We start from the raw sequence: 144,179 nt of genomic DNA, 5'->3' as shown, positions 1-144,179 counted from the left end.
TAACACTTATAATTAACAAATTTTAACTAAAAAAACTATATTTATTAACTATAAAAAAATTATAACCAACAAAAATTTGGCTTACACTGTGACACAAATTTTATTTAATTTTCTTTCAATTTTAGTGATGTAGTACAAAAAAAAAAAAAAACAAAAACAAATAAAAACTTAAACAAACTAAAACAGCAACGAAATGGGTGAAATGAAATAAAAACCACAAAAATTTCAAACCAAACCAAAAACAAATAAACAATAAAAAAATTGACACTATTTTTTAGGGTTAGTACTGCCAGTCCAAATGCTTTTTTTATTTCAAATTTAAACAAAAACATCACCGATTACTGCACCACTGTAAAAAAAAGCACATTAAAATCACCAGAAAAAAAGCATGGGTTATGGGCACATACATTCCGGAATAGTTCCTTTTTTCTTTCTCTCTCTTTTACACACTTTTTGTTTCATACTTTTAACGCTTAGTGTTACATTACACTTTTAACTTTGCAAAAAAAAACAAACATTGGCTTTAAATCATAATGCTTTTATAAAACTTAACTAATATGTCTTGGTTTAGGGTTTTACATTTTAAAGGAGCATATTTATTAATTAGATTTTAATATTTACAGATCGCACAGCTGATAAAATCACCTGGAAATGGAGTTTGCATACAGCCTCCTCCACGCCCACTTATTTGGAAAGACGCAATAACTTTCGTCGCAGCGAAATGCGCAACCGTTCTAAAACAAAGCGTAAAACCATTTCAAATACCAACTCCTTGGATGTGTTTAGTGAAACCACACCCTCGAAAGATGTTAAGAATTTAAGCAAAACCATATCCAAAAGTGCTGAAAGCATCAATGACAAATCATTGGCTTCCAGAGATTCAGCTTTAGTTGAAAATGTAGAGCTTAGAGCCGAGGAGGAAGAGGCAGCGGAAAACTGCAGCTGTGCTAAAAACCAAAAATGCAAATTTTGCATTAACCGTGATAAGGAGTCAAAATCGGTTAGACAATCGCACAAAACCTTTAGATTCGGCAGTAAACCTTTAAAGGAACGCAGCAAATCGGTGCCACGCATTAGTCTGCACATAGAACATTTCGAAAAGGTGGCCAGTGAGCAGGTTAAGGAAGCTATAACCAGCTCCAAAGATGTCAAAACTGTAACAAATATTACACAAAGCAATGGCAAGACCACTTGTGCCAAACGTTTATCCTCCCTTAAACGCCAAAAGAATAAAACTAAAGAAACTTCCACTTTCTACATGGCTCTCAGTGAGTTTGAAGATGCTGGGGAAACGGTCTTGAAAATCACCGAATCTTCGGAAAATATTTTACACAATAGCAAATCGGAGGATAAGGAATTGAGCAAAGAAATGGCCAAATCTACCAATTATCTGCCCGATGTGGTAATGAAAGTAGAAGAGGATAATACTATAATGTCCACTTCTTTCACTTTAACGCCGGCAGAAAAAGCCAAACATGATGCCGAGATTGTGTTGGATCTTTTAAAGAATAGCAAGGAATTTGATAAACTCTATGCTAAAATACAAAAGAAACGTAATTTGGATAAATCTCTACAATCATCTAAAAGCCTGGACTTTAAACTCAACAAAACTATGGACAAACTGGAACTGCCACCGGAATTGCCACCAAGACCACCCTCTAGATCGCCACCTCCATTGGAAAATGAAAAAGATTGCATGGAATATAAGTCGCTGACTTTGGAAACAGAAGATGAGCCCATTTATGAAAGTCTGCTAAGAAATGTACATGTTCCCTATAAATTCTCTCCGCCTCTAGGACGTTCTAAATCAGTGCAATATAACAAGTGCAAGGAAAATAAACCAACTAGTCCACGACCCGAATCTGATTATGTCACTCTAGTGTATACACCCGAAGGTGTTTTACACAATGTAGGAGGTGAAGAAGTGCATAAATCCCCGACAAAACCCGAAAGTAATTTAAGTCAACACAGTTCAAATGCCTCGTCTACGACCACTCTTAAGGAAAGGGATAGTTTTAACAATGACTTACCCAGTGAACATAATTCCTTGGATTGCTCCACACAAATGTCTGCAAGCTATCACTCCAGTCCCATATATAGTTCCATAAATGAAGTTAATGCCAATCGCAGTCATACTCCTCGCAGTCTACTCAAACGTTTATGGAGTAATTCTACTCTGATAGGAGAAGACTTAACAGGCAATCGTTTAAGTCGTTCTGTACACAATCTAGAGCGTAGAGGTTCCGATAGTTCTGAAGTGGATAGACATTCTATACTACATCTGCCAGGCAGTGAGACTATAGGTGAACGTATGGCTCATGTAGACTATGCTGATCCACGTACACTCTTCAGTGTTATCAAATATGATGCCGACAATCAAATGCAAAGAGATTCGGTCTTGTCATTAACCTCCTCCAATGACAGTGTGTGTGAACATAAACCTAGTAATGGCAAATTTAAAGATTGTACTCATAGTTTTGAATATGAAGATTGTGTTGAAGCTTGTTTGGAAAATGATTTTCGTGATTCTGCTATTTACAGTGATGACAATGATAGGCGTTTGAATAAATCCAACTCTTTTCGCAACAATAAAAATCCTCCCCTAAAACCCAAGCCAGCATATGTGCCACCTCTTCCCCTTAAATCTCCTCTAAAAGTTGTCGAAACGAATAAGGATTTTGCCACAACCAAACCAACAGGACCAGGCGTTATCATCTGTCCGCCCAATTTAAGCCCCACTAGCACCCGCAGTTGGGTTCTACAGCAAATAGATAATTTTAGTAAATAATTCTATTAAATCCAATGCAATAAAAACATTTCATTCTTAATATTTAAGCGTTGCCATAACTAATTGAAAATTATTTAATGTTAAATTTAATTTAATTTAATTAACGTAAGAAGCGAAAAATATTATTGTTTGTCAATATCCAAAGACTAGGGCTTTGATCAACTCAACATCAAATGCCATTAATGTTAAATTTTTATTATTATTATAACGATTAATTTTTTTATGAAATTTTATTACATATCTAATATGTATTATTATTTTTCTGTTAAAATTAGGTATTAATATATTAAGATTTGCTACCTGTAATTTGTAATTTTGCTTAAACAAAAAGTCTGGTGGTATAAAAGAAAATGTATTTGAAAATTATTATAAAATTTTTAATTGTTTTACATTAGTTGTAGCCAATTTTATATAAATTTATTAAAAACAAAAGAAATTTTTATTAATACTTAACGAAAAATCATAAACCGTTTGTATTTTATTTTTAATCAAAAGGCTTTAGAGGTGGATCAATTACATGGCTTGCAGCTGTACTACTTATAGTCTGGTCGATAGTAGCTATACTCTATACTATAGTCTAGTATATAGTCAAGTCTCAAGTCTCGGCTATAGTCTAGTCTAAAGTGTAGTATAATGTGAAGTCTATAGTGCAGTTAATAGTCTAGTCTATAGTGTTGTCTATAGTGTTGTCTACAGTGTAGTCTATATTGTAGTCTATAGTCTAGTCTATAGTGTTGTCTATAGTGTTGTCTATAGTGTTGTCTATAGTGTTGTCTACAGTGTAGTCTATAGTGTAGTCTATAGTCTAGTCTATAGTGTTGTCTATAGTGTTGTCTACAGTGTAGTCTATAGTGTAGTCTATAGTCTAGTCTATAGTGTTGTCTATAGTGTTGTCTATAGTGTAGTCTACAGTGTAGTCTATAGTGTAGTCTATAGTGTAGTTTACAATGTTGTTTATATTGTTGTCTACAGTGTAGTCTATAGTGTAGTCTATAGTGTAGTCTATAGTGTAGTCTATAGTCTAGTCTATAGTGTAGTCTATAGTCTAGTCTATAGTGTAGTATATAGTCTAGTCTATAGTCTAGTCTATAGTCTAGTCTATAGTCTAGTCTATAGTCTAGTTTATAGTCTAGTCTATAGTCTAGTCTAGTCTATAGTCTAGTCTAGTCTAGTCTATAGTCTAGTCTAGTCTAGTCTATAGTCTAGTCTAGTCTAGTCTAGTCTAGTCTAGTCTAGTCTAGTCTAGTCTAGTCTAGTCTAGTCTAGTCTAGTCTAGTCTAGTCTAGTCTAGTCTAGTCTAGTCTAGTCTAGTCTAGTCTAGTCTAGTCTAGTCTAGTCTAGTCTAGTCTATAGTCTAGTCTAGTTAGTCTAGTTTAGTCTAGTTAGTCTATAGTCTAGTCTATAGTCTAGTCTATAGTCTAGTCTATAGTCTAGTCTATAGTCTAGTCTATAGTCTAGTCTATAGTCTAGTCTATAGTCTAGTCTATAGTCTAGTCTATAGTCTAGTCTATAGTCTAGTCTATAGTCTAGTCTATAGTCTAGTCTATAGTCTAGTCTATAGTCTAGTCTATAGTCTAGTCTATAGTCTAGTCTATAGTCTAGTCTATAGTCTAGTCTATAGTCTAGTCTATAGTCTAGTCTATAGTCTAGTCTATAGTCTAGTCTATAGTCTAGTCTATAGTCTAGTCTATAGTCTAGTCTATAGTCTAGTCTATAGTCTAGTCTATAGTCTAGTCTATAGTCTAGTCTATAGTCTAGTCTATAGTCTAGTCTATAGTCTAGTCTATAGTCTAGTCTATAGTCTAGTCTATAGTCTAGTCTATAGTCTAGTCTAGCTATAGTCTAGTCTATAGTCTAGTCTATAGTCTAGTCTATAGTCTAGTCTATAGTCTAGTCTATAGTCTAGTCTATAGTCTAGTCTATAGTCTAGTCTATAGTCTAGTCTATAGTCTAGTCTATAGTCTAGTCTATAGTCTAGTCTATAGTCTAGTCTATAGTCTAGTCTATAGTCTAGTCTATAGTCTAGTCTATAGTCTAGTCTATAGTCTAGTCTATAGTCTAGTCTATAGTCTAGTCTATAGTATAGTCTATAGTCTAGTCTATAGTCTAGTCTATAGTCTAGTCTATAGTCTAGTCTATAATCTAGTCTATAGTCTAGTCTATAGTCTAGTCTATAGTCTAGGGTATAGTCTAGTCTATAGTCTAGTCTATAGTCTAGTCTATAGTCTAGTCTATAGTCTAGTCTATAGTCTAGTCTATAGTCTAGTCTATAGTCTAGTCTATAGTCTAGTCTATAGTCTAGTCTATAGTCTAGTCTGTAGTCTAGTCTATAGTCTAGTCTACAGTCTAGTCTATAGTCTAGTCTATAGTCTAGTCTATAGTCTAATCAATAATCTAGTGTATGGTCTAGTCTTTAGTCTAGTCTATAGTCTACATTCTAGTCTATACTTCGACATTAAAATAATAACATACAAAAACAAAAATACGATCGCAATCCAGAACACAAAATACAATCGTAAAGCATTGAAATGGAATTGCGTTTTGTTTTCCTTACGATTCCGTTTTTTGTTGGAATCAATTTTTTTATCGTGGCGCAACCAAATGCGGAAACGTAATCAAAATACAGAATAAGAATGTTTCGCTCTTATAGATTAGGGTACAATTATGTCGGTATGTATGTATTTAATTTCATGTATTTTACTTTAATATTATGATAAATTCAAAAAGTACCTTTTGAAGAACGAAAAATTACCAAAGATGCCGCTTTCTCAGATCTCCATTTACTGTCCCGATTTTTAAATATTTCAAGAAATAACATAAGTTAAATTTTCTATGAAAGTAACAATAATATTTACGTTTTTTACCACTTTAAAAGTCAGAAGTTCTAAAGTATCAAATTTGTTTTTGTAATTTATTTACGAATAGTTTGTTTTGTGTGACTTAATTTAGTTTAGTAATTTTTCAAAATTTTTTAAAAATTAGTTGTATGAGTTTTAATAAAACTAAATTTTTCTCCCAGATTTTGCAAAAGGTGCCAAATTCGTATTTACATATAGCGCATTTACAATAAATTAATATATTCTCTAAAAATATGGCCCAATCGCAGAATTAATCACAGTTTTTTCTCACAATAAATTAGATTAATTCCTTAATTACTTGCTAAATACATTAAATTATTATAATTATAACTGCAACTCCAACACTTTACTTTTACAACTCATAACGAAATCGATATACAAACCATTTTCATTGATTTTTTTTTTCAATCATTTACCTTTTCCTTTAATTTGCAAATTGTTAAGCTGTTGTTGCACAGCACAGCACAACATTTAATTTGTTTTTGTATTAGACAAATGATGCTGTTATTAGTTGCATCGAAATGCGACAATATCATTTGTCGCAACCAGTTGAAAGGGGGAAGTTAAAAACTTGTCAGTGGTACTTATAAAACCAAACAACACTGCCGAGTTCGTATTATATCATTGCATTTATTTAGGTGAAAGTGATGACAAAATTATTTATATTTATTAAGCCAGGCTTTAAAGTTATTGGTTTTTTTAAAGTATTTAAAATTTTAGCATCAATCTTAAAGATGTAAATATGTCATGTAAAAATACTTATTAAAAAAATTGTGGGATCAACGATGATACATATATTTATGTATAAATATTTACTAGGTAGTGCTTTTCGTAAGTCTGTGTTTATTTGACGTATTTACTTTACTTACTTCCATCTAAGTGTGTTTTAAATAACCGCATAAATTAATCTGGTTACTTAAGTGAATTGCATGCCACTTTTCTGTTTGTTTGTTTTTTATTAAGAGTTTTAATAATATTTTAAATACACATTAATTTGTTCACATTTTAATTTTACGTTTAATTTTTTAAATAAACTTATCATTTAATAAATAAAACATTTATAGAGTAAATAATATTTACAATTTTTAAGGAAATTCCTGTTGTCTGTTTTATATGTACATAGGTAAAAAGGGGTTTGTAATTTATAACCCATTAATGACTATTTATATGACAAATTCATCCCATCTTTAACTCATTTTCGAGTTGTTGTTGGCAAATTCAATGTAGGCACCAATGAGATATCTTCTATTTACATTAGGGTTATAACTTTTTTACAATTTTTGAAAATTTAAAATCGGCCATATTCATTCTACATAGAGTATAAAAAGTCCATATTGTCTATAGTCTAGTTTATAATCTAGTCTATAGTCTAGTCTATAGTTCAGTCTATAGTCTAGTCTATAGTTTAGTCTACAGTCTAGTCTAAAGTCTAGTCTATAGTTTAGTCTATAGTCTAGTCCATAGTTTAGTCTATAGTCTAGTCTATAGTCTAGTCTATAGTAGTCTAGTCTATAGTAGTCTAGTCTATAGTAGTCCAGTCTATAGTAGTCTAGTCTATAGTAGTCTAGTCTATCGTAGTCTAGTATATAGTAGTCTAGTCTATAGTAGTCTAGTCCCTCTGTGTAGTAGTCTAGTCTATAGTAGTCTAGTCTATAGTAGTCTAGTCTATAGTAGTCTAGTCTATAGTAGTCTAGTCTATAGTAGTCTAGTCTATAGTCTAGTCTATAGTCTAGTCTATAGTCTAGTCTATAGTCTAGTCTATAGTCTAGTCTATAGTCTAGTCTATAGTCTAGTCTATAGTCTAGTCTATTGTCTAGTCTATAGTCTAGTCTATAGTCTAGTCTATAGTCTAGTCTATAGTCTAGTCTAGTCTATAGTCTAGTCTATAGTCTATAGTCTAGTCTATAGTCTAGTCTATAGTCTAGTCTATAGTCTAGTCTATAGTCTAGTCTATAGTCTAGTCTATAGTCTAGACTATAGTCTAGTCTAGTCTATAGTCTAGTCTAGTCTATAGTCTAGTCTAGTCTAGTCTAGTCTATAGTCTAGTCTAGTCTATAGTCTAGTCTATAGTCTAGTCTATAGTCTAGTCTATAGTCTAGTCTATAGTCTAGTCTATAGTCTAGTCTATAGTCTAGTCTATAGTCTAGTCTATAGTCTAGTCTATAGTCTAGTCTATAGTCTAGTCTATAGTCTAGTCTATAGTCTAGTCTATAGTCTAGTCTATAGTCTAGTCTATTGTCTAGTCTATAGTCTAGTCTATAGTCTAGTCTATAGTCTAGTCTATAGTCTAGTCTAGTCTATAGTCTAGTCTATAGTCTATAGTCTAGTCTAGTCTATAGTCTAGTCTATAGTCTAGTCTATAGTCTAGTCTATAGTCTAGTCTATAGTCTAGTCTATAGTCTAGTCTATAGTCTAGTCTATAGTCTAGTCTATAGTCTAGTCTATAGTCTAGTCTATAGTCTAGTCTATAGTCTAGTCTATAGTCTAGTCTATAGTCTAGTCTATAGTCTAGTCTATAGTCTAGTCTATAGTCTAGTCTATAGTCTAGTCTATAGTCTAGTCTATAGTCTAGTCTATAGTCTAGTCTATAGTCTAGTCTATAGTCTAGTCTATAGTCTAGTCTATAGTCTAGTCTATAGTCTAGTCTATAGTCTAGTCTATAGTCTAGTCTATAGTCTAGTCTATAGTCTAGTCTATAGTCTAGTCTATTGTCTAGTCTATAGTCTAGTCTATAGTCTAGTCTATAGTCTAGTCTATAGTCTAGTCTAGTCTATAGTCTAGTCTATAGTCTATAGTCTAGTCTAGTCTATAGTCTAGTCTATAGTCTAGTCTATAGTCTAGTCTATAGTCTAGTCTATAGTCTAGTCTATAGTCTAGTCTATAGTCTAGTCTATAGTCTAGTCTATAGTCTAGTCTAGTCTAGTCTAGTCTATAGTCTAGTCTAGTCTATAGTCTAGTCTAGTCGTCTAGTCTTCTAGTCTATAGTCTAGTCTAGTCTATAGTCTAGTCTAGTCTATAGTCTAGTCTAGTCTATAGTCTAGTCTAGTCTATAGTCTAGTCTAGTCTATAGTCTAGTCTATAGTCTAGTCTATAGTCTAGTCTATAGTCTAGTCTATAGTCTAGTCTATAGTCTAGTCTATAGTCTAGTCTATAGTCTAGTCTATAGTCTAGTCTATAGTCTAGTCTATAGTCTAGTCTATAGTCTAGTCTATAGTCTAGTCTATAGTCTAGTCTATAGTCTAGTCTATAGTCTAGTCTATAGTCTAGTCTATAGTCTAGTCTATAGTCTAGTCTATAGTCTAGTCTATAGTCTAGTCTATAGTCTAGTCTATAGTCTAGTCTATAGTCTAGTCTATAGTCTAGTCTATAGTCTAGTCTATAGTCTAGTTAGTCTATAGGTCTAGTCTATAGTCTAGTCTAGTCTAGTCTAGTCTAGTCTATAGTCTAGTCTATAGTCTAGTCTATAGTCTAGTCTATAGTCTAGTCTATAGTCTAGTCTATAGTCTAGTCTATAGTCTAGTCTATAGTCTAGTCTATAGTCTAGTCTATAGTCTAGTCTATAGTCTAGTCTATAGCTAGTCTATAGTCTAGTTCTATAGTCTAGTCTATAGTCTAGTCTATAGTCTAGTCTATAGTCTAGTCTATAGTCTAGTCTATAGTCTAGTCTATAGTCTAGTCTATAGTCTAGTCTATAGTCTAGTCTATAGTCTAGTCTATAGTCTAGTCTATGTCTAGTCTATAGTCTAGTCTATAGTCTAGTCTATAGTCTCGTAGTCTAGTCTATAGTCTAGTCTATAGTCTAGTCTATAGTCTAGTCTATAGTTAGTCTATAGTCTAGTCTATAGTCTAGTCTATAGTCTAGTCTATAGTCTAGTCTATAGTCTAGTCTATAGTCTAGTCTATAGTCTAGTCTATAGTCTAGTCTATAGTCTAGTCTATAGTCTAGTCTATAGTCTAGTCTATAGTCTAGTCTATAGTCTAGTCTATAGTCTAGTCTATAGTCTAGTCTATAGTCTAGTCTATAGTCTAGTCTATAGTCTAGTCTATAGTCTAGTCTATAGTCTAGTATAGTCTAGTCTATAGTCTAGTCTATAGTCTAGTCTATAGTCTAGTCTATAGTCTAGTCTATAGTCTAGTCTATAGTCTAGTATAGTATAGTCTATAGTCTAGTCTATAGTCTAGTCTATAGTCTAGTCTATAGTCTAGTCTATAGTCTAGTCTATAGTCTAGTCTATAGTCTAGTCTATAGTCTAGTCTATAGTCTAGTCTATAGTCTAGTCTATAGTCTAGTCTATAGTCTAGTCTATAGTCTAGTCTATAGTCTAGTCTATAGTCTAGTCTATAGTCTAGTCTATAGTCTATAGTCTAGTCTATAGTCTAGTCTATAGTCTAGTCTATAGTCTAGTCTATAGTCTAGTCTATAGTCTAGTCTATAGTCTAGTCTATAGTCTAGTCTATAGTCTAGTCTATAGTCTAGTCTATAGTCTAGTCTATAGTTTAGTCTATAGTCTAGTCTATAGTCTATTCTATAGTCTAGTCTATAGTCTGGTCTATAGTCTAGTCTACAGTCTAGTCTATAGTCTAACATTTTCCTGAAAATGGACTGTTTACAATTCATGGTCCATGAAAAAAAGTTACATAAACTTTTTTTCATTGACATTGTGACAAGTATAAAAACACGCTTTAGTAACTAGCAACTATCATGGGACCTCTTATGTAGGATATCTCATGGCCGGATATGTACAAATACAATTTTGTATTTGTTTAAATCAAATTTAACAGTTTTTAACTACAATGAAATTCTTTCATTTAAGGCCTTTTTGTATCCCTCATATGTTAATTAACAAAATTGCCAAATGAACTATCAAGGCCTATAATCAAATACTTTTGAAATAAAGAATTGACAGAAATAGTTTTTTTTTCAAACAATTCTAGTGTAATCTCTTAAGAAAAAATAGTCATAAAAACAAAAAGACATCATTTAGATAGAGTTCATGTGCCATAAAATTAACTGAAATATCTTCAAGAAATACCAATGATTCATACCCAATGTTTCTTTTTTAATAACAGTAGATGCTGATGGTCTTTAATGACCGTGATTTTATATAGATAAGTATATCATACGTAAGCATATACAATGGGGTTTTTTCAATATTTATATTAAAAACTAGAGACTCATAACATATTGGACTACAAACGTTAATTACAATAAAAATTTTTGACAATGAAGTTTTGTGGGTTGTGGTGGTAAATACTTTGATTTTTTTTTCTTTTTTTCTAAACAAAAGAAGATTATTTTTTGTTGGTTACTTAATGAACTTGGACAGAAATTATTAGATGGTAAAAGACAAAATTCAAAAAACCTACAATTTTTTTTTCGAAAATATAAATAAAATTAGTAATTTATTTTTTGAATCGGAAATCTTTGATAATTTAATAATAAGTTGTATTATTTTTTAACATGCCTTCACCAGAAACGTAAGAAAAACGTTATAAAGAAACAGCTACTGGAAAGAAATGAAACTGGTAAATGTAAAAAACAAAAACAAATGTAATAAAAACAAACAAGTTGAGATTGCAAATGTTACAAACGATCGTACGTTTGTTCCGACGATAGTTGGTTTAAATCTATTGATCATTGATTTGTTTCTCGGTTGAATGAGTTGTTGTCGATCAAAAATATTCATCGTCATCCTCTTTGTCATTGTACGCGAGTATTGGTAGCAACAAGAGCTCTTTGAGATGGTCTGATCGTGATGGTGGTGGTGGTCGATCGATCGGTTGCTTAGTTTATTGTTAGTAAAATATTGGCAGCAAAAATCTTAATTACCACATTTGACCAGTGTGATGACCGTGGCGACATTATATTCATTTATTATTGTAATTATGGCTTTTTGGGAAATTAGGCAACTACTTTTTGTTTCTTTGTTTTTTGAATGTGTGTGTAGTGTGATTGAGTGAATGATGGTTTATTGGGCTCACTCAACCAATGACATTAAAATATCCAAAAATTATTTTTTGTTTTTTATGTCTTTTTTTAGTGTGTAGTAACAGCAAAAAATCATAATACAGTAGTTTTCCGATTTAACGACCATTCAATTCTACGAACATCGCATTTAACGAACAAGCTAATTTTTCCTATTGACTACCTTAAATAACGAACAAAACTTGTTTTTTGTACTCTGTTTAACGAACTAATAAAAATATTATTATTTAAATGAAGATAAAATGACATTTATCAAAAATAACAAATAACCTAAGTTGTAGCAAAAAACTATACCGTTGTTTTAAGCGGTGCTTTTATACCCAAAACTGTAACACATTCTGGGTTCTTATTAAATTTTAGTTCGATCCTCAGATAATGACTTTAACGCTCAATACTCACTTAACAATACGAGTACGCCGACGAAATTCGATACAAACATGTTCTATACTAACCGAAATCTCGAACAAATTTTATGGGAATCGGTCCATAATTGACCTTACCCTCCATATCAGGCCCCCTTAAGAAAATTACTTCAACGCTCATTACTCGCTTAAAATACGAGTATAGCGATGAACTTCGAGAAATAACTTTAAAGCTCATGACTGAATTAAAAATACAGCGATTAAATTCGACACAAATATGGTTTGAAGGTGGGTATATAAGATACAGAATTTTGTGTTTTGTGCTCTTTTTATAAAAAAAAGAATTAATTTTTATAAAATACATTTAAAAACTATTTTATGTACCTATTTTTAATTATTTTCCTACCAAAAACCCACGTTTTAGTTAGTACTGCATATAACGAACTTTTCAATTTTACGAACAGGCCTGACAACATATGGGTTCGTTAAATCGGAAAACTACTGTAACAATAATGTTGCTGATTTTAAAGATAAACAATAATTTTTGCATTTATTTACTTTTTTTATTTAGTGCTAGTGTTATTTTTGTTCGGGGAAGGTGAGAGGGGGTACTGAGCAGCGTTGAGGCTAAACGATTTACTGATGTTGCTGATAATTTAAACTCCCACTATTTGCATTACTTAAACGACGTTTATAATTTTTAATTTTTTTTATTTCATTGAGAAAGAAGCCTTAAATGATAAAGCTTTATTTACAGTGGTTTCGAAGGATTTCTGCTAATTTTTGAGACCAAAAACTATTAAAAAAAAATTAACTGAAGTGAATCGTAGCAAGTGATAGTCGGACGGGCCAAGTTCTGAATTAAATTGTAGATGAGGCTAAACTTCCCAAGTACTTCCTTCTAAATAATTATTAAAATGTGTATATTCTGGGCAATTTTCGGCCAATGATGGCTTTAAACAAATCAGTTGCGAACGATACACCTGTAATGATGTGGTCAGATTTCAGCAATTCATAATAGATAGGACCCTTTTAGTCCCGCTCAAACGAATCAGTTGTGTTCGGTATCTCAGTGATGATCCCAGATTTAAGCATTTCTTTTAGTTCCAGCAAATACAGAGCATTGTATTACCGCCATTTATATTTTGCTTCGGTGTCGAATCGAATAGTTGGCCGGGCTTCACAAAAATCTCTAAAGCTTCGTGTTTTGGTAACAAAATTTATTTTCATCTATTACTCCCCCCGTGGGTATGTTATCTTGATGATCTTCCCTCATCTTGGTGTTCTCAGAAACCCGGGAAAGGAGGAGCTTTCAATACCTCTAGTTTGCCGGGACTATAAACTGGTGATGACTAAATGTATCATTGGTCTCTTCGTGGAATGATAATATGGTACCACGGAAACTGGCAGCCAATAAGGGCAGTGTTTTGGACTTTGTCTTGTCCCGGTTATTAGAGAGGTCCCTTCGGGGTGCATGTAACGGCTGTGGTTTAACCCACATTCGCGGGAAGAGAGTGTTCGGGATAGTAATTCGGGATAAGTTCGGTGCTGTTACCGAGACAACAAATAACCAACAGAGGATCCGGGGGCATGTTAACTTTATGAAAGACCTCATATTGATGTCATTGCAATCCCGGGGAAAAAGATGATGATGATCAAATGTATACTCGGCCTTTCATAGGAATAATTTGACATGAGGTCGAACCAGAGAACCACATAATCTGGTTCTACGAGTGGCCAGTTGTCCGCAGGACTTGTCTTCGCTGGTTTATTGGTTGTGGTTCCATCGGGATCCACGTAGTGGCTGTTGTTTAAACTCAAATTTGCGGAAAGAGATGTCGGTAAAATCTATAATTCGAGATAAGTTCATACAAGATTTACCAGAGTGAGTAAGAACAAGGCTTATTTGATGGATTCGTGATTCGGTCTACAGAGCTAGACCATGTGCGTGGTTGTAAACGGAAGTAATGTTTTTGCATCACGGAAGTTAAACAACGGAGCATTAATGACCAAAGATTAGGCAGCTCGAGTACTTGAGCAAAGTTCTTGTACATGGACCGGCAGAACTACGTACAGAAATTGCCATCGTCTTATGAGATACACAAAGGGGTGGTGGTGAGTCATCTAATAAGCTCAGCCTGTGATTGTAGCTAGTGTTCCCTTAAAGCTCTTCGACTTCTTTGTTCTATAGCGTTCTAGCGCCATTTCAAAATCGTCTAGCGAAAGTGCAAAATCGTATTTTAAGGTCTCTTGGTTTCAATTCAATTGATACCCAAACTCTAGCACAAACGAAAGAATTTTGGTTTAACCATGCTGCTTCATAAGCTTCCAATGATTTTGAAAGCTCTTGATCCTGGTCTTTAAACTTTATTGTTTATCGTCATACGACTCTTTGTTGGCAAGAAAAAAACAAGTATTTATTACCGTCATATGAAGCTAGGTCGGGGTTCAAATGAACTCTCAATGAATTGACTACACACAAGAAAATGAACTTGAGCTTGATTCTCACGGGCAGATCTCCAAGCCAATAGGAGTGCTCGAGGACTATTTATCAGTCTAGATTGTTATCGCTTAATAACGGCAACATAGGAATGCTAGGGTTGTCTTGGGAAATACAGGAAGTGGTTTGAATGATGAATCCTGGGTCTCGTCGGGCAAGGTGTCTTGGTTGTGTCTAACTACCCTCTAACAAACTATCACCAATTTAGACTACAGGCTATATTTCCAAACTCAATCTGTTATAATAAACCAAAGGTCTTTGCAAGAGATCCAAATAGGGTCATATTGCTATACAGACCATCTAATCAAGTCTACTTGTTTTCATTAAATTTCCATACCAAAAAAGTAAAACAAAATGTAACTAATTAACAATTAACTTAAAATTTTTAAAAGAAATTTAGATAATACTTTCCTAATTAGGTCTAGTATTATTTCAAAATAAAATAAAAATTTAAATAAATTATAAAAAACAATAACTCAAACCACTGTGCAGTGGGCTATCAGTGTTTTTTGGTATATATTTCGTTTTTTTTTTATACTGAAGTCGCTGTTGTTGTTGTTATTGTGATGATATTGCCTCATCATTGTTACGACGATGCCACACAGCTGTTTTTGAACTGTTATGAATACATTACATTTTTGGTAGCATCTACGTTTTGCCCCCTTCTTTCTTCCTTTTTTTTTACAGCTTTTGTTATGTTTTTGTAAAAACACAAAAAGCAACCACTAACAAATGATTGTGCTAAAATAAAAATTAACAGACAAAAAAATTATATATAACTATAAACCCGAAAATTAAAACTTACAAATATAAAAAAAGAGCTTTTTTTAATAAAAAAAAAATTTGCAGCAAAACCACAAAGTTGGCAAAGCAGCTGCTGGCCTAAAAATGCTGCAGCAGCGTGGAGAGCTTAACCACCACACACTACACTAACACAATGTATACGACGGTCGACAGCTGTTAAGCGTTAAGCCAACCAGCCAGCCAAACAAACACACAAACTTGCAGCGAGCCAAAAACAGCCAGCAACGGCACAGAGCGTTATGCTCATGCGTTTAGACTTCTTTGAGACTCGACTCAAGAAGGTCGTTTGAATTATTTGAACGGTTGTCATTTGAACGTGCAAAGAAATACAAAAAAAAACTCCAACAAAAGCGGTTATATTTTTGAAAAAAAAATTATAAAACGTAAATTTATGAAAAACACACATAGAGAAAAAAAATCATAAGAGCGATTAAATTGTTAAATAAATTGAAACGTTAGTTTTAAAACAAACTTTAAACACGACTAAACGGTAACGCAAACTACACGTCAAAAATAATAATAACAACAATTCCAAAAAAAAGGTTTTTAAACTAACGTGGACATTTTTTTAAAAATTATAAAAAATATATAAAATAGTGTAAGTGTTTTTAATAAAAATAAATAAAATTATTTAAAAATAAAAAAAAAAAAAACAAAAAAAAAATATTAATTATTAAAAGAGAAAAGAAAAACATAAAATTTTTACTAAATAAAAATACGTTTATTCATTGAAAAAAAAAAATACAACAATTGTACAAAAAGAAACATAAAATGCAATATTTTTTTTGTTGTTAATTTTGTTGTCATTAGTGTTGTTGCATGCATGTTACAAGTTGTTGTTGTTGTCGTTGTCTTTAAAAAGCCGTTAAACTTTAGAAATTTTGAAATTAAACAAAAGCAACAACATTTTAAGTGGTTGTTGCTTGATTTTGCTGTAACTCTGCCATTATATTTAGATGATTTTAAAGTTGTTGGCGTTTGGTATAGTATTTAGTTATTGTATATATATATATAAAGTTGTTATTATTGCAATTGTTTGTAGCTGTTAGATGTTGACAACAATTGCAACATATTAAAATCGAGCGATTATTTGTCTTAAAACACAAAAAAACAAAAGAGCATTTGTAAAACAAAGCGAAACAATGCAATTGCAATTTACTTTTTTCCATTTCAAAGACATTTTCTTTAAGACATTTTTGCATCACATCAACATCATCATCATCATCTGCATACCTGTTTTTTTTTTCTTCTTTCTATAAAATTGACCAAATAATTTGCATTATTATCTACTTAAATAATTTTACATCTTAAACTTATTAAACGGCCTTATGTGGGAATATTCAACAGGGATTTAATGTTCATAAGTTTTATGTCTAATTATGTTTAATATGTGTGTTGTTTTTTATCATTAAATTGTAATAACTTACTTTATTATCATGTTGTTTTTTTATAACAAATATATTAAACAACATTAAATAAAACAAATTAGTTTATTACTTTATGTTTAATAAAGCAATTTGTGATTTGAAATATTTAAAAGCAAAAGTAACTAAGTCCAGTTTTTAAAAAAAGTTTCCAAAAAGGATTTAAATAGTAAAAGAGAAACAATTTATAGTGTGTTAATAGTTTTCGGTTGTTTTTCCACTTTTTAAAAGTGGACTTAGCATTTTTACATTCTAAGTTGCCTTAATAAGGGATATAAAGGATATTCTAAAGGTTTATTTAATGACCAATTTTAGTCAAATACTAGAAATGTCAAACGTTTGATATATTGTCAATTTCGTAGGTAATTTTTTGAACGTTTTAGTTTTAAATTCTTAAGATTTCGATAAAAGATATTTTCAATTTTAAATCGACGCCTTTTCAATTTAAACAAAAGTCTAATTTTTAGGAAAGATTTTAAAGAAAAAAGCCAAGAATTACTATTACAATTTTCAATTCTACTTAAAATCCCCAAAAAGGTTTCATTTGGAAAAAAATCGTTAAAATTTTACTCTTGATCGAAATGGAATTATGCGAATTTGAAATTTTCACCAATTTGTCAGTTTTTAAAAACTAACCCAGCAAAAACTAAACGAAGTACTTCAAACAATAAATATATAATAAATCGATATATAAATCGACTTTCGAATAATCGAATAATCGACTTTTTGTCGAAAAAAAGTTGAAGTCGACTATTTTGTTCCAAAAAAGTCGATAACTCGACTATCGTCTATGAAAAAAGTCGAAAAGTCGACTTTGTAAATAAAAGTCAAAAAGTCGGAAAGTCCAAAAAAGTCGAAAGTTGAAAAAACTCGAAAAGTCGGAAAAAGTCGAAAAGTCGACTCTTTATAAAATACTAAAAGTCGACTTTTAATTAAATGAAAAAAATTGAAAAATCGACTTTTCATAAAATACAAAAAGTCGAAAAGTCGACTTTTAACTAAATGCAAAAAGTCGAAAAGTCGACTTTTCGTTTCAACTATAGAACCCTACTTCAAACCGCTTCAAAGGTATCACTAAAACCAATTTTATTAACTTCTCCAGAATTAAAGCTTAATGACTTCAAAATGAAAACCGGTTTCTTCCGATAGCTTAGTTGCTACTGTTTTAGTCGATCCAATTAATTTTGACAAATTTTTTTAACATGAAAGTTATTCTAAGATCCTGGCTTACGAAGCTGTAAACAGGAAGTGCAAAAGCGATATCTCTGGAAAATCTGTGTTAAAATCATTACTTCTGAAGCTCATTTTCAGCACTTTTTCGCTTTTTTGAAAGTTCGTTTTATGCTGGGGATATACCTTTGAACTATCTTATATAGAAAATTAACTCTTTATTGATGAAACTCGTTTAATGGCGATTGTTTAAGTCGAATTGTTTCAATTATTCCGAAGCTGTAAACAGGAAGTGCAAAAGCTCCTGTATTAACATCATTGCTTCTAAAGCTCCTTTTCAACACCTTTTTCGCTTTTTTGGAAGTTCGTTTTGTGATGGGGATATACCTTTGAACGATCTTATATAGAAAATTAACTCTTTATTGATGAAACTCGTTTAATGGCGATTGTTTAAGTCGAATTGTTTCAATTATTAAAGGAACAAATTATTTTAGACTGGAGTTCGAATCCTACGTAATACATACAAATTCTCGACAGCTCTTCTTGACGCACAGTGGTATAGGAAAAAAAAAAGAGGGAAATAATTCGGTAACTTCTAAACGGTTAATCCGATTTTAATGAAATTTGGTATGCACAAAGAGGAGGTGTTGTCGAGTTTAGGTTTTGAATTTGGACCTTATAGGCCAACCAGGGGCCCGGCGGGGGGTCCTCAAATTAGGACACCTCGGCTATGTTAAATTTTTAAAACGATCTTATTTCTTCATTTGAGTTCCGATTTAAAAAAAATTTCGTATATAGAATCTTCTCATCGAGCACTATAAAAAATGTCGTCGTAGCAGTAAATTATCTCTTATAGTTTAGGAGATATTCGCATTTGAAAATTAAAATTTTAAAATTTTTACCGTCCTTACTTTAGTTTTTTGATAATAGCGGGTCCAAATATTCCCGATTTTCGCCATTTTTTTTTATTCGCTTAACAACAAGTCTATATATCAAGCAGTGAAAGAATTATGTAAAAATCATGACTGAGTCCAAAGTTATAGGCATTTTAATTTAAAAAATTAAAAAAAGGCGATTTTTTGCCATTTTTTTGGGAAAAAAGTATCTTTTTCTTTTTAAGTTATCTAAAAAGTTTCTAAGAAGATGTATATAGAATTTATACTTTTTGAAAAGCTGACTTTACATAAAATACGATAAATGAAACAAAACCTAAAAATTTTTGATACCGAGGGGACCAGATCCATCCAAAAAAACCCTATTTTTTATATAAAATTCAATTTTGAGCAAAAATTCTCAAATCGCATAGTCGATATCAAATTATAGTGACCTGTTTTATATGACCCAATATGTTCTTAATCATTTTGTAACGGGTTTCGATAACCCCGCCCCTGGTATGGATATAATAGGCAAAAAACCAAAAAATCCCATTTTTGGGATTTTTTAAAACTTTTTTGGGAATTCCGGGATTTCTAATAAGAAAATTCGAACTTTTTATTTAATTTTAGATTTTGAGTAAAAAAATCTACCTAACTGTAAAATTTCATCAAAAAATATTCATAAATAAAATTTTTATTGCAATTTGAAAAATTTGTATCTTCGCAAAAACTGAATAAAAAACATTTTTTAATTTTTTTAAAAAAAGTATTCCGCGAATTTTTTAATTTTCAAAAATTATATACAGTTTTGAAAAATAGACAAAATTACCTTTCCATTGATATATAACATGCCTACCTAATGTTTTTTAAGTGACAAATTAATTAGGGAAAACTCAACATCTTTTAGAAAATTTACCTAGCACTATTATTTTCATCCATAACGTTAACTCTTAAATTTGTTACATATATTAAAAAATTTTCAGGTATTATTTTTTAAACTGTAATGATTTTTACCCCTATAGGTCACTTTAATAGGTAGCTTATTAAAGTGACCTATTGAGGAAAAATTCATTACATAAGGATACGTTAGACATATTAGGTAGAATATCATAACCCTTTAAAAAATAATTTAATTTAAGTACCTGTAATTAATATATAAGACAGGTTTATATCTGTTTGTAATTATTTGTAATTTTCTAACCATGGCGATCGTACTAAAAAAAAATGATTTGTGCTCCATTTTATTTGAACACTCTTCAGCTCCTTTTCAAGATAAAGTGAACTTCTTATTGAAATATATTGAAACTGCACATAAAAATAAAGTGGATAAAACTGATATATGTAAAATTGAAAATTTTATAAAATCAGTTGATATAAAACTGAAGAGTGTTCGGTATTCCATTGCTAAATTTCGATCGAAATTTTCTGATTGGCTGAATGAATGTGTAGAAGTTGCTATTTGCGTATCAACTGTTGGTACTCCCTGTAAGCAGTATGAGGATTTGAGCTCAAAATCTAAGAGGAAAAGGTTATCAACTTCACTAGAAACCTTATCTAACGAAGAAGTTTCGGACACTTTTAAAGCAATGTTAAGAAAAGAAAAACAGCCTTTGGATGCCATAAAAATTGCAAATATTCTTCCAACCGCATCACCAAGACGACTGAAAAGAATTGTAAAGAGTATACCCACACCATCATCTGATACAACGTTCACTGAGGAAGAAGCTATTGCGCTTATGTTGCAGCTGGGATTAAGTGATAACTACATAACGTTAAGAAAGGCGCTATCTGAAAAAGGAGTGGATGTTTTACCATCATATGACAAAATAAATGAAAAGAAGAAAAGCATTATACCATCTCCTATTGAAATAACTGATCGGAAGGCTGTTATTGGACTCGGCGCTCTACTCGAAAATACTGCTTTAAGGATTGCTTCTGACTTTTCTTCAGACCAACTAAAAAAAATAAATTCTTGTGATCTTCAACTCATTTGTAAGTGGGGATGTGATGGATTATCAGCACTCTCGGAATATAAACAAATCAACACAAGTGAATCATCTTCCGAGTATAAAAGTGTATTTATGGCATCGCTAGTTCCATTAAGAATTCGAAAGTATGCTGACAGCGATTCTCCATCAACCAGTTTCGATGATATTTGGAAGAATTCGACTCCAGGATCCAAAGCTTTTTGTAGGCCAATAAGCTTTGAGTATATAAAGGAATCCAAAACAACAACGCAAGATTTGATAAATCGTATTGAAGCAGAAATTAAAAACTTGGAACCTATAACAATCGAAATAGAAAATTATTCGTTTAACATGTCCTATGATTTAAAACTTACAATGATTGATGGGAAAGTTGGAAATGCCATTACAGGAACATCATCTACTTGGTACTGCTACATATGTGGTGATAAAAAATCAGAATTTTCGAATATTTCCAAGCAAAGATCAATAAATGAGGAAACATTACAATTTGGAATATCCCCCCTACATGCTCGCATACGATTTCTGGAACATTTTCTACATTTAGCATATGATTTAAAGTACAGAAGCATACCGGAAAATGCAAACAAAAGTGCAAATAACAATAAGGAGTTAATGGAAATGAGAGCCAGTGAGAAACGAAGAATTCAAGAGGAATTTAAAAAGCGGATGGGATTAAATATTGATAAACCACTCACAGGATATGGAAGCACAAACGATGGTAATACCGCTAGACGTTTTTTTAAACATTTTGAAACTACTTCCGAAATAACCGGAATTAGTATGGATTTACTGCAAAAGGTCAATATTATTCTAATGGCGATAAATAGCAAGCATAAAGTGAACGCAACAAAATTTGGAGAGTATTCTACAAAAGTTTCTAAATTACTTTTGGAATTATATCCCTGGAAAGAAATGACACCTACAGTTCACAAGATATTATGTCATGGAAAGGTCATCATAGAACATAATATTCTGCCTTTAGGAGAGCTTACAGAAGAACCCCAAGAATCGAGGAATAGAGACTTTAAGCATATTCATCAGTTTAGCTCAAGGAAGTGTTCTAGGCAGTCTCAAAATGAAGATATTTTTAATAATCTAATTCTATCTTCTGATCCTGTTTTATCTACTATAAGGAAACGTTGGATTTGCTACAAAACGTTAGCATTTGAAAATATTCATGAATTTAAAGATTTACTTTATCTTTTAGATATGGACTACTGTGATACCGATTATTTTACAAAATTATATTAATTTATAAAAAAAAAAATAAATAAAGACTATTTTTATATAAAATAAATACTTGTTAATTTTTTTTAGGGATAAAGAATAAAAGATTAATCGTAAAAAGTGGCTGTAAAAATTCATAAAAATTTAGGTAGTAAAACATGCCTAACAAATGAATGGATGAAAATAATAGTACTAGGTAAATTCTCTAAAAGATGTTGAGTTTTCCCTAATTAATTTGTCACTTAAAAAACATTAGGTAGGCATGTTATATATCAATGGAAAGGTAATTTTGTCTATTTTTCAAAACTGTATATAATTTTTGAAAATTAAAAAATTCGCGGAATACTTTTTTTAAAAAAATTAAAAAATGTTTTTTATTCAGTTTTTGCGAAGATACAAATTTTTCAAATTGCAATAAAAATTTTATTTATGAATATTTTTTGATGAAATTTTACAGTTAGGTAGATTTTTTTACTCAAAATCTAAAATTAAATAAAAAGTTCGAATTTTCTTATTAGAAATCCCGGAATTCCCAAAAAAGTTTTAAAAAATCCCAAAAATGGGATTTTTTGGTTTTTTGCCTATTATATCCATACCAGGGGCGGGGTTATCGAAACCCGTTACAAAATGATTAAGAACATATTGGGTCATATAAAACAGGTCACTATAATTTGATATCGACTATGCGATTTGAGAATTTTTGCTCAAAATTGAATTTTATATAAAAAATAGGGTTTTTTTGGATGGATCTGGTCCCCTCGGTATCAAAAATTTTTAGGTTTTGTTTCATTTATCGTATTTTATGTAAAGTCAGCTTTTCAAAAAGTATAAATTCTATATACATCTTCTTAGAAACTTTTTAGATAACTTAAAAAGAAAAAGATACTTTTTTCCCAAAAAAATGGCAAAAAATCGCCTTTTTTTAATTTTTTAAATTAAAATGCCTATAACTTTGGACTCAGTCATGATTTTTACATAATTCTTTCACTGCTTGATATATAGACTTGTTGTTAAGCGAATAAAAAAAAAATGGCGAAAATCGGGAATATTTAGACCCGCTATTATCAAAAAACTAAAGTAAGGACGGTAAAAATTTTAAAATTTTAATTTTCAAATGCGAATATCTCCTAAACTATAAGAGATAATTTACTGCTACGACGACATTTTTTATAGTGCTCGATGAGAAGATTCTATATACGAAATTTTTTTTAAATCGGAACTCAAATGAAGAAATAAGATCGTTTTAAAAATTTAACATAGCCGAGGTGTCCTAATTTGAGGACCCCCCGCCGGGCCCCTGGTTGGCCTATAAGGTCCAAATTCAAAACCTAAACTCGACAACACCTCCTTTTTGTGCATACCAAATTTCATTAAAATCGGATTAACCGTTTAGAAGTTACCGAATTATTTCCCTCTTTTTTTTTTCCTATACCACTGTGTGACGTTCAATTTTGACCACTTTTTTCGTGAACAATATTGCCCTCCAAAGTGGGAATTGTTGCTGGTTTATCTGCGACTGCACGTGACCGCATAACAAATAACCGAAAGGTTTCAAATCACACGACCTAGGTGGACATTTGACAGGTCTGTTTCTTGTAATCAAATTTTTGCGAAATTTTTATTACATTAAATTGATAGTTGCGTTACAAAGCGATATCCTGTTGAAACTATACCACGCCCCGATCAATGTCAACCATATTCTAAAACTAAAAATCATTGATCATGGTATGCTATGTTCTACATTGATCGTTAAGCAAGTTCCGGCTTAATTATTGGAAGAAATAAGGTCCGATTGAAAAGAGCGTTTAGAAATTGGTTCAATATTCTTTATTAACAAACCCGTCAAGCCAAAAATTAACCTCCTCACTGAACGCAGTATTGCAAAAAAGAATCGATCTTTTTAAAGTAAATTTTGTATAATTTGGTAGCACTGTTTAAGCAAGAATCTGTTCCTGATGTATTGCGAGAGTAAACTGATCAAAAATGTCAAAAAGTGAGGGCAGTGTGGCAAATCATTTGAGCTTTTCTTTAGAATTTACTAGTTCTTTTAGCGTTGTCCTTGTAAAACTTGTAATCCAACTACAGGTCGCAATTTTTTTTTTAATTCTATGGAATTTTGTGCACTTTGGACCAATGGTGAAACCTATTGATCTTTAAAATATGTCAATCGCATAGTCCTCATTCCCCGTCACATCAAAATTTAAATTAAACTCTATTTAATAATCGCAGGATATTAATTAAACAAATTGAACATGATTTCGTCCTTATAAAAAACAACAACAAATATAAAGTAAAATTGAACCGCCAAAAGAGTTAGTAGTGTGCCGATTATATTTCCTTTGGATTTCCCTGCTGTGTTCAATAAACCAACATACATCTTTACTTAAGTTTATGTATGTAACTGTATACTATGTATTGGTATTTCTTATCACCTTGAAAAATATTTAATACACATTTATATTTACAAGACTATGTATTCCACAGATATCTGTTGTACCTTTGGTTTTTTCCCAAAAAAAAAAAAATGACAAAGTTAAAGTTTAAAAATTTATGGAGCTGTTTTTCTCGGATTATTCCATTGTATGTTGCAGCATAGTTTTTTATTTTGCTGATTTTTTACGCAAGCTGGTAAATGTTTATGAACAAAATAAAAATAAACAAAAAATACAACATATAACTGAAACTTTATACAACCATTTCATTTCATACCATAACATTCATTCATTCATCCATCTATTCATTTGTCCATTTTTCCAACTACTTACTGACAAACTAGTAGTAGTGGTAGTGGTGATAGCGTCGGTGGTGGTGCTAGTAGTGATAGTACCAGTAGAGTAATCTCTACTCTACTACTACCACTACTTGTACTACCATTATCTGGCTATTGCTGACTGCTGTGACTGTTTTGCCAGTTAGCTAGCCTGACTGACTGCCTGTCTGCCTGCCTAGCCGACTGGCTGCTCACTTTGACTTTGCCTTTCTGCCACCAGTGAAAGTGATTTTATTTTTGTTTCTTTAGCGTTTTATTTTTTTACTTTTTACACTACATTTTATACTCGCCATACACAGTGTGTTCGAATAATTACATACAGCCTTATATTTAGTCAATGTACAATGAAGAGCTTTTTCTTAAGTGTACGAAGAGCATTTTTAGTGTCTGTGTATGACTGTTTTTCTTCATTACTGTTTAAGTACAATTCATTTAATTTGCTTTTTTTTTAAACAATTTTTTATGATTATTATTTTTACAAGTGGTAAGCGTTTAAATTTTTACAAATGACTGTGTGTGTGTTTGTTTATAAAAAGGGGTTTCTTAAACGTTACGTTTTTCGGAATTTTTAGATCCGCATTTGAAGTCTTAACAACTATAGACTAGACTATAGACTAGACTATAGACTAGACTGTAGACTAGACTATAGACTAGACTGTAAACTAGACTATAGACTAGACTATAGACTAGACTAGACTATAGATTAGACTATAGACTAGACTATAGACTAGACTATAGACTAGACTATAGACTAGACTATAGGCTAGACTATAGACTAGACTATAGACTAGACTATAGACTAGACTATAGACTAGACTATAGACTAGACTATAGACTAGACTATAGCCTAGACTATAGACTAGACTATAGACTAGACTATAGACTAGACTATAAACTAGACTATAGACTAGACTATAGACTAGACTATAGACTAGACTATAGACTAGATTATAGACTAGACTATAGACTAGACTATTGACTAGACTATAGACTAGACTATAGACTAGACTATAGACTAGACTATAGACTAGACTATAGACTAGACTATAGACTAGACTATAGACTAGACTATAGACTAGACTATAGACTAGACTATAGACTAGACTATAGACTAGACTATAGACTAGACTATAGACTAGACTATAGACTAGACTATAGACTAGACTATAGACTAGACTATAGACTAGACTATAGACTAGACTATAGACTAGACTATAGACTAGACTATAGACTAGACTATAGACTAGACTATGACTAGACTATAGACTAGACTATAGACTAGACTATAGACTAGACTATAGACTAGACTATAGACTAGACTATAGACTAGACTATAGACTAGACTATAGACTAGACTATAGACTAGACTATAGACTAGACTATAGACTAGACTATAGACTAGACTATAGACTAGACTATAGACTAGACTATAGACTAGACTATAGACTAGACTATAGACTAGACTATAGACTAGACTATAGACTAGACTATAGACTAGACTATAGACTAGACTATAGACTAGACTATAAACAAGATTATAAACGAGACTATAGACTGAAATATAGACTAGACTATAGTATGCACTATGGACTAGACTCTAGTCTGGACTATAGACTATAGCCTGGACATTTGTCTGGACTATAGAATATAGCCTGGACATTTATCTGGACTATAGACTAGACTATATAATAGACTACAGTATGGACTATAATCAGAAGTATGGTCTATAGCCTATATATAGGTTAGACTATAGTCAGGACTAGGCTGTAAGGGAGAGACTAACCAGCGCGTAAGCAAATGGAGTGCAATAGTACAAACAACATTTTAAGCCTAAAATCATAACATTTTCGGAAACTCTGCTTATATAGTACACATTCTCTTATTATATACATTTTTTTTTTCTTGATACGAGTGAGTAAAAAACAACACAGATTTGGATTTTAGTTTTTTATTTGTTTGTTACACTTATTGCGCCTCTTAAACAAAAACTAAATGTATACATATGCAAGCAAAGCCACATACAAAGATACATATCTCATGGATATGTGTATCTTTGTATCTGGTATTTTTTTTTCAAATACCACAACATTTCTTTCTTGAAACTAGAGGAGATTTTAGTTGTAAATGAAACAAATCCAAAAAAAAGCAAAAATAAAATAAAATGTTACAAAAACAAGAAAACAACAAACACAATAATACAACATTTGAAACAAGTTTACTTTCATCTATTGAAAGTTTGTTAACTGTTTGTTGTTTTAAAAACACACACAAGATTAGTTTGAGGATAAATGATGGCGTTTTAAGCTGGGGTTGGGAATGATAGTGGGTATATGCCACCATCCTTCCTTCTTGTTGAACTTGGCTTTTATATTAATTGAGTTTGATTGAATAAAAATTGTACAACACACTTACATTATACAGATTTAATTTTAGTTTTTTTTGCAAAGATTTTTTTAAGTGATTCATTTTTGTATTTTTACTATTCGTGTCTGTTTATAAAAGTGTAAGAAAACATAAAATTAATTTGAAAAACGTTAACTGGTTTGATTAGTTGGTTGGATATTGTACAAAAAAAAACACTGAAATCGTTTAACGATTTTTATATAATTAAAACATAAATTTATTATTGATGCACGTAAAGCAAATGTGATTTTTGTAAAACATGAGATTTAAGTATGCGGAAATAAATGGCAAGATGAAGATAAATTGGATACATTTATATATATATATATTTGTAAAGAGATACATATGTATATTAAGCAAAACTATCGGTCAAGACTTTATACGAGATTAAAGTCTGGACTATACTAAACTATTGTCTAGACTATATCCTAAACTTTATACTGGACAATAGTATAAATTATAGACCAAACTAAAGTCCGTACAATAGACTAAACTATAGTCTGAACGTTATACTAGACTATATTCTAGACTATATACTAGACTATAGTCAGGATAACATACTGAACTATAAATTGAGCTGTCTACTACGCTATAGTCTGGAATATAGTCAAAATAGACTACATTATTATTTGGAAAATAGATTCGACTGTAGACTTGACTACTTGACTGTGGTCTGGACTACAAGCTGTACTATGGACTAGATTATAATTTGGACTATGGACTAGACTACAACATAGACTGTACTTTAGTCTGAAATTGGCTACTGTATAGTCTGGAATATAGATTCGATTTTAGTCTATGCTATAGTCTTGTCGATGGTTTGGTCTTTGGACAAGAGACTTGCCTATGGCATGTACTGTGGATTAGACTTCAGTCTGGACTATAGACTGTACTATGGACTTGACGATATTCTAGACTATAGAGTAGACTATAGTCTGGAAGATAGACTAGTCTGGACTACAGTAGGGACTATAATCTGGACTATAGACTGCCCTGTTGTAGAGACTATAGGCTAGACTTTAGTAGAGGTTTTAGACTAGACTATAATCTGGGCTATAATCAGAACTATATGCTAGAAAAGATTAGACTGAACTATAGTCTGATCCATAGACCAGATAATAGTCAAAGACTAGACTATAGTTTTTGTTTTAGACTACACTATAGTGTGGACTATAGGCTTGCCTAGGATCTCAGCTGTAGATAAGACTATAGACTTGAGTTCGGAATTACGAATAGCCTCTATATTAGACTGTCCGAGAAATATAATTGGTTATAGAATTAGGTATAATCATTACTATAGATTAGCCTTTAAACTGAAATATAAATACCACCTTAATTTGGACTATAGAAAGAGTTTAGTTCAAAATTGCAAAATATTTACCTTGATTGACAAAATTAAAAACTTCTTGGCAAATGTTTGTCATAATTAGCCCATTGTCTTAAATAAGACACTGTTTTTTCACATTTTAGACCATTAAAAACCAATTTGGGCTTCAAGAAGGTCTTTTTGAAATTATTAATTCTTTAAAATAAAAATTAACACACTTTTTCTTACACAATTTTTAAATTATTAAGTCACAAAGCCGGTATTTGGCACTAACAAGCAAGAAAACTTAATTATTACAAAATTAACAATTTACAGCCAAAAACCGATTAGTTTTAATAATATCAAATAGTTCATCATTTGTTTACAACTACTCCCCCACTTTTAGGCAAATTAAAGTCCTAAAAATGGCCTGGGGAAGCCCTGAAGTACATGACCACTTAAAATAATTGATGTCATGACATTGACATAATTTACTTTGTTATGCTAATGCTAAAAGGAAAAAAAAAACCTTTTTTTTCAAAAATTAAAGAAAAAAAAACTTTTCAACAAAAATTATAATAAAAAGTGTTAAATAATACGTTATAATAATATAAACAAACAAAATTTACAAAACTTAAAAAAACTCACACCAAAGCACGTACTAAAAATCACACGCACACAAAATCAAATCAAACAATACCAAGTTATTGTCATTAAAATATTGGTAAGACTGTCTAAATGGCTGACTGAATGTTTAACTGATTATTGGGTAAGGTAAGTGCGTAAAAGTACACAATACTCAAAAAAACTGGAAAAAAATTTAAACAACGTTCAAACACCTTTTTTTCAAAACAAAAAAAATAATAACAGCAGCAGCAACAAAAATTAAACCATAAACAACATCAATATGATGAAAAAAATTTTAAAAATGCACAACATCATTTAACAACGTAACAACTTAAACCACCAGTTCCACCACCGCCACCGCTGCTGCTGCTGCTGCTTAGTGTTTGCAAAGCTTAAAGTAAAAGAGTTAAGCAATGTGGACACATACACACCACCACATACAAATATTTGTTTACTCATACATAATAAAAGAAATGAAGAAAAAATTGTTAACTAAATATTTAACACAATAGTAACAATAATAAAGTTGGCTAAATCAAAAAAAAAGTTAAAAACAAAACCCCACCATCACCACCACCAACAACAACAACAAACCGCATTAAGAAAATGTTTGTATTTCACATAGAAAGAAATAATAAAAGAAATACTACAACTATTTGCTTTATTTTAACCCATTTAAAGCCAACTTAGATGCGCTAACAATTGTAGATAATTGCCGCTATAAATTTTATTTATATTTTGCAATTGTTGCTATTTTATATTTATTTCGTTTGTTATCTTTACCACACCCTCTAAATGGTGTTTAATTTAAAGTTGAATTACGTTTTTAATCAAATACTTATGATGTGTTCATATCTGTAGTTTGAATTACATTTTGGTTAAATTATTGCACAAATGTAAAGAGATTACATACAAATAAATTTATGAACAACTTTGTAATTGCTATGACAGTAATTTGCTTTAGTAAATATAGTGCGATAAATGAGTTTGTCAATTATTTTATAATAATTTTTAAGTAAGAGTTAATGTTTATAGTTTTTGCAATCAAATAAAAAAGAAACTTTAATCTGGTAAGTGTGAACACTAGTCCTTATTTCACAAAGTCAATTTTTGTGCAAGAACCTTTTCTTACATTGTTTGGTTTTTAAATATAGACTAGATTATAATCTGGACTATAGACTAGACCATAGTCTGGACTATAGACTATACTATAGTCTGGACTATAGACTATATAGTAGACTATAGTCTGGGCCATAGACTAGAGTATTGACTATAGTCTGGACTATTGACTATACTATAGTCTGGAATATAGACTAGACTATATTCTGGACTATAGACTAGACTATATTCTGGACTGTAGACTAGACTATAGTCTTGGCTATAGACTAGTGTATAGTCTGGACTATAGACTAGACTATAGTCTGGATTACAGACTAGACTATTATCTGGACTATAGACTAGAGTATAGTCTGGACCATAGACCAGGCTAAAGTCTAAACTATAGATTAGTATATAGTCTAAACTATAGACTAGACTCTAGTCTGGAGTATAGACAAGACTCTAGTCTAGACTACAGACTAGACTTTAGTCTGGAATATAGACTAGATTATACTCTAAAGTATATACTAGACTGTAGTATGGACTATAGACTAGACTATAGTCTGGACTACAGACTGGGCTATAGTCTAGACCATAGACTTGAGTACAGTCTGGAGTATAGTCTGGAGTATAGACAAGACTCTAGTCTAGACTATAGACAAGACTTTAGTCTGGACTATAAACCAGGCTATAGTCTGGACTATAAACTAGACTATAGTCTGGACTATAGACTAGACTATAGTCTGGACTATAGACTAGACTATAGTCTGGACTATAGACTAGACTATAGTCTAGACTATAGACTACACTATAGTCTAGACTATAGACTAGACTATAGTCTGGACTATAGACTAGACTATAGTCTGGACTATAGACTAGACTATAGTCTGGACTATAGACTAGACTATAGTCTGGACTATAGACTAGACTATAGTCTGGATCATTGACTAGACTATAGTCTGGACTATAGACTAGACTATAGTCTGGATCATTGACTAGACTATAGTCTGGGCTGTAGACTAGAGTATAGTCACTGGAGTATAGTCAGGACTATAAACTAGACTATAGTCTGGACTCTAGTCTGGAGTATAGACAAGACTCTAGTCTTGACTACAGACTAGACTTTAGTCTGGAATATAGACTAGATTATACTCTGAAATATATACTAGACTGTAGTCTGGACTATAGACTAGACTGTAGTCTGGACTATAGACTAGACTATAGTCTGGACTATAGATTGGGCTATAGTCTAAACCATAGACTAGAGTATAGTCTGGACTCTAGTCTGGAGTATAGATAAGACTCTAGTCTAGACTATAAACAAGACTCTAGTCTGGACTATAAACTATACTATAGTCTGGACTATAAACTAGACTATAGTCTGAACTATAGACTAGACTGTAGACTGGGCTATAGTCTAGACCATAGACTAGAGTATAGTCTGGAGTATAGTCTGAACTCTAGTCTGGAGTATAGACAAGACTCTAGTGTAGACTATAGACAAGACTCTAGTCTGGACTATAGACTAGACTATAGTCTGGACTATAGACTTGACTATAGTCTGGACTATAAACTAGAGTATAGTCTGGACTATAGACTAAAGTATTGTCTGGACTATAGTATGGACTATAGACTTGACTATAGTCTGGATTATAAACTAGAGTATAGTCTGGACTATAGACTAAAGTATTGTCTGGACTATAGACTGGAGTATAGTCAGGACTATAGACTGGAGTATAGTCAGGACTATAGACTGGAGTATAGTCAGGACTATAGACTAGACTATAGTCTGGACTATACACTAGAGTTTAGTCTGGACTATAGACTACAGTATAGTCTGGACTATATACTAGAGTATTGTCTGGACTATAGACTGGAGTATAGTCAGGATTATAGACTAGACCATAGTCTGAAGTCTAGACTATAGTCTAGACTACAAACTAGATTATAGTCTGGACTATAGACTAAAGTAGAGCCTGGACTATAGACTAGACCATAGTTTGGACTTGATTATAGTCTGGACTAAAGACTAGACCATGGTATTTATAGACTTTGTGCACTAGACAATAGTCTGTACTATAGACTAGACTGTAGATGGGCTATAGACAAGACTGTTGTCTGGATTATGGACTAGACTGTAGTCTGGACTATAGTCTAGTCTATAGAATAGAGTCTGGACTATGGACAAGATTGTAGTCTGGACTATGCTATAATCTGGGTTATAGACTAGGCTATTGTGTGCAATCCCTTACTTTTATATAGAAACCCAAATTATTTGAAAATAAATTACTTTATCTAAATGAGTTCTAAACCTATTTGACGAAAGCTTATCAAAGAATTTTGATTTTGTATAAAGTGCTAAATATTATGCCATAAAAGAAATTAACACTTTATTCTAATTTCTAGCGTGTTGCTCTATTCTATTTTAAGAAAAAGATCATTTGACTTTAATTTAATTGAACGTAATGTTATAAATTATTCATATATAAATATTAAAATACGTAAAGAAATTCTAAACAAATATGGATTTAAATAATTAATTAATTAATCACACTATATATGAGAAACATGAATACGTTTAACACGTTTAATAAGTAAATAAACTACACGCTTCAATAATTAAATGAAATTTACATATCTAAAGAGCTAAAAGAGTTAAAAAGCATTTTTAAATGTATCAGCAATTTGTCAATATCAGTTTATTTTTTTAACGTAATATTCATGGTTTTCATATACAATGAACCGTAACCGTAATTTGAGATAAAGCGTTTTAAAGGGTTAATTAAACCACTTCTCTTTTATATCATTTAGCTCATCACAAATAAAGAAACATCTTTAAATATGTTAAATGTGCTACTGTCATGCAAATGTTAAGCGCCACTTAAGTTGATCAAATAGTTTTAAAATTTTTATTGTATTTTTTTTAACATTTCTTTACTATTGATGATGATGCAGTCGATTATGTAATTTAAAGTATTTCAAAGTTTAATAACAAAAATATATATATATTTTTTTTTATGTAATAATAAAAAAATATAAAACAAAAATTTTATAAACAAACACCATAATCATTGCTAAAGATGAGTGTTTTTATTATATACTGTTTGGTGTATTTTAAAGAGAGCAAACTTAAAAAAAAGTGATGATAATATATGAACGTATACGAAAAGTTTTTGGTTGGTTGGATAGTTAGTTTAAAGAAATGAAATTGTAAATATTATTAAAAAGATTCAGTTGTTAAGTGAATATTAGTTTAAAGTTATACAAATTGTATTACGCGGATTTGGATAGAGAGTAAATCGAAATTTTGAACTAAAAGTGCAAAATTTAATTTAAAAAAATAAATTTTACAAATCTTTTAAAAAATAACCTTAAAGAAAACAAAATATTTAAAAAACAAACTCAATAAAATCAAAATTTTATAAAATGAATTAAAATTGTGGTTTATTTCACAAAATAAAGTTTAAAAAAACAAAAGACTTAAGAAACAAGCTTAATATTCAATATGTCTGCCATTGTTTATTTTTATTCTAAAAGGCTTAAGAACGAAACTTAAAACAAGAATTTTCTTTCATTATAGAATTCATTTCGAAAGACTTAAGAAACAAACTTGATTAAGCAAATGCACGGTAGAATGACTTAAGACACAACCTGGATAAAGTAGAAAACCAACATGAAGTTTTAAGACTCAATAAACTCAAAATTTTATAAAATAATTCAAAATTCTGCGATTTATTTATACAATAATAAAATAAAGTTGAATAAAACAAAAGACTAAAGACACAAACTCAACATCCAATATGTCTGCCATTGTTTACTTATATTCTAAAAGATTTAAAAATCAACCTTGAAACAAGAATTTTCTCTCGTTATAAAATTTATATCGAAAGACTTAAGAAACAAACTTGACACTCAATTATGAATTAAAAGACTTAGAAAAGAAACATGAAGTTCTAAGACTTAAGAAACAAACTCAAAATTTTATAAAATACATAATTGAAAAAGCAAAATTCTGTGATTTTATGCACAAATTATAAAAATAAATTTGAAGAAAATAAAAGACTTAAGAAACAAACTCCACATCCAATATGTCTGCCATTGTTTACATTTATTCTAAAAGACTTAAGAACCAAACTTAGAGCATGAATTTTCTTTTATTTCAAAACTTATATCGAAAGATTTAAGAAACAAACTTGATTTAAAAAAAAATGCATGTAAGAAAGACTTAAGACGGAAACCTGGTTCAAACGGAATTGTTCTCTCACTTTCAATCGAAAATAGATTAAAAGACTTAGAAAAGAAACATGAAACAAACTCAATAAACTTAAAATATTATAAAACAATTCAAAATTTTAAAATTCTGCAATTAAAGTTAAAAAAACAAAAGACTTAAGAAACAAGCTCCTCATTCAATATGTCTGCCATTGTTTACTTTTATTCTAAAAGACTTAAGAACCAAACTTCAAACAAGAATTTTCTCTCATTACAAAATTTATATCGAAAGACTTAAGAAACAAACTTTATTTAAAAAATGCATATAAGAAAGACGGAAACCTGGTTCAACCGAAATTATTCTCTCACTCTCAAAAGAAAATAGACTTAGAAAAGAAGCCTGAAGTTTTTACTAGTTTTTAAAAATAAGAGACTTATATTTTTATAACTTTTTGAGAGTTCATAACTCTTTTTTTAAGTGTTAATAAAAAGAGGCAAATATTCCAAAAATGTTTAATAAATTTAGAATTTAATTTATACGAAACTCTTTGAACATGTGACCGAGCATTGTCATGATGGATTATTATGCTTTCATGACCTCAAACAAAAAATTTGCATTCGGTACAGATTCCCTAATGGTCTAGACAGCCATTTTTAATAGTCGTATTTATTATTTGGTCTCATCAAATGCAAAACATTATATTTATTTGGCTTGCTGTCCATTCGTCAGGTTGGCCGGTCTTCTCATATGCTTCGGACTATAGTAATGGATTAATTTTTCATTGCAAGTAATGATTCGGTGCTAAAATGATTTCCTTTTTTTGCGCTTATGCACCGTTTCGAATATCTAAAATCGTCTTTAAAGGGCTCAAGGCTTCAATTCGATTGCTACCCATTTTCCTTGCTTCTGGATGGATTCTGCTGCTCGCAAATGTTTTGAAATTACTGCAGCTTTACTTTAATTTAATTACAGCTTACAGTGATTTTGCAAGCTCTTGATGGGTTTGATAACAATTCCTCAGGGTAATGCCTCCAATTCGTTGTTTTCAAATTTTTTTGGCTGGCCTCGGCAATCTTTGTCTTCCGTGCCAAAGCGCATAAGGGCTTAAACCATCTTCTGAACGATGAAACCGATTTCGCCGTGATTTAGAGGCATATTTTTCTAAATTTATGAAGTAAAGCGTAAGTTGTGACTGTGAGTGCCTCCGTAGGATAGTTGGTAGTGTTTTCGTCTATCAGTACGAAGGTCGTGGGTTTGATTCCTATCAGAAATTTTGGTAAAGAATCACATAGAGGGTCAGATAGTGGCCTAGAAGTATTCTCTTAAAAAATTAACTAAAGCAAACTCTTAAATGTGAAAGAAAGGAATTTCCTTAAAATTTAAATTTAGAAATGGTAAAATGTTTGCATAAAAGCATGACAAAAGTAGCAATCTCCTATATAGAGTAAACACAATTTAAAAATCTCCTATAGAAAAAATGGATTTCGACCATTAATTGAAGAAAGCTAATTTGTAAAAATTTCAAGAAAATTACAAAAATATTTAAAGCTTTTTAAAGTATACACTACCTCAAATAATAAATTGTAATATATGAGCCATAAAACGTAATATATGCCATAAAATGAAGTTTAAAACACATTTTTAATTACAAAAAAATTAACAATTAAAGAAAAATTCTCACCTTAAACAGTAGACTAGTAGTAGACTAAAAAATGCTTAGTAATAAAAGAAAATAACAATTAAGAAACACATATTCCCAACATAAAAAAACAATATATAACAACAAACATATAGCTAATTATTAACACAAATGGTTATTTTGTTACAAACCCTTAACAGCATAACCATAAAACGAAAGACTTAAGCAACGAACTTAATTTATTAAAATTTTTTTATCTTAAAAAAATTTTGAACATTTCTTTTGAAAAAAAGATTAAAAAAAGAAATGTATAAATTAACCAAAAAAAAACAACACCAACGCTTTTTATAACTATTTCTTATGGTCTATTAAAACATTAAATTTGACCAGACAGTAGCCTACTTCCGCAACGAAATTACATCAAAATGAACGAAAAAAAACATACATAAAAATGTGTATACAAATAAATAAATAAAATAAAACAACCATCATCATCAACATCATTTGCATAATCAATTGGGTAAACATTTTAAAATGTTTATGTAACATGTATAAAAAAAAAAAACTTTTATAAAAATGTATACAAATAGTCATATACATACTTGTACTCACACTCACTTCCCAACGCATTTAGTTTTTTTAAATTTTATTTCAAGTCAAATACCAACAAGCAAAAATCGCATATTTAGCTACAAAGTAGAGGAATAACTGAAAAAAACAAAAACAACAAACCCACTGTTTTACATTTATACAAAGTTTATGAGATATTTTTACATTTTGAAGTATATTTCACATGAAAATTTACAATTGTATGTGTGTGTTGTGCCTTAAGTAAAAATGTAAAAATCCCAAAAAAATAACGGTTTAAAAGGCTGTATTTGAGTTGTTTTTGTTTGTTATATCCGATATTGTTGCTAGTTTTGTTCATGTATTGCTTATGTTGCTGTTACTTAAAATTTGTTGTTGGTTGCCTGTTTTTCTGCTGCCGCTGCTGCATTTACTATGTCCGTGTTAATGATCAGTTAACAAACATTACCAATAGCTCTTGTTTTTTCTTCTCTTTTTTTGATTTTCCATGGCCATGGCCACAATTTTATAAGAAACTGGTTTCTTACAAAAATAAAATAGTTTGACTACTAACAACAGGCAAAAAAAAACACAAAAATAAAACAAACCAAAAATGTTGTTAATAATAACATTAAACTTAATGATGATATTCAACATCATCATGATGATGATGATGATGACGTCGTTGGATGATAATGGTCTTATTACGTGATTTTTTAATACAAGTTATTTACTATATTCTGCTGTTGTTGTTATTCATGTTTTTTCTTGCTTTTCACAACCTCAATTTTTTTGGTCTAAATTAAAGATGTGCCCTTAAATCGTAAACCAGTTTATAATTTTCTTCCCGTGTTTATTTATCGATGCACCCAAAAATAAATATAACCATTTTTGGTATTAACTCCACTTACTCTACATCCTAGGGCGATGGATGTGTAAGCTGCTGCTCATCACCATTTGCATCATTTTAATAAACTGGATTTTTTATTAATTTTTAAAGAGTTCTTGAACCAAAATATTGCAAACAGTTTGTTAAATTTTTTTCCTCATTTCTTTTTTTTTTTGGCGACATTCACTCACTCACTGCTCATTCACCAGCACTCGAGCAAAAGTCAAATGAATGCCATACACTTCATAACATAAACTACAGTTAAACAATAACCAAAATAAAGTTTCTCCACTTATGCAATGTTTTGAAGTAAATAAGACAAAAATATACTTATATCTACACCCAAACAAAAAGCTGATAAATATAAAAATTCAACAAAAGTTTATTGAAAAATCAACAGGAAAACAACAACATCCATGAAAAAAAAACAAACTTAATATTTGCAAAAATTTTTGTTAAAGTCATGAAAATTGGCAAAGAGGAAGTTTTTTTCTTTAAAAAAATGTGACAAAAAATATCATTTAACAGTCAGAGGTGTCAAATTTTGGGGTATATCACTTTAAACTGCAAAGAAACTGTAATTAAGTGAAAGGAGTAAAGAAGTAAGTTATTACCAACTAAAGTGATCATCCCAATCTAATAAACTTTTTTGTAAAAAAAACCCTTTAAATAATTTAAATTTTTTATACAAAAGATCATCGAATCTGCTGAATTTTCCTATAGAAAAGATCCTTAAAAAAATCATCAGATGCTGATGACTTGTTCTTTAGAAACGATCATTTTCTTTAGAAAAGATCATCACATGCTGATGACTTTTTCTATAGACAAGATCATTAGATGCTGATGACTTCTTCTTTAGAAAAGATCATCAAATGCTGATGACTTTTTCTATAGAAAAGATCATCAAATGCTGATGACTTTTTCTTTAAAATAGATCATCACATGCCGATGACTTTTTCTACAGATAAGTTCATCAAATGCTTATGACTTCTTCTTTAGAAAAGATCATCACATGCTGATGACTTTTTCTATAGAAAAGATCATCACATGCTGATGACTTTTTCTATAGAAAAGATCATCAGATACCAATGACTTTTCTATGAAAAAGATCATTCGATGCTGATGACTTTTTCTATAGAAAAGATCATCAGTTGCTGATGACTTTTTCTATAGATAAGTTCATCACATGCTGATGACTATAGAAAAGATCATGAAATGCTGATGACTTTTTCTATAGAAAAGATCATCAGATGCCAATGACTTTTCTATGGAAAAGATCATCCGATGCTGATGACTTTTTCAATAGAAAAGATCATCAGTGGCTGATGACTTTTTCAATAGAAAAGATAATCAGTGGCTGATGACTTTTTCTATAGAAAAGATCATCAGTGGCTGATGACTTTTTCTATAGAAAAGATCATCACATGCTGATGACTTTTTCCATATAAATGATCATTAGATTCTGATGACTTTTTCTATAGAAAAGTCATCAGTGGCTGATGACTTTTTCAATAGAAAAGATCATCAGTGGCTGATGACTTTTTCAATAGAAAAGATCATCAGTGGCTGATGACTTTTTCTATAGAAAAGATCATCAGTGGCTGATGACTTTTTCTATAGAAAAGATCATCAGTGGCTGATGACTTTTTCTATAGAAAAGATCATCAGTGGCTGATGACTTTTTCTATAGAAAAGATCATCAGTGGCTGATGACTTTTTCTATAGAAAAGATCATCAGTGGCTGATGACTTTTTCTATAGAAAAGATCATCAGTGGCTGATGACTTTTTCTATAGAAAAGATCATCAGTGGCTGATGACTTTTTCTATAGAAAAGATCATCAGTGGCTGATGACTTTTTCTATAGAAAAGATCATCAGTTGCTGATGACTTTTTCTATAGAAAAGATCATCAGTGGCTGATGACTTTTTCTATAGAAAAGATCATCAGTGGCTGATGACTTTTTCTATAGAAAAGATCATCAGTGGCTGATGACTTTTTCTATAGAAAAGATCATCAGTGGCTGATGACTTTTTCTATAGAAAAAATCATCAGTGGCTGATGACTTTTTCTATAGAAAAAATCATCAGTGGCTGATGACTTTTTCTATAGATTCTGATGATGTTTTCTATAAAAAATCATTAGATTCTGATGGCGTTTTCTATAGAAGAGATCATTCGATTTTGATGATGTTTTCTCTAGAAAAGATCATTAGATTCTGGTAAAGTTTTCTACAGAAAACATCATTAAATTCTGGAAATGTTTTGCTCATCACCATTTGCATCATTTTAATAAACTGGATTTTTTTATTAATTTTTAAAGAGTTCTTGAACCAAAATATTGCAAACAGTTTGTTAAATTTTTTTCCTCATTTCTTTTTTTTTTGGCGACATTCACTCACTCACTGCTCATTCACCAGCACTCGAGCAAAAGTCAAATGAATGCCATACACTTCATATAGAAAAAATCATCAGTGGCTGATGACTTTTTCTATAGAAAAAATCATCAGTGGCTGATGACTTTTTCTATAGATTCTGATGATGTTTTCTATAAAAAATCATTAGATTCTGATGGCGTTTTCTATAGAAGAGATCATTCGATTTTGATGATGTTTTCTCTAGAAAAGATCATTAGATTCTGGTAAAGTTTTCTACAGAAAACATCATTAAATTCTGGAAATGTTTTCTATAGACAAGATCATTAGATTCTGACAAAATTTTATATAAAAAAGATTATTAGATTCTGATGAAGTCTTTTAGTTTCTGGAGAAGCTTTTAATAAGAAAGATCTCTAGATTCTAATGAAGTTTTCTATAGAAACATCATCAGATTCTAATGTTTTTTTTAGAAAGGATCACTAGATTTTAATGATCATCAGTTCGGAGAAATTTTTTCTTCAGAAAATTATTAGATTTTTAATTATTTTTCTAACGGAAAAGATCTTTAGATACTGATGAATTTTCTTATGGAAGTTTTCTCAAAACAATATTCACTGAAGTTTCAAAATTAGCAAAAAAAGCTGGATAATCGGATTTTAACTTTCTATGCATAAAAACCTCTGAAAAGTTAAATCAAAAACTTTTTTTCTTTATAAAATATAATTTCAAAACATTTTACAAATAAAGCAATTAAAACAATTTAGTACAAGTCTTTTTTGGAAAATTAACAATCTGTTCATTAAGAGTGGCAACGGCTGAAGATGAGTCCATGACATAATCGTTTAACATACCTTATATGTAATGAAGCCCATTACAATTTCCCAATTTTTTTTTTTTTTTTAATAGAAATTAATAAATAAAACTCTAACGAGTCTATTCACATTGTTTTAAATGTATGCATTGATTAAAAATTGTTGCTAAATAACTGGCAATACAAAAACTGATGGACTGACGGACTGGCTAAAATGTTGTTGTATAAAAAATTTAATTAAAAGAAATATGTTTTTACAAAAAAATGTTAATTTGCTTTCGTTTATTGCAAAATATTATTTAAAAAAATATAACAAATATTACATTAAATAACTCAAAATAGGCAGACATTTCAATATATTTTTGGTGTTTTCTTTTAAATGGGAACAACTAAACAAGTGAAATAAAGTTTTTTTTACTAAACATGCCATGTTGTTTGTGATTTTGTAATACTTACGCTACATTTTTATTAAAATCATATTAGGAATAATAAATGTTTAATAAACGATTAAGGCAAAATATTAAGCGCAATCATTAAAGTGTGAAATTAATATTGGCCAAGCTAATTGTTAAAACTTCTGTTGCATTAATTTAATTATAAAACTTTAATATTTTATGACAATAAAGTAAAACACTTTTATCTAGATTATTCAGATTTATTTTAAACAACATTATTTAAATGTTTAAAACTATTTGATTAATTGTTGCTTGTTTATGGTTTATCTTTGTTTAACAATCAACAAACAAATTTATTTTGTGAATTTTGTCATTAAAAATTTTAACAATTGCATTGTTTAGATTTTGTTTTGTTGCATTGAAAAGTTTGTTTTTGTTAGTTTTTGTTTGCAGCTTGTTGCACGTTGACATTGTCAGTCAGCGTGGTATGACTAGGTACTTGCAAAAAAAAAAATGACTACAAAAAAGTACGTGTACTTTTTGTATACCACCTCCAGAGTTGTATTTATACCCTTTTATATTTCACAAAGTCACGCAAGTACAACAATATGCGTTTTATGTCAGAGTGAAAGTTTATTTATTTTTTTGTTATTGTAATTTAAATTTTATCTGTAGAGTTATGTTATCATTTGCGAATCTATGCAACAAAGAAGCAAAGAGCATAACAATATTAAACAACGAAAAAAAGATCATAAAGCCATTCACTATTCTATAAATAAAATTATTGAAATTAAGACATCAAAAATATAAATGAATTTTTAATAAACAAAATTGTATTGTTTGTCGAAAAAATATTTTGTTATGAAATAAGAAACTTTACAAATTTAAAATTCAACTTTATGAAAATCACAATCCTGCAGTGAACGTGTGTTTTAATAAGTATAATTTTAGAAAATGTATTTTTCATTATTACTTTACAAATATTCTCTTTTTTCTGTTGCGAAACTTGATACAGCCTCTAATTGCCGTTAACTTTCTTATAAACCTTTCAAAAATTCGTCGGTACAATACAGACTGGACAGCCGTGCCTAAAGTTTTGCCAATATTCCATAGCCTATAATCTGGTCTATAGTATGGACTATAGTTTAGCATATAATTTAGTATAATCTGGTAGTCTAGCTTATAGTCTAATCTGGTCTATAGTCTAGCTTATAGTCTGGTCTAGACTATAGTCATTCTAGCCCATAGTCACATCTATAGACTGGTCTATAGTCTAGCCCATAGTCTAGTCTATAGACTGGTCTATAGTCTAGCCTATAGTCTAGTCTATAGACTGGTCTATAGTCTAGCCTATAGTCTAGTCTATAGACTGGTCTATAGTCTAGCCTATAGTCTAGTCTATAGACTGGTCTATAGTCTAGCCTATAGTCTAGTCTATAGACTGGTCTATAGTCTAGCCTATAGTCTAGTCTATAGACTGGTCTATAGTCTAGCCTATAGTCACATCTATAGACTGGTCTACAGTCTAGCCTATAGTCAGGTCTATAGTGTAGCCTATAGTCTAGCTTATTGTCACATCTATAGACATGTCTATAGTCTAGTCTATGAACTGGTCTATAGTCTAGCCTATAGTCAGGTCTATAGTCCAGCCTGTAGTCAGGTCTAGTATAGTATGATCTATAGTCTAGCCTATAGTCTGATCTATAGGCTAATAGTCTGATCTATAGTCTAGCCTATAGTCTGATCTATAGTCTAGCCTATAGTCTGATCTATAGTCTAGCCTATAGTCTGATCTATAGTCTAGCCTATAGTCTGATCTATAGTCTAGCCTATAGTCTGATCTATAGTCTAGCCTATAGTCTGATCTATAGTCTAACCTATAGTCTGATCTATAGTCTAGCCTATAGTCTGATCTATAGTCTAGCCTACAGTCTGATCTATAGTCTAGCCTACAGTCTGATCTATAGCCTTGCCTAGAGTGCAGCCAATAATCTTTAGCCTACAATCTGGTCTATAATATGGTCTATAGTTTAGCCCATAATTTGGTCTAATCTGGCCTATAGTCACATCTATAGTCTAGACTATAGTCTGATCTATAGTCTAGCCTATAGTCTGATCTATAGTCTAGCCTTAAGCATGATCTATAGTCTAGGCTATAGTCTGATCTATAGTCTAGCATATAGCATAGTCCAGCCTATAGTTTAGCCTGTATTCTGATCTATAGTCAAGCCTATAGTCTAGCCTATAGTGTGATCTATAGTCTGATCTATAGTCTAGCCTACAGTCTGATCTACAGTCTAGACTATAGTCTGGTCTATAGTCTGATCTATAGTCTAGCCTATAGTCTGATTTATAGTCTAGCCTGTAGTCTGTTCTATAGTCTAGCCTAACGTCTGGTGTAGTCTAGCCTGTAGTCGGTCAGCCGGTCTATAATCTAGCCTATAGCCTTGTCTATAGTTTAGCCTATAGTCTGGTCTATAGTCTAGCCTATAGTCTTGTCTATAGCCTGGTCTCTAGTCTAGCGTATAGTCTGGTCAATAATCTAGCGTATAGACTGGTTTAGTCTATTGTCTATTCTCAACTATATTGTAACTATAGTCTATAGAGTGGACCATATAGTCAATACTGTAGTGCTAAAAAATCTTGTCTATATGTAGTCTGAACTGTAACGTAGCCTATAATAGGAACTATAGCCTAGCCTATTGGCTGACCTTTAGAGAGGACCATATAATCCATTCTATATGACACTTGAACTAGTTTCCTATAGTCTGGAGTATAGTCAAGACTTTAGAGTGGACCATATAGTACATATTAAAGGACACTTGCCTTAATTCTGAAATGTAGTCTAATTCTGAAATGTTTTCACTAAAAATTAAATTTTTCCCTAAAAATTAAATTTTTCACAAAAAATTACATTTTTCACTAAAAATTAAAATTTTCACTAAAAATTATATTTTTCACTAAAAATTAAATTTTTCACTAAAATTAGATTTTGCACTAAAAATTAAATTTTTCATTAAAAATTACATTTTCACTAAAAATTACATTTTTCCCTAAAAATTCAATTTTTCACTAAAAACTCAATATTTCACTAAAAAAAATAGATTTGTGACTAAAAATTCATATTGGCACTAAAAATTCAATTTTTTACTAAAAAGACAATTTTTCTGTAAAAAATGTTCACTAAAATTTTCGATTTTTTAACAAGAAAACAAATTGAACAATTTGACAGTAGGTTCATAGGTAGAGACATAGTTTGATCCGTATTAATCCCTTGGTTTATATAACAAGGGTCTGTTAATTTTAGAGTTACAGAACTAGGGACTGAGATTTTTCATAATTTTTTTTCTTTTGATTTTTGTTCGGTTGCACAATGTAGAACAACTATCCGTCCGTCCAACATTCAAGACGAACTGAAACAGCTAATGAGGAGGAGCTAGTGTCCTATAAGTAGAGAGTAGAAAGTAAAAAAATGTTATATTATATGTAAAGTAAAATTTATAATCATGTTTATGCCAAAGCTTTTAACTGCAAAATATTTGCATTTAAAGGAAATTTTCTATTAACATAATTATGAGATATTAATATAGATTAATAAAATTAAACCATTTCCCTGTCCACTTGCATTATGTAAACCAGAAATAATTGTCAAATATGTTATGTAAATAATTAAAAAATTAATTTCCTTAATAAATATATAAAACCAGTGTCCTGTCTTATTTAACTAATAAATATTTTACATAACAATTTTTTTTAATTTATTAAACATTTTTTTATTAAATAGACAGACTTTACAAAATTGCTTATTTAAACAAACAGCCCAACAATTCACTTTTATTACTTATTTTTTCTTGTTTTTATTTACTTTTTTTCCTTAAACACTCTCAAGGTCAGTTTTATTATTGTTGTTAAACATTTTACTTTAACTTCCGGTTTTCTCCTCACTTATACTATGAAAGCAAAAATAAAATAACAAATTGCTTACTCTGTGAGTAGATGTTTGGAAAGTTTTACTCTACACGCCTGTTTTTTTTTTTTTTTTTTTTTTTTCTTTTTCAACACACACGTTTATATTGTTTAAATGAAAATGCAGTTTAGTGGAAAATCAAGTTTAAAAACTTAACTTAACTTAACGCTGAAATGATCATTCACATATTTTTTTTCTTTTGTGTGTGTGTGTTTAGTTTTTTGTGGACTTGACTCCCGCATAGAGGAAATGTTTTACAACATGAAATTATTTTCCATTTCACGTGGTCGAGAAGATGGGTTTTTCTTTTTGTTGCTAGTTTTTAGCTTTTATAGTTGGAAATATATAAATTTTCAGTGTTGTTGTTGTTGTTTAGTAAGTGTGATTTGTTTGCGGTTAAATGATTTTTATTACAACATCCTCTTAAAGTGTGCTGAACTCATTATGAAAGTGAAAATCGTACACTAAGATGATGAAGAGATATATGTGTGTGTGTATGTATGTATGTATATTTGTCAAAAGGTAGTAAAAATTATACATTAAAACTTTGTAATAATGGTTGTGAGAAGTAAAGAAAAAAAGTTAATGTTAGATTTCAGCCCTAAAGGTTTTTTTTCGTCGAAAAAAAGGGAAAGCAAATTGTGAATATATCTGTAAAATTTAGTGTTAGTAAAAATCTCGTTAATGTGCTTAAGATTTTCTTCTGATCTTGGAAATAAAAGTTCTCATAAATCTAAAAAATTCTAAAAAAAATAGAAGAAAAGACCGCTTTCCTGCAGGCAACGTCAATGTTGAGTTTAAATCTAGCAAGTTTACTTTACAACACTAGAAATCAAATGTTTTGTCTATGAAAGGTTCAGCTAACTTATATGATGCATTGTTTGCACATATTTGCGCATTAGTTGCAAAACGGATGACAAAGTTTGCATGGTTGCGGTTGGGAATTCGTGCTTGAAATCAGGAAAACTCTCTGCTAAAAAATTAGAACGATAAGCAGCTTTCCTGTTGATCAAGGTATACACTATGCAACACCAGAAATCAATTGTTTTGTCTATGAAAGGTACAGCCAACTTATATGATGCATTGTTTGCATATATTTGCGCATTAGTTGCAAAACGGATGACAAAATTTGCATGGTTGCGGTTGGGAATTCGTGCTTGAAATCAGGAAAACTGTCCACTAAAACGAAAAGCAGCTTTCCTGAAAGCAACGTCAATATTGAGTTGTTGATTAAGGCATACACTTGTTGATCAAGGTATGCACTTTGCAAACACTAGAAGTCATGATGTCATGATGCCTAGTTTGCATATATTTGCGCATTAGTTGCAAAACGGATGACAAAATTTGCATGGTTGCGGTTGGGTAATCGTGTTGGTACAAAGTAACAGCCAAAATCTTCTGTAAGCTTGAAATCAGGAAAACTTTCTGCTAATCTTTAATAGTGGGGGTTACGGTTTTTAATCCATTCTGATCTATTGTTTCCACAACTACAAAATTAATATCTAAAGTATCTTCATTTCATTAGCAACACTTTATAAGTTGAATCAGCAATATACGAACTTTGTAATAAAACTTCAAGTCGTATTTTTTGTGAGTGATTCATAAAATTATTAAATAGTCTTTGGTTCAAACTCTGCTTTCTAAAAGATCACCGGTTTTGAAAGACTTTTAAAGGATGACGACAAAGACAAGACTACAGCACGTCAATTTTTGTTTGAATACGATGCCTATCCAACATACTATTCCAACCCAAAATGGGCGACACTAATGGAACCATTACCGCCATGCCATCTTCGCTCGTCCTTATACCCAGCATTAGAAATATTTCAATCAATATATAGATCTTGTAGATACAAAAATTTTATGCAAAAGTCGTTACAAATCTTCCAGAAGTCCAAGAGTGTTTTTTCCGGTCAACAGGACCCAAGAGAACCGGCAAGGGATTATATTTCAACTATAAAGTGATCTATCGGGATCAAAACGTTTGTATTAAAGAATTGGTTCAAGATGGATTAAGCTAAATTATCGGACATTATCTTTATCAGATTAGAATCGCATTGACTCAGATATCCGGGTCAAACTCCAGGGCGTAACATTGATTCATAATGTTTCATAGTGTAAGGTATAAGATCGTATAAATTTTCCCATACACGGTACATCCTTTAAAAGTTGTACAACTATCAACGCATTAAATAACTCATGTCTTTAGTTTGATAGTTATGTTAAGTAATCCTTCCGCTTAATAATTTTTTTCGAAAATTTGTTGACAACCATTAATTCGGTCACTTGCATGACCGTACAACAACAATGTCTCCACAAATCAGGCAGTTATACAGGAATGTCCACACCTCAACAACGACAGCAGCAGCAGCAGCAACAACATTAAACCATGCAACATGATTGTAATACGTTTGATTATTAACTGTTTGTTCACCTCTCATGAAACGCGTTACAAAAACACAAAATTTCCTGATTGCAAAATAATAAACTAACAAAAAAAAGCTACAAAATAAAAAAATTATGATCACTAATTTATTTTCTTCTTCTTTTTTTCTATGCATTTCTCTAGCAGAGGCCACTCAAGTGATATTGACTGCAGGCATTAAGGAAGTCAATTATCGATACCTGTGTGTGCTGCATTTTTTGTTTTGTATATTTTTTTTCGTGAAAAAAATAAAACTAAACACCATTTGATGAGATGTGGCGTCTCTATTAATACACGACTGTTTACATGTTCACGTAATAGCAAAAGTAACAACAACAACAACAATTGCAGCAACATAAACGAAACCTAGCAAGAGCATAAACACCACAAACTCCCAACTAATAATTGCAATTTGCAACAGCAACTGAAGCAGTAGCACAAGTTTATTATAAAGCAGCTACAGCAACAACAACAAAAGACCAATAACCGCAGTCAGCTCTAGAAAATGTTTAAACGCTTAAAATTTAACATAAACAACAACTAAAAACGTAATAATTGTAATAATAATAAAAACATCAACAACTAGTGTAATTTTTATATAAAGCTCATCCCGTGATCACGGGAGTGTTGTTTCTTTACTATAGTATATATATGTGTGTGTGTATGTGTGAATGCAGTTCCTTAAACAAGATACAAAACAAAAAATATTGTTGCACACATTAGCAGCAGCAACAATATTATAGCGAAAAAAAACCCCAGCAACTAATATTGCCACTGCAACAACTAATCCAAGAGCAAAGCCAACAGAGGCACGAGATATCCGTGGCAGGTACACATAATAAACTGATCTTTGCTGAAACAGTGCAACAACAACTACAACAATAATAACAAATAAACTGTTGCACAGGAAAACAACATTTATCGATTAAAATCAAACAGCTATAAGCAAGCGAACAAACAAACCAACCAAACAAATAGTTCAATGAACGGAACTCTTTTGAATATAAACGACAGCTAAATAATCTACATTCAAAACGAAAAACTTACAACAACCAACATCACCACCACCACACCACCTTCACTTCTTTTTACTCTTTTTCGTATTTACCTCTTTCAATTTCAAACCTCTCGACCAACACTTGCTAAAATTGCTTTAAAAATCCTGTGACTCCTATAATCACAAATCATCCAGCTAAGTAAAACAATAACAACAACAACAAGTAATTCCTTAAAGCTCCATGTAAAATGCAAGCAACCAAACAATGCAGTCTTTGGTCTCTCATAACAGGTCTCAGCAGTCTGCTGGTCTTAACACAGGCCCAGCTCAGCGATAATAATGCTTTGTACCTACACACGCACACACCTGCTTTGGCTAGCACGTTACAGCATGCAGCCACGCCTACTACACCTCTACAGCAATCATCTACACAGCCCTATGGCAGTTCGGTGAATCAACCACCCTGGTTGGAACAGGCTGCTACAAGTGCGAGAGTAGGACAGTCGAATTCGGCACGTAATTTATATGCTCCTTACCAAAGTTTTTCCAAAACAGATGTGGCCAATTTTCCCAATTTACTAATACGTCCCGATGGTTCAGCCGTTCAAACTTTTGGCTCTTATCGTGAGGGTAGATCCTTAGTACCAAATCGTTCAGTTCCTGTGCAGGCTAATAGGCGTGCCGACTCGGCCGAAGTAGAGATAATAGCAGCTCCTGCTGTTGAATTACCCGCCTCACCCCTTATTACCGTGCCCAAGCAAGTAGTACCCTCGCAGGCCGTTAATATCAGTCGGGTGGGTCGTAAACGTAATTATATGTATATTCCTCTGCAACAGGATAGCGCTAATAATTATCTTTTGCAATTGAAACCCAAACATAATGGCTCCTTAAGTGGCCTAAAGCCTCCCGGCAGCGAAGTGGCACCTGTTTTACCCGAAATTGCCGAAGATGTGGCTAACTATTCCGATAAAACTGAACGCAGTGATACAGCAGCACCTAGTCCTCTAACATCCACTGATCGTTATGATCATGGTGAGGAGAATAGCAGTCGGCGTGTGGGTTTTTCTTTTCCCAGTTACAGTTTAAGTCCCTCAAATCCCTTCCAGCCCCAAGCCTATCGTGAAGACAATCCCATATTTACTGAATCCACTGGTTTTGAAAGACCTTTCAGTGATGATGATAAAGATAAACGTCTAACACGTCAATTGGTGTTTGAACAAGATGCCTCACCCACTTCCTATTCATATGACTTTTCCAGTTTAGGCGGCTCTAGCTCTATACCTCATACTCTTAATTCAGCCATAGCCCAGGGTAAACAATACCGTGATGAGGTTACCAAATTTGGCGATATTAATGGACCCATTACCGCCATACCGCAAAGACCACAAAGAGGCCTGTACTTTGGTGACACTGAATTTAGAACGGGCACTTTGTCTCGTCCTTATACCCAGCAGCAGAAAAATTTCAATGAATATATAGGTCCCGTAGATCCTACTAGTTCCCGCAAAAGTCGCTACTTCCCCTACAAATCCTCCAGAAGTCCCAGAGTGGTATTCCCCGTCAATGATAATGTAGGAGCCACTGGACCCAGCAGCACTGGCACTGGAGTCTATTTCAACGATAATGTTGTATTTCGCGATCAAAACTTTGGCATTAATGAATTGGCTGCTGTTCAAGATGTTCGCAATGAATTCAGTTTACAGGATTTAGATAGTTCATCGGATAGTAGCACTCCAACGGTAGCACAATCGGCCAGTACTTTTAAGGAGAAAGGTATGTACGAAAAATTAAAAAAAGAGTTTTGTAATGAGTATTGTATAGAGACAGTAATCATGAAAACTAATCTTAACTCCTGCTTATTAAACACTCACGGATATAAGAATACTACTACATTATAGATTATATAAGACTGAAAAAAGAAAGTGCGGTTATACAATTTATCTTATTTTTTCTATATAGAACAGGTTTATTTGAGTTTTACAAGGAAATAAGTAAAATTAATGGTTTTTCTAATGGGATTCACTGAAAGGTTGTAATGCAGAAATGAAGGGATATATTGCTATTTGTATACTTTTGTCTAAAGACGAACCCTTTTAATTTGGTTGAAATCGGTCCTTATTTCCTTTAGCCCCCATACAAAATATCCCCATAGCGATCATTTAACTAATCAGACCTTAATCTACTTAATAGTTAGATTGAAAGGAGGATTTATGTTACAACAGATACGAAACAATACACCTAGAACACTACCGGGAGTATTGTGAGCTCCTTTACCAGAGTCTATGGTACCCCTAACCATTGTACTAACAGTGGACAATACTACCATGTTGTGGATTATGTAGTACCATATTTTAGCGTAGTTTTGGTCTGATGTAAGGCATGTTTGGCTTCCGCAAGTTTATTTATATATTTGGATTAGTTTTGGACCAGTTCTAGTCCTTTGCGGAGTACTCATTTAACACATGTGAAGCGTAGTCCCAATTTTGCCAGGGTAGATAATTTCAAATCCAATTTATCGATATCACTCCAATGCATTCGATCAAAATTCGATCTTTTCATAGCATCATTACTCACTCTAAAAAAATGTGTAGAGAACTCTCTGGACCCTCCGGTGGAGGAAGTCGTATGGTCGACCATGCCCCCAGCAAAAACTTACATTGAAAAGTCATATTTTAAAAAGCATATAGAACTACTTATACATTTGCATTTTAACACAATGCTGTTAATGGAGGCCGGAACATATTACTCTTGCTTACAAATAGGGAGTTAAATAAGTCATTACCACGCTCGCTTACCAATTGCCAGTAAAGAAAATTGTTTTGTCTTTAGACGATAATAATTGTTTTACTATTTAATCTCTGTCTGTGTAGAAAAGCACTTGCTACCCATAAGAGTACTTACATATATGATAATATGTCAGTCATTACCAAACTACTTAATGGTAAAGGAGATGGTAGGAATTAGTTATTGAAAAGTAAGTTATTGAGTAGTTCGTTAGTTTGAAATTCGAAGAAATACAACTAGACTATTACCGGGCCTGTTGTGCGTTCCCTTACTAGTGTCTCAGGTGGGAATCGAACCCATGACCTCCGGTCTAATAGACGAGAACAATAACCATTAACCTATCATGGGCCTTACTTACAGTATGTAAAAGTCATTAACAAGTTTTTGCTGGACCCGTCTTGTTTATTCTCTCAATTTTGGATATTTTTATAAAAAAACCTTAAGATTTTTTAAAATTTTGATATTTTTATAAAAAAAAACAAAATTTTTTTGAAATTTAAAAAAAAAAAATACTTTGTTCTAAGCATTTTTAAGAAAAATCCTTAATTATCCTTCAAATTTCATTACAAACTCAGTGAAAATCCCATCCAGAACAAACCTTTTCCACAAAACATTGGGTCCGTTTTACATATACATATGTATTTTTAAAAAGAAACTACCGAACCGTTCATCAACTTTTAGAGCACACTCAGCTTGCTTGCTTGCTTTCATCTTGGTATCTATGTATGCTTCCACTTCCACTCTCTTTCCTTTCTCTTTTCACATTCAGCTGACATCACAAGCGAACTGGAATGCCAGCATCGCGGTGGCACTTGTGAATTTTTTGTAGGCTGCTGGATGACTGGCGGTCTTCTGCAGGGTACTTGTAATGGATTGTTGCGTGGCTGCTGTCATCGGACAGCTAAATCGGCCAATTTGCGTACCTCTGACTATGTGGGCCATACAATCGATTTGACTGATCTTCCGCAAAAGAACTATGGACCGGTGAAAAATGATCACAGTGAGTGTTAGAAAACCAACAAACCAAGCAGTTTCGCTAAGAAACGGCCACTAAACAAATTTAAAAAAAAACAAAAGAAATTTCTTAACCAACCAAAGACTTATGTACTGCACGAACAAACAAAATCCAAAAAATCAAAAAAAAAAACTTATAAATATACTATTTTTGAAAATGCGGTGTAAAAGGTGTAAATAAATTTCAAAACTATTTATGTGTTCGAAGCACTGGCAGCAATCCTAACCTGGCTAATCCCAAATGACCAAAACTATTATGATGTTGAAATGGTATTTCTTTAAGTGGTGTGTAGAAGAGTGTGGTACGCTGTTAATAAACAAATAAAAATTGCATGTTTCATAACTATTTTTGTTTTTATTTCTTGGCATTTCATACTAAATTTAAACAACAAAATAAATATGTAGTAATATTTTAGTATTTTGCACGCTGTAGTTTTTCTTACTATTTTTAGCAAATTTTGTTGCATGTTGCCAATTGCATGATGTACTTGCCACAACAGTTTAAAGAAATTTTGTAATTTTATTAAATTTACTCTTATTAATAGTTAAATACTTCCTTTTTTCTTGGCTAAATAGTTTAGTTTCTAGATAATCATCTTCACATGTTAAAAATTATAAATTATTTTTGTTTATATGGTTCCGGTTAAAAGGGGTTGTAGAAAAGGTTTAGTGGTTTAAATTTGTTAAGCTTTTTTTTTTAAAAAATTCAAATGCAAAAAACTAAACTGCATGTTTTAAACCGTTAATAAAATGACCATGTTTAGAACAAAAATTAAAGATCATTACTTAACCTGTTGTTGTTCCTGCGGAAGATCAGCCTCAAATCGTTTAAAATTTTGTTACCTTATAATTACATCTACACTTACATTTAAACATGCATACATACATATACATATAAATAAAGACATATTCTGCTTGTTTTATTTTGGGTAGTAACAAAACACTTTGCTACTGTACTTACTCGTAAGCTTGTTTTATTTACATAAATTACACATACATATAAATATTTATTTGGCTTATCTTATTATTTACTTACTAGTTATAGAAAGCTTTTATTTTTGCACCTAAAAAGTCTGTTTGTAAGATTAATATCAGCAAAATGATTAATTTGAATGATGATCGTTTTTGTTTGATAAACTTGATTAATTTGGTGTGTTGAAACATGGGCAAAAATTATGATTTATAGGTTGCGGCATATCACTGGCTAAACAAACGGCTCAGAGGCGTATAGTGGGAGGAGATGATGCTGGCTTTGGTTCTTTCCCCTGGCAGGCTTATATACGTATTGGTTCCTCCAGGTAAGCTTATGAATGAATTTGCTTCCACAAATACATTCTAATAATATTATTTTAGATGTGGCGGCTCTTTGATTTCACGACGTCATGTAGTCACTGCTGGCCATTGTGTAGCCAGAGCCACCCCTAGACAGGTACATGTTACTTTGGGTGATTATGTTATCAATTCAGCGGTAGAACCATTGCCAGCCTATACATTTGGTGTTAGACGTATTGATGTTCATCCCTATTTCAAATTTACTCCTCAAGCAGATCGTTTTGATGTGTCGGTATTGACCTTGGAAAGAACGGTACATTTTATGCCTCATATAGGTAAGTGTTTGAGATTGTAATATTTTAGACAAACTTCTAATGTGTTTTTTCGCTTTAGCTCCCATTTGTTTGCCCGAAAAGAATGAAGATTTCTTGGGTAAATTTGGTTGGGCTGCGGGTTGGGGTGCTCTAAATCCTGGATCTAGATTACGACCCAAGACCTTACAGGCTGTAGATGTTCCAGTTATTGAAAATAGGTAAGAATGAGTGAAATATCAAATGGAGCACTTTGGAGTTATTCGAAAGAAAACTGTAGACTAGACTATAAACCAGAATCTAGACTAGACTATAGACTAGACTATAGATTAGACTATAGATTAGACTATAGACTAGACCATAGACTAGACTATAGACTAGACTATAGACTGGACTATAGACTAGACTATTGACTAGACTATAGACTGGACTATAGAGTAGACTATGGACTAGACTATAGACTAGACTATAGACTAGACTATAGACTAGACTAGACTATAGACTAGACTATAGACTAGACTAGACTATAGACTAGACTATAGACTAGACTATAGACTAGACTATAGACTAGACTATAGACTAGACTATAGACTAGACTATAGACTAGACTATAGACTAGACTATAGACTAGACTATAGACTAGACTATAGACTAGACTATAGACTAGACTATAGACTAGACTATAGACTAGACTATAGACTAGACTATAGACTAGACTATAGACTAGACTATAGACTAGACTATAGACTAGACTATAGACTAGACTATAGACTAGACTATAGACTAGACTATACTAGACTAGACTAGACTATAGACTAGACTAGACTAGACTAGACTACACTATAGACTACACTATAGACTACACTATAGACTACACTATAGACTACACTATAGACTACACTATAGACTACACTATAGACTATAGACTAAACTATAGAATTGACTAGACTATAGAATTGACTAGACTACTGTAAAGTTTTATGAGGATCAGTTCATATCGGATCCAAATACCTTTTAAATTTTGGTCTAATAATACACTTCTTTAAACAAAATTCGGAAAAAAAAAACTTTTTTAACTCCCTTTTAAATTCCATACAGAATCTGTGAAAGATGGCATAGGCAGAATGGCATAAATGTGGTTATATATCCTGAAATGATGTGTGCCGGTTATCGTAATGGTGGTAAGGATTCCTGTCAGGGAGATTCTGGTGGTCCCTTAATGCATGAAAAGAATGGACGTTGGTATTTAATAGGTATGAATGAAATGCTTTATAAAACAAACAAAAAAACACTAATATTTTCTTGTTTCCAAAAAAAGGTGTTGTCTCAGCTGGTTACTCGTGTGCCTCACGTGGTCAACCTGGTATTTATCATCGTGTGCCCTACACAGTCGATTGGATATCTCATGTTGTAGGCTTGACGGGTACTATTTGATTTTACAAACCCCAGGATTACTGACTCAAAATCATCTTCATCTTACTAAGCTGCTACTTACACACACACACAGACTCACTCACTCCTAAGTGCAGCTCCAATTCAAAATAATCTTTTGTAAATAGTGTTAATTTCTTGGAGAATGTTGTCGTCTATTTTATTTCTTCTACTTTTCTATAATCGAGTGAAAAGTATAATTTAAGTTTCTTTCTTTGACACTCTCCTATTTTTTTAGAATTCCTCACTATCTCCACTCTCATTAATTGTAGTAGTTGTAATTTTTTTTATTTTGAAAAAAAACATGTGTATTAATTTAAGATGTATGTGTATTTTGTATTTATTAACCAATTAATTAATGTTTAATATATATTTTTTTGAACTTTGTTAATTTTTTTGCAAATAAGCAACAAAAGACTAGAATTAACAAAAGCAATAAGGACAAAATTTTAATTATTTTTTTATATTTATTCAAATTGTAATTTATTTTAATTTTAATATTAAAAGAGAAGAAAAACACACAAATTAATTGTAAATAAAAATTATATACAATAAAATTTGCTAAGTAAGGAGAGTTTTTAATTAATTGAACAGAAGGCGAAAATTGCACATTAATTTTTTTATACAAAACAAATGATTTTAACAAAATTGAATTCTGATTCATTCTGACTAGACTATAGACTAGAAATATAGACTAGAAAATAGACTAGACTATAGACTAGAAAATAGACTAGAAAATTGACTAGACTATAGACTAGATTATAGACTAGACTATATACTAGACTATAGACTAGACTATAGACTAGACTATAGACTACACTATAGACTAGACTATAGACTAGACTATAGACTAGACTATAGACTAGACTATAGACTAGACTATAGACTAGACTATAGACTAGACTATAGACTAGACTATAGACTAGACTATAGACTAGACTATAGACTAGACTATAGACTAGACTATAGACTAGACTATAGACTAGACTATAGACTAGACTATAGACTAGACTATAGACTAGACTATAGACTAGACTATAGACTAGACTATAGACTAGACTATAGACTAGACTATAGACTAGACTATAGACTAGACTATAGACTAGACTATAGACTAGACTATAGACTAGACTAGACTAGACTATAGACTAGACTATAGACTAGACTATAGACTAGACTATAGACTAGACTATAGACTAGACTATAGACTAGACTATAGACTAGACTATAGACTAGACTATAGACTAGACTATAGACTAGACTATAGACTAGACTATAGACTAGACTATAGACTAAACTATAGACTAAACTATAGACTAGACTATAGACTAGACTAGACTATAGACTATAGACTAGACTCTAGACTATAGACTAGACTAGTCTAGTCTATAGTCTAGTCTATAGTCTATAGTCTATAGTCTAGTCTATAGTCTAGTCTATAGTCTAGTCTATAGTCTAGTCTATAGTCTAGTCTATAGTCTAGTCTATAGTCTAGTCTATAGTCTAGTCTATAGTCTAGTCTATAGTCTAGTCTATAGTCTAGTCTATAGTCTAGTCTATAGTCTAGTCTATAGTCTAGTCTATAGTCTAGTCTATAGTCTAGTCTATAGTCTAGTCTATAGTCTAGTCTATAGTCTAGTCTATAGTCTAGTCTATAGTCTAGTCTATAGTCTAGTCTATAGTCTAGTCTATAGTCTAGTCTATGTCTAGTCTATAGTCTAGTCTATAGTCTAGTCTATAGTCTAGTCTATAGTCTAGTCTATAGTCTAGTCTATAGTCTAGTCTATAGTCTAGTCTATAGTCTAGTCTATAGTCTAGTCTATAGTCTAGTCTATAGTCTAGTCTATAGTCTAGTCTATAGTCTAGTCTATAGTCTAGTCTATAGTCTAGTCTATAGTCTAGTCTATAGTCTAGTCTATAGTCTAGTCTATAGTCTAGTCTATAGTCTAGTCTATAGTCTAGTCTATAGTCTAGTCTATAGATTTTTTTTGACTGCACTGTGAAAGTATTTCACTGCTTTAATGAAATGGTTGTTAAATTTATGAAATTGTTTTATAAACACTATAAAGAAATGTGGTTTTGCAGAAATGATATAATTTCATTAAAGTCATGTAACTCAACAAATTGTTTCTATAATAGATTTTTGTATAATAGATAACAGAATATAGTCTGTTTTCAAATATTAATGAAACTATGTCATTATATTGGTATATTATTATATGTCTTTTATTTAACGAAATTGTTTTCCATTTGTAGTGGTAAATATAAACTATTAAATGAATTCTTTAACAATATTCAATTTCTTGAGAAGTAGCCGAAGGCGATCAAATTAGAGGGATGTTGAAATTTTAACTATAATAATAAAAAAACAAACCAATGAATTGTAGCTGTAGAAATCGACATTAAATTTTAAACAATTTCAAAGAAAGTTCTGCTCTTTGTAATGCTTCAGTAATAATTTAGAGTAATATAAACTTTTACCGTACTTTTTGTTTCGGGCGTTACAAATACAAGCTCCTTTGACCCCGAAAGGGTTAAAAAGAAAGATACAATTTAGCCTAAGGTTATTTAAAAGATAAACAAAACTCTTATGTTAAGGGTATACATTAAGAGCATTCCCTGTAGTTCGTGAAGACTGTAACGGAATAGTGATTTTACAGATCATCTACCAAAATGAGATATTTCAAATCGGCATGTCCTAGAAGAAACGCAAAAAGCTTTCAAAAACGTTTACAAACAGACATAGCTAACTTCAAAAGTCTTCCTTGGGTAAAAGAGGTTAGTAAGAGTCTCCTGTATAGATTACTTAGAGACACTAAAGTAATGACAAACAGAGTACAAACCTCAAGACAACATTATTAGAAAATTGGACATCTAAACATTTTATGGAGAAGGGAGACATTGACTCCCTAGAAAACTGATGGGACGATATAATTAAGACAACATGCAACGCACAAAAAAACCAAAACTACAACATTTAATCTTTTTTAAAAAAAACTAGTATTTTATTATGTTCAACAACGACAATAAAATAAGAAAATCTTCAAAACACATAAAAAAGCGATTATATTCTTAACTACCAATTTTTTCCATATTCTTTTTATGAAAACTAAGAAATGGTAAAAAAAACACAAGATGTAAAGTTAACACAAAACTTCTTGGAACCTGTTGTAGTTTTTCCTACATCCACAATGTTCTCATTTGTCAATGCGACGACCAACTGTTGATGATTACTTTTACTCTTCTAAGCATCAGTTAGATTTTGTTGGCCAACGCATATGGACGTTAAATTAAATTTTAAAAAAATTTTGAAAAAAATCTAAATAAAAATCAGTAAAATTATAGAAATTGTTAGAAGCTTTTAAAAGGAAATACTTTACCGGATTTATGCCGAAATAAATTGAAAAAGTAATAATTTACAAAATGTGTTTTAAGTAAAACTATATAAAAAAACTAAGAAATTAACAAGTTAAAGTTTCCTTTTTTATGATTTTTTTTTTTAATGAAGTGTTGGTTACAATTTCTCATAGCGTGAGAAACTCCGGTTTTAAAATATTATTTACACAGAAGAACAGTGATTTTGAAAAAAAAAATATTTAAAAACAAACATAATCAATAATAGCTTGACAGCCAAATGACAGCTGTAGACATGTGAAATAAGAATTGAAATATTGTGATTGCTATAGACAGCTGTTAGAGCAGCATATTTATTTTTGTCAATTTTGTCTTCAAATTTAAAGTTCTAAAACAAAAATTATAAAAAAGAAACTTAATTAGATAATCACCGATCTTCATTTTAAGATTTCTCATAATTTATATTTCGGTATATTGCTATGTTCCCACGGTACCAACATAAACTAAATTAGTATAATAATTCACATTTCATGAGTATTAATTATAAAACTATACTCCCACATTAGTGCCTATAACTAAATTTACTTTCTGAAATATTATTTGCAATTACTCTGTTCTCACGACACACTACAAAAATCCATCTAAAATCTTCGCTTACTAATTCAAACTTAACTCAATATAAATAAGGGAATTAACTATTGTAATAATATACATTGTAATTCGGTTCTTTTTTGAGTTTAAATTACGAATAAAAGAGAGAAAAGAGAACTTTTAAATAATCCCCTCGTGTGAACATAGCATAAAGAATTTTTCTAAATAATTTATATTTTCAAAATTGCTTTTACTTTGAAATCAATAGATTTCCAAACATATATATATTTTTAAATAATCATAAAAAAATCTATTTCTGTTTAACTGTGTAATTAAAAGAAAAGTAATGATGATGTAAAATAGAGTAGCACACACAGCTTGTAATATAAGTACGTACCACCACTCTACTCTTTTAATACTAGTATTTTTTATATATATATATTTTTTTTTTTCAACAATATTTTCTTTAATATGACAGACAGTATCATCAATTTCTATTAAAAACGCGCTCTATTGATGGCCACACAAACAAAAGTGGAGAGAAGATAGGAAAATAAATTTGTTATTTACAAACACTCACGCAGTCGCTCTGCGAATAATGTGCGAAAAGTAGATCACATCTTGTCAATAAAATGTGTTAGAAGAAATACCAATCAATGGTGTCATTGTCAATGAGCAGTGGTAACGTTCCAAAAATAATATTACAGAGGGTTTAACTTATTAATTTTGAGAAAGAATTTACAGTTAAAAAAAAAAAACATAAAATGACCTAAAAATAAGTGGAGTAGTTATTTTTGGAGATTTCATTAAATGAGATTTCAAGATTTTGGTTACATTTAATTTTAACAATTCAGAAGCAAGATCAAAGATCGCCATCTCGATATCGATAGTGAATAATAAAAATCGAATAGATAAAACGCTTACCAAAAAGAGAATTTATCGTTCTCTAGAAAAAGAGAATTTATCGGAAGTTCTCTATAAAAAGAGAAATTATCGAAAGTTCTCTAGAAAAAGAGAATTTATCGAAAATTCTCAAGAAAAAGAGAATTTATCGAAAATTTTAGAAAAAGAGAATTTAGTGAAAATTTTCTATAAAAAGAGAATTTCTCGAAAATTCTCTATAAAAGGAGAATTTCTCGAAAATTCTCTATGAAAAGCGAATTTCTCGAAAATTCTATATGAAAAGCGAATTTCTCGAAAATTCTCTATGAAAAGCGAATTTCTCGAACATTTTCTATTAAAAGCGAATTTCTCGAAAATTCCCTATAAAAAGAGAATTTCTCGAAAATTTTCTATAAAAAGAGAATTTCTCGAAAATTTTCTATAAAAAGAGAATTTCTCGAAAATTCTCTATAAAAAGAGAATTTCTCGAAAATTCTCTATAAAAAGAGAATTTCTCGAAAATTCTCTATAAAAGAGAATTTCTCGCAAATTCTCTATTCTCGAAAATTCTCTATAAAAAGAGAATTTCTCGAAAATTCTCTATAAAAAGAGAATTTCTCGAAAATTCTCTATAAAAAGAGAATTTCTTGAAAATTCTCTATAAAAAGAGAATTTCTCGAAAATTCTCTATAAAAAGAGAATTTCTCGAAAATTCTCTATAAAAAGAGAATTTCTCGAAAATTCTCTATAAAAAGAGAATTTCTCGAAAATTCTCTATAAAAAGAGAATTTCTCGAAAATTCTCTATAAAAAGAGAATTTCTCGAAAATTCTCTATAAAAAGAGAATTTCTCGAAAATTCTCTATAAAAAGAGAATTTCTCGAAAATTCTCTATAAAAAGAGAATTTCTCGAAAATTCTCTATTAAAAGAGAATTTCTCGAAAATTCTCTATTAAAAGAGAATTTCTCGAAAATTCTCTATAAAAAGAGAATTTCTCGAAAATTCTCTATAGAAAGAGAATTTCTCGAAAATTCTCTATAGAAATAGAATTTCTCGAAAATTCTCTATAGAAAGAGAATTTATCGAAAATTCTCTACAGAAAGAGAATTTCTCGAAAATTCTCTATAGAAAGAGAATTTATCGAAAATTCTCTATAGAAAGAGAATTTATCGAAAATTCTCTATAGAAAGAGAATTTCTCGAAAATTCTCTATAGAAAGAGAATTTCTCGAAAATTCTCTATAAAAAGAGAATTTCTCGAAAATTCTCTATAAAAAGAGAAAAGAGAATTTCTCGAAAATTCTCTATAAAAAGAGAATTTCTCGAAAATTCTCTATAAAAAGAGAATTTCTCGAAAATTCTCTACAAAAAGAGAAAAGAGAATTTCTCGAAAATTCTCTATAAAAAGAGAAAAGAGAATTTCTCGAAAATTCTCTATAAAAAGAAAATTCCTCGAAAATTCTCTAAAAAAGAGAATTTATCAAAAATTCTCCATAAAAAGAGAGTTTATCGAAAATTGCCTTTAGAAAGAGATTTTATCGAAAATTGTCTATAGAAAGATAATTTATCGAAAATTCTCTATAGAAAGATAATTTATCGAAAATTCTCTATAGAAAGAGAATTTATCGAAAATTCTCTATAGAAAGAGAATTTATCGAAAATTCTCTATAGAAAGAGAATTTATCGAAAATTCTCTATAGAAAGAGAATTTAACCAAAATTCTCTATAGAAAGAGAATTTATCGAAAATTCTCTATAAAAAGGAGAAAACTCTCCATAAAAAGTTTGTTGGAAGGACATTTTTGATCGTAAGATTGTGATATAAAAGCCAGAAAATTTTCTATAGAAAGGGAATTTATCGAAAATTCTCTATAGAAAGAGAATTTATCGAAAATTCTCTATAGAAAGAGAATTTATCGAAAATTCTCTATAGAAAGAGAATTTCTCGAAAATTCTCTATAGAAAGAGAATTTAACCAAAATTCTCTATAGAAAGAGAATTTATCGAAAATTCTCTATAAAAAGGAGAAAACTCTCCATAAAAAGTTTGTTGGAAGGACATTTTTGATCGTAAGATTGTGATATAAAAGCCCGAAAATTTTCTATAGAAAGGGAATTTATCGAAAATTCTCTATAGAAAGAGAATTTATCGAAAATTCTCTATAGAAAGAGAATTTATCGAAAATTCTCTATAGAAAGAGAATTTATCGAAAATTCTCTATAGAAAGAGAATTTATCGAAAATTCTCTATAGAAAGAGAATTTATCCAAAATTCTCTATAGAAAGAGAATTTATCCAAAATTCTCTATAAAAAGAGAATTTATCCAAAATTCTCTATAAAAAGGAGAAAACTCTCCATAAAAAGTTTGTTGGAAGGACATTTTTGATCGTATGATTGTGATATAGAAGCCCCATTCCACATTGTTCTTCGTAGTATTTTCTGAAAATCTCAAAAGAGCATAATTTTCGATAAATTCTCTTTTTATAGGCAATTTTCTATAAAATTTCTTTCTATAGAGAATTTTCGATAAATTCTATTTCTATAAAGAATTTTCGATAAATTCTCTTTTTATAGAGAAGTTTCGATAAATTCTCTTTTTATAGAAAATTGTCGATAAATTCTCTTTTTATAGACAATTTTCAATAAATTCTCTTTTTATAGACAATTTTCGATAAATTCTATTTCTATAGAGAAGATTCGATAAATTCTCTTTTTATAGAGAAGTTTCGATAAATTCTCTTTTCATAGAAAATTTTCGATAAATTCTCCTTTTTTAGAGAAGCTTCGATAAATTCCCTTTTATAGAGATCTTATAGAAATATTTTAGGCAATTTTCTATGATCGAAGCCACAGTACAGATTTCAAAATCCATGGAAGCATGTTCATATAATCTTTGAAAAAATTGTGGAAGTTTAATCGCTCAAAATTCATAACCCTTTTCTTCTATTCTTATTAGATAAAACTACTTAAAGATTGACACATTGACATAAAAAAAGTACAAAGACACAAAATATTGTCTCCTAATTAAGGGAGCAATAATTTTCATAAGAAATGCTGCAGCAACGATAACCCCAATTGGTATAGAAACAACGATGTACTTATGGAATTCTGTGACACTCATTTTTGGACTACTATATCTAACGATCATAGCATTGGCCACACAAACAGTAAAGGGCAGTAAGTAGTATCTCAAACATTTACTGTTCCAATATTTATGACTACATTCTCTTACAGACATTTTAAATACCTTATTGGGTGTACCCTCGGAGTGTGTACATCAAGGTGGTGTATGGCCCTGTAAATTATCATTTTCCTGTTGGTTACAAGGAGGCAAACATGCCCGAGGTTGTGGCACTAATAAATGGTTATTTTCCTGTTGCATAGCCGCTGAGGGAGATGTTTCGCCGGTGGCCAATCTAGTAGATACAGCTTTGGTAGAATATAACAAGAAAGTAACATCACTGCCAAAAAGAGTATTTTTAAGGAGAAGAGATGATAATGAACTATTGTTAAAGGTAGGAATTTTTATCACAAATAAATTGTTTACAAAACGTTTAATGTTTCTGATGTATATTATAGCCTGAATGTGGCTTGGCACGCAGCTTTCAACAAACCTTACAAAAGCGCATCATAGGCGGCAGACCAGCCCATTTTGCTGAATATCCCTGGCAGGCTCATATACGTATAGCCGAATATCAATGTGGTGGTGTTCTAGTTTCTAAAAATATGGTAGCCACTGCTGCCCATTGTGTTCAGCAGGCACGTCTTCAGGATATTTCTGTATATTTGGGTGAATTAGATACCCAAAATTTGGGTCAAACACAAGAACCTTTACCTGTTGAGAAGCATAATGTCATACAAAAAATTATACATCCTTTATTTGAGTTTCGTATGACGCAACCGGATCGTTATGATTTGGCTTTATTGAAATTGGCTAAACCGACTGGATTTAGGTGGGGCACCTTTGGTGGGCCTTTTGTAAATTTTTTGCTTAAATGAAATTGTTGTAAGATTGATTTTCCTTTTGTATTTATTGTAGCGAACATATTTTACCCATTTGTCTTCCGGTATATCCCATACGTTTGATTGGTCGTAAAGGCGTAGTGGCAGGTTGGGGTAAAACAGAGGCTAGTTTGGGTCAAGCGGGCACTAATATGTTGCAGGTGGCAAGTGTACCAATAATAAGTAAGTTTGGAGAGTATTCAACCAATTTCTATCCAAAAAGAAATATATCGAAAATTTTCTATGAAAAAGAGAATTTACTGAGAATTGAAAAAATAGAATTATAGAGAAATTTTCATAATTTCTCTTTATTTAATTTTCAGTAGATTCTCTTTTTCATAAAAAAACTTTCGATAAATTCTCTTTTAGAGAATTTTCAATAAATTCTCTTTTTATAGAGAATTTTCGATAAATTCTCTTTTTAAAGAGAACTTTCAATAAATTCTCTTTTTATAGAGAATTTTCGATAAATTCTCTTTTTATACAGAATTTTCGATAAATTCTCTTTTTATGCAGAATTTTCGATAAATTCTCTTTTTATAAAGAATATTCGATATATTCTCTTTTTATAAAGAATATTCGATAAAATCTTTTTTTATAGAGAATTTTTGATTAATTCTCTTTATATAGAGAATTTTCGATGAATTATCTTTTTATAGAGAATTTTCGATAAATTATCTTTTTATAGATAATTTAAATTTGCAATTTTAATTCTCTTTTATAGAGAATTTTCGATAAATTCCCTTTTTATAGAGAATTTTCGATAAATTCTCTTTTTATACAGAATTTTCGATAAATTCTCTTTTTATAAAGAATATTCGATAAATTCTCTTTTTATAAAGAATATTCGATAAAATCTCTTTTTATAGAGAATTTTTGATTAATTCTCTTTATATAGAAAATTTTCGATGAATTCTCTTTTTATAGAGAATTTTCGATAAATTATCTTTTTATAGAGAATTTTCGATAAATTATCTTTTTATAGAGAATTTTCGATAAATTATCTTTATATAGAGAATTTTCGATAAATTATCTTTATATAGAGAATTTTCGATAAATTGTCTTTAAATAGAGAATTTTCCATAAATTGTCTTTTATAGAGAATTTTCGATAAATTGTCTTTTATAGAGAATTTTCGATAAATTGCCTTTTTATAGAAAATTTTCCATAAATTTTCTTTTTATAGAAAATTTTCGATAAATTTTCTTTTTATGAAGAATATGCGATAAATTTTCTTTATAGAGAATTTTTGATAAGCTTTTTTTAAAAAATTTTCGATAAATTCTCTTTTTTTAAACAATGTTCGACAAATTCTCTTTTTATAGAGAAATTTCGATAAATTCTCTTTTTATAGAGAATTTTCGATAAATTCTCTTTTTATAGAGAATTTTCGATAAATTCTCTTTTTATAGAGAATTTTCGATAAATTCTCTTTTTATAGAGAATTTTCGATAAATTCTCTTTTTATAGAGAATTTTCGATAAATTCTCTTTTTATAGAAATTTTCGATAAATTTTCTATTTAAAGAGAATTTTCGATAAATTCTCTATTTAAAGAGAATTTTCGATCAATTCTCTTTTTACAGAGAATTCTCAATAAATTCTCTTTTTACAGATAATTCTCGATAAATTCTCTTTTTCTAGAGAATTTTCGATAAATTCTCTTTTTACTGAGAATTTTCAATAAATTCTCTTCTTCTAGAGAATTTTCGATAAATTCTCGTTTTATAGAGAATTTTCTATAAATTCTCTTTTTCTAGAGAATTTTCGATAAATTCTCTTTTTCTAGAGAATTTTCGATAAATTCTCTTTTTCTAGAGAATTTTCGATAAACTCTCTTTTTCTAGAGAATTTTCTAGAAATTCTCTTTTTCTAGAGAATTTTCGATAAATTCTCTTTTAATAGAGAATTTTCGATAAAATCTCTTTTTCTAGATAATTTTCGATAAAATCTCTTTTTATAGAAATTTTCGATAAATTCTCTATTTATAGAGAATTTTCGATCAATTCTCTTTTTACAGAGAATTCTCGATAATTTCTCTTTTTACAGAGAATTCTCGATAAATTCTCCTTTTTTATAGAGATTTTCGATAAATTCTCTTTTTATAGAGAATTGTCGATAATTTCTCTTTTTTATAGAGAATTTTCGATAAATTCTCTTTTTATAGAGAATTTTCGATAAATTTTCTTTTTTATAGAGAATTTTCGATAAATTTTCTTTTTATAGAAAATTTTCGATCAATTCTCTTTTTATAGAGAATTTTCGATCAATTCTCTTTTTATAGAGAATTTTCGATAAATTGTCTTTTTATGGAGAATTTTCGATAAATTGTCTTTTTATAATTCTCTATATTCATCTCGATTCATTGCCTTGATCTTCTTTGTTAGTTTTAGCTACAACTTTTTATTGACAAAAATCTCTTCAACTTTCCAGCTTCTCTGGAATGTTTACGCTGGCATGAGAGCAAACAAATCCAGGTGGAACTATTCAATGAAATGTTTTGTGCCGGTCACTCAGATGGCCATCAAGATGCTTGCTTGGGTATGTGGTAAACTGTAAAATTTACTAAATATTAAAAAGTATACTTTAAGGCTGTAGATTAAATAAAACATAACAATTTATTTCATTTGTAACAGGTGATTCAGGTGGACCATTGATCATAAAAGAACGCGGTAAGTAGAACATAAACTTAATTATAGTTTATAATAATCTTTTTTAATATTTTGTTTCCTGTTCCCCCCCAGGTCGTTTTGTTTTGGTTGGCATTACCAGTGCCGGTTTTGGTTGTGGCGTTGATCATCAGCCTGGTATTTATCATAATGTGCAGAAGACTAGCAAATGGATACAAGAGGTTTTAGTGCGTAATGCAATTTAGAAATTTTCTTAGTAAAACAAATCCTAATTATTATTTTTCCCCAGTTAGTTTGTAAGTTAATTTTAGTATTAAAGGAAATTGTGCAAATGTTAACAGATATTTGGAGTTAGTTAAATCTATTTTATAAATAAATTATAAATATTTAAAAAATTTATTTACATTGTTTTATTTATAAGAAAAAATATTAAGCAATTATTTACCAAAAACAATTTTGTATATAAAACTTGGCCATTTAAAGTGCCAGAGCTTTAGGGTTAATGGTGACCCAATTGAAGTTCTCTGCTAATTATTAAATAAATAACCTTGAAAATTATTATTACACTAACTACGTTAAGCAAATATTGCTAACATTAAATAATTTAACTTTTTAACACTTTTGTAATTCAAACATTTGTAGCTCTTTTCCTCTTGCGCTGGCAATTATCTACAATTAGTTTCTTTCGTAAATATCATAACAAGCTGTTTAATCAAACATAATTGTCAAAGTGGAAGAAAAATAAAAGTGTTAACTGTTTTTTTTTTAAAAAAAAGGCCTACTACTAGTTTAAACTTAAAAGTTTAAAAAGTACGTGTCCAAAACAAACGAAGAAGTAAGGGAAAATAATTAATCAGAAAAAAAGCAAACAATAAACAAAACTTATGTCATTTGGCCTTAAAAGTCTGCCAATTTTAGAAGTTGAAATTAGGAAACTGGCACAATCACCTGGTCACCACTTAAAGTAATGTTTAAGTTTTGTTTGTTGTTACGTATTGTTTTTGTAGTTTCATTTTATCACTCAATCTTTTGCTTCTCTTTTTTTTCGTGTTATTTTAAATTTCTCTTATTAGCCGTTATGTGTTAAAGTGTAGTTAAGTTATAGTTTATTAACCCTTTTAGGGTCAAAAGGGGTCTTGAAGAATAATATAAAGGGTTAATTTAAGTTAACAGAAATTTTTACAGCTTCAGTAGACTTTCTCATTAATTAAATATTTAAAATTTTCTCAAAATTCTTAAAAAATGATGATTAGTTCTTTAGTTTAAGTAAATTCGCGATGAATTCAAATGAATTAATTCGAAGACTTTTTTATTATTTAAATATTTAAAGTGGTCTTAGGAATTTTACATTAATGTTCTATTAATATAATATGTTCGATAGATTCTCTAGTTTAAGATAACTATAAAACTCGACAAAATTATCTTTTCTTAGAAAATTCGCGATAAATTCTTTGTTTATAGAAAGCGAATTCTCTACTTTAAAAAAATCTTCGAAAACATCTTCATTTTTTAATAAATATATTTTTAGCAATTTTTCTATTCATACAAAGATAATTTTTTTTTTCAAAGAATATTCGCGATAAATTCTTTGTTTATAGAAAACAAGTGATAAATTCTCTACTTAAAGAAAATTTTCGATAAAATCTCTATTTTTAAAATATGTTTGTTAAATTCTTTATTTTTAGAAAATTTTCTATTCATATGAAAATCGCAATAAATTCTCTTTTCAAAGAAAATTCGCGATAAATTCTATTTTCAAAGAAAATTTGCAATTAAATATGTATTTAAAGAACATGTTTGATAAATTCTTTATGTTCGTACAAAATTTTTTCTTAAAAAAAATTCAAGATAAATTCTTTCTTTTAAAACTTGTCTACAAATTCTTTATGCGAAAATTCGCGATAAGTTCTCGTTAAAATGAAATTCTTTTTTTTAGAAAATTACCAATAAATTCTCTATTTACATACAAAGTTTGATAATTTCTATATTTATACAAAGTTCGCGATAAATTCTCTTTTCATTCTCGTTTAAAAAAAAAAATCATGACAAATTCTCTTTTTAGAGAAAATTCACTAGAAATTCTGATAAATGTTAATGGAAAGAAAATTCGTGAAAAAATCTCTATTTAGAGAAAATTCTCGAAAAATTTTATGTTCATGGAACATTCGCGATTTAATTTTTATGCAAAGAAAATGTTTTAATAAATTCTCTAGACAAAGATAATTCACGATAAATTCTCTAGTTTAAGAAAATTCTCGATAAATTATCTATTTATACAAAGTTCGCGATAAATTCTCTATTCATTGAAAATTCTTCATATATTCTAGGTTTATAAAAAATTCGATATAAATTGTCTACTTAAGGAAAATTATCTGGTTTTAGAAAATTATCGTGATATTCTTTGTTTAGAAAAAATTCGTGATAAAATATCTTTTTATAGAAAAATTCTATATTTCAAGAAAATTTCTCGAAAAATGTACAAATATAATTCGCGATAAATTCTCTAGTTTAAGAAAATTCTCAATAAATTATCTCTTTATACAAAGTTCGCGATAAATTCGTTCTCTATTCGTTGAAAATTCTTCATATATTCTAGGTTTATAAAAAATTCGAGATAAATTGTCTACTTAAGGAAAATTTATAAAAAAAAAAATCAATAAATATATAAAAATTTTTTGATAAATTTTCCAATTTTAGAAAATTCGCGATAAATTCTCTATTTATAAAAGAAATTCCCGATAAATTCTCTATTTTTAAAAAATTTCAATAAATTAAAAAAATTCTAAATTTTTTTCAAAAAAAAATTAACTATTTCAAATTCTGTAAAAATTTTCAGATTATAGAAAATTCGTGAATAATTCTCTATCTAAGGAAAATTTGGAAAAATTGATATTAATAGAAAAATTTCAATAAATTCCATATTCATAAAAACGATTATTTCTAAATTATTATAAATTTATAAAAAATTATCGATCAATTTTGTAATTCTAGGTAATTCGCGATCAATTCTTTATTTGTAAAATAAATTTCGGATAAATTCTCTATTTTTAGAAAAATTTAAATAAAACTAAAAAATTCTAGATTTTTTTCATAAAAAAATTAACTTTTTCAAATTCTGTAAAAATTTTCAGATTATAGAATATTCGCGAAAAATTTTCTATCTAAAGAAAATTTGTAAAAATTCACAAAAAAAAGATTCTTTCTAAATTATTATTTTCACGAAACATTCGCTCTAAAGTCTCCATTTAAAATTCATGACAAAATCCTTATTCAATGAAAATTCGCGATAAATTCTTTCTATTTATGGAACAAATCTCTAAAGAAAACTTTGAAATAAACCTTCTATGAAAATATTTAGAGGGTGCTCCAAAAGGGTTAAACTTGCCAGCCTAAATATACCTTTAAATACAATTGATTTAACATAAAAATTTCATTGTGTTTCTTTTTGCTTAAAACGTATACAGTTTAGCACTGTAACGCAATAATAAAATACCAAGTGAGTAGTTAAGTGACTAAGTAAGACGACAAACACACACACGTGAAATTATAATATTTACGAGTAATAAGAAAAATAATAAAAAAACTATAATTTATTTATGTTTATTTATTTAGTTTTTTTCTTTTTTTGTTTTTCTTTTGCACATAAACTCATATATTAACACAGTTACAATGCGTTGCCAGCCACAGCAACTTATTTAAAGTTATGCAATTTTACAAAATTTTAGTTAAAAATTTACCAGCTACAAGTACTTGTTGATTGAGCTGACTTACGGTGACTCTTTTTTTAAAAATTTCTAGTATAACTGTCAAAAATGACAAGTGATGGATGGAATTGACTGAGAAAACGTAATATGGGACATGACATAAAATGAAATTCTTGTTAATGAATGAAATGTATTTATTCACAAGATAAGAAACATAAATATTTCATAAGTGGATAATTAACTTGAAATTTTTCAAAAATGTCGTTTCAGAAATGCACTCTAATCATTAATGGTAATTTAAATTTAACCTTGACTTAATTATCAACGACACTTTTAAACTAGTTTGCGATGATTAACAGAAACACAAAATCATTATATATCAATTCTTTTACTTTTCCAACAAAAAATCCATATTAGTCATTGACATTTAAACATAAAAAAAAAAAATTGGGCACTACTTTTTACTTTGAAGATACCTTACGGCATTAATGATGAATACTATGCCCCTTTTATTTATTTGTATGTATTTATATCGTTAACATAAATATACAATGGTTGAGTATCTAATTATGCAATACTTCGTTGCTCGCTTTTGCCTTAGTTTTGTTGGTCATTTGTGGCTTTTAGCTTAAAAGAGTTTTTTTTTGTCACTTTAAAGATTATTCACACTTTGTTAAAACGGTGAATGAACACATTATGATGAGTGACAACTATTTGACAATTGCTGTTGTTGTTTACAGTTGATTATAGTGCAATCAAATCAAGTGGTCGATGGTGATCATCACAAGGCCAAATAACAAACGAGTTTCTAAGTGTAATTTGCTTGGATTTTTTTGAAGTTGTTGATATTAATATTGTCACTTGAAAATGCATAAGACGAGTTTTCTGTTAGGGCCAACGATTTTTGAACTAAGTATTCTCAATAATAACTAATTTTTGGAATTTTCATGGAACCTAAAAAGTGGCCAAACAGATACCTGATGCTATGTGGGTAATAGCACCAGGTATCTGTCCGTCTGTCCTTCCATATTAACCTTGTAATCAAATTTCAAGAAAATTTTATGAAATTTTGCATTGAATTTAGACCCAATAACGAATCGTATTGAAAATGGTTAAAATCGGTTCATTATTTCACCTTGCCCAACACAAACGTTCCCCCCAAATAGGGCTTTTGAGCCTATAATTCTGTTAAATGTTCTAGTATCTCTACATCAGCAAGACTTTGTTTTATACAAGTCTAAATGATGCTGCCGGCTTTTCGTAATGATTAGGAATCTTTTGAGCCTAGGCCTTCAAAAAAAAAAACTTGATGATCAATATATACTGCAATTTTACTTCCAAATAACTTCCAAAAAAGGAGCATAAAAATAACTTTTTGAGAATGGCTTCAGAATCGTCGTGAATTCAGTCGTGAATTCTGAATGAAAAAAAAAAGGATATCCTTCCTATGGTAAGCCTGTATGAAATCATTACTTCCATGGAGTAAATTACACTTCTTTTTCGCTTATTTGGAAGTTGGGATAACATCACACTGGTGCAGGGTATCATACAGTCGACGGACTATACATTCCCACTTGATTTAACTTACTTCCATTTTTTAATAATTGAAGTGTTCTAGTAGTGCTCCAGTACGAACGAACGAACGAACGAACGAAACGAACGAACGAACGACAACGAACGAACGAACGAACGAACGAACGAACGAACGAACGAAAACGAACGAACGAACGAACGAACGAACGAACGAACGAACGAAACGAACGAACGAAACGAACGAACGAACGAACGAACGAACGAACGAACGAAACGAACGAACGAACGAACGAACGAACGAACGAACGAACGAAACGAACGAACGAACGAACGAACGAACGAACGAACGAACGAACGAACGAACGAACGAACGAACGAACGAACGAACGAACGAACGAAACGAACGAACGAACGAACGAACGAACGAACGAACGAACGAACGAACGAACGAACGAACGAACGAACGAACGAACGAACGAACGAACGAAACGAACGAACGAAAACGAACGAACGAACGAACGAACTAACGAACGAACGAACGAACGAACGAACGAAGAACGAACGAACGAACGAACGAACGAACGAACGAACGAACGAACGAACTAACTAACTAACTAACTAACTAACTAACTAACTAACTAACTAACTAACTAACTAACTAACTAACTAACGAACTAACTAACTAACTAACTAACTAACTAACTAACTAACTAACTAACTAACTAACTAACTAACTAACTAACTAACTAACTAACTAACTAACTAACTAACTAACTAACTAACTAACTAACTAACTAACTAACTAACTAACTAACTAACTAACTAACTAACTAACTAACTAACTAACTAACTAACTAACTAACTAACTAACTAACTACTAACATTGCAGAGGGTCTAAACTGCTAAAATTTACTTTCTCAATTGCATTTGAAGTCATTATTTAATGATGACATCGGATGCAAGTTCTTACTACGCTCGCTTACAAACAGGGAGTAATTTAAGTAATTTTGTTTTTGAGAAATATATTTTCAACCAGAATACGTTTATTGTATCTATTATTAGTTCTCGCAAAAAATTGTCTAAATTAAAAAGTAAGTACTTACATAATACATTATTTGTAAGTCATTACTAGACTCCATCTAAGTAATACAGAGGGTGTTTAGTACTAATTAAAAAGTAAGTTGTTGATTAAGTACAAGTCTTTACCATGTTTCTGCTGGGTAACAAACTAACTGCTACAGGGTCGCTAGGGAGTGATCTAAAAGGTCCTTTTAGTTGTTGTTTTATTTGCTTCATAGGCAAGGCGATCAATGCAGTGCCTTTAGAGTAAAGAGTAATGGAGCTGTAAGCGACCAATCCTTTATACTACTATTTAGCAATTCAGGTTCTCGGTATCAACCACCTTGAAAGTGAAGAATAGGGGATACGGGGAAAGAAAAGATTTACAATTTGAAAATAGGATTTGCGGTATCTATTGGCATGACAAAAACCGCAGCCAGCACTAAAGCCACCCCTTTGCCACAAGATTGTTAACCAGAAAGTTTTTTCATATTGTTTCCCTCTTCTGATGTTCTTCAACTTTTATTAAAAAAAATTGATTACATTAAATAAAAATGAAATTAAAAATTATTATAAACTTTTTATTAAATGACACCAAAAGAGGGTGTTAATAATTTTTTCAAATAAATTATTATTTTTTTAATACATTTGTCAATACAATTAACTGTAAATAAACAAACAAAATCTTGTTAATTTTGTCTACAATTTAACGACCTTCATTTAATTATGGAATTCCCCCAATACATATGTGCATCACAACACAAAGATCTATTACCGCCAATGACAATATAACTAAAATAGGAAGTAACCATAAAAGAGAGTTAGTTGTCTTAACGAATTTATTAATAAAAAATTAATTACAAAATTTTTGTAAACAATATAGAGAAGTCAAAAACACAATACTCTCATTACAGTTTACCAATAGAGAAATATAGCATGAATGGTTGTTAACATAAACTGGCAGTTATCTGAACAAAGTAAATTTGAGTTTTAGTTAAAGATTGATATAGTTTTTAAATAGAAATAGTTTTTACTAAGAGCAGTAAAAGCCGGTCTAATGTTAAACATGAGTTAAACGAGGGTGATTGGAAAATATTGGTTAAATAAAGATAAAAAGAGTTGAAACATTTCCTTACAAGACAACAAAGTTAAATTTAAAAACTTTGCCAAACTTGTTTAAACCACCCTCGCATTTGTACAAAATTTTAATGAGAGCCACAATATACACAACTTATTACGACAATGACGAACAACGAACGCTTTAAACTTCAATGCAACCAGCAGTAAATTTACTCAATTTTTATTTAACGATTGAGTTTGTGTATCTGTTTTTTTTTTTTTTTTTTTGTTAATTTTTTTTTATTATTATTATTCACTTTCGATTTCATTTGACTTGATCTGCTGTTGTTTATACACAAACATAAAAACACACAACAGACAGACAGACAGACGTTCGTACTGACATACGCGTATGAATATTACCGCATATATGCATACAATCACATAAACACACATGTAGTAATACTATTCATAAGATTGGTAATATATTAAGCCAAGCTTTAAACCAAAACAACCAAATTTTATACGAATTATACGTATAGAGAAGAGACAGACAGACAGATGGATAGACGGACGGACAGACGTTTTGTATGAAATTTATGTCGAAGCTCTGTAAAGAGTCCATGATTTTGAATGGCTGTTATAGTGTTATTAGGTATTTTGACGCAAAAACACATACGGATCAATTAAACGGAGTAGTGCACCAGCAAAACGATCACAACTAAATGTGACAAAAATAAAATTTTACGAAAATTTACGACGATATATTAACAAAAAAACATTATTGTTGTTGTGCTCAAGCTTTTAACGAAAACGCGAATATTGTTAATGTTGTTGCTGTTGGTGCATAATAATAGTTTTGTTTATAGAAAATAAATTTATTAAAAATTTTAATAAAAATTGTCCACATTTTGTGTATTCAAAGTGTTTAGTGGTTTAATAAAATATAAATTTTTTAAATAAAACAAAAAAAAAATACAAAAAATTTTTATAAAAAAAAGAAATAAATAAAATACTAAGCAGAAAAATACCGGTCAAAAAACAACAAATTAGTTTGAAATTAATCAATAGTTTAAAAAAAATCCCAAAATTTCAATAAAAAAAATCAAACGCATAACATATTAACAAAGTTTTAAATATAAATAAAATATGTTTCAATTGTTATTAAAACAAAAATAATAATATATTTTTAAATTCCCAAAATAAAAGTGTTTTAAGTGTTTTTTTGTAATAAAAATTTTTACCATTATGCTTAGAACTTATTGTGCAGTACTATCACAGAATAGAAATTTCTTTACATTATGGTTGTTGTCTTTGCTAACGTTGACACTAGCAGTTAATGCTTCTGTTAATTATAATAATGTGTATAATGAGGCCATTGATCCGAAATTAAAAGAGGCCATACAAAAGGATTTACCCAAAGAAGCGAAATTTTTCGATGAATTAGATTGTAAGTAGAAATGGTGTTATATATAAATATAAATATATAAATGAATATCAAAATAAATTTTTAAGTGAATTTAAGTGTAAAGATTTATTTTTAAGATATCAATCAATATTTATAGGTGATGACATGTTGTCATCTATTAACTGACTTTTGTTTGAATATGAGATAGTTAAGTCGAACATAACTCTAATCTGGAAGAAAAGTTTATTTGTTATAATGATAATATTTTGATGCAAAATATTATTTATGTTACTTCAATATTTAATCATTGATATAATACATAGTTGATTTTCTATAATGTTAACGAACTCACTATAAAGTTAGTTAATGTGTCAAAAAGCTTTATATATAAGAAACATTTATTTCAAAATTTTCTTTTTAGAGAAAGAGCTTTCTTTTGAAAACTACTCTACCATTATAGGAGAAAAGTATTTAAATATAAATATGTATGACAGAAATCGGACATTGTTTAATCCGATTTGTGATAAAAAGCTTTGATGCAAAATATTATTTATGTTATTTCAATATGTAATCATTGATATAATACATAATTGATTTCCTATAATGTTAACGACCTCACTATAAAGTTAGTTAAAGAGCTTTATATAAGAAAAAATTTAATTCAAAATTTTCTTTTTAGAGAAAGAGATTTCTTTAGAAAACTACTCTTTAGAAAACTACTCTACCATAGAAGAAAAGTCTTTTAAATCGTTTAATACGATTTGTGAGAAAAAGCTTTTTTATAATTAAGAAAATTTATTCTACAACAAACCCATTTTTTCTCTCCTTTTTTAAAGAAAGTTTCTGTACAATTCTAAATTTCTCCTTTTGCAAAAAAAAAAAAAAACTCTTTTGTGGAAAAAGCTTTTTTGTAAGCTTTGAGAGGAAGAATTTTTTGAAAACAATTTACTTAGCTTTATCTAAACTTCTTCATTGAAATTCTAATTTTCAACCAACTTTTTAACCAGTTTAATGGCAAAAAGTTTATATTGTCATGTAAAAAGCTCTTTTGAAGAAACAACTTTTTTGAAGCCTTAGAGAAGAAGAGCTTTTTCGAGTCAATACCATATAAAAAATTCCCATATAAAAAACAATGAAATTAAAGTTTTCACCCAACTTTTTAACATGTTTTATAAAAAAAGCTTTGAAAAAAGCTTCTTTAAAGTCAATTTACTATTAAAATTCCGTATTCAAAAATAAAAACTAAACATAAATTTTATAAAAAACTCCACAGTTTACTTCGAGGACTTCGGATTACGAGATTATATTTCATATTAATAATATAATATATTCAATAAATTTTAAATTCTTTTAGATTTTTCAATTGATTCCTTAATTTTTAATTATATTAAAAAAGGTTAATAGAAGACAAAAAGCTTTTAAATTTGTCGATCCTTCCCTTAATTTTTAATTATATTAAACAGGTTTCATCGAAGACAAAAAGCTTTTGCGAGGATAATCTATAGTTTTGTAAACTTTCCTTAAAAAGGAACTTCATTGTTAAAAAATTGATTTTACGAAAAAGCTTTATTTTGGAGCTTTACTCATTAGTGAAAAGGGACTATTTTTATGTTTTACTGTTTTTAAGCTGATTTTTAGTATAAAACTCTTACTCACAAAACGTTTTTTTTAACAAAAACTTTTATTTGCAACGAAAATTGTAAAAAAATTCTTGTTTTAAGAAAAAAATCATATTGTGTAAATTAATATGCATTAATCGAAAAAGCTTTTTATAAAACATCTTAGAACACGACAAAAGCTTTGGATCTTTATTCACTCACTCTTATTTTAAGAAAAAAGCTTTTGTAAATAAAAACTTTTATTTGCAAGGAAAATCGTATGTCCATCAATTGAAAAAGCTTTTTATAAAATATATTAAATAGAACCTGAAAAAAGCTTTATTTTGCAGCTTGTTTTATTCATTAGTAAAGAGGAGCTTTTTTGGCTATTTTTTAAGCTGCTTTTGTAAAGGAAACTTTTCTTAGTATAAGACTCTTATTTAAAAAAAGCTTTTTTGTGTAAAAACTTTTATTTGTAATAAAAACTGTGGAAGAGATCTTTTTATTAAAAATCTCTTATTTTTGTAAATAAATGTTCATCAATCGAAAAATCCTTTTATAAAACATGAAAAAAGCTTTATTTTGAATCTTTATTCTTTATTATGAAAAAAGCTTTTATAATGAAAACTTTTATTTGCAGGGAAAATCATAAAAAGATGTATTTTAAGAAAAAAGAAAACTTATTGTGTAAATAAAAGTGCATCAAGCGAAAAATTATAAAACATATTAGAACCTGAAAAAAGCTTTATTTAGCAACTTGCTTTATTCATTAGTTAATAGGAGCTTTTTTGTTGTTTTTGATTATTTTTTAAGCTTCTTTTGTGTAAAAAGCTTTCCTTAGTATAAAATTCTAATTAAAAGCTTTTTAGAACATGAAAAAAGCTTTAATTTGGACCTTTATTTTGGGTCTTATTTTAAGAAAAAAGTTTTTTTTAATAAAATCTTTTATTTGCCGGAAAAATCATAAAAAAGATTTGTTTTAAGAAAACTTATTGTGTAGATAAAAGTCCATCAATCGTAATAGCTTTTTTACAAAACATATTAGAACCTGAAAAAAGCTTCAGCTTGCTTTATTCATTAGCTAATAGGAGCTATTTTGTTATTTTTGATTATTTGCTTTGATTGATTATATGCTTTTGTATTAAAAGCTTTTCTTAGTATAAAGCTCTTATTTAAAAAAAGCTTTTTTGTGTAAAAACTTTTAGTAGTAATAAAAACCGTTGAAAAGATCTGTTATATTGAAAAATCTCTCCGTTTGGAAATAAACTTTCGGTAATCGAAAAAGCTGTTTATACAACTTTATTAGAACTTATAATGAGAAAAACCTAATATTGAGAAATATTTATGGGTCTCTCATAAATATTTACTGAAATTCTAAGTAGATTTTGCTATGTCGGTCTGTCTGTGTAAAACCCGCTCATGTTAAAACGCAGCAATATAAATTATTAAAATTCAATCAAAATACTCATTATTGTCCTAAGTAGCCATATCAGTCCTCACCTTAAAAAGTGTCAAAGTCAAAATTTTAAAACAATTATGTATTACGATCTAGTGAATAAATACAATAAATTTTTGAAAAATATTAGTTTATTACAAAAATTCCAATAAATTGCTGGGAATTTATGCATTTCAAAACATATTTTAACAAAAAAAAAAAAAAAACATTACATTTCCTTTATCAATTATAGCATTTCTACCAAAGTCAATTTCTTTGACAACAACACTAACCATTTTATTACATGTTTCCATAAACATTACATTAATATGTTTAAAGCCTCAGCTTATGACACCTCCAACCACTAGCAACCTCAACTCCATACAACCATTATGGTTATCATCATCACCATGATGGTTGTGTTAAACAATTAAGATTTGTTGTTAAATGTGTTTCTTTTTTTTTGGGAAGACGGAAGAAAAACCACCATTCCAAGTGAAAGTATTTTTATAGTTATTCATTACTCATATTAAAGTGATTCTGTTGTTATTTGTGATTATATATTTTTTTTACAAAAAAAATAAGAAATCCAAAAAATATGTTTAATGTTTTTTTTATTTACATTTTATTTGGCGGATATTTATAATGTTCTTCGTCTTGTCTACCAACATTTAAGCAAATATACAACTTTTCTCCCAAAGCAAACAACAATTAAGTAATGTTGTTTGCGGCTAGATAATGTTGATTAAAATCATTTAATTGATTAAAAAGTAACAAAAGAAAAAAGCTTATATTTCTTTTTAAACAATTAAGCTGATTAAATTATTATACATTTGTTATAAAAATTTCAAGATTTTTAAGAGTTTAGGCAATTTGAAGTATGGGTCTTAAGTCTTTTGTTTTATTTTCCTTTTGGTTTGCAATATTTTTAAAAAATTTAGTTTGAAAGGAAATGTTTTATACAAATTTATACATTTTTAATAAAATTAAAAGTTTTATCCGTTTTTAGGCAAAATTAAGTATGTCTCTTAAGTCTTTTGTTTTCTTCTTTTTTATCTTTTGCCAAATTTCAAGAAATTTTGTTCAAAAGCAAATGTTTTATACAAATTTATAAAGTTTAAATAAAATTTAAAGATTTTTATCAGTTTTATAGTTTTTTTTTAGAAAAAATTAAGTATGTGTCTTAAGTCTTTTGTTTTCTTTTCCCATTGGTTTGCAAATTTTTAGAAATTTTCTTTTAAAGGAAATGTGTTACACAAATTTGTATACTTTAAATACAATTTAGAGAGTTTGGCAGTTTTATAGTTTTCTAGGCAAGTATGTGTCTTAAGTCTTTTGTTTTCCTCTTTTTTTTCTTTTGCCAAATTTAAAGAAATTTTGTTCAAAAGCAAATGTTTTATACAAATTTATAAACTTTAATTAAAATTTAGATATTTTTATCAGTTTTATAGTTTTTTTAGAAAAAATTAAGTATGTGTCTTAAGTCTTTTGTTTTCTATTCCCATCACTTTGCAAATTTTTAGAAATTTTCTTTAAAAAGAAACGTTTTACGCAAATTTGTAAACTTTAAATAAAATTTCGAAAGTTTTGCGAGTTTTATAGTTTTCTAGTCAAGTATGTGTCCTAAGTCTTTTGTTTTCTTTTTATTTTAAAGGAAATGTTTCAAACACATTTAAGCTTTCTATAAATTACAACTTATGTTAAAAATGCATCACTATTTCAAATATCTTTTAAAGATTTTTCACATAAAACTTCCGAAATTCCCCTAAAAAACTAGCCAACAAGGCCCCTAAGGTTGTCCACTCCAAATCTTTAATAAATAATTGATTTCAATACCATAAAAACACAAAAAAAACAACAAAAAAATCATTAAAATGTAATTTCCCCCCAAAGGCATGTTTGAGAAAAACTAAAACCAGATCGCGTAGTTTTATCTCTGTTTATTGCTGTTGTTGCTATGTTTCTTTGGTAGACAACAAGTTCAATGGCATGAAAATTTAGAGCTTAATAAAGTAAATATCAACACAACATATTAATTGTTAGGTGTCCATAAAAATCCAGGAAAACAGCTTTTCCAGCAACAGCCATACAGCCACCACACAACAGCTATAAATCACCAACACTTGGAAAAATTCAAATACAAAATCGACGAAAAAAACACTCAGCAACTTGTTGAAATATCAAAAAACAACAACATATAGTAGACCAATAAAAGAAATAAAAACACTAAATACTAAATAAAATGAAATAATAAAAAAATCAAATTACACAGATGTAAAAACATTTAAAACAATTGAGAATAATAGAGTAGAGTTTGCACTATGGTTAAGAGAGAAAATTTTGAAAAAAAAAAGTAAAAAAGCTGATATTAAAAGAAAAAACTTAAATTTTGCTACAAACACTTTTTGAGAGCAACACCAAAAAAAACAGTTTATTTAATTGTTTAAAATTGCACTATGGGCTTGTAAGCTAAGGAATGTTCTATAAATTTTGCAGTTGAATTATTTAATAAAACTACTCAAATTTAACGTTTGATTAAATGTGTTTATTTTGTAACAATAACAAAATACTTAAAGCTTTCTCGATTCTAGTATGTGTGTTCACACAAACAACATTCAAAGTTTGTGAATATATTTTGAGAATGTGTTCGCAAACTTAAAGTAACGTTTTCTGGTTGGTGCTGATAACCTTGACATTTAGTTATAATGTTCGATAAATTTTTATACATATTTTGCTAAGAAAAGCTTTTTTGAAGAATTTGAAGATAATTGTAAAAAGCTAAAAAAGCTTTCTTGAAATTAAAAACAATTTTCTAAGAAACACAGGTTTTTTAAACCTTTTCAGCAAAAAAGAAATTGCAAACGGAAAGCTTTCTTTAAAATTGAGCTTTTAAAAAAAGAAACTTTTTTGGAAAATAATGTTATTTTCGCTAAAATATATTTTATTTAAGATAATTACATAAAAAACTCTTAAAAGAAAAGATGAAGCTTTTTTTTGAAGAAAAGCTTTTGTTAGCTAAAGAAAGCTTTTATGAAAAAACGCTTTTTAAGAAACATGAAGCTTTTTTAAGGAAAACCTTTTTTCAAATAAGTTTTCAATCAGAAAGCTTTCGTAAAATGAATTTTTTTTAGAAAGCTTTTTCTATAAAAAGATGTTTTTAAAAACTTTTGTAAACATAAAAGCCTGTTTTGCTACAAAACTTGTTTTGGTAAAATTAATTTTGTCAATAAAACTTTTAGCTGTTTGATATTAAAAATTTGCGACATTTTTACACTTTTTTACTGAAAGCTTTTTAATTATTTTCGCTTAAAATTTTATGTCGTTAAAATTTTTTAAAATACCATTTACAAATAGATGAAGCTTTTGCGAAGAAAGTCATTGTTATCGGGAAACTACTTATCTCTAGGATATTTCTTTCTTTTGTATATAAGCTTTTTCCGGAAAATAACCTTTTGAAACAGCTTTTTTATATAAAAATTTCCTTAAAGAATTTGTTAAAAAGTGGTCTCTTTGTAAATAGATTTATGCAAAAAAAGAGCCTCTTTGACGAAAGTATAAAAAACTGTTTTTTTTTTAACGGAAGCTTTTTAGACAGAAATTTAAAAAAGAGCTTTTTGCACAAAAGTTTAAATGGAGTTTTTGGACGAAAGTATAAAAGATAACCTTTTTATGAAAGTTTTAACAAAAGCTCTTTTGACGATAGTTTATAAAAAAGCTTTTTCGATGATAATTAAAAAAACATTTTTTTAATTTTCCTTGGCGAAAGTTAAAAAAGTTTTTATGGACAAAAGTTTATAGCAAGCTATTTTTAACAATAATTAAAAAAGAGCTTTTTTGTCGAAAATTAAAAAAGAGCTTTTTTGACGAAAATTAATAAAATCGTTTTTTGAAAAAAGTTTTAGCATTTTACAAATATTAAAAAAGATTCAACTTTTTTAGGAAAGAAAAAAGGGCTTATTTAGCGAAAGTTTTTCAAGCTTTTAAGCTTTTTTGTCAAAAGTTTTAAAAGGCGTTTTTTGACCAAAGTATTTCAAATAGAGCTTTTTAGCAAAAATTTAAAAAATAGTTTTATGACAAAAGTTTAAAAATTTCTTTTTTCGGTGAAAGCTTTTTGGAGAGTGTTTGAAAAAGAGCTTTTTGACAAACAGAGCTTTTCGGCAAAAATTTAAAAAAAAAAAATTTTTGACTAAAGTTTACAAATTGTTTTTTCGGTGAAAGCTTAAAAAAAGCTTTTTTGACAAAACTTTAATCAAAAGCTTTTTAGCGACAGTTTAAAAAAATAGATTTTTTTAAAGAATGTTTAAAAAAGAGCTTTTTGACTAAATATTAAAAATGAATAAAAATGTTTGGAAAAATATATGTAAATTTCTTAAAAAAGCTTTTTTGTAAACAAACGTTCTTAATAAAATATAATACTCTAATAAAGCATCTTCTTGATGATGAAATGTTTGAAAAAATTATTATTGATGAAAAATACTTTTACAAAGTTAAGTGTTCACAATTTTATCTAACAGCCGACTAATCATATAAACAAATCCTTTTTATATGTATAACCCATAGTGCAATCAATATTGAAAACAATTTATATATTTGCGCATGCGCAACTGATGTTTACACTTGTCTTTTCAAATGGTTAGTGTGTGGATAGATGGATGGATGGATGGTTTGGCTGTTTTGAGAAGACAAAAGGCAACAACAACAACAAAGCCAACGATTAAGTTAATTAAATTTAAGTTTTATTTTTTTTTAATCAAAAGAAAATAATAAAACAAGAAGTAATAAGAGAAGAAAAACAACAACGAAAAATTATTTTAAAACAAAAAAAAAAACAAACTTTAGTTTTAGTAAAATAAAATGAAAGGTTGAGTAAATTTTGTTGTTGTTTTTGTACTTTATATGGTTTAAAAAGTGAAAAGCAAGTATGAATGAATGAAAGATACCAAAAGACCAAAGCTGCTGCTGCTACTTGCTGATATTAATGCTGCCATGGAAGTATGCTCTAGTACTTCACTTTAGTTTCTTTCTCATTATTATCATCATCATCATATCATTACTGTTATTCCATGGTATATTTCTTTTATTTTTTATATATTTTTTTAAAATTTTTCTCAAACAACTCCTCAATTTAACCAAAAGACTTGCCAGCTAAAGCGTTACTGTCTGATTATGCGTTTAGTTCTGATTTGGATTTTACAACGTGCGGTTCGTGGAAAAACTTAACTTCTGCTTTTCAAGCGTGTTTATTAAAAGAAAAATCGCATTTTTACATTTGAAAAACAAAAGCTTTCTTTTATAATAATTTCATTTTCATTATTATTTTTTGGGGCTTTTAACTGAAATATAGAGAAAAAACGCAGAAATTATAAAATAATTTTCCTTTTGCTTGCAAACAACCGTGAAAATTAGTGTCAAAACTAAAATTATTAAAAAAATACATAGAAAGAAATTATAATTAAAAGAAAATCATGAAAACAGTTTAAACAATTATAAAGAAAATTTTAAATTAATTAAATAAATAACAAAAATTATTATTTTTAAAAAAATATTTAAAAAATTATAAATAAAATGTTTAACATTTAATTTAAAAAAATTACAAATTTATAGTTAAAAAATTTTAGAAATTTTAGTGAAAAATTTTTTATAATAAAAAAAATTTTAAAAATTTAATTTTAACAAAAAGAAATGACTACCATAAGAAAACAACAACATTGGTACAAAAAAGATAATTGGCTAAGATGGACATTTGAAATATTGTGTCTTTTAGTGCATTCCAGTCATTCCTCACAGATCTTAGCCTATCCCACTGCCCAACAGGAGCATGATCTTATAATATTAGATGCTCTATCACGCCGAAGTGGAACGGGTTATTATGGCGAAAATTCTGTTATGGAAATGCTAGCAAGAAGTACTTAGTTTTTATATAAATTAATTAACAATTTAAAGAAAAAATTGCAATTGTTTAATAAACTTTTTTCCCCATTTCTAGTGATTCCTCAAACCTGCCGTTATCGTGGTCAAAAATTCGAATGTGGCCTTTCAATATCCTGTGTCTTGGGTGGTGGCAAGCCAGTGGATTTATGTTCGGGTGGCATGATTTGGTCTTGTTGCGTTGACAAAGAATCCAATGATGAAGAGGCAAATGCTAATGCTGCCCCAGTTAATAATACCAGTGAGTAACGTTTAACATAGTAACCGATTTTCTAGGAAAATAATTTGAAAATTATCCATTACAATTACTTTGTTTTATGCGTCAATTTTTTTATATATATTTTTTGATTACTTTGAAACGCTTGGCTTCAACAATTGTTATGCAATTTTTTTCATACTACCAATGCAAACAATTTGCAACAATATTTATTATACGAAAAAATAAAATAAATTGAAAAATAACAGTTTTGTAGAGCATTTCGTAAAATTTAGCTAAATTCTATAAGCATTAGGCAAAATAAAAAAAAAACTATGTACTTGCTTATGAACAACAAATAAAATAAAATCACCCAGCAAAAACTCGATAATAACTTATACTTACACAATAACTTCACTACCGTCTGCATTACTTTGAAGTAATCTTATAAAGACTTACATATAAACTAATAAGTAAGTACTTTATTTTGAGTTTTGCCATTTTATTTGATAGCTTGCTAGCTACTTTTTTAACTCCCTATTTGTTAGTACTTATTTAAGTAGTTATTTGTAAGCAAGCCTCTTAAGTTCACACCTCCCTTGTCATCACAGTGTTAAAATGTTAATGAATAATTCGTGAAAACTGAATTTTAAAGCTTTTTAACTTATAACTGTTCAATGCAAGTTTTTGCTGGGTACTTTAATGTTTAGAAGACGTACAACAAATAAATAAATTAAATTGTAAATAAATTGCCGCTTTTACCAAATGTTGAACGTTTGTAAAAGGCAGAGGTTCTCAACTAAACTACCTAATCATGTTTTGAGTTACCAAAACCGCTAGAAACCGCTAGAACTGTAGACTAGACTATAGTTTTGAGTTACCAAAACCGCTAGAAACCGCTAGAACTATAGACTAGACTATAGACTAGACTATAGACTAGACTATAGACTAGACTATAGACTAGACTATAGACTAGACTATAGACTAGACTATAGACTAGACTATAGACTAGACTATAGACTAGACTATAGACTAGACTATAGACTAGACTATAGACTAGACTATAGACTAGACTATAGACTAGACTATAGACCTTGTAAACCTTGTGCGCACGCTACACTTCGTGATTTTTAATATAATTTCCCTTTTTGTCCAAAGACGAACGTTATTTCAAATGCTTAAAATAGCTCCGTTAGTTTCTTTCTTGTTTAATATTTAAAAAGATGTCCATCCATATCGACTGTTTCGTCCATCGCATGCAACATACATAGTCGTGAACTAATAATAGTTAGGAAGCGCATATGTCTCTCCTAATCAAAGCCACAAATTTCTCTCCTATTCGAGAAATGTCGAATACAATTCTTTTTATTAAAAATTGAAAATATATGTATTTCAAAATTTTAAACATTTATTTAAACTACATGAACTTTTAACTCCAAATCCAAATCAAAAATTTATATTAATCCAAAAACTATTTCAAACAAAACCCTTCAGACATATTGCGTTTTGCTCTAATAACCTTTTTGCATGTCTGGATGAGTGAATAAATTAAAAATTTTCATAAACTTTTGATTTAACATTTAACCATAAATATGAGAAAAAAAACCGAAAACGCATCAGACAAAAACTTACACACCAAAAATGTAAATCATTTCACTTTCTTTCATAAAATCTAAAGAAACATCAGTCAAGTCTGGATAAAGCTTCATTAAAGTTTTAATAGTTAAAAAATGCAAACATAAAAATTAAAAAATATTATTAAAGAAAATTAAAGTTAAAGGCACATTGTTTAAATATTTAAGGAAATAAGTGTATTTCAAACTTAATATTTTAAACTTCTAAAGCAAAGTAAATTTATAAAAGAAAATGTTAATTTATTCAATTAACTATTTAATAGAACGAAATTGCAAGTACTTTATTTAATTAAATCAATTAATATTTTAATTTCCTTAAAAAATTGTTTGAATATGACATCAATCCACTTTTAATATAATTTATTGTGATTTTTGTATCAAAGAAATTTTTAATTGAAGCAATTAAATATTTTGGTCAAATCAAACGCACAAGTTTACTTGGGAAATGTTCGTGCAAAATAATATGTCCAGAAATCTTGGCTTCCTCCACGTATTTCTATAGATCTGTGTTCTTATGTGTGACATAAGTGTTTTGCAAAGTCTGTTTTATATAGTCTGGTCCGCAGTCTTGATTTTAGTCTGCACTATATTATTGACTATAGTGTAGTCTATAGTTTTAATTATGGTTCGGTCTAATGTCTTGACTATAGTCAGATCTATAGTCTTGTCTACAGCCTTGTTTACAAATTTGTCTATAGGGCAGTCTGATATGTCTTAGTCTTGACTATGATCTGGTTCATATCTATAGTGTAATCTAAAGTCGGGACTATAGTCTTGGATTCATTATCCTCGGTAGTCTTAACTATAATCTTGTCCAAAGTCTTTGTTATAAACTGGTATATAGTCTTAATTATGGTTCGGTCTAATGTCTTGACTATAGTCTTGTCTACAGTCTTGTTAACAAATTGTCTATAGGACAGTCTGATATGTTTTAGTCTTGACTATGATCTGGTTTATATCTATAGTGTAATCTAAAGTCTGGATTATATATAGTCTTGGCTTCAGTCTGCTCGGTATTCTTAACTATAATCTGGTATAAGCTCTTCGTTATAAACTGGTATATAGTCTTAATTATGGTTCGGTCTAATGTCTTGACTATAGTCTTGTTTACAAATATGTCTATAGGACAGTCTGAAATGTTTTAGTCTTGACTATGATCTGGTTTATATCTATAGTGTAATCTAAAGTCTGAATTATATATAGACTTGGCTTCATTCTGCTCGGTATTCTTAACTATAATCTGGTCTAAAGTTTTCTTCATAAACTGGTATATAGTCTTGATTATGATTCGGTCTAATTTCTTGACTATAGTCTTGTCTACAGTCTTGTTTACAAATTGTCTATAGAACAGTCTGAAATGTTTTAGTCTTGACTATGATCTGGTTATAATCCATAAGTCTGGATTATATATAGTCTTGGTTTCAGTCTGCTCGGTATTCTTAACTATAAACTGGTCTAAAGTCTTCGTTATAAACTGGTATATAGTGTTAATTATGGTTCGGTCTAATGTCTTGACTATAGTCTTGTTTATAAATATGTCTATAGGACAGTCTGAAATTGTTTAGTCTTGACTAAGATCTGGTTCATATCTAAAGTCTGGATTATATATAGTATTCGGTATTCTTAACTATAATCTGGTCTAAAGTTTTCCTTATAAACTCGTATATAGTCTTGATTGTGATCTGATTAGTAGTCTTGTTCTATGTCTGGTTCATACCCTTTCTTTAATGCTATTCTGGTCTTAATTCAAACTAGTTGAGACAATGATATACAAAAGTAGTTATCTCCAATGGAGTTATTGTTTTTCATTAATGGGTAAATTTTAACCACGGTTTTTCACTGGCGTAGAATGTATTATAAATATATTTCTCCAAAAATGGAGATAGCTAACTTTGTTTCTAAACCATTGTATGTTTAAAGTAAATTAATATATTAGGATTTTGAATTTTGAATTAATTTTTTAACAAACTCTAAGTGATTTTATTTATATTTAAAATTTTTCGGAATAATTTTGTTTTTTAAATTAAAATCTCCCCCAGACAAGCTGGATTTAAAAAATTTTCCATAATTATTGTTTAGTTCGCTGGATAAACGCGTTTATTACTCGTAATGTTGAAAAATAAAAAGTGAAACTTTTTTTTTCATCTTTTATTTTCCACTAAGGTCGGTCGGTTGGTTGGTGGATTTGATGATTTAAGACTTGATGTATGTAGTTGTGTTTTTTTTTTTCTTCTTTCTTTTGCAGTATTGTAAGATTTATGTGTATTTTCTTTTGCTGGTTTGTTGTTGTTTTTTGTATAATAATGATTACTTTTTTTAATTTTTTGTAACTGAAAATGAATTCGCATTTTTTTACTTTATTTTCTTTTTTTATTGTTTCTTTAAAGGGGATTTTCTCACTTTTGGTAACAAAACTAAAACAAGTAAATAAATAAAATAAAACATATTTAAATAGGAACTAAAGTTAGTGGAGGGTAACGTTTTTTAACGTTACAAAGCAAAAGCTTTTCACAGATCAAATATGTACAATGTTTTTTGTTTTAAAGGCAGTAGCATTATCACTGCCAGTGCTGTAATTAACAGTTATTTAAGTTTTGAGGAATTGTTATAACATCTAAAAGTCTGTCCATACGACCATTGTCGCTTAAGTGTTAATTAAAGGTCTGACATTCCATTCATTCCTTTTGCTCTATAAAACTTGCTTTCATTTAGTTTTACTTTCATCATTGACATCGTCATCAGTTCATGTCTGTGATTATTGTATAATAATTTGTGTATCATTTATTTTTTCTTTTGTTTTTGTTTTAGTTATGTGTGAATTAAGGTTATCTCATCATTTAGTTGTAAATTTTATTATTTTCTTGTTATTAAATAAATAAAACTGTGGCCGGTAGTTGATTTTTTTTTTATTTCATTTTAATTGTGTGTAAATTAAATAATTCCATAAGTTGGTCACTACTTGTTTTATATATTATATGATGAAGATCAGATTATATAATACCAATTATATGATTGTTATAAAATAATTAAATATTTGTATCTAAATTTGATTAACGTAAATTGTTAAGAAAGTTTATAGGAGGATGAGATGGTTACTTAACTGTAGTCTAGTCAGGCTTTTTTATATTTAACCTAATTTGATTTTTTTTAAAACGTCATTAATAATTTGAAAATATTTCAAAATTTAATAGTGAATGGTATGTATGTGTTTACTTCCAAAAATGTTTGACTCATTATTTTTAATACGAAGCATTTGTGAAAAATGGAGAATATTTTTTTAAACTTAAAAGCCCTCAGAACAAAAGGATTTTAGGGGTTATGTAAGCCTTTAGTCTGGACTATAGTGTTTACTATAGACTACTATAGTCTTGACTATATCCTGTTCTAAAGTTTTGACTACAATCTGGTTTATAGTCTTGATTATGGTCTTGTCTATATTCACATCTATAGTCCGGTCTATAGTCCCGACTAGTATAGTTTATATTCTTACATATGATCCGATGCTTGCTTTGACTTCTCAGTGTTGTCTTTACTATAGTACTAGTTTCAGTCTGATATATAGTGCGGTCTATAGCCTTGTTTATAGTTTGGTCTACAATATATTCTACAGTTTTGGCTTTAGTCTTGAGTATATTCTGGTCAACACTCTAATCTATAGTCTAGTCTGGAATCTAGTCTAGTCTGTAGAGTGTATTCTGATCTAGCCTGTAGTTTGAACTATAGTCTAGTCTATATTCTTGAAGATATTCAGGTTTATAGTCTGGACTATAGCCTAGTCTATAGTACTGGCTATAGTCTGATCTTTAGTCTTGACTATACTCTGGTCTGTAGCCTTGACTATAGTGATTACAATGGTCTAATCTCGTCTACAATCTAATCTATAGTCTGAACAATTATCTAGTCTGGAATCTAGTCTAGCCTGTAGAGTGGACTCTGATCTAGCCTGTAGTTTGAACTATAGTCTATAGTTTGGACTATAGTCTGGTCTATAGTCCTGATGATATTCAGGTCTATAGTCTGCACTATAGCCTAGTCTATAGTATTGGCTATAGTCTGGTCTTTAGTCTTGACTATACTCTGGTTTGTAGTCTTGACTACACTCTAATCTATAGTCTGAACAATAGTCTAGTCTGGAATCTAGTCTAGCCTGTAGAGTGGACTCTGATCTACCCTGTCTATAATTTGGACTATAGTCTGGTCTATAGACTGGACTATAGTCTAGTCTATAATCTTGACGATATTCAGGTCTATAGTCTGGACTATAGCCTAGTCTATAGTATTGACTATAGTCTGGCCTACAGTCTGGACAATAGTCTGGTCTGTAGCCTTGACTATAGTCAGAACAATAGTCCAGTCTATAGTCTGGACTCTAGTATAGCCTGTATTTTGAACGATAGTCTAGTCTATAGTTTGGACTATAGTCTTATCTATAGTCTGTCAAATAGTCTAGTTTATAGTCCTGACGAGGTCTGCAGTCTGGATTATAGTCAGTATCTAGACTTGACTATAATCTGATCTTTTGTCTTGACTATACTTTGGTGTATAGCTTGACTATAGTCTGATCTATAGTCTTAACAATTAACTGGTCTATAGTCTGGGAAAAAGTCTGGTCTATAGTTTGGACTACAGTTTAGCCTATAGTCTGGTCTATAGTCTGTACTCTTACATATTCTAAAGTTTGCACTATAGTCTAGTCTATAATTTGGACTACAGTCTCGTCTATAGTTTAGTCTGTAGTCTGGACTATAGTTTAGTCTATGGTCTGAACTATAATTTATTATATTTTCTTCAAAATAGTCTTGACTATTGTCTGATCTATATTATATTCTACAGTCTTGACTACAGTATAGTCTACAATCTTCACTATATTTTGCTCTTTAGTCAAGACAATAGTCTGGTCTATATCCTTGACTATCTTCTGGTATATATTAATGTCAGGGCTATATTCTGGTCTATAGTCTTATGATGACTATATTGTGGTCCATAGCCTTGGTTATAATCTGGCCTATAGCTTTGACCACAGTCTGCTATATAGTATTGACTATAATTTAAAGTCTTTACTATATTCTATTCAATAGTCTTGGTTATATTCTCGTCTGTAATCTATGGTATATGCTCTCTAAATTAATTAGAGTCTTGGATAGAGTCTTGACTATGACCAGGTTCTTAGTCTTGGCTTTAGTATGACCAGATATGTATATATTTTAAATCAAGAAAAAAAAAACAAACAAAATTGTAAAAAAAAACAACATGCACCTTAAAAATTTTACTTTCTTTAGGTGACATCATTCACTTATATGACATTTACCCAGATCTGGCCAATCATAATAAACATCACAGCAGTGCCAACTATATACAACCCCTAAATCGACCACTACATAGCAACACATTGGGATCTCATGCCACCTCAACCAGTCATTATCCCGGCCATTTAACTAATCATCAATATCAAATATCATCATCTGCCTCAGCACACTATACCACAAATCGTCCCCACTCTCAGGCACCACTGATCAATTATAAACCTCATACCACTAGACCGGGTAGTGGTAATGGTTTCTCGAATGGACCCGGTCCTTGGGATCATGAAACTAATCATTTAGGTGGAACAGCAACACACACAGGCATAACAAATCATTTGGATAATTTCTTTGATGTACCACCCGAACCGCAGGTACAGAGACCGGTAGGTCTGGATGGCAGTGCTCATAGTTTAGCGGTCAATGATGCTGCCTATGCGGTGGGCAATGTTTTGGATTTGAATAATGGTGAAATTGATGGTGATTATGGAACAGGCACTACCAAGTATCCGGATAGTACATATCGTCCAGTACCGGGTATTAAACATAAACTAACTACGTTTCTTTCTTTAGTTGTTGACTACTTTTCCTTTCTTCTCGTATGACTATGTTAATGTATACTTAGAATCTCTTAGTAGTTCTTCTATTCTTGGTTTTTTTGGCAAACACTATTTCCAAAGCACTTTCTAGCTTAACTGGCTTTGCACGGCATTTACACTGTTTCTTTAGAATCTTTTCTTGTGTTTTCAAATTTTTAAAATTATTTTTATTAATTTTTTCCTTAAATTTGTTTTAGGTTGTGGTGAAATTTTTACACGATCCAATCGCATTGTGGGTGGCCATTCGACTGGTTTTGGTTCCCATCCTTGGCAGGTGGCCTTAATTAAAAGTGGTTTTCTATCACGCAAATTGAGTTGTGGTGGTGCTCTCATCTCCAACAGATGGGTGGTAACAGCTGCTCATTGTGTGGCCACGTAAGTAACTGATTTATCATTCAAAGGACTTTAATATACAACTTTCATACAATTTTTATTATCAAGCACTCCTAATTCTAATATGAAAATACGTCTGGGTGAATGGGATGTCAGAGGCCAAGAGGAACGTTTAAATCATGAGGAATTTGGCATAGAACGTAAAGAAGTTCATCCGCATTATAATCCGGCCGATTTTAAAAATGATTTGGCTTTAATACGTTTAGATCGTAATGTGGTCTATAAGCAGCATATAATACCGGTATGTTTGCCTCCAGCAGCCACAAAATTAGTGGGTAAAATGGCCACGGTGGCGGGCTGGGGTAGAACGAGACATGGACAAAGCACAGTACCCTCTGTTTTACAGGTTAGTTGGAATAAATCAGTGGAAATTAAACATTATATATAAATTATCTTTTTGTATCATTTAAAGGAAGTCGACGTTGAAGTCTTATCCAACGATCGCTGTCAACGCTGGTTCCGTGCTGCTGGCAGACGAGAAACCATACACGATGTTTTCCTTTGCGCCGGCTACAAAGAAGGTGGTCGTGATTCTTGTCAAGGTGATTCTGGTGGCCCCCTAACACTTTCTCTAGATGGTCGTAAAACTCTTATTGGTCTAGTTTCCTGGGGCATTGGTTGTGGTCGTGAACATTTACCGGGTGTCTATACGAACATACAAAAATTCGTTCCTTGGATTAATAAAGTAATTTACAATGAAAGCACGTAGTAGTATTTGGCATCAAACCATTTAGGGTGTTACCAGTTGACTTTTGCCGTTTATATTCCAACTGAAGTGATTAATTTCATCAACAACTCGGGGTTGTTAGTACTTAAGTCACAAATACCATTTAGAGTAAAAATTAACATTTTTTTTTAATTTTCTTGAGATTTGAGTCCTTAATTTAAAAAAGTATTTATTTGTGTTTTGTAGTTTCTTTTTTCTTTTATAATTTATTATTGTAAATTTGTTTTAAACCTGTCCTTCTTTTTGTACTGAATTGTATTATTTGTAGGATTTTAATTGTAAGATTTTAGCTTAACAAATTATTTATTTTTTGTCATTTATTCTAATAATTTTATATATTTTATAAAAAATCAGTAATTTAAAAAGAAATTATTGAATTTTATTATTTTACTGGAAACCCTTTAATAGTCTTGTTTATAGGGCAAACTATAAACATACCATATAGTATAGTATAAACTATAGCCAAGACCATAGTCTTAACTACTGTAAAGATCACAAGCAAGACTATAGTCTAAATTACTCAATACAATAGTCTAAACTATAGTCACTACCACAGTTTGTAGTCATGATTGTAGTCTAAACTATAGCCAACAGAATTTGTTATAGCTTAAACTGTAGTTAAGACTATAAGCTAAGAAAAATTGCAGGATATAACCAAGACTATAGGTAAGATTTGGTTAGAAAGAACATAGACTTGTCTCCTTTACATGGAAAATGTTAATGGAAAAAGCCTTATACATATAGTGCTCTATGAGGGTTCGATAATCGAAATTCTCCATGGAAGCTAGAGACTCTAGTCTAGAGTTTTGATTAGGTAGATGGTAGTATATTTCAGTTTCTGGGTTTTCAATGTAGTCTAAACTATATTCAAGTCTATAGTCTAAACTGTAGTTACCACTATATAGTCTACTGTACAATCTAAACTAAATATATTCAAGATCACATTCTAAATTTAGATATTAAAATTTCTTGCTTTAAACTTCTACATAATATTAAGATTAACGTATTATTTTCTTTACAAGCCCTTAAGTTAAATAAGCCAAATATGCAATTTAGTAATTCAGTGATCCTGTTAAAGAAATGTGTATTCGTAATGGTCAAATATTGGGATTTCTTTATATAAATTTAGTGAATTTTCAAACCTATTACGGGGAAATTTTGTTTAGTTGACAAGAAATGTTGCCTACTTTTAGTTGTTGATAGAAAATCAAACGTTAGCAGTTTCAACAACCTGTCCACCACAAGATCGTTTTGTAATCATTGCAATATTTTTTCAATTCTGTTAAAATACCCAGCAAAAACTTACATTGAAAAGTAAAGTAGGTTAAAATGCTAAAATTTACTTACACAATAGCTTTTGAAGTCATTATTATAGTCTAGTCTATAGTCTAGTCTATAGTCATTATTATAGTCTAGTCTATAGTCTAGTCTATAGTCTAGTCTATAGTCTAGTCTATAGTCTAGTCTATAGTCATTATTATAGTCTATAGTCTAGTCTATAGTCTAGTCTATAGTCTAGTCTATAGTCTAGTCTATAGTCTAGTCTATAGTCTAGTCTATAGTCTAGTCTATAGTCTAGTCTATAGTCTAGTCTATAGTCTAGTCTATAGTCTAGTCTATAGTCTAGTCTATAGTCTAGTCTATAGTCTAGTCTATAGTCTAGTCTATAGTCTAGTCTATAGTCTAGTCTATAGTCTAGTCTATAGTCTAGTCTATAGTCTAGTCTATAGTCTAGTCTATAGTCTAGTCTATAGTCTAGTCTATAGTCTAGTCTATAGTCTAGTCTATAGTCTAGTCTATAGTCTAGTCTATAGTCTAGTCTATAGTCTAGTCTATAGTCTAGTCTATAGTCTAGTCTATAGTCTAGTCTATAGTCTAGTCTATAGTCTAGTCTATAGTCTAGTCTATAGTCTAGTCTATAGTCTAGTCTAGTCTAGTCTAGTCTAGTCTAGTCTAGTCTAGTCTAGTCTAGTCTAGTCTATAGTCTAGTCTATGGTCTAGTCTAGTCTATAGTCTAGTCTAGTCTATAGTCTAGTCTAGTCTATAGTCTAGTCTAGTCTATATAGTCTAGTCTAGTCTAGTCTAGTCTAGTCTAGTCTATAGTCTAGTCTAGTCTATAGTCTAGTCTAGTCTAGTCTATAGTCTAGTCTAGTCTAGTCTAGTCTATAGTCTAGTCTATAGTCTAGTCTAGTCTATAGTCTATAGTCTAGTCTATAGTCTAGTCTATAGTCTAGTCTATAGTCTAGTCTATAGTCTAGTCTATAGTCTAGTCTATAGTCTAGTCTATAGTCTAGTCTATAGTCTAGTCTATAGTCTAGTCTATAGTCTAGTCTATAGTCTAGTCTATAGTCTAGTCTATAGTCTAGTCTATAGTCTAGTCTATAGTCTAGTCTATAGTCTAGTCTATAGTCTAGTCTATAGTCTAGTCTATAGTCTAGTCTATAGTCTAGTCTATAGTCTAGTCTATAGTCTAGTCTAGTCTAGTCTAGTCTAGTCTATAGTCTAGTCTAGTAGTCTAGTCTATAGTCTAGTCTATAGTCTAGTCTATAGTCTAGTCTAGTCTAGTCTATAGTCTAGTCTAGTCTAGTCTATAGTCTAGTCTATAGTCTAGTCTATAGTCTAGTCTATAGTCTAGTCTATAGTCTAGTCTATAGTCTAGTCTATAGTCTAGTCTATAGTCTAGTCTATAGTCTAGTCTATAGTCTAGTCTATAGTCTAGTCTATAGTCTAGTCTATAGTCTAGTCTATAGTCTAGTCTATAGTCTAGTCTATAGTCTAGTCTATAGTCTAGTCTATAGTCTAGTCTATAGTCTAGTCTATAGTCTAGTCTATAGTCTAGTCTATAGTCTAGTCTATAGTCTAGTCTATAGTCTAGTCTATAGTCTAGTCTATAGTCTAGTCTATAGTCTAGTCTATAGTCTAGTCTATAGTCTAGTCTATAGTCTAGTCTATAGTCTAGTCTATAGTCTAGTCTATAGTCTAGTCTATAGTCTAGTCTATAGTCTAGTCTATAGTCTAGTCTATAGTCTAGTCTATAGTCTAGTCTATAGTCTAGTCTATAGTCTAGTCTATAGTCTAGTCTATAGTCTAGTCTATAGTCTAGTCTATAGTCTAGTCTATAGTCTAGTCTATAGTCTAGTCTATAGTCTAGTCTATAGTCTAGTCTATAGTCTAGTCTATAGTCTAGTCTATAGTCTAGTCTATAGTCTAGTCTATAGCTAGTCTATAGTCTAGTCTATAGTCTAGTCTATAGTCTAGTCTATAGTCTAGTCTATAGTCTAGTCTATAGTCTAGTCTATAGTCTAGTCTATAGTCTAGTCTATAGTCTAGTCTATAGTCTAGTCTATCGTCTAGTCTATAGTCTAGTCTATAGTCTAGTCTATAGTCTAGTCTATAGTCTAGTCTATAGTCTGGTCTATAGAATCACTTTCTGAGTCGATTGGTATGTCTGTCCGTCCATCTGTCTGTCAGTCCGTGTGTCCATGTAATGCTTGTGACCCAGCATTCGGAAAATCACTTTTTTGCAACAAATTGTTAAAATATTTCTGAATTAAGGTAAAATGCTTTATTATTTGAAATTAATTCTCATTTTAAAAATTCTCACTGGTGTAGGGTTTTATATGATAGGCCTTGCCCGACTGTATATTCCAACTTGTTTCTTTTTTTAATAAATACTTAATCACCATATTCATTAATTTAGATTAAAAATTATGATGACTAAAGAAAATAAGAAACCGAGCTGAAAAAAACTAAAAAAAGAAATCCCTACAGCATTTTAAGAGATGACATGCTAAAAAAAATAGATCTTTCATTCATAAAATACAAGAAACTCTCAAAACAAAAGCTCTCTATAACTATTGGAACCAACGCAATCATGAAGAAAGAAAAAACCTAAAAACCCAAAATACTCCCAGAGTAAAAGTAAACAAGTACAAGTGCTGCATAGAGAGTTGTGAGTTGAAATTTAATTTGTTGCAATACACTGTCGTACGTCCGTTCGTTCGGTGGTTCATTCGCAGTGTGTAACTTTAAAATGCAAGGCACGTACATCAATGACAATCTTATCGCACGTACATGTAAATACGTTGACCAAACACACACTCACTTAGACGACTGACTATCGTTTTGCTTTGGATACAACTACCGGTAAGACACATAGATACGTTTTGTCTAGATACGATAATGTATGTAATGTAAATATAAGTGGATTTTATGCGTGTAGTTGTGGAATGTAAATACAAAAACAAAAAAATAGTTCTTGTACCGTGTTGCATACTTCTTGTTTAATTCAACAAAATTTATAGTCATCACTGTCGTTTATGTCGTGAAAAATGCCAGAAAACTTAAGAAAATGAAAAACAAAGAAAGAGTGGTAAATGTGGTAAATCTTTGCTGCCTCAAGCTGAGTTTTGATTTTTGAGTTGGTTTCAGTTTGTTTTCAGTTTGGTTTGGTGTGTATGGTTAGTGTTGTTCTTCTTGCGATGATTTGCTGTAATTGGCCAAAACGAACATGTTATAACTTGTTTTCCCCGCACTAAACATACTACACTTCCACTTACATTTATCTTCTACTACTATTTACTGGTGGTGGTGCTGGTGTTGTGTACTTTGTTTTTGCTTGTGGTACTTTTTTTCCTTCATTTTTCTGTCGTTCTTCTGTTTATGTTCTATTCTTTAGTTGGTAAGAAACATCATCAGTGTCAAGGTCTCAAGTTCATCATCAGCGGGAAAAAAAGTAGTCGAAGTAGAAAGAAATACACAACCAGCAAAAGAACATAAAACAACCAAACCAAGATCAAGAACATTAAAAAAAGTTGGCTCGTAAACTTAGAATGAAACTAGTATCTTTAACTTAATGTATTAGTCAGTCAGTGTGAAGTGCAAAAATTTTTATATATTTTCAAAAAAAGAAAAACAAAAAGGAAAAAAGGAACAAATTAAAAACCCACCGATAAGATGGCCAGTTTCTAAAAATAGATAAATAAATGGTTGCTTGTGGCAGTTATTTTAAGAAAATTTACACAATTACACAAGTTTAGCTTGTTTCTAGTTTCAATTACTTTAATTTAATTCAATTAAATTTTATGAAATTATTATGAAGTAAGAAACTACAAAGTAACAAATGAAAACGTGTTCTAAAGAATTTCTTTAAAACTAAGCAACGAAGTGAATGTTTAAAAAAAAGTGAAGAAAAAAACTTACTTAGAATATTTAAATACACATTAGTAAAATTTAAGTGAAGCAAAGTTAAAAAATGTATTTCAATATGCCGGTTTTAATCTTAATTAACAAAGAATGAATTGAGTTTTCTTAATTTTTCGAATATAATTGACAAACAAACAATGGATTTTCCTAAGAAAATTGACCTTTGCTGCTTTCTCCCCAAACGACTTTCCACAATATCCATATAAACAACATTTTATTTTGTAAAAGGTTTATAAAACAAAATTTCCATACAAAATTGTATTTATAATCTAATCTATAATCTTTACTACAGTCTTGTCTAAAGTCTTGACTATAATCTTGACTATAGTCTTGTTTAGCCATGTCTATAGTTTTGACTATAGCCTTGTCTATAATCTTGCAGTCTTGTCAATAGATATGACTATTAATCTTAACTATAGCCTTTTCTTTATTCTTATCTATAGTCTTGTCTATCGCCTAGGAAATAGTCTTATCTATCGTCTCGATTATAGTATTGTCTATAGTGTCGACTATAATCTAGACTAAAGTTTTATCGATGTTCTTGGTTATAGCCCTGTATACAGGCTTGTCTATGGTCTCGCCTATAGTTTTGACCTTAGTCTTGATCATAGTCTGGACTATTGTCCATTATCTTGTCTATATTCTTTAATACAATTTAGTCTATGGTCTAGTCTAGTCTAGTCTATAGTCTAGTCTATAGTCTAGTCTATAGTCTAGTCTATAGTCTAGTCTATAGTCTAGTCTATAGTCTAGGCTATAGTCTAGTCTATAGTCTAGTCTATAGTCTAGTCTATAGTCTAGTCTATAGTCTAGTCTATAGTCTAGTCTATAGTCTAGTCTATAGTCTAGTCTATAGTCTAGTCTATAGTCTAGTCTATAGTCTAGTCTATAGTCTAGTCTATAGTCTAGTCTATAGTTAGTCTATAGTCTAGTCTATAGTCTAGTCTATAGTCTAGTCTATAGTCTAGTCTATAGTCTAGTCTATAGTCTAGTCTATAGTCTAGTCTATAGTCTAGTCTATAGTCTAGTCTATAGTCTAGTCTATAGTCTAGTCTATAGGTCTAGTCTATAGTCTAGTCTATAGTCTAGTCTATAGTCTAGTCTATAGTCTAGTCTATAGTCTAGTCTATAGTCTAGTCTATAGTCTAGTCTATAGTCTAGTCTATAGTCTAGTCTATAGTCTAGTCTATAGTCTAGTCTATAGTCTAGTCTATAGTCTAGTCTATAGTCTAGTCTATAGTCTAGTCTATAGTCTAGTCTATAGTCTAGTCTATAGTCTAGTCTATAGTCTAGTCTATAGTCTAGTCTATAGTCTAGTCTATAGTCTAGTCTATAGTCTAGTCTATAGTCTAGTCTATAGTCTAGTCTATAGTCTAGTCTATAGTCTAGTCTATAGTCTAGTCTATAGTCTAGTCTATAGTCTAGTCTATAGTCTAGTCTATAGTCTAGTCTATAGTCTAGTCTATAGTCTAGTCTATAGTCTAGTCTATAGTCTAGTCTATAGTCTAGTCTATAGTCTAGTCTATAGTCTAGTCTATAGTCTAGTCTATAGTCTAGTCTATAGTCTAGTCTATAGTCTAGTCTATAGTCTAGTCTATAGTCTAGTCTATAGTCTAGTCTATAGTCTAGTCTATAGTCTAGTCTATAGTCTAGTCTATAGTCTAGTCTATAGTCTAGTCTATAGTCTAGTCTATAGTCTAGTCTATAGTCTAGTCTATAGTCTAGTCTAGTCTATAGTCTAGTCTATAGTCTAGTCTATAGTCTAGTCTATAGTCGTCTATAGTCTAGTCTATAGTCTAGTTTATAGTCTAGTCTATAGTCTAGTCTATAGTCTAGTCTATAGTCTAGTCTATAGTCTAGTCTATAGTCTAGTCTATAGTCTAGTCTATAGTCTAGTCTATAGTCTAGTCTATAGTCTAGTCTATAGTCTAGTCTATTAGTCTATAGTTAGTCTATAGTCTAGTCTATAGTCTAGTCTATAGTCTAGTCTATAGTCTAGTCTATAGTCTAGTCTATAGTTAGTCTATAGTCTAGTCTAGTCTATAGTCTAGTCTATAGTCTAGTCTATAGTCTAGTCTATAGTCTAGTCTATAGTCTAGTCTATAGCCTAGACTATATTAAACATTAAACTCTGAAAAGCAGAGATACGAAAAAAAAATAAAACAAATGCACAAAGGAAGTATATATAGTCTAGTCTACAGTCTAGTCTATAATAGTATAAGAAAATCTAAACTTTCCTTAGGTAGTTTCTAATGGAATTGCCCATATAAATAGATTTACTCTACAACTTAACGCACACGCTTTCCACAAGAAAACATTCACACACACACACATTTTAATGTTCATTTTCATATGTTTGTAAGTATGTAGTTGTTTGTATGTAAACAAAATATTAAACATTAAACTCTGGAAAGCAAAGAGATACGAAGAATAAGAAAAAAAAAAAAACAAATGCACAAAGAAAGTATAAGACAACCATAAACAAGTCCAAAATTCATGCTCCCAGCAGTTGAATTTTCTCCAAACCTCTGCAGTTAAAAACGTTAGCAGAAAACATTGGCGCAGACGCAAGCGTTGAAGCTAGCTTTCAGACTGCGGTCTAAACAGCTGACCGATCAGCTAAAGAAACGGGGCTTTCTAAAGAAAACTATTTGAATAAGAGCAAATAACTAAAACCAAAGCAACTAACTAATCAACTCACTTAGTGACTAACTCACTCACTCACTCACTACTACCGTTTGGCTTCTTGTTCGTGGTTGTCTTTAACTTTTTTTCTTTAATTTTGTGGATACCTTTTTGTTGTTGTAGTGCGTTTCTTTGCTGGTATGTATGGAAGTGTGTGTGTGTGTGTCGTTGTGTGCACAATCAAATGGAGAGTGTGTTGGCCTTAATGAGAACCGTTATGTGGTGCGCGTAAGTCGTTGGCCATAAACACACAGATATACACGGTTACACACAAAAACAAACATAAATAAAAAACACTACTAACGAAGAAGCAGCAACAAGTGTGAAATGAAGAAAAAAGACATAGAAGAAGAAAAGAAGTAGAAAAAAGTCAGCACCAGAAATGTTTTTTATAATAAAAACAAGCAAACAGAGAGTTGGGGAAAAAGTCCAATAACACAACAATAACAAGTATAATATACCCCACTCGTACGAAATAAAAAACACATTCACTCGCGAACGCTACAAATGTAATAATGTGACCACAAGCAGGCGTTAGTTGGTTGGTAAAACTTCTTCTTGTTTAACGTTTAAATCCAGAGTTTTAGTTTTTTACTAAGATTGCTGATTCTTTTATACATATAGTTTTTTTTTTTTTTCTCATTATCATCATTGAGTATCTTCTACAAGCATCGCCATCAGCAGCCCTGGCTCCAGTAGTAGAAGTATCAGAAAAACATAAATAATTTCATTTGGCTGTTTGTGGTCTTTCTTTTTTTCCGTATTGTATTTATTTCTTTGTCTGATTTTTACATTAAAGTTTAAGCTTTTTTTCACTTTGAATATGTATTTTTATGTTCTTCACATTGAAATCTAAAAAAAAAATTATAAACACACACACAAGATTTTTTTCTTCACTTCTTCTGTTGTTTTTGTTGCTTCCTTTATGCTGGTGATGTTTTATTTTTTATTGGTAAAAGAACTATAAATAATGCTTACGGTCTAAAGTGTACAGTGGTATTGAATAGGGTTAAAAGAATTGTATTCGGGAATTGATTTTTTAATTAAACTGATAAAAGCTTTTTTCATTTTTAGCTTTTTTAAAGCGTTTATGGGCTTCTTAATACATAGATATTAAAGTGAAAAACAAAAACTTTTAAAGTTTTAAAGTTTTATTAAAAAAGCTTCTTTCTGATGAACAGTTTTTGTGAATAAAGGGCAATGCTCTTAACATAGATGACAGCTCATAAAGTGATAAAGCTTTTTTACTAAAGCTATTTCTTACCCGAAACAAAAGCTTTTTCAAGCGTAAAAGCTTTTTTTTTTATTTGTAGTATTTTAATTTAATTATTTTAGTAATAAAAGCTTTTCATAAAGCTGCTTAATTGATTAACACTTTTAGTAAATAAAGCTTTTTTTAACCTACCAAAAACTGTTCAAATGAAAAATAATTTAAAAGCTCCTTATGTTGATCAAGGGTCTTTTTAATGGAAAGAAAGAAATAAGTTTTAGTGGAAAATGTTATTTTAAGTGAAAATTGCTTTTTAGTGAAAAATTGGATTTTTTGTGAAAAATTTTATTTTTGGTGAAAAATTAGATTTTTAATGAAAAGTTAGATTTTTAGTGAAAAATTAGATTTTTAGTGAAAAATTAAATTTTTAGTGAAAAATTAGATATTTAGTGAAAAATTTGATTTTTAGTGAAAAATTTGATTTTAGTGAAAAAATTGATTTTTAGTGAAAAAATTGATTTTAGTGAAAAAATTGATTTTTAGTGAAAAAATTGATTTTTAGTGAAAAAATTGATTTTTGGTGAAAAAATTGATTTTTGGTGAAAAATCGAATCAGCTTTAAGCAAAAAAACGTTCTTAATGCAAAAAAGCTCTTTTATTTTAAAAGATCTTTAATTTAAAAAGCTTTTTAAGCGGATTTTTTTAGTTGAAAAAGCTTTTTGAAGTTAAATAATCTAATAGTTATAAAAGCTAAACAAATTATTTAAAAAGTTTTTTAAGGGAAAATATTTTTTTAGTAAAAAAGCTTTCAACAGAAAAACTTTCTTAAAACGCTAAAAGCTTTTTGATGTGAAAAAATAATTTTCATTTTAAAAACGTTTTTAAGTAAAAAAGCTTTTTTGAATAAAAGCTTTTTTTAATAAAAGCTTTTTTGAAAGCTTTTTTTGAGTAAAAGCTTTTTTAAAAAAACGCTTTTTTGAGTAAAAGCTTTTTTAAGTTAAATAAATTTTAAAAGAGTTAAAAGCTTTTTAAACTGTTTTTTCTTTATTTTAAAACCTCCTTTAGATTAGAAAGTCTTTTTTAATAAAGGAAACTTTTAAATGAAAAAGATTTATTTAAGCTATAAAAGTTTTTTTTTATTTTTAATTAAAAAAAAACGTTCTTCAAAGTAAAAAAGAGCTTCTTGAAGAAATTTTAGGTGAAATAATTTTTAGTAAAATAAAAGCTTTTCAAAATATAACAAAACTTTTTAATAAAAAAGTCTTCTTTATGCAATAAAAGCTTTTTTTTAATGAGCAATGAAAATTCATCTTATTTAAAAAAGCATTTCAAAGTACATATTGAAAAGCTTTTTGAGCAAATTTTACCTGAAATAATTTTTAGTAAAATAAAAGCTTGCCTAAGAGATGGCAAAATAAACTGTCATTAGATGAAGAAAAGCTTTCCTTCCTTGATATGACTTTTCTTGGGTTTATATTAATATTTTTGAACCACTGTGGCTGAGTTTATGTTTGTGTATGTTAGTGTTATTAACTTTTGATGATGAGATGGCTTTTGACGGAATAACACACCAAAGTCAAAGTCAAGGCAAGCGACGCAGTCGCAGAGACGTTTTAATGCTCAAACAGCAGAAAACACATGCGCAGACACAGAGCGCAAGCAAAAGACACAAACGTTTCTTTCTTTTTTTCATTGTGTTTTGGCTAATCCTCTGTCTTGGCCACAGATACATTTCATATCCATCAGCAACAACAACAACAACAGCAATAACATGTAACCAAACAAACGAAGCAACGACGACTTAAACAGAATATATGAATGACTTGACTTACTGACTGAACAGAGTGCAGACCATACCAGACCAGAGACCAAATGGTTTTAATGTTAAGAGCTTGTTACTTTTGGATCTTCAGTTGCTGTTAAACATTTGCCTTTGTCGGTAAGGCCTTTTAAAAAAGCGGTCGCAAGTAACACACAAAAAGAAACATTTTTACACACTTTCAAACGCACACACACACATGCCACCGCAATACAGTTATAAACAATTTTTGCGATCGAAGAAATTTTTTTTTAATAAATAATTTAATTTAAAGCTTTTTGTTTTGAAAAAAAGAAAAGTGAATAAAAAATTTAAATAAAAATTTTAAATGAATTGAAATTTTACGAAATTTTTGTGTGTTTTTGTTTAAAGAAAGAAAGAAAAAAACTTTAATTAAAACGTTAAAATTTTACTAAGAATTATTAACGGTATTTTTGTGTTTTTTTTATAAAGTGACTTGTTAACGTTGATTTTTTTAATTTTGTTATTTTAACCATTTAGAAAAAGTGTTTAAAAAAGGTAAAAACGAAAGAAAGTGTATAAATAATATAATAAAAACCTGTTGAAAAAAACGTAAAAAAATAAATAAAATATAAACAAACAAAAAATTAATTAGTGGAAAAGACTTTTAAAAAAACAGTTAAAATTAAATTTTTTTGAGAAAAAAAAAAGAATTAATATTAAATTTAAAACAAAATACCACTAAAATAGCGGAAAATTAAAGAAATCAAAAAGTATACAAACAAGTGCTAAAAAATATTCTTTAAAAAAATCATAAAACTTAGAGAAACATAACAACATAATAACTAACAACAACAGCTATAATTAACAAAATTCATAACTTGTATTTAACAGCTTCATGCATCCATCAAATTGTTAAAGAGACATTAACAAAAAAAAAACAGAAAAAGATACACACAACAACCTTAAAACGAACAAACAACAACAAAAAAACAAACATCTTGTCTTGCAGCCAGCAACCAAACGATCGCAAACAACCAACAACAATCAATGTCATTATTTTAAGACAAACGAGCAGCATACGAAATCGTACTCTTCAAACCCACATCAAGCCACACGCCAGCCAGCCAGGAATGCTAAAAGATCTTTCGGAAAAGGTACTAATCAAAATAAACTTTACATATTAATGTATTAATTTGTTAAACAACAAATGGTACTTTTTATGCTATAAGGGAAAGTATGTTGAATGTTTGTTTAATAAGTCAACGACCTGAGTAGAAGGATAAAAATGTCCTAAAAATTGTTGTATTCTCATAATTACAGGTTGACAGTTAGCAACCTAAACTATGTATATGGCTCCATTTAAGATATTTGGTACGAAAATGTATGCGAGAAAAGAAATTTGGTACTTTTTTGTTCCTTTAAAAAGTATTTGCCTCGATTCAAATATCACACAATTATTTGGTACTATTTTGATACTTTTCTTATAATTGTCAAAAAGTTTTTTAAAACTTTTTTTCAAGCAAAAAAAGCCATTTTAAAGCAAAACGTTTTTTAAGTGGAAAAAACTGCTTTTTTAATTGGAAAAGCTTTTTAAGTAATAAAAGCTTTTGTGAAATATGCTTTAATTGATAAATAGCTTTTTTGAATGAAATTGAAAAAAACTCCTTTTCTTCGTTTAATTACTCAAAAGCTTCATTGAATAAAAGCTTTTTAAGTAATAAAAGCTTTTGTAAAAAATGCTTTAATTGTTGAATAGACTTTTTGAATTTAATTGAAAAAAATTAATTTTCTTCGCTTAACTGCTTAAAAGCTTCTTTGAATAAAAGCTTTTTAAGTAATAAAAGCTTTTGTAAAATATTCTTTAATTGATAAATAGCCTTTGAAAAAAACTCATTTTCTTCGTTTAATTACTCAAAAGCTTCTTTGAATAAAAGCTTTTCTTAACACTTTTAGTGAATAAAAGCTTTTCTTAATACTTTTAGTGAATAAAGCTTCGTTAAGCCAAGAAAAATATCATTGATACGTACTATGTTTTTATAAATGATAAAAACTTTTTCCATTTAATCTTTTTTAAAAAATCAATTATTTAAGTGAAAAAACATTTTTTAAATGAAAAAGTTTTTTTTTAAATCCTCTTTAATTGAGGAATAGTTTTTGTAGATAAAGCTTTTCAACAAAATTGGTGAAAAAGCTTTAACACTTTTAGTAAACCAAGCTTCTTTCAACTAAAAAAAAACCTCTTTAAAACATACTGTGCTTATTTAAGCGATATAAGCTTTTTTCATTCAAGCTTTTTAAAGAAATCAATTCATTAGGTGAAAAATTGTTTAAAGCTTTTTTTTAAATTGAGGAATAATTTTTGTGAGTAAAGTCTTTTAACACACTAGGAGAAAAAGCTTAATTTCTTAAGACTGCTTTAATTGTATAAACACTTTTAGTAAATAAAGCTTCTTTTAAACAAAAAAATCTGAAATATTTTTTGTTTATTTAAGCGATAAAAGCTTTTTCATATAAGCTTTTTCTCAAGAGATAAAAGCTTTTTAAAGAAATCGATTCATTATCTTAAAATACAGCATTTAAAAGTAAAAGCTTTTTTCAAAGCTCCTTTAATTGATTAATAGACTTTGTTAATAACCCATTTTAAAACAAAAAATCTCCAGTTAAAACTCAGCTTTTTGGATAAAAATCCCTTTTTAGCTTATAAAGCTTCTTTAAGTAATAGAATCTTTTCTTAAAACAGCTTTAACTGATTAACACTTATAGTGTATAAAGCTTTTTTTTAACCAAAAACAGTAACTTTAAAACATATTGTGCTTATTTAAGTAATATAAGCTTTTATTTAAGCTTTCTTTCAAAGTTTTTTAACAGCAAAAACAAACATGAGTCAAAATAAGCTTTTCTTAAACCCTGGAACTACACTTAACTTAACTAGTTCTTTGAACTCAGCAGTTGCTTATAGTTCCGGTCATGTTTAACTTAACTAAGCATTGTCCTAGATGGGTAATATTTAGTAACTACAATATTAACTTTTACATACATATCTACTAATTTCCCACATAAAAATAAAAATTTTATTTTAATTGCTAATATAAAAATGCATATTAAATGAGCTTCATATTCAAATGTAAATGTTTAAATTACAATTTTCTCCCCTCTTCAAATTATTTATCATAAAAGTGTAAAATGTTTAAGTCATATCAACTTCATGCCTTGCAGCAAAAAATTCCATTTATTTATAACAAAACAGCCATTCTAAAATGATACCACAACTTCCTACAGATGCTAATGGTTTACAAACCAAATAAAAAACCTCTGTTGCTGCAACACTCACAAACACACTTATCTCTTAATAGTGTGTAACTAACAACCATTTACCAATAAATGAACAACATTAAACAAATATTTAAATCTAGCTACTTTTATAATCTTAAACTAAGAAGAAAGAAGTTTTTAAAAAAATAGTAGTAGTATTAGGTAGTAATATCTTACAAGGAATAGTAGTATGCTGTGCCAAATTCTGGTATTTGTTTAAGGCTTAAAAACACCACCTCCTGTTACTAAAGGCTTCTTTCGACATCAAATTAAACCACTTTAAAAATTTCTGTTAAAATAATGTTATTTCTTTTATTATTTATGCTGTTGCTTGCTATAGTTTGTTTGGGGTTTGTCTTGGATGTTTAAACAAACCTTTAAGCTGAAAAAACTTATACGCATTTGTATATGTACATATATAATACAAAAAACCGCATTAAATTCTTTAAAATAAAAGAAAAAATTATATCTCTGCACAACAACAGGTTCTTCTTATTGTTCGTTATTATCATGATCATCATCACCATGCAGCAACATCAACCTCAACATTATTTTCATCTGCAATATCAGTTGTAGAAATAAAACGAAACTAAATAACAGCATTCCTATACGAAAACAAAAAAATAACAGCAACAAAACATTATATTGCCATTACAATTCAGTCAGCAAAAGCAGCTTCCTTCTTTTGCGTAGAATTATCAGAGAGTCAGAGCAAAAGAAAAAAAAGAAGCTGAAGATTGTCCATCCATCCATCCAGCTAAGCAACCAAAGTAAAAACCATACATTTGGTATTATTATAACTATACTTATAGGCCTGGTTCAGTTCATTTTAGCTTTTTTCTTTCTTTTTTGTTGGTAGTTTAGTTTTGTTGTTGTCAGTGTTATAACAGCATCATATACAATTGGTAACAACGATTCTTGTTTATTTTATGTTGAGTTTTTTTGCAAAAACTTTTCGTACTTTTAAACTACAAACCCTACACAAAGGATGGATAATTTAGAACTACATATTGTACTTTTTGCCATTGAAAAGCTATATTATAAACTTGAGCGTATGGGCTAGTCGAAAGACTGGAAAGACTTTAGACTAGACTATAGACTAGACTATAGATAGACTAGACTATAGATAGACTAGACTATAGATAGACTAGACTATAGATAGACTAGACAATAGATAGACTAGACTATAGATAGACTAGACTATAGATAGACTAGACTATAGATAGACTAGACTATAGATAGACAAGACTATAGATAGACTAGACTATAGATAGACTAGACTATAGATAGACTAGACCATAGATAGACTAGACTATAGATAAACTAGACTATAGATAGACTAGACTATAGATAGGCTAGACTATAGATAGACTAGACTATAGATAGACTAGACTATAGATAGGCTAGACTATAGATAGACTAGACTATAGATAGATTAGACTACAGATAGGCTAGACTATAGATAGACTAGACTATAGATAGACAAGACTATAGATAGACTAGACTAGACTATAGATAGACTAGACTATAGATAGACTAGACTATAGATAGACTAGACTATAGATAGATTAGACTATAGATAGACTAGAGTATAGATAGACTAGACTATAGATAGACTAGACTATAGATAGACTAGACTATATATAGATTAGACTATAGATAGACTAGACTATAGATAGACTAGACTATAGATAGATTAGACTATAGATAGACTAGACTATAGATAGACTAGACTATAGATAGACTAGACTATAGATAGACTAGACTATAGATAGACTAGACTATAGATAGACTAGACTATAGGTAGACTAGACTATAGATAGACTAGACTATAGATAGACTAGACTATAGATAGACTACACTATAGATAGACTACACTATAGATAGACTAGACTATAGATAGACTAGACTATAGATAGACTAGACTATAGATAGATTAGACTATAGATAGACTAGACTATAGACTAGACTATAGACTAGACTATAGATACTAGACTATAGATAGACTAGACTATAGATAGACTAGACTATAGATAGACTAGACTATAGGTAGATTAGACTATAGATAGACTAGACTATAGATAGACTAGACTATAGATAGACTAGACTATAGATAGACTAGACTATAGGTAGATTAGACTATAGATAGACCAGACTATAGATAGACTAGACTATAGATAGACTACACTATAGATAGACTACACTATAGATAGACTAGACTATAGATAGACTAGACTATAGATAGACTAGACTATAGATAGACTACACTATAGATAGACTACACATAGATAGACTAGACTATAGATAGACTAGACTATAGATAGACCTAGACTATAGACTAGACTATAGATAGACTACACTATAGATAGACTACACTATAGATAGACTAGACTATAGATAGACTAGACTATAGATAGACTACACTATAGATAGACTACACTATAGATAGACTACACTATAGATAGACTAGACTATATATAGACTAGACTATAGATAGACTACACTATAGATAGACTAGACTATAGATAGACTAGACTATAGATAGACTAGACTATAGATAGACTAGACTATAGATAGACTACACTATAGATAGACTAGACTATAGATAGACTAGACTATAGATAGACTAGACTATAGATAGACTACACTATAGATAGACTACACTATAGATAGACTAGACTATAGATAGACTAGACTATAGATAGACTAGACTATAGATAGACTAGACTATAGATAGACTAGACTATAGACTAGACTATAGATAGACTACACTATAGATAGACTACACTATAGATAGACTAGACTATAGATAGACTAGACTATAGATAGACTAGACTATAGATAGACTAGACTATAGATAGACTACACTATAGATAGACTACACTATAGATAGACTAGACTATAGATAGACTAGACTATAGATAGACTAGACTATAGACTAGACTATAGATAGACTAGACTATAGATAGACTAGACTACAGATAGACTAGACTATAGACTAGACTATAGATAGACTAGACTATAGATAGACTAGACTATAGATAGTCTAGACTATAGACTACACTATAGATAGACTAGACTATAGACTAGACTATAGATAGACTAGACTATAGATAGACTAGACTATAGACTAGACTATAGACTAGACTATAGACTAGACTATAGACTAGACTATAGACTAGACTATAGACTAGACTATAGACTAGACTATAGACTAGACTATAGACTAGACTATAGACTAGACTATAGACTAGACTATAGACTAGACTATAGACTAGACTATAGACTAGACTATAGACTAGACTATAGACTAGACTATAGACTAGACTATAGACTAGACTATAGACCAGACTATAGACTAGACTATAGACTAGACTATAGACTAGACTATAGACTAGACTATAGACTAGACTATAGACTAGACTATAGACTAGACTATAGACTAGACTATAGACTAGACTATAGACTAGACTATAGACTAGACTATAGACTAGACTATAGACTAGACTATAGACTAGACTATAGACTAGACTATAGACTAGACTATAGACTAGACTATAGACTAGACTATAGACTAGACTATAGACTAGACTATAGACTAGACTATAGACTAGACTATAGACTAGACTATAGACTAGACTATAGACTAGACTATAGACTAGACTATAGACTAGACTATAGACTAGACTATAGACTAGACTATAGACTAGACTATAGACTAGACTATAGACTAGACTATAGACTAGACTATAGACTAGACTATAGACTAGACTATAGACTAGACTATAGACTAGACTATAGACTAGACTATAGACTAGACTATAGACTAGACTATAGACTAGACTATAGACTAGACTATAGACTAGACTATAGACTAGACTATAGACTAGACTATAGACTAGACTATAGACTAGACTATAGACTAGACTATAGACTAGACTATAGACTAGACTATAGACTAGACTATAGACTAGACTATAGACTAGACTATAGACTAGACTATAGACTAGACTCAATAGTATAATCAGTAGAGTAGTCAATAGAATAATCAGTATACTAGTCAATTGATAGTCGATGGGATTGTTCGATAGGCCTAGAGTTGTAGGATACCATATGGGCGGACATGCCTGACTATACTTTGTATTTTATATTTTTTATTGTTTTTGTCTTACGCCTTCTCCTCTTTAAATGTCTTGTAATATGCATGTTACAGCAAATAAAAAAACAAAATCTGGTTAAGCTTCAAGTACGGAACCATATGAACCATGATTTCCTTTATAAAATAAAAAAAAAAACACAAATACTTGATTCTTAACAAAAATTAGTCGTATCAAGGAAATTACAAGAAAACCATCACAGACCTATTAACTTATACACATACTCAAACATATTAAATCTTTAAACAATGATATCATATCAAAAATTATCTTAAGTTAGACAAATTTTCATTTTTTATAATAACTTTTTAATGTATGGTTTTTAACCATAAAACTTATTTTCTTTTCCTATTTATTTTCATAAATTTTATTTTGAGAATAATTTAAATATTACGCTTGCTTGCTTTGAATAATTATAAGAAGTGAGATTTTTTTTTAGAAAATCTTAAAAAATTATACATATAAATAAGATAACCTACTTTTTCTGATACAAAATAAAATCACATACAAATACTAGAACAATTGTATGTACTAAAAAAAAAGTTTATTTATTTAATGTGAATTCAAAAAACCCTCATCATAATAATAAATGAGTAAAATAAACAATGTACGAAAATAAAACTGTTACATTTTCGTGTTCTTCTTTAGTTACGTGCTTGTCGCTTAAGTCTTTTGTTTTAGCTTACTTAGTCAGTCAGTCAGTCACTGAATCCGTTGGTCATAGTTGAATGTTTCCTTAAACACATACATATATAAATGTCATAATAATAACTTTGTTTAAATGAGCTTGTTGTGTTAATTATACACATAAATGATCTCGAAAATTTGACTAAATGATATATTATAATTATACCCTACACCACTATAGTGGGGAGGGTATTATTTTAGTTTAAATATGTCTTAAAGTTTTGTTGCTTTTATAGATCAACATATTTGATAATAAGAACTATATACATATGTATATGTCCTGAGCTTGAGTTAGTGTTGTTTCACCGTGAACACGATTTCAAAGTAAAGCTTTTTATAATGAAAAACTAATTAAAACTTTTTAATACCAAAGTTTTAACAGAAAACTTTTCGGAAGAAACATTTTGAATACAGCAAAAATAATTTTATTAAAGAAAACGTTATAACACAATACTTATTAATAAAAAGCTTTCAACAAAGCTCTTAACAAGAAATTCTATTCATAAAATGCATTGAAAGCTTGAAGAAATAATGCTTTTAAACTATTCACAAAAGCTTTTAACAAAAATGTTACCAAAAACCTTTTCATAAGGAATATTTCAATCAAAAAAAGCTTTTGCAAAAAAAAAAAATATAAAAAATTAAAAACAATATTTTCAATTAAAACTAATGCTATTTATTTTGCAAAAAGGCTTTTTTAATAGGATTATATTAATAATAAAAAGCTTTTTAGAAGCTTTTAATATGAAAGCTTTATTATAATTTAAATAAATAGAAAGCTTTTAGGCATAATGCTTTAAAATATTCACCAAAGCTTTTAGTAAAAAGTTAAGGAAAAATTATTTTAATAAAAAAAGCTTTTTCACAAATAAGCTTTTTTTAAAGCTTTATACATAAAGCACCACTTTTTAATTAATAAACAATATTTTAAATTAAAACTTTTTATGCCAAAGCTTTTTGGAAAAAAAAAGTTCATTAAATAATTTTTTTTAAATAATCGTTTTATTTAAAAAGCTTTAGGTATACATAACATAATATTTTTAATTAAAACTTTTTATTACAAAGCTTTTTTTATTGAAAAACAAATCTTTTGGAAAACAAATTCATTAAATCATTTTAAGAGTTTTTTTTTTTTTTTGAAATAATCGTTTTAAATTAAATTAAAGCTTTTTATTGAAAAAAGAATTCTTTTTATAAAAAATTATTTAAAAAAAAAGCTTTTTCAATCACAAGTTTTTTTAAAGCTTTAACTATGGAGCACCACTTATTAATTAATAAAATATGAAAAAATATTTTCAATTAAAACTTTTTATGCTTTTTGGGGGAAAAAAGATTTTAAGTTTTTCGGAAATAAGCGTTTTATTTAAAAAGCTTTATGTATACATGACATAATATTTTCAATTAAAACTTTTTATTGAAACTTTTTATTGAAAAAGCTTTTGAGTAATAAGTTCTTATTAACTACATATTTACATTAATCAGCAACTCAAATAAGCTTTAAGAAAAAACATTTAACCAAAAAGCTGTTTTCTTGTATGATTAAAGCTTTTTATACAAAAACTTTTTTTTTTACCAAAAATAATGTAAAACAAGATTTCTTCAAACAAAAATCTATTGAAAAAAACTTTTGGAAAAATTTAAATAAATCGTTGTAAAAATTATTAATAAAGCTTTTACCTAAATAAGTTTTTTATTTGAAAATTAAAGCGAATTAAAAATTTATAAAGCTTTTTTTGGGAAAAGCTTTTTCCTAAAAAAGCTTTTTCCTAAAAAAGCTTTTCATAAAATTGTTTGGAAATTAGTGTTTTATTTAAAAAGCTTTTTGCTAAAAAAAGCTTTTTGGGGAAAAAAGCTTTTTGGTGAAAAAAAGCTTTTCATCAAAAAGATTTGTTTAAGAACTATTGTCTTTTTAAATAAGCTTTTTAAAAAGCTTTTTGCTATGTAAATTTACTTTATTTTTTTATTAAAATATTACTAACCTTTTGTCTCACGTTTGTGTCTTAAGTCTTTTGTTTTTTCATATATAAAACCGCAAAACTTTTAAATAATTTTGTAAAAAATCTTAAAGAAAAGCTTTTGTTTTATAATATAACAAAACAAATGAATTTTAATTTCCTGTTTTTCAAGAGTTTCGTTACATTTAGAAAAAAAGCTCTCGGTAACAGTAGTTAAAAATAAATAAAAATAATTTGAGATGGCAAAATTTTAAAAATTCCTAGACTCTCACATACAATCATACAATCACTTGTTATACATACATCTACATATAATTATGTATATTTTAACTTGTGTGGCTTTATTGGTGGTATTTGTAGACGATTTTTAGAAATGTAGTTGTTTGTTTTTGTAAGATTTTTTTTTTTTTTTTGTTTCTATGAATATTGAATTTATAGCCTTAACAGGTTCTCAACAAGATTTGGCCTAATTTTAATAAATAAAAGAAAATAAATTCACACCTAAATTTTTATTTTATTTTTTTTTTTTTTTTTTTATTTTTTTGCCAACACGCACAAATTTAGGTCACGTTCTTTGGTTACTGCTGTTTACTGCTGCTGGTGGCCGTTGCTTGATATTTAAATTAACAACAGCTGAGTTTATAAATAAATAAAAACTTTTTACGAGTTTTATTTGTTGTTGTTTTTGTTTACTGTAGAGATGAAGAAAAAGTATTTAAATTGTAATTGTAGCTGAATTTTATCCCAATGTACTGTCAACGTTTAAATGACATTATTAAGTAGTTGTTGTTGTTGGTGGGAAAAAAAGAGAGTCTGATTAGTCATTAAATAAAAAATCGCACTACTAAAAGTGAAATTAAATTAATTTTTTTTTTTATTATTATTTATGTGTTTTTTTTTAGGGAAGTTTACAGTATTTGTTGTAGTTGTTAGTAGTTTATTTGGTTTGGAATATTTCTTTTCTACATAATATGCATGTAGATACGGGTTTTTTTGTATTTGTTGCTGGTATTGTTGTTAACAGCTGAAAGCTCTGTCGTTGCGGCGTTTCAGCTGGTTATTTCTTTTTTAACTTTATTTTATTTATTTGATCAGCGAGAATGTTGAAAAAGCGAAAGTTTTTTTTTTCACATTTCTTTGTCAGACTCTTAGGGCCAACCATAAATGGTAGCTTTTACCCACACTTTGGCCTTTTTGAGAGTTGAAATAAATTTAAAAATAAGAGTGTGTAAGTTTGTGTGATTTTTTTTTTTTTTTTTTTTTTTTTTTTGAAATAAAAGTGAAAAGCAGCCAAATTAAACATAAAATTATGGAAGTAGCTATAAAAAAAGCCAAGCAAACAACCAGCCAAGCAAACAAATAATAAAATATAATATAATTTTTTTTACACAATGACAATAAAAAAAATTAATAATAAAAAAAGAAAGAACTTGTATGTTGTTTAAAACTAAAAATCTTAGCACAACCACGCAATATTATATGATAATGGCGAAAAAAATACTTAATAATTTATTTGTTTTCTTTTTTTTAAAAAACATTGTATTTTGGCAAATTTTTGTTTTTTTTTTTTCTATTAAACAATAGAAATTTTTGTTCACATTATATGTTCAAAAGAGGAAGAATAGAAAAATTTCTTTTTTTTATTATTTATTTATACAAAATTAATAACTTTTACTGGCCTTTTTGTTGCTGAACAAAAGAAGAAATATTACAACATTTTTATTTTGTTGGCCATTTCTTTTTTTAAAAAAAAGTATAATAATGGGTGAAATGTTTAAATTTTTTTTTTGTAGAAATATAAAAAAATTATTTACGGTAATATTAAGATGATTTCATAAGTTTTATTTGACATAATATGACAATTGATTTGTGCTAAGTCATTTCATTATGAGACATTTTCTCAGCATAATAGTTAAAGACGCATCTGTCTGTATGTATTTAATAGCAAAAGCAAAAATTGAGAGATAATTGTTTTAATTTATTATTACCTCATCTCTGTTTAGTTATTAATTAATGAGATAATTAATATGTAATTAATATATAATTCGTTGATGATTGATAAGAAAAAAAAAAGTAATGTTTCTGCAACATGCAGTAGAAAAAGTAAGATTATAGTAACGACAACATTAAATTCAACAATAATATTGGTTACTGCAACCATATTATTAATTGACATTACAGCATATACTAATCAATATAACAAATTTTTTCGTAAAAAGCTTTTTGTAATATTTTTTTTTTTTTGAAAATCTTTTTTTTGGAAAAGCCTTTTAACAAAAAGCTTTTTTTTGGAAAGCTTATTTCTGAAAAGCTTTTTATTAGAAACGATTTAATTGGAAAGCTTATTGCTGAAAAGCTCTTTATTGGAAAGCTTTCAATGAAAAGCTTATTAACGAAAGGCTTTTTATTGGAAAAGCTTTTTATTGGAAAAGCTTTTTATTGGAAAAGCTTTTTAGTAGAAAGCTTTTTATTGGAAAAGTTTTTTAGTAGAAAGCTTTTTATTGGAAAAGCTTTCTAGTAGAAAGCTCTTTATTGGAAATGCTTCTTAGTAGAAAGCTCTTAATTGAAAAGGCTTTTTCTTGGAAAAGCTTTTTATTGTAAAAGCTTTTTATTGAAAAGGCTTTTTATTGGAAAAGTTTTTTAGTAGAAAGCTTTTTATTGGAAAAGCTTTTTAGTAGAAAGCTTTTTATTTGAAAAGTCTTTTACTGGAAAAACTTTTTATTAAAAAGCTTATTATTGACAAGCTTTTTATTAAAAAGCCTATTATTGAAAAGCTTTTTAATATTGAAATGTTTAGTATTAAAAAGCTTATTACTGAAAAGCTTTTTATGGAAAATCTTGTTATTGAAAAAGTTTTATACCGAAAAGTTTTTATTGTTTAAATATATATTTTTGTATGAAAAGCTTTTATCGTAAAAAACGGATTACCTTCTCCTAAAGGTAAATTTTACAATTAAAATGTAAACTAAAGCTTACTAATTACACCCTCACACAAATATTGAGTAACTTTTTTGTTTTTAATTTTTGTCCACAATTTCTTTAGAAACATTAGCAACAATTTGTTTTGCTTTCAATATACTTTACTTTTGCGTCACACCTTTATTAACTTTTTTTTTTTTGGTCATATAAATAATTTCACTTAATTTTGCTTTTTAAAAACAAAATAATAAAATCTTGAAAAAAAGCGAAATTAATTGCAATCAATTTTGGATGCTGTTGAAAAAATACAAAAAAAATTGTGTACAAATTAGCTAAATTCCTAATAAATTGTTTTGACAAATACACGCCGCTGATGAATCACACAGATAACAATGACGCATAGTTACAATTGGTTGATTAAACAAAATAAATATTTAAATTTATTTATCTACAGATTTGTGATTTTATTTTTAAATGTTGAAATATCACTGTTGTGTTTGTGGCTTAAGTCTTTCGTATGTTTGGTAATTGAATATACAAGTATGTGTCTTAAGTCTTTTGTATAAAAGAAAGGGAATTTAGGAAGTGTTTTTGGTTTTGATATACTTTCTAAAGTAAAGTATTTTTTAAGCTTAAAGTAAAAAGCTTTAAAAAAATCGTTTTTCTTCAAAAGCATTTCCAATAACAGTATTTGTATGAAAAGCTTTTACAGAAAACATTTCCAAAAAAGTGTTTTTTACTATTCTTCCTTAAAAAGCTTTTCCAAAAAATCTTGGTTTTTTAAAAAGCTTTTCAAAGCTTCTATATAAACAGGATTAAAAGCTTTTTATCATAATAAACTTTTCAAAATATAGATTTTTCAAAAACAATTTCCACCAAAAAGCCTTTTTTTTCTTAAAGAAATGTGCAATAAAATGCTTTTTTAAAACTTTTTTAATGACAAGCTTTAGTTCTCATAGTGTTTTTGCTTAAACAAAGAAAACTTTTTTTAAGCTTTTCCAATAAAAATTTTTTGAAAGCTTTTCAATAAAAGACTATTCCAATAAAAACGTTTTCAATAAAAATCTTTAGTTTATAAAGCTTTTCATTGCATTTTCGTTAAAAAGCGCTTGATCTCAAAGATTTTCAACAAAATCAAAAGCTTTAGTTTATAAAGATTTTTGTTAAAAAGAGTTTGTTCTTTTCATTAAAAATCTTGGCGTATAAAACGCTTCAATGAAAAGTATAAGAATAAATGCTTTTTATTGAAACGTTTTGCAATTAAAAAACTTTTGTGCCTAAAAGCTTTCTTGTTAAAAGGTTTTTCTGTTAAAAAGCTTTTTTTGCTAAAAAGCTTTTTTGTTAAAATGCTTAAAAATACCTTTTGAGAAGGAGTTTTTCTAATGCTTTTCTACTTTTGCCATTCAATTCAAACTAAACAAATCAAAACAAAAGACTAAAATCGCGAAGAACTTTTGTGTTAAAAAGCTATTTTGTTAAAAGTTTTTCTATTTAAAGTTTTTCTGTTAAAAAGCTTTTTTTGTTAAAATGCTTGAAAATATCTTTTGAGCAGGAGATTTTCTGATACTCTTCTACATTTGCAATTCAATTCAAACCAAACAAATCAAAACAAAAGACTAAAATCTTGAAGAGAATAAATTCTCTTAAATATTCTTACGAAACCCACCAAATCACACATGATGCTGTAACCGAAAACCGAAATTCAAAGAAAAACCACATTAATTCCAACTGAACCTTAAATTAACTTCTACAGACAATTTAACTGCAAATTTTTTCTTAAACTTTAAATCAGAGTAATTTTCTTTTATCTTCCACTGCCTAAAAAAACATAAATAAACTCAGTTGTCATCTACCTTAAAAAGTCAACGACCTGTTACGCAAGAAGCCAGAACGTATAAATTTCAACAAAATAAATAATAATAAAAAAAAAAACACAAACAAAAAACTTGAACGAGAAAAATGTTCTTCTAACTAAACAAAAGACTAAAGACACATACTCGAAGTTAAACACAAAGTAAAAGAAGTTGTTGTTGTAGTAATGTTCTAAAGTGTGTTTTCGTTGGTTTATAGCTGTAGTGTTGTTGCGTATTACGCTTTTGTTCTATATTTTGAAATCAAAAAAAAAAAAAAAAACTGATTCTTTTTTTTTTTTTGTTTGTTTATATTCTTTTGTAATCATAAATAAAAGAATTAAAATTTAAAGAAATATAAGATTTTTAGATTGTTTACTTTCTTTCTAAAAAAAAAAGACAAACTTAACAAATTTGTTAATATTTAACTAAATTTGGATATTTTAACACTTATTTAAGACATTAATCATTTTATACAAAACTATGTCTCATAAATTGTGACTAATTTTACTAAAAATTCATTAAGTTTATTTCAAAACACATCAAGCGCATCAAAAACAATTGTTAATTTTTGATTTCTTGACAAAACCGACAGAAACCTATAGATTTCTTTGAAAATGACTCATTACAAATTATGTAACTAAGTGATGAATCAATTGCTAAATATGCAGTAAAACCCTCAACTTTCTTTCTCTTTTGTTAAAATTACTTTATAGAAATTCAAGTTAAATTTGTTTAATACATTTAAACATATTTAAGTGTAATTTTCAAAACTTCTTTTTTAACATTTTTTAACTTTCTTTACAGATGGGGACTAAAAAACTATTAAATACTAGTAGTTCACCACCCATTGCTTACAAACGTTATTGCAATAATTACGAAGAAGCACAAGAACAACAAGAACAAACACCTTTAAAACAGCAACATTATCAGCAGCAACAAGAACAACATTCTAGCGGAAATCACAGCAACAAAACAAACATTAACAACACCTGCCTTTTAGTTAAACACAATACAAATGCAATGTTTACAAAATTAAGGAATTATTTTACACAATTTAGACCGACAAAATCCACATTATCATCAGCATCATCGTCAGTATCACATTGTCACCAGCATCGTAGTTATCGTCATGAAAAGCTGACAGAATGTAATAGTATACCCATAGTGCAGCATAGCTCTAGCAAAATGTTACATATTGTCAGTATCGTTGTAACGTTAATTTTCTTGGCCTCATTCAACAGTGGCGTTTCAGCGAATCCCGTTTTTGTGGATAATCCCAGCTTAGCACAGTGTAAGTTTTTATCTTGATATAATTCCATAAGCAATTAATTGAAAGCAACAAAATGTTTATTTGGGCAAAAGAATGCAGGGATGGGGAAAGGAATACTGAGAAATATTTCAAAAAGTCTTGTTTGACATTTCTATGGAAATGGTTTTAGATAAATTTTCATAAAATTTAGTTTTGATAGAAATTTCTCTAAAAAAATTATGTCTTGATAACAATTTTTGTAGAAATTTTTATCTTGACAAAAAAATTCCACAGACATTTATGTCTTGACACAAATATCTTTAGAAATAATTGTCTTGACTCGACTTTTTTTAAGAAATTTATGTCTTAAAATTGTTGTCTTGACACAAATATCTAAAGATATTTATTTCTTGACATTTATGTTATGACTCAAATTTTTTAAATATTTTTGTCTTAACACAAAATTCTTTAGAATTGCATGTCGTGATACAAATTTCTTAAGAAATTTATGCCTTGACACAAATCTAAGGTAAATATTCAAATGTATGTGTCTTGATACAAATTTCTATAGATATTTATGTCTTGCCATACAAATTTTGTGAAATTTCTTTAGATACTTTTGTCGTGACACAAACTGCTTTAGAAGTTTATATCTTGATACAAATTTCTTCAGTTATTAATGTCTTGACAAAAAATTCTTTGGATATTTTTGTCTCAACACAAATTTCTACAGATATCTATGTCTTGAGACAAAATTTCTATAAAAAATTTATGTCTCGACACAAATTTTTTAAGAAATCTATGTCTTGACAAATTATTTTTAGACATTTTTTTAGGTATTTTTGTATTGACACAAATTTTTTTATGTCTTGACAAAAAATTCTTAGGATATTTTTGTCTTGACACAAATTTCTACTAATATCTACGTCTTGACACAAAATTTCTTTAAAATATTCAGTCTTGATTCAAATTTCAATAGAAATTTATGTCTTGTCACAAAATTATGATAAATATTTGTGTCTTGACTCAAATTCATTTAGACATTTATGTCTTGTCACAAATTTAGAATAAATGTTTGTGTCTGCACACAAATTTCTTTAGAAATATATGTCTTGATAGAAATTTCATTAGAAATTAATGTCTTGACAAAATATTTTTGGAAATTTTACAAATTTCGTTCTTTAAAAATTTATGTCTTGAGACAAATTTATATAAAAAATTTATGTATTGACAAAAGTTTTTTTAATATTTTGTCTTGACACAAATTTCTTTAGAAATGTTTGTCTTGAGACATATTTTTCAGAAATCAATGTCTTGAGATAAATTTTATATATAATTTAATATCTGCAGATAAATTCCTCAAGAAGTTTAAGTCTTGACACAAGTTTTTTAGATATTTTTGTCTTGATAAAAATTTCTTCAGAAATATATGTCTTGATACAATTGTTTTAAATAGTTTTGCTTTGATTTACAAATGTTTTTAGACATTTTTTTGGCAATTTATGTCTTGACACAAATTTCATATAAAAACTAATATCGTGACACAAATTAATATCTTAAGATACACTACTCAAGAAATTTATGTCTTAACATAATAATTTTTGATATTTTTGTCTTGATTTTTTAGAAATTGAGTACTAATTTCTATAAATATTTATGTCTTGATACAAATTTCTGACTTTATATATGTATGTAGATATGTATATGAAATTGTTGACTTTGTATATGTAGATATGTATGTCTTGAGAAAAAAATCTTTAGAAATTTATGTCTTGAGAGAAATTTAAATAAAAAATTTTGTCATGACACGAATTTCGTTTGATATTGATGTTTTGTGACAATTTTTTTTTAGAAATGTAAATCTTCCAAAAACGTTCTTTAGAAATATATGCCTTGACATAAATTTATATTAAAATAAATATCTTGAGACAAATTTCGAAAAAAAAAAATCATGTCTTGATTGGGGAAAATCTGTGTCTTTTAGTATTAAGGCAAAGTTTTAAACAAATAAACATAGAACTTTAAATAAAAAGAAACATTTTTCCATAATTTTATGTTTAAGAAAAAATTCAATTTAATAATAAAAAAGGCAACGTTTACTCTTTCAAAAGTTTTACTAATCGATTTAAAAAAAAACTTAACCACTTAAACCGAAATCTCTTAAAAGAAATAGACAAATAGGCTTTTAGTAAAAATGTAAGATAAAAAGCTTATGAACTATGTTGCCAGCAACACAACAACATACCGCAACAATATTTTAAAAAGTCAATGTCAAACCTGTTTGCAGCAATAATTTTATTTATGTTTGCATCCACAATATTCCCAGTCATATCTATGACACTCTATATGCAAAACACTTAATACCTGTAATATTAAAACCACTTAAAAAAAACAACCACTAGAAATTGTCACTAACTTTAATAAGATACAACCTCAACTTACAGTTTTTTTCTACTTTTTTTTCTTACCAGATTTTCTTTGGTCCAAAAAAAAGTGTTTAAAATTGGTACGAGTAAAAGTCATTAGTTGGAAGATCAACATGTTTGATCTTGGTTTGTTGTTGTACAATATTTAAAAATGTATGTCGTTGTTCCGTTACCATAGAAGATGACTTCTTCATCAACTCTACTCTACTCCTCTACTAGGTAGTATCATATCATCTGTTTCCACATTTTTTTTGTGGGTTTTTTTGAATATAGTGTTTAAATAAAAAGACCTGTACAGCAGGCAGCATAAATGCATCATGTCTATAATTTGTTGGCGAATGTTAAAATGCAAATGTTGCTGCTTGCAGATGAAGGAGATACATGACATGAATTGTGCGGTAGAGTAGTGGATGGATGCTTCATTATTATTAAACAAGAAAAGAAAGGTTTTTTGGGGTTTCATGGGTTTCGCTTACTTGCTTGGCAAATTAATGTTTGCAATTTGTAACTAGAAAAACATGTGTAGTTGAAAAAAATCTATGTGATCGGAAAGCTAATGAAGAAATATATAGTTAAACGTGTTGCAGCAGATGTTTAAAAGGCAAATATTCATTATATTGGTAAACATTTTGGTTGAAATTTATTTAAGAATTTATGTCTTGACATAAATTTCTATTTGGATTTATGTCTTGACAAAAATTTCTATAGAAATGCTTATTTTCAGACAATTCTCTATAGAAAATTATTTCTGGACAAAATTTTCTTTTTGTTTTAAAACTAATTTCTAAAGAAATTTATGTCTTAACACAAATTTCTATATAAAATTATGTCTTGATAAAAATTTCTATAAAAAATTTTATGTTTTGAGACAAATTTTCTTAAAATTTCATGTCCTAAGACAATTTTCTATAGAATTTTATGTCTTAAGACAAACATTAGATACTTATGTCCTAAGATAAATATCTATAGAAATTTATGTCTTGAACTAATTTTGGTAGAAATTTATGTCATGAAAAAAATTTCTAAAAAAAAGTATATCTTGACACAAGTATCATTCAAAATTTCATTAGAAATTTTTGTCTTGACATGCATTTCTTTAGAAATGAATGTCTTGACATCAATATCGTTACATATTTATCTTTTAACACAAATTTCTGTAGATATTTCTTTAGAAATTAATGTTTTGACACAAATGATGTAAATTTTTTATAGAAATGTATATCTTTAGACAAACATTTGTAGACACTTATGTCTCGAGACAAATGTCTATAGAAATTTATGTCTTAAAACAATTTTTTTTTTAAATTCTTATCTTGATACACAATTCTGCATAAATTTCTTAGAAATTTATGTCTTCACACAAATATCTTTCAAAATTTTATTATTTATTTTTCTCTTGACACAATTTTTTAGAAATGTATGTCTTGATACAATTTTCCTTAGAAATTTATGTCTTGACACAAATTTCATTACATATTTTTCTTTTAACACAAATTTCTGTAGATATTTTTATAGAAATTTATGTTTTGATACAAATCTTCATAGAAATTTATGTCTTGAGACAATTTTCTATATATCTTGATACAAATCTCTTTAGAAATGCATTTTGTCTCAAGACAAATTTTTATAGAAGTTATGTTTTAAGACAACTTTCTAAAAAAAATTGTATCAAGACATAAATTTCTATGTTTTAATACAAAATTTCTTTAGAACTTTATGCCTTGAAATGAATTTCTTTACAAAATTTTTGTCTTGACATAAATTTATTTAGAAAATCATGTCAAATTTCTATATAAATGTATGTCTTTATAGACATTTATGTCTTGAGACAAATGTCTATAGAAATGTATGTCTTGCTATAAATTTCAGTAAAAATTTATGTCTTGACAAAACCTTTTTTTTACGAAATTTTTATCTCTATATAATTCTGTAAAAACTTACGTCTCTACACAAATTTCTTTAGAAATTTATGTCTTGACATAATGTCTTGACAAACATTTCTTTAGAAATTTATGTCCTGACTCATATATCTTTCAAAATTTCATTAGATATTTTTGTCTTGACACAATTTTATTTTAGAAATGTATGTCTTGACACAATTTTCATTAGAAATTAATGTCTTGACACAAATATTATTACACATTTTTGTTTTAACACAAATTTCTATTGATATTTATGTCTTGATACAATTTTTTTTTAGAAAATCGTGTCTAATTTCTATAGAAATTTATGTTATGATTTAAATTTATGTAAATAATTTAAAAAAAGTCTTTACTATTTCAACCCAAGTTTTCTGCAAAATCCTCTGTTACTATTTCTTTAAGTGTATTTTAATATTAAACAAAATTTAAATCTTTATTGTTTTCGGACAAGTATTTATTTAACAAATATTTGTACTTTTTATTTTACTAAAGAAAAAAATAACAACAAAAACGACAACAGAAATCTGTGGTTTTAAAAAAAATAAAGATAAAAATCTTTTAGATAATTACGTGAGAGAAAGTTAAACAGTTCAGCTTAGTTCTACAAAAACACAAGACAAACTGGCAAACAGTTTAACTAACTGACTGACGACACGGAGTGTGTTAAAAAAATTGCTGTTGTTTTTTTTTTTTTTTTTTGATTTTCAAAGAAAAGTGGAACATTAAGACGAAATAACTACAAAACACAAGTGGCCCGCAGCATTAAACTGAAAACAGTGGGTGTGTTAAAGTTACAGCCACAACAATACAATTTGAAAAAGAACAAGCAATTTGAAAAAGAAAATTCCTAAACTAAAAGAAAATAACATTTCCTACCGGCTTTAAGGGGGAAACCTGCTCTATTTCTATTATTCCTTTAAACTTTTTTGTCTTTGTCAAAGTTCTAGCAACTGGTTTTCTTAAACATTAAAAGTTACATGAAATCTTTAGCAGCACAGCGCACTAACACAAAAAGCACCTGAAATGTTAAAATTGATTTGTACGTAACAAGTGCTACAAGTTCATTAGCAAAACAAACAAACCGTACATATCAACGAACGAACCCCTGATACAAATGAATGTAGAAATATTTATTTTTTTTTTTTTGTTTTTCAAACATGTTTTGTGATTCTATTCTAACGTGTGAATTGATATTCTTCTTTTTGTTCTTGTGTTTTTTTTTTTTTTTTCCTTCTAAGATTTCTTTAGAGGAAGTTGTTAACATTACGGCACAGTGGTTTAAAATAATGAACTGTATAGGCAGCGTGTGAAAATATCAAAGAATACAAAAAACTATTTTAATACAAATATACTTTAGAAATCAATGAAAAGTTGAGAAAAATTTTTTTCTAAAGGAAAGCATACAAGTTATAAGAAAATATCACAAAATAGTTTTTAAATATGTTTTCTGAATTTTTCATTTAATTTTAAATTATTATTTCCTATGATTGAAATATTTACTAAACTATTAAACGTATTTACTTTTACTAGGGAATTTCCCTTAACTATAGTTGGACAATTGTGTAACAAAACTTTTTTTATGTTTATAAAAAGCTACTTTTGTTTATTGTCTACCAAATTTGGTAAAAATTGCGTTTTCTTCGTTTGAAAGTTTTTTCTAAATTTAATGACTAAATTATTAATAAGTTATTAATACATTCAAATTATTAGATATTTGTGTGCAGGTTAATTAATGGAAATAATTTTTGTTCAAGTAAAAAATTTTCATAAAAAAAATAAAAACTATTAATAATGCATAGTCGACCGTATGATACTCTACATTAATAAGTAGTATGTTAAAAAGTATGATTTTTTTACTGTTTTAATAATAAAGCATTTAAGATGTTTTTTTTGTTTTAATTCGGAAATATTTTAACAATTTGTTGAAAAAAGTAATATTCTTAAAAAGAGGGGTTAAAAGGGGACAAAGGTAAATTTGGGTCTGTACTTAAAAATGTTGGTAGAGAGATTTATGTGTACAATAAAGTTATTTATGCAAAATTTCATCATGATACTAGTATTTATAAGAAAATTATTCAGCTTCAAGTCATTTTCTAAAGGGGACTTTGTATAGCCGCTAGAGTCTAATTAGGACCGATCATTAAGACCGATCATCGGCAGTATTATTAAGACTTATGCAAGATTAAGTTGTGCCAATTTTCGTAGAAAGCTTAATCGACACAAAAAGTGTTTCTGAGTCAATTAGTATACTTTAAGGTGGGTGGTGAATGACCAATACTTTTGGATGTTACAAACATCACCGCAAACATCCTTTCGAATATAGTGGTGTAGGGTAGAAATATACTGTAGAGTAAACAATAGATAAGTCTATAGTCGGGCTAGTATTTAGACCAGTCCACAGACTAGTCGATAAAATAGTTCTTAGACTTGTTCTTAGACTAGTCCATAGTTCAAAGACTAGTCAGTAGAGTAGTTCATAGATTTTTCAATTGACTAGTGGATATATTAGGCCATAGATCAATAGACTATTCCATATACTGGACCATAAACTGAACAATAGACTAGTGATTAAACTAGGTAATAGACTCGACATTAGATTAAGTAGTGGATAAACTAGTCATTGGACTAGTCCATAGTCTGTAGAATAGTCTGTGGACCAGTGTATTGATTATACCGGGGACTTGACTCAATTGACCAGTCTATCCACAAGTACATGTCTATAATCTGTCGTGTAATAATATTATCCTATTGATTAGTCTATGAACCTGTCTTTTGACTAGTTTATGGACCAGTCTATGGGCCAGTCTAAAGTCTATTCTATGAACGAGTCTTTTGACTGATCCAATCACAGATCTAATGACTAGTCTAACGCATTGTTTATAGACCTACCTATGACCAATCTATTGAGTAACTAATCAACAATCTAATCCATATAAAAGTCTTTAGAGTAGTTATTAGACCAGTCCATAGACTAGTCATTAGACCAGTCCGTAGGCATATACTCTACTTTAGACTAGTAGATAAACTATTGATTAGACTAGACATTATAATTGTCAAGATAATAGTTATTAAACTAAACGCTGTAGTGCCTATTTAGTCTGCGGACTCGACTATCAATTAGTCCGTGAATTTAATTAACCAGTCTATCGAATAGTCTATGAACTATTCTATTGTATTTATCTAAAAGCAATGGACTAGACTATTGAATAGTCAATGAACAATTTCCTAATCTAATGATTGGTCGAAGAGGTAATCCAATGACTAGTAAAATCACTAGTATAACGATAAGTCTGTGGTCTATACTATCAACAAGTCTACAAATTAGTCTAATGATTAGTCCATGACCTAGTCTTATCACTTGTCTATAGACTGGTCTAAAGACTATTCTATGAACAAGTCTATGGACTATTCTATGGACTAATCCAATGACTAGTCTATTGTTAGTTTATAGACCAGTCTATGGACTAGTCTATTGAACACCTATTAACTAGTCTATTGACTATTATAGTCTATTCAACGGATTAGTTTATGTACTATTGGCTTGTGTATTTTCTAATGATATATTGCATCAACTAGTCAATTTATCAGTCTATTGACTAATATTTTGTTTAATCAAAGTCCAGTCAAAGGTCCGATCAATAGAAGAGTTTATAGACCAGTTGAATACACTTATCAATAGAATGACCAATCAAAACAAGTCGATAGATTGATCAATTGACAATTCCATATACTAATCACTACTACTTTTTATCAGTCTATTGACTAATCCATAAAACAGTCTATAAATTAGTCAATAGACCAGTAGAAGAGTTTATAGACCAGTTGATTGACTAGACCGCAGTCAGTTGACAAGTCCTCTGTCTTAATACACTTATCAATAGAATTACCAATTAAAACTAGTCAATAGAATGCTCGACAGACTAGTCGAAAGACCATGCAATAGACTGGTCAGTAGATTAGTTAGTACACTAATACTTTCATTAGTCTATGGATTAGACTAAGGAAAGGATTAGTCCGTAAACTAATCAGTAGAATAGTTCGAGGACTACTCAATAGTTCAAAAACTGGTTTTGCTAATTATATATTTCTAGTAATTTATTCTAGTAATGATCATTATTATAAGATAATTAAGTCGTTACCGAGTTTTTGCTGAGTCATTTGCAAGTTGTTGATTCAAATAAAATTTAGTTCAATTTGTCTCAATTTGTCAAATTAAACTCCCTCAACCTTTAAACGCCATTTCCTACAAATTGTAAAGCAATATATGTATTGGATCAACATAATTACCCATAATTAAATAAGTGTTTTCCGGGAATTTTCCTTTAAATAAATTATATTAAATTTTTTTTCGTTGTTGTTACAACCAATAAGAATTTGCTGACAGTTTATTGAAAGTCTAGTGCGCACTGCGCATGCATTTATTTGTATGCTAAAAGAACACAATTTGTGTTTAACAACAACAAAAAACTATAAAAAATTAAACCAAATCAGTGCTAAGTCGAGTGTATTTGACTGCCAGCAGCAGTTCATTTTAAAATTACATATTTAAAATATTAGTTTTTTAGGTCAAGCAACACTGATGTATATTAACAAAAAAAAAATACATTAAACAAACATAACTACAACACCAACAACGAAAGCCAGCAATAAACAGGCTTCGCAGCAACAGCAATTGCAAACGCAGCAGCAATGCTGCTGGCAGCAGAAAGTAAAGCTGACTTTAGTTTGGTTTTGATAGCATATTGGGGGGGGGGGCATATTGAAGGTGTATTGGTGTTGAGAATGTAAGAATTTGAATATGGTATATGGGGTTTCAATACATTTGTTTGTTTGTTGTTGTAGTTGTGGTGGTTTTTGTGGGTGCTTTTTGACTTGACTCGACTACTGACTAAATTCAACATGTATGTATGTATGTATCTAAGTATGTATCGAGTATGTTGTACTCTATGTAGGTACTGGTACGTGTAGAAGAGAGTAAATTTATTGTTTTGTATCTTGAAGGTGTTGAATTTTGTTATTGTTGTTTTTAGTGAGTAAGTGAATGTTTTTTTTTCGATTTGTTTAAACTTTTTTTTTTTTTTTTGCTGTTTTGGTTGTCACAATGAAAGTAGGTCGCGTGCTGTTTCACATATTACGAATATTTTTACTATGTTTCCTTCTAGTTTCATTGGTTTTTGTAGTTGTTAATATTTATACATAGAGGATGGTATTAACTAAACGAGGGCAGTTTGAAAAGTAAATAAACGTTATCAGAATTTTTAAAACTTTTGGCAAATTTTGTAACATTCTAAACAAGTAAGAGTATTAAAGAATTACTTGTTCTTTGAAATTACTTTTCAAACCACCCTCGTTGGTACAATTATTAGTAATTTATATAAACAAATTATTAACAAGATTTGAATACTTTTAATAATAGTATTTTTAACATGTTTTTGTTTGTTAAACTTGTTTTTTTCTTAACTTCTTCCTCTGCAAGTAAATTATAATGAAAATTACTTTTAATTTTTTTTCAAAAGTAAAGTTTTTAAAACTCCCCACTCTCAATAATAAATAACAATATTTGTATAAATAAAATGAAATTTTTTTCCCAATTCCTTTCACTTTGTTTTCAGATTTTCTTTATCTTCTTGTAAAATCTTTAAATTCGTTCTTTTTTAAAAAGAAAAACACAAAACAAACGTTAAGATCTCAAATAAAATTTATGAACTTTTCTTGACAACTGTCAAGATCACTTGGCTGATGCCAAAAGCAACTTTTGTGTATGAATTTTAAAGACTTCAACTTAGTTGACCTTAATTGCAGAACGATAAAATACAAATTGCCACTTTGTCTGGTTGGGGAGTTTTATTTGGAGGAAGAAAGAGAAAGATTGTTAAAGTAAGATCAAAAAGTTGTCTTGTTTTATGACTGGAAGTTAATGTTAATCTCTAACAATGATCTGCTGTCAATTTTCATATATTAACAAGTATAAATTTTAAAACAAAAACTTTTAATATTAATATTTACTGTTAATCATAATTAACATAATAATAAATTTTAAAATGTTAAAGCCTACAGGGCACATTAAAAATAGGTCTGCACGTGATGAATATGTTCAGAAAAAAACGTTAAAAATCTCTTTTAAATTTTCAAAAATGCTAATAAAATTTCTTATTTTTACCAAAATATTGACAAATATTGTCTGATTTTAATTAAATTTCAAAAATAAATATTAACATTTCACCAAAAATACGTCTTAAAACTAAATGCTTTTATGTTAATTATATATTTACACAAAATTTTGGTTCGGCGTTTTGTTAATTTGCAAATTATTATTTTCTTATGAATATAATCAAATTTTTATTACTCTCGATTAACTTTCACTAAAATTTGTTTAAATATATCTTGAAAAAAGAAAACCACTTATAAGAATTTTAAATAAAGTGTTTAAAAATAACACATAACATGTCTTGAGCAAAGGATAAATTATAATTTACAGTGGGCTAGGTCAAACAAAATTTTTATAAAATTGTTATGGTCTAGTATACATTTTGTAGAGATTCGAATTTTAAAAGCTAGAAGAGTAGACCAGATCAAACAAAATAAACTAGACTATAGACTACACTACAGAATTAGACTATAGACTAAACCATAGACTAGACTATAGACTATACTATATAATAGACTATATACTAGACTATAGACTATACTATAGACTATACTATAGACTAGACTATAGACTAGACTATAGACTATACTATAGACTATACTATAGACTAGACTATAGACTAGACTATAGACTAGACTATAAACTAGACTATAGACTAGACTATAGACTAACCTATAGACTAGACTATAGACTAGACTATAGACTAGACTATAGACTAGACTATAGACTAGACTAGACTATAGACTAGACTATAGACTAGACTATAGACTAGACTATAGACTAGACTATAGACTAGACTATAGACTAGACTATAGACTAGACTATAGACTAGACTATAGACTAGACTATAGACTAGACTATAGACTAGACTATAGACTAGACTATAGACTAGACTATAGACTAGACTATAGACTAGACTATAGACTAGACTATAGACTAGACTATAGACTAGACTATAGACTAGACTATAGACTAGACTATAGACTAGACTATAGACTAGACTATAGACTAGACTATAGACTAGACTATAGACTAGACTATAGACTAGACTATAGACTAGACTATAGACTAGACTATAGACTAGACTATAGACTAGACTAGACTAGACTATAGACTAGACTATAGACTAGACTATAGACTAGACTATAGACTAGACTATAGACTAGACTATAGACTAGACTGTAGACTAGACTTTAGATTAGACTATAGACTAGACTGTATACTAGACTATAGACTAGACTATATACTAGACTATAGACTACACTATAGTCTAGATTATATACCAGACTATAGACTAGACTATAGACTAGTATATAGTCTAGTCTACAGACTAGACTATAGACTAAACTATAAACTAAACCATAGACTAAACTATAGACTAAACTATAGACTAAACTATAGACTAGACTATAGACTAGACTATAGACTAGACTATAGACTAGACTATAGACTAGACTATAGACTAGACTATAGACTAGACTATAGACTAGACTATAGACTAGACTATAGACTAGACTATAGACTAGACTATAGACTAGACTATAGACTAGACTATAGACTAGACTATAGACTAGACTATAGACTAGACTATAGACTAGACTATAGACTAGACTATAGACTAGACTATAGACTAGACTATAGACTAGACTATAGACTAGTCTATAGACCAGACTAGACTAGACTATAGACTAGACTATAGACTAGACTATAGACTAGACTATAGACTAGACTATAGACTAGACTATAGACTAGACTATAGACTAGACTATAGACTAGACTATAGACTAAACTATACACCAGATTTTAGACTAGACTATATACTAGACTAAACTTGATCAAACTAAAGACTATACCATAGACTAGACTATAGAATAGACTAGACTATAGACAAGACTACAGAATAGATTGTGAACTTAAGTATAGACTATACTATAGACTAGACTACAGAATAGACTATTGACTACACAATATACTAGGCTAAAGACTAGACCATTGACTCGACCATAACTAGACTACAGAATAGACTATAGACTAGAGCATAAAGTAGACCATAAACTAGACCATAACCTAGACTATAGAATAGACTACATATTATAGACTAGACTATATAGCAGATTATAGAGTAGACTATAGACTATAATATAGACTAGACTTTAGACTATCAACTAGGCCATTTACTAGTACAACCTAAAAACTAGACTATAGACTAGACTATAAGCTAGACAGCAGACTAGACTATAGACTAGAATATAGACTGGACTTTAGAGTACACTATAGACAAGACTATTGACTAGACTATAGAGTAAAATGTAGACAAAACTATAGTCCAGACTATACACTTGTCATGACTATAGTCCAGACTATACACTAGACAAGACCAGACTAGAGTTCGGACTATAGGCTAGACTAAAGTCCTGATAATAGACTAGATTATAGTTCAGACTACATACTGGAATTTAGTTCAGACTATAGTACATACTATCGTACAGGCTATAGTACAAACTATAGACCAGACTATGGTCCAGACTTTAAACCAAACTGTAGCCCAGACTGTAGATTAGACTATAGTTCTTACTTTAGTATAGACTATAGTACTAACTTTAGTCCAGGCTATTAACTAGAATATAGTCCTGACTTTAAACTAGACTATAGTCATGACTATATACCAGGCTATAGTCCATACTATAATACAGACTATAGGCCAGATTATAGTCCTAACTATAGGCCAGACTATAGTCCTAACTATAGACCATACTAAACATGTTTACCAACATTTTTCTACCAGTGTTTATAGCTTTTATCGCAAACCATGGCAAAGCAAAAAAAAATCTATTAAATTATTGACAGTTTATTTCGTATTGGTAATGGTTAAATGAATATCTCCACTTGTTTAAGCATAAAACCGCTTAATTCTTGAAGTATTTGTTAAGCAAATATTTTAGCACAAATTTGATTTTGCAAGCAAACGTTTTAGAGTTTAAAATTTTTACAAGTCGCTTAACTAAATGACTGAAATAAAAGTAATATATGGCAAAAAGACATGAGAAGAAAAAAAGATAATAATGCCGGCAATGACAATAATAATGGTGTTGCAGATGAGTAGCTGCTGCTGGAAATAGTGATGAGCAATATATACTTTTTTTGGTTTCTTTCTAAGGCAATAAAACAAATAATTTGCAAAGCAGCTGCTGGTTTGCTTAAGTGGCTGGCTGAGGTTGGTTTCTCAACTTGTAAATAGCTTTGGTCAGTTAGCCGTTGAGTGACCGCATTTTACAGCTACGAACAAACCACAACTTAATATCTAGACAACGCTGACAATGAAAAAGACACCAATAGCATTTTCCCCATATCCATAGCACAGCACATACATACACACATTGGAGGAAGTTATTTTTCAAATTTATTACTTTAATTATATGAAATTACTTAAAGATAAAGCAATAAAAATATATAAAAAAAGGAAAGAATAATCAAAATACCGAAATATAACCCAGTTTGGAAAGAAAGAAAAATGGAGAAAGAAAAACAAAAGCAAGACTTTTTAGTTTTCTATTTTAGGAGTTTTGAAAATCTGCTGTATATAGACAATGTGTCTAAATTTTAATAAATCATATACAAAATAGACATTTTTTTCTAAAAAATTATATTAATTTGGTTTTAATGACTTCCTGTCTTTCTTCATTTCAGTTCAATCTGGCAGAAATATAAGACATTTACCTTGTATAGTAAGAAAATCGGGCAGATCTGGTGTGTGTATGTTTGCTATTGACTGTATCAAACAAAATGGTACACATTTGGGTACCTGCATAGATCGTTTCTATTTTGGATCATGCTGTGATATTAAAGTAAGTTGGTATTTTAATTGAATTTAAGAGAGCAAATTTTATTGTTGGATTTTTATTTTTCTAGGAAGAGGAATTAACTGAAATAGCTGATAATAGCATAGATCAAAATACCATTTCTCATCATTTTACACCAGAATCTTCCACAGTACCCACCAGTGCATTATTTAAGCTCACCACTTTAGGTCCTCTGCATCAACATGGCAATACAAGCTTCACTAGCAGTAGTAGTATTAGTAGTAGCAGCAGCAGCACTACTGGCAGTAGCAGTAGTACCAGTTTAGCAAACCAACAAGATGTCACCCAAATGCTAAATAGCGTAACACAAACATTTGCTACTACCACTATGAATGATACCCCCAGACCCACTACTTTGGAAACCAACATGAATACGGGCAAACCCTTAAAAACGACCACAACTTATAAACCTAGCCAACAAACTACACACAAACAGTCGCATTTTGTGATAAGAACTACAGCAAAACCCACCAAATATACAACAGGAGGAGCAAAACCTTCTCACAATACAACCACAAAAAAGAAAACTACACCTTCTAGCACAACTAAAAGAATAACCACAACTACAAGCACCACTACTACTACAAAACGGCCTATGCTAACTACCACAGAAGCAACACAACAAAGAGATGAATTGCCCATAGATATGACTACAACACCTACTAAGCTATTTACCTACCAAATAGTAGAAACCACTGCCTTTACTCCCACAGAAGCAACAAATGTGTTTGATTTTGTTACCACAGAAAGAGTGCAACACAAAACTACAAAACCGCCAACAACAAGCAGCAGCAGTACAACTACAACCACAGCACCTAAGGCAACAACTACAAAACCTAAAGATACTACAACCAGCACCACAGCTGCAGCAACAACACACAAAATCACAACAATAAAACCTAAACCACAAACTACTAGGAAACCTACAACTACAAAGAAACCCACAAGCATTAAGAGAACTACAGTTAAACCTACTAGGAGACCAATAATAACCACCACCACGGCAGCTGCTATAACCACAATCTCAGATGTTAAAACAACTAATCATACCACTTCCACAACACAAACCTTCCAAACTAGTAGCACAAGTCAAGCTACAAATAAAACTACTTTAGCTCCAAGACCAAGACCCAAACCAACAGCTAGTATTGTTAAAGTGCCTAAACCTACTACAACAACGACAACTAAAGCTACAACAAAACCTACAACCACTACCACAACAACAACTACTACTGCACCACCCAGAACTACAACTGAGGAGGAAAAAATTGCAGCAACCACAACGACCACAAAGAAACCTACCACACCACAAACCACTACAACTACCACTAGCAGCACTACAAAGGCACCAACAACTACAACTACTCTTAAAGTCACAACAAAGCCCTTACTAAGTTCTACTACCCACAAACCAGGTTTAGTAACATGGACCAATATCAATGGAGAACCAGTAGATTCAAATCAACCTATTATATCCGACTGGGTGCCAGTAACCAGTGAGGCTCCCTTAAATACCCACAATAAGGTGGAAGGTAAGTGTAAATGTTAAACATTTAACAATTGTTTTTATTAAAAAAAATCTAATTTTCAGAACCCTCCTCGGAAAATGTTACCTTTGAAGAAATGGATGTTTCGGTTTCCTCTAGTGTTAGTGCTGTTATGAACAATACCACAGTTATCATATCACCACCACAAAAACCGATTAGTATGGCTAAACCAACAACTTCCTCTAGCTCTACAACCACCAGCTCCACAACCGAAACAATTGCCGATAGTTCTAGCACAACAGCAAAACCTTTAACCTCCACTTCCGAAGCCCCTAAACAACCAGAATTAAGTTCTACAACAGAATCCTCTTCCTCACAATTTACCACTGAAGGTTTCACGCCTTCAAGTTCGACGATATCACCTACAGGTTTTACCACCACTGAAGAAGTGTCTACGGAAAGCGTAAATCTTAATTCCACTACATCGGCTCCTATTACCGGTTTGGAAGGTGTTGACTATAGACAAGGTTAATTTGAATTTCTTTCAGTTTATAGTTGTTGTAGTTTGGTTAATTAAATGTTTATTTTTTATGTTGTTTTCAGTTTGTGGTCGTCGCATGTTCCCTGAACCTCGTATTGTTGGTGGTTCTAATGCCGCTTTTGGTCGTTGGCCCTGGCAAATTTCCCTAAGACAATGGCGTACTTCGACGTATTTACATAAATGTGGAGCGGCTTTGTTGAATGAAAACTGGGCTATCACAGCGGCTCATTGTGTTGATAAGTAAGTGAATCACCATCGTGTATACAATATATTTTTTCGATCTTATAATGTATATACATATGCTTATTCTGGATCCTTATATATAGCGAAATCGATCAAGCTATGTCAGCCCGTCTATCGGTATATTTATTGAAATACATTTTTGGAAGACCGTAGATATCTTCGGGGTTTAGATCTTTAATAATTCTATTGGAAATGCCTTCGAGAAGTTTTCTATTTAAAATATCGGTTCATAACGAACGGGGATATGAACAAAATTCCGAAACTACCCATGAAAACATTGAGCGTCACAGGATTTTTTCGGAACATAGATTAGCACGGTTTAAATTATTAGAATCGGTTAAAAATTCCCTATAGCCCCCATTCAAATTTACATGCTCCCGGAAAATGGATTTATTGTTTATAACTTCCCCTAGAATATCGGTATAAACACAAAATTTTGCATATATAAATTTAATGCCTTTAGAAATTGTATTACCAACTAAAACCTGGATCGGTCCACAATTTACCGTAGGTTCCAAAGAAGGTCCACTTCCGAAAATCTGTTTAACCGATATTCGGAATTCATTAACAAAATTCAACACGTAAATATACAAATTGTTCAATGAAAATTTTTTTCGGAACGGCCCATAATTGGTCATTGATCATTTCCCATATAAAGTCCACTACCCAAAATCTTTTAATCGTAAATAGCTCATGAACTAATAGTGATATCGGGATAAAATTCAACTCGAATATTTTTTGAATACATATAAATCCCGATCGGTCGATAATAGGGGATATCTCAAATATAAGGTCCACCTCCGAAAATCAGTTAAACGCACAGAATTCATTAACAAATAACCGTATCGGAGCAAATTTTAACACGAAATTTTTTTTGAATATAGTGCAAATTATAATACGAAATTTTTTCCGGGTCGGTCCATAATAGGTTATACATAGCTCCCATTTGAAATAACCCTCCGAAAATCGGTTAAACGCACATAATTCATTAACAAATAACCGTACAAATGTACAAATTATTCATCGCATTTGTTTCCCGGATCTGCCCATAATTGTTCATAGCTCCCATATAAAGTCCACTCCCGAAAATCACCTAATAATTTATGAACTAAAAATGATATCAGAATAAAATTTGAATCGAATAAATCTGAATATATTTTTCCGAGACGGTCCATAAGGCATCATAGCTCCCATAGGTCCACCTCCGAAATTCAGTTAAACGCACATAATTCATTAACAAATAATCATATAGGAACAAAAGTTAACACGCAAGTGTTTTGTATTTTCGAATCGACCGATAATTGGTCGTAGCTCCACCAATTGTTCTTAAATAGATCTTATTTGACTTGAAGAAACTATCTACACTATTCTGCAATTGTTAAAATTTTACATTTTTACCACTAGTTCAAACATTTTTTGGGTCAAGTTTGTTCGAAGATCAGTTGAAAATTTCAGAAAGCATAAGGACTAGACTATATATAAGACTATAGTATAAGAAATGAGTCTAACATTTTGTTTTACATTTTATCTTCCCCTTAGTGTACCACCTTCTGATCTTCTATTGCGACTGGGTGAATATGATTTAGCCGAAGAGGAAGAACCCTATGGTTATCAAGAAAGACGTGTACAAATTGTAGCCTCACATCCACAATTCGATCCGAGAACTTTCGAGTACGATTTAGCTTTATTAAGGTAAGTTTGAGATATAAAATTTCCTTAACTAAAGAAAACTAATGAAATTTTTCTATGACAGATTCTATGAACCGGTAGTATTTCAACCCAATATTATACCCGTATGTGTGCCCGAAAATGATGAGGACTTTATAGGACAGACAGCTTTTGTAACTGGTTGGGGTCGTCTCTATGAAGATGGTCCTTTACCCAGTGTTTTGCAAGAGGTAGCAGTGCCCGTTATTAATAATACCATTTGTGAGTCCATGTATAGAGCAGCGGGTTATATAGAACATATACCACATATATTTATATGTGCGGGTTGGAAGAAGGGTGGTTATGATTCATGTGAAGGTAATAGATTTGGAATTTGTTATATAATTGGAAAGATTTTATAATGTTTTTTTTTTTACTTTTAGGTGACTCAGGTGGTCCCATGGTTTTGCAGCGAGAATCCGATAAACGTTTCCAATTGGGCGGTGTTATTTCATGGGGTATTGGTTGTGCGGAGGCTAATCAACCGGGTGTTTATACAAGAATCTCCGAGTTCAGAGACTGGATAAATCAAATTTTACAATTCTAGTATAGTTATGTTGAGCGCAATAGTGGTCAAGTTATTACCGTTAAACTTGGTTAAAGAGGCCGGGTCTGAAATCCGCGCAAGCATTTAAGTTTAGCTTTTTCTATTTATCGTTTTTAAGTTAATGCGAAATGAATGTTGTATCTATAGTTATTTGTATTTGTATGTGTAATTTGTATTTTGTATATCACGATATTATTTAATTTTTATTTTAATCTATTCATGCAGTTATTTATTTTAAATCTACATTAATTTATAGTCTAATACTAATTATTATTATTATTATTATATTCTAGTATTTATAAATAATTTTTTCTTGTTTGTTTAAGAAAATTTAGATGCAATATTTTTCTTTGTCACAATTTTCATTTTGGGTGATTATTTTATTAATTTTTTTTTAAATATTTAAATAATAGTTATTTATTATTTGATTGGTACGAAGAAACGAGTATGTATAAATTATGCTCAGCATAATTTACAAAAAAAATCAATCTTGTTCTTTGGTTATACTTGAGACTTGGGTGTCCATGGTTGTAGACCCTTTAGGTCTAATAGTATAATCAAGGTAACGACTGGACACAAAATGCAATACTGAGTAAAACGCACATCATTTAATTTTACATATTTACCAGGCATCTAGAGAAAAAAAGATTAGTTATAATCCATAGTGTTTTTTGTTTTAATTATTTCTATTAAATTAAGTTGTAAGTTTGATTAAAAACAAAATTTTAATTGAAATCACACAAAATGTAATGTAAATTTAATTATTTAAAATTTAATTTATAAGCGAATTAAAAAAAAAAATATTATAAATTTAACAAATGTCATTGTGTTTGAATTTGTTTTAATGAAAAATGGAAACATTTTAAGTGCAAAACTGGAACATCGGCCGTTTTTGACATCACAGATTAAGCCCGAGAAATGACAGATCATGACTACAAATTAAGCTTTTACAATTATTGATCCGGCTTGCAAATTGATCATGATCTTAAATTGTACTTTATCATTTAGTGATCATGCATATTATCACATACTAGCTTGCAGCAACGATATTTAGTCAATTTAAAGTAGAAGAACTGATCACTTACTTATCGCGATCAGAAATTCAGGTTGATTTATATATTTGTGATCGTGATCTCGAATTAAACATTATAATTTACTGATATTGTTACCGATCGTGATAACAAATAGAGGTTGATTTATTTGTGATCGTCATCTACAATTAAGACTTATAAATTAATTTTTTTTAGGAATTGATTGAGATTTTAAATTGAAAAATTGATTTCTATACCGATAGCGATCAAAAATTTAAGTTGATTTATTTGTGATCGTGATCTTGAACACTTTACATGATTGGTTGTTAAAATTGACTTAAAACTAGTGATCATTTAGTGATCCTATTCATAAATTGTTTGCTTAATTTATTAATGATCATATCCAAGCATTTTTTTTTTTTTGATAAATTAGTAGTCACAATTACAGATTAGCTTGATCAACTAGTGATCATGGTCACTAAGTTAAGTAAAGAAAAATTATATTTCCTTAAGATCAATCAAAATTAACTCGCGATCACTAATTGATCGCGAATATAAATAAGAAATCCATTTGGTTTTGAAAAATCAGTGATCATAACCAAAGATTTGCAGGGGCAGTAAGTGATCACAATTACGATTAGCTTGAACAATTAGTAATCATATGCACAACCTGGCTTTGACAAAAACACGACTTTTCTTGAATTTCTTTAAGGAATTGAGCTTGAAAAATCATTGATTATAATCAAATATAAGATGAAACAGTTAATGATCGCAATAAAGAACTAAGCTTGACCAGTTGGTTAATCATGATCATGTAGATATTCCCTTAAGCTTCAAAAGCTTGACAAATCAGTGATTGTAGTAAAACATTTGGTGGAGCTCTTAGTGATCGCAATTACGTATTATGTTTGATCAATTAGTGATCATGATCACCATGTTAAAGAAAGAAAAATACAATTTTCTTTTAATTTTATTGATCAATATGTGATCGATTAGTTTGTGATCGCAAACACAGATCAATAATCTGTTTAAGAATAAAAAAATCAATGAACCAAAGATTTGATGGAGCAGTTAGTGATCGCAATTAAGAACTTAGCTTGATCAATTAGTAATCATGATTTCATTAGCTTCAAAAATCAGTGATCATAATCAAATATTTAATGGAGCAGTAAGTGATCGCCATTAAGGATTAAGTTAGATCAATAAATGATAATATAGGATCAACGATCAATAAATAAAAATTAAATTTTCAAATGATTATATTGATCAATAAGTGATTCTGTTTAATTAAAGATCATACTCACAAATTAACTCGATTAGTTAGTAAAATCTTTTCGAGTTTGAGAAAATCAGTGATCATAACTAAAGATATGATCTAGCAGTTAGTGATCGCGATAACGAACTTAGTTTGAGCAATTAGTAATCATGATCACAAGATGGTTTTGAATATAGAATACTTTCAAAAATCAGTGATCATAATCAAACATTTAATGAAGTATTGACTGATCGCCATTACGAATTTAGTTTCATCAATTAGTGATCATGATCACAACGTTAAATAAGCAAACATTTAATTTTCTGAAGATTACATTGATCACAAAGTGATTCTGTTCAATTAACGCGATAAATTAGTGATCGATCGCTTACACAGATCAAAAAGATCATTATCAATTTAAGATCATAACCCCAAAGTAACTTAATCAGTTACTGATCGCAAACACAAAACAAGCTTGATCATTTAGAGATCGCAATAATGAGCCTATCTTGATTAATGATCATAATCAAACATTTGATGGAGCTGTAAGTGATCGCCATTGATCATGGTCAGAAATTGATAGTAAACATGATCACAAATTAGTTTTCTTAAGGACTACGACGTAAAGATGAAATTCCTCTTCACAAATAACTAAAAGTATCTTTCGTTTTATTTTCATATCATATCAAACATTACTGCAAAGATAGAAAAGTTTAACATACTTTAAGGCGCATCATAAATAAGATCATTTCTTAATTTTAAGTTTAAATTAAATTTTAAACCAAAGAAAGCTAAACATTTTAAGGGGGTACGAACATTAAATGTTCGCTTCACACAAACACAACATTGACAACTTCAATTTACTCTCGTAAAATCTTCTCTTTTTAGCTGATTTAAACGTCATATCTACATTTAAACGACGATGGTCAAAGTTGCGTTTTAATTTATTCTCTTGATTATTTATTTTTTTTAACCAGAGCACATTTAAATTTAATAAAATTGTCTGGCGATAGTTAAAAAATTATTGTTTTAAAAAAATTACCAAAATAAATTACATTTACGTGTTTTCTAAATAAATAGTAATTTATTTATGAATATTTATACAAATAGCAATAAATTACTTTTTTATTAAATAACTAAATACAACATTACTATAAAAACCCACAATTAAAGAAATTATAAATAATTGTTATAAATAACATTATTACGATTTCTTATTACTTTTTTCTAAATAATTGATAATTTACTATTCACTTAGAAAATTTATCGAAACATTAACAAAACCTTTTCATCTATTTAAATGTGTAAATTAATGATTGTTGGTATTTTTGCACTAACAAAAAATAATGTTTTAATACAATTTGATTCGATTTAATAGCTTTCACTTTCAACATGAGTTTTAAGAAAACGTTTTTTTTTTTTTCTCGATTTAAGAAAACCGAAGAAACTAAAGTGTCATACTCGTACTCATGAAAGGTATTAAATAGTAATTAAAGGTAATTTACATGCAAAATGACAACTATTTATACGTTTGTCATGAGGTTCATTAAACCTTTTTTTTGTTTGGTGTGTAACAAAAATTAACTTAATTTAGCAATTGATTTGTTTGAAAGTGAAAATGAGATGTTTATCTTTTAAAAGTTACAGTTTTCGAAATGATTAAACTTTTAATTGATTTTATTAAGTTATGGGGGAAAAAATGTTATATAATCTGTTTATGGATGTTTTAGGGAACAAAATATCTGAAAAGTGTTTAGAAATTTTAAAATTTTTGATAAAAACTTGGATTTTGAAGGGGTTTAATCAACGAAGAGTTGCGCTTGATCAATTACTTAATTGACTGAATTACAATTCGTGATCCTGTTCGGAAAATAATCTCAGATTCAACTTGATTAATTGCTGATCATAAACATAATATAAACTGGATCGGTTTGAGAACGCAATTGCAAAATAATTCTGATCAATAATAACTGATCATGAATTTCAAGTTGATCTTGATGTATTTGTGGACCTATTTATAAATCGGTCGTGACCTCAGATGCAACTTGATGAACAGTTTGGGCTTGATCAATCATTGATCATCACCACAGATTTGACATGATTAATCAACGTTCTTATTCACAATTTATTTGAAATTGAAGAATTGATGATGATAACTACAAATTAGCAAGATCATTTAGTGATCGTAATTACTAATTAAATTTTATCAATTATTGATAGAGATCTCTGCAGACCAGACTTTAACGTCGTTAAGAATTGGTGATCATAACCACAAAATAGCAAGATCATTCAGTGATCGTAATAACAAATAAATTTGTATCAATTATTGATAAAGGTCACTGCAGACCAGACTTTGACGTCATTACGAATTGAAGAATTGGTGATCATAATCCCAAATTATTTAGTGAACGTAATTACAAATTAAATTTGATCAATTATTGATAAAAATCAATGCAGACCACATTTTGTTGTCGTTATTGTAAATTGAATTTGATCAAATGATTGTGGTTACACTTTCACCACGATCGGTTTGTAACTGCAATTGCAGAATAATCTAATCAATTACAGATCTTAAGATGAACTTGATCAATTCATAAATCGGTCGTGACATCAGAAATAACTTGATGAACAGTTTGGGCGTGATCAATTATTGATCATAAAACAGATTTAAAAAAGATCAATTGATGCCTTA

At 29.4% G+C, this 144,179-nt stretch overlaps 5 protein-coding genes across 8 annotated transcripts in view; all 5 read left to right on the top strand.

Moving 5' to 3' along the window:
• LOC119601364 overlaps positions 1 to 3,182 on the top strand; it is a gene marked incomplete at its 5' end in the record, with an annotated part of 8,665 nt that extends 5,483 nt beyond the window's left edge. Inside the window, 1 exon segment of the mRNA XM_037952278.1 lies at positions 624 to 3,182. Within this exon segment, the coding sequence (XP_037808206.1) occupies positions 624 to 2,788 (2,165 nt within the window).
• Positions 3,183 to 47,625: 44,443 nt separating this feature from the next.
• On the top strand, positions 47,626 to 55,547 carry LOC119601370. Of its 2 annotated transcripts, XM_037952288.1 has the most exons (7): positions 47,626 to 50,237; positions 52,018 to 52,248; positions 53,449 to 53,560; positions 53,616 to 53,869; positions 53,928 to 54,066; positions 54,944 to 55,098; positions 55,164 to 55,547. In XM_037952288.1, exons 1-7 carry the CDS (start codon positions 48,713 to 48,715, stop codon positions 55,277 to 55,279), a joined length of 2,532 nt encoding a protein of 843 aa, XP_037808216.1. In that variant the 5' UTR covers positions 47,626 to 48,712; the 3' UTR covers positions 55,280 to 55,547. The 2 variants fall into 2 exon arrangements, with proteins under 2 accessions (XP_037808216.1, XP_037808215.1); XM_037952287.1 differs by lacking the exon at positions 52,018 to 52,248.
• Positions 55,548 to 63,087: 7,540 nt separating this feature from the next.
• LOC119601361 (serine proteinase stubble) lies at positions 63,088 to 66,993 on the top strand. Its single transcript, XM_037952275.1, has 7 exons — positions 63,088 to 63,278; positions 63,336 to 63,616; positions 63,681 to 64,054; positions 64,141 to 64,286; positions 66,536 to 66,643; positions 66,739 to 66,774; positions 66,847 to 66,993. Exons 1-7 carry the CDS (start codon positions 63,194 to 63,196, stop codon positions 66,975 to 66,977), a joined length of 1,161 nt encoding a protein of 386 aa, XP_037808203.1. The 5' UTR covers positions 63,088 to 63,193; the 3' UTR covers positions 66,978 to 66,993.
• An 8,284-nt stretch (positions 66,994 to 75,277) lies between these two features.
• Positions 75,278 to 93,406, top strand: LOC119601358 (serine proteinase stubble). 3 transcript variants are annotated; one of them, XM_037952270.1, is made up of 6 exons: positions 75,278 to 75,537; positions 84,515 to 84,697; positions 91,566 to 92,123; positions 92,383 to 92,560; positions 92,627 to 92,924; positions 92,991 to 93,406. In XM_037952270.1, the coding sequence occupies exons 1-6, from the start codon at positions 75,336 to 75,338 to the stop codon at positions 93,285 to 93,287; spliced, it is 1,716 nt and encodes a 571-aa protein (XP_037808198.1). In that variant the 5' UTR covers positions 75,278 to 75,335; the 3' UTR covers positions 93,288 to 93,406. The 3 variants fall into 3 exon arrangements, with proteins under 3 accessions (XP_037808198.1, XP_037808200.1, XP_037808199.1); XM_037952272.1 differs by lacking the exon at positions 91,566 to 92,123; XM_037952271.1 differs by lacking the exons at positions 75,278 to 75,537; positions 91,566 to 92,123 and adding an exon at positions 84,211 to 84,433.
• An 11,496-nt stretch (positions 93,407 to 104,902) lies between these two features.
• LOC119601367 (serine proteinase stubble) lies at positions 104,903 to 139,685 on the top strand. The gene is made up of 9 exons (XM_037952282.1): positions 104,903 to 105,342; positions 119,876 to 120,362; positions 134,504 to 134,661; positions 134,726 to 136,208; positions 136,268 to 136,690; positions 136,767 to 136,944; positions 138,487 to 138,639; positions 138,701 to 138,972; positions 139,038 to 139,685. Exons 1-9 carry the CDS (start codon positions 105,319 to 105,321, stop codon positions 139,199 to 139,201), a joined length of 3,342 nt encoding a protein of 1,113 aa, XP_037808210.1. The 5' UTR covers positions 104,903 to 105,318; the 3' UTR covers positions 139,202 to 139,685.
• Positions 139,686 to 144,179: the final 4,494 nt, after the last annotated feature.

Source organism: Lucilia sericata, unplaced genomic scaffold (genome assembly GCF_015586225.1).
Source record: "Lucilia sericata isolate MDLA Ls3-8-SP2 unplaced genomic scaffold, ASM1558622v1 Contig000159F_arrow, whole genome shotgun sequence".
Classification (NCBI taxonomy): Eukaryota; Metazoa; Arthropoda; class Insecta; order Diptera; family Calliphoridae; genus Lucilia; species Lucilia sericata.
Note: the sequence above shows the minus strand (reverse complement) of the source record. Positions and strands in the feature narration are given on the sequence as shown.

What these genes read in the sequence shown, in the direction of transcription:
- LOC119601361 (XM_037952275.1), top strand. Translation starts at nt 63,194, where the DNA reads ATGTACTTATGGAATTCTGTGACACTCATTTTTGGACTACTATATCTA. An exon ending in GCTAAACCGACTGGATTTAG is followed by an intron (nt 64,055 to 64,140) that starts GTGGGGCACCTT and finishes TATTTATTGTAG; the next exon opens with CGAACATATTTTACCCATTT. An exon ending in CCATCAAGATGCTTGCTTGG is followed by an intron (nt 66,644 to 66,738) that starts GTATGTGGTAAA and finishes CATTTGTAACAG; the next exon opens with GTGATTCAGGTGGACCATTG.
- LOC119601370 (XM_037952288.1), top strand. Translation starts at nt 48,713, where the DNA reads ATGCAAGCAACCAAACAATGCAGTCTTTGGTCTCTCATAACAGGTCTC. An exon ending in ATACGTATTGGTTCCTCCAG is followed by an intron (nt 53,561 to 53,615) that starts GTAAGCTTATGA and finishes ATATTATTTTAG; the next exon opens with ATGTGGCGGCTCTTTGATTT. An exon ending in ACATTTTATGCCTCATATAG is followed by an intron (nt 53,870 to 53,927) that starts GTAAGTGTTTGA and finishes TTTTCGCTTTAG; the next exon opens with CTCCCATTTGTTTGCCCGAA.
- LOC119601358 (XM_037952270.1), top strand. Translation starts at nt 75,336, where the DNA reads ATGCTTAGAACTTATTGTGCAGTACTATCACAGAATAGAAATTTCTTT. An exon ending in TACATATCGTCCAGTACCGG is followed by an intron (nt 92,124 to 92,382) that starts GTATTAAACATA and finishes AATTTGTTTTAG; the next exon opens with GTTGTGGTGAAATTTTTACA. An exon ending in GCTGCTCATTGTGTGGCCAC is followed by an intron (nt 92,561 to 92,626) that starts GTAAGTAACTGA and finishes TTTATTATCAAG; the next exon opens with CACTCCTAATTCTAATATGA.
- LOC119601367 (XM_037952282.1), top strand. Translation starts at nt 105,319, where the DNA reads ATGCTAAAAGATCTTTCGGAAAAG. An exon ending in TAATCCCAGCTTAGCACAGT is followed by an intron (nt 120,363 to 134,503) that starts GTAAGTTTTTAT and finishes TCTTCATTTCAG; the next exon opens with TTCAATCTGGCAGAAATATA. An exon ending in TACCCACAATAAGGTGGAAG is followed by an intron (nt 136,209 to 136,267) that starts GTAAGTGTAAAT and finishes TCTAATTTTCAG; the next exon opens with AACCCTCCTCGGAAAATGTT.